Below are 144179 nucleotides of genomic sequence, written 5' to 3' on the forward strand. Positions count from 1 at the left end.
ACATAACATTGTCCTCTGGTATAAGGGGAGATAATACCTTGCTCTCCAGCCGGTCATGGTTGAGCTTGTTTTCTCTTGTCTGATCTTGAGGCTCTCCTTCACGTTGACCATCACGTCAGGTTGCAGCAGTGGGGCTGCTGTGGGTAACGTTGATTTCAAGCGGCGCCCCAGGAACATCTGGGCTGATGATAGCCCCACACCGTCCACAGGTGTGGTTCTATAAGCCAATAATACATTATATCGGTCTTTGGCTTTCTTTATCATGTTCTTCGCTGTTTGAAGAGTGCATTCCGCCTGCCCATTACTTTCTTGACATAACGGGCTACATGTAACATGACGGAAGCCGCAGTCCCTGGCAAATTTAGCAAATATACTGGACCCATACTGAGGACTATTGTCACGATGTCTGGGACGCCATATTTGGACGTTTGACTTGTCAGTTGTACAATAACACACTCACTTTTCAGGTCATCTACCTTGGCAACTTCAGGCCCTTAGAGTAATAGCCTACACATAAGCGGAAGTGTTGATTGCGATATTCGAAGATATCTGTAGCAACCTTTGACCATGGTCTGTTTGGCTGGTCCAGGCTGATCATGGGCTGCTTTATGTTTGAGTTTTGATTTTCGGCACTCACTGAACACACTGACACAGTTTCTTCCATATGTTTTGAGATACAGGGCCAATACACAACATCGCAAACAAACCCCTTGCTCCTTATCACACCAAGATGTGGTCTGTGAATCAGTCTGAGAATTTCTTTTCTCATGGAGATTGGCACAATTAGTCGATGCGGTTTTTTACTGGCTATTTCATCTCGGAAACTCCAGTTTTCCCTAATCGGAGTTTGAGTTTCTTGTTTTGATTTAGGCTATCCATTCTGTACTGCTTCTTGAAGTATCTGCATTACTTGATCATCTTTCGTTGTTTGCTGCAATTCGACCTGTTCCTCCGGGGAGATTGGTAAGTCACAGGGTGACACTGTTCACTTCCATGTTAAGCACTCACTGGACTCACTGGTAAGTATAGTTTAGTCTACTGAGACCATACGGCAGAGGCATCTCTTTTCCAGGCGTGTAACACACTAAAATGTCATAACTTTGCATGTTCTTCATGAGACGCTGCAGTTTTGAGGGGCTTGAACCAATGGGTTTTTTAATATGGCTTGTGGAGGTTTGTGTTCTGATTCAACCTCGACCGATCTGCCAGACATAGTGATGAAATTTGCTACAGCCAAATGCCATGGCCAAAGTCTCTTTTACTATCTGGGTATACTTCTGTTGTTTTAGTGTTCGCGACCTTGGTGATATAAGACAAGCATCTTGCACAATTACGGCACCTAAACCGTTTTAACTTGCGTCGACATTCAAGGTAAGTCGTTTCTTGTCACCAAAGTATGTCAATACCGGTGCTTCGGTAGCCTTTTTCTTCAAATTGTTACAGCTTTGCTCTTCCCCGGGTACGGTTTAACACCGTCCTTGAACCGAGCATGTCGCACTTATTCTGACTCAGGTTCAGAATGAATTCTTGGTTTTTTTGCTGAACTTTCTGCAAGGAAGTGTCATGGTCCTCTGTTTTCAATCTCATACAAGGATCACATCGTCCATCATCACATCACAGTTTTCAATATTCTCGACAATTTTCTGAAAAACCTCAGGCGCGGATTTGATACCAAATGGCATTCTGGTGAATCTGTATCTCCCAAAGGGAGTGTTGAAACTGCATCACTTTGCTCTTTCCTCGTCTAGCTTAATGTGCATCACTTTGCTCTTTCCTCGTCTAGCTTAATGTGTAAAACCCTGGTATCATCAAGTATCGAGAAGACATTTGCACCTGGTATTATCGATATGACCTCTTCAATGGTCTTCATCGCTTTGTTGAGATCTTTTAATTTTGGATCATTACAGATCCCTAGTTTATTTGGCTTCATTACAGTCATTATGCTATTCACCACCCAAGGTGTCGGTTTGTCTTGTCGCACAATAACACCTGTTTCCTTTTACTCTTTTAAAGCAACTGGAAATCTCCTCGGAGGACGGACATCAGGAACTGCATCCGGCTTTAACGTATTGTGATGTTCACCTGGTAGAGGAACAATACCTTTGAGCAAGCCTGGAAATTTTGTGAAAAAGTCTTCAGGTAACTCTGATTTCACAGAATGGATTTTGTTCACTACACCCATGTCATGTCTTGCCAGGACACTTTGTACTCTGTCTTCTACTATGTAAAGTTCAATGTTTTCTCTGTCTCTTGGTATACGCAATACAATACTGTCCGATGGTTTCCCGAGTGACAAGTCGCATCTCTGAATTTTTCAATGCCGTTTTAATTCCAAGGCAGATCTGCACGGTGCAATTAGCTCCAGTGTCGAACTCCAGTTTTACAGTTTGCCATGACCATAAAGTTCCTCAAGCCATTCTTCATTCTGAGCATGTTCATGAGACACAGATAGATGTCCACCAAACTATGTCTCGCTGTCAGATTCTGTGTTGTCTTCAATGAAGTGTACTTATTTCTGTCTTCTCTCTCTGTCATTTCTGCTAAACTGTCTATTTTGTGAATGTTCAAAATTATTTTGGTCTATACAGACCTGTGCCAGTTATATTCGGACACTTGACGTAATTTCCATAGATTTACATCATGTTCTATTTAGTGTAGCATAAATAATTTTCACGAATGCCAAATCTGCATACATGTGAGGAATCGTCTTACCTACAATCACATAATTTCTGCTTAATTTTCCACTGCTTATCTATGGAATGGCAACAAGTTGATCAACGTGCAGTGTCGAGAACGCCTTTAACATGGCGGACTATTCGATTGTGTACTGTGGAACAATGCGTAAGTTCAGAAATGTGATGTCGTTAGTTAAATAGTGATCAGAAAAATGAACTGAAGTTATATATGTGCAGAGCAGATATGATTCATATTTGCCTGTCAAATTTATAAAGATCCATCCTGAACTCACTTCGTAAATATCATTCGTGCTACACTGACATAACGTGTAAGTCTGTAGAAATTACGTCAAGTGTCCGAATATAACTGGCACGAGTCTGGGCCCAGATATACAAAGCCTTCGATTTCGTAGCACTACGACATTCGTAATCTGTTGATAACGTAAAGAGTTACGATAGGTCGTAATCTGTTGATAACGTAAAGAGTTACGATAGGTCGTAACGTTACGAACGTTTTGTGATCGGCACCCTGTATTTTAAATCTAGTGATTATTTTACGCGTAGCGAAAATGACTTTCAACAGTATTTATTTGACTTGTAACTAAAAGAGACAAAATGAAATTGAAAGTAATTCTTTCAATATTCCTGCTGATCTGTATTTGATATCCTAACTACATTTGATTTCCTGTCAAGACCGGTTTGTTGATTCTAAAACAGACGAGGAAATGATCGCCCTTAGCGAGAATACCGGGACCAAGTGCAGATTTAGTGCAGGTTTAGTCCAGGTTAAGTGCAGGTTTAGTGCAGGTTTAGTCCTGGTTAAGTGCAGGTTTAGTGCAGGTTTAGGTTTGGTGCCAAGCAAGGTGGACGTAATCAGTTTGGAGCAGGATCACAATAGGTTTGCTTGGAGCAAGCGCCTCTTAAACTTTGGAGAACTCAACGTTGTACTTACTTGTATTTCGTCTTCCTCAAGGAGCGGCAGGGTAGCCTAGTGGTTAAAACCTTCACTCGTCACACAGAAAACTCGGGTTCGATTCCCCAATGTGTGAAGCCCTTTTCCGGTGTTCCGCGCCGTGATATTGCTGGAATATTGCTAAAAGCTGCGAGAAACCATACCCATCCACTCATTTTGCCCTGAGCGGTAACAAGCACAGAAATCTCTTCATGAAACAGATGACAATTAAAAGCAATTCAACAGGCGAGTATCTGCAGTACATAGGAAAAAAAACAAGCAGATGCAACAAAGGAACTTTGAACACGTTCAGTGTAACTCCTAAAAGTGTATGTGCCTATTATAACAGAAATAATACGGACATATGTGTCGTTTCCCTGTTCAAATTATATGCATCTCTGCGTCCCAGTCATACTTCATCATCATTACCTACTGCAGTACGGGGTCTGCACACCTTGGCTAAATAGGCCGGGGAGAATCTGGAAACAAACTATATTGGTTAGATCTGGCTATAATAGTTCAAACGAGCTTTAGACCTATAGGTCGATCGAGCTAATATAGCAGATACATGGAGGAGGCCCTTTAAGAACAACTTTCCATCGCGGTCATGCCATTGCTCCACTCGACTAGAATCGACTACACGTGCATTTTTTTATTTCCGATTACCGTTAGACTAAAATGCGAAAAAAAACCTATGTAAGGGCAATGTGGGACACATTTATCCGTCACGTGATCACGTGAATTTTGCATTTGTTGCCTGTTAATAAAAAAATAAGGTTTATCCTTGTTTATTTATTGAATTTGTATCATGTGTTTTGTGACATTATTTCTGTATGTTTGTCTTATGTCCATGGCAACTCTTCCGACGTACTTACCACTGGTTGCATTCACACATTCCATGCAAGATACCCTGAATTGGTTGTCACATCTGTGTAATGCACTTACATACGGGTACATTCTTGCATTTCACAATGGAGTGAGTGAGTGAGTGAGTTAATACGTAACGTCACATCGGCAATATGTCAGCCATATCGTGACGAGAACATTCAACAATGAAAAAGAGCATATATAAATCATAAAAACCCGTCAATGAAGGACAGTAAAACAACTAGAATATCACAATTTTAATTAAAACTAGCATGGAAAGTTAAAACTAATAGCACTATTTAGACAATACAATATAAAAACAGACTATAGATCGCCAACAACAGAAGGTAGATCACCACACTAGGAACCATGGGGACTCAGTACCTTTGCTACCTGCATGGTCCCTAGTTGGATTTACACCATCCCTTCAGCTGCTGGCGATTGTATGAAAAGTTAGCCGAAATTAAAAGAACATGACTGCTACGATTAAAATCCTGGTAGACTTAAATTTACTGTGAATGTTTGTGGACTTACGTACCCTCTCAGGAGGACAATAATTTTACAATACTTCAACCCCCTTTGAGGGTACAGCCACCAACAATTCAAGTTACTAATTCAAACTACCAATCATTAAAATGCATCTATTTACACAACATAATTTTCAAAATTCCACCAAAAAATCAATTTCTTTTAAAAAACCAATGATTAAATGACAACTAACAGTGCTAAAAAGGTCCTTGATAGTTTTGACATTGAAAAATTTATCCCTTGTGATGGAGAATTCAACACAGTCAAGCAGAATATGCTTGACCGTGACTCTCTCATCACAAGGGATACAAAACGGAGGATCCTCACCTTTTAAAAGGTATGCATGAGTGTATCTTGTATGGCCAATACGACATCGTCGCAAAATGACTTCTTCAAATCTGGACTGACAACCCAAGTATGTATAACCAATGTAGGGTTTTACTTCATGTAGTTTATTTATACCTACTTGGGTGTCCCACTTCTTCTGCATCAGATCACGAGTGTAAGCTCTAATGCTAGCTTTGTAGTCAGAATAAGGAATACGAAGTGGTGTCACAGATTTGCTGAGTGCTGCCTTAGCAGCAAGATCGGCCATTGCGTTACCGGAAATGCCAACGTGGCTGGGTAACCAACAGAAGACGATGTCGTACTGGCCAGTAGCAAGATCATTATATAATTCAATAATTTCAATTAAAAGTGGATGTTTACAAGAAAGATTTTTAATCGCCTGAAGGCAAGAAAGAGAGTCGGAATAGATTATATATTGTTTATGTTTATGGCGTCTTTGAATATATTTAAGAGCTGTTAATATGACGTTAGCCTCAGCGGTAAAAATAGAACTGTTGTCTGGTAATCTAGAAGATATTGTTCTGGATCCAATGACAGTGGCAAAAGCTACTGCGCCACCGTCCTTGGACCCATCTGTAAATAAGGATTTATAACTGCTATATTTATGTTTCAATTCATTATATTCTTGTTTATACTGTATCATTAGTTTCTGATTTTTTAAATGTGGTCAGTGTTAGGTCCACTTGGGGCCTAACCAACTGCCAAGGAGGAGAAGAGAGAAGACGAGAAGGAGCTATATTTTCCAGCTCAATGCCGGCAGCAGCAAGAAATGGTTTAATTCTTAAACCAAGAGGCGGTACAAGCGAAGATTTCATATTGTATAAGTCCTCACACAGAGGACTGAAAACACAGTTATATACAGGGTTTGACTCTCTGGAATATAATTTTCTTACATACTGTAAAGCTAATTTGATACGTCGCTGCTCAAGAGATGGCTCATCGGCCTCAACGTACAGGCTGTCAACAGGTGAAGTTCGAAAGGAGCCAAGACAAAGTCTTAGACCTTGATGGTGAACAGAATCTAAACGTTTCAGGTTGCTTTTACAGGCTCCACCATATACAATGGAGCCATAATCAAGTTTTGACCGGATCAGTGATCGATAAAGTTGCAGGAGGGTAGCTTGGTCCCCTCCCCATTTAGAATTTGAAACGACTTTCAACAAGTCAAGTGCCTTCAGGCATTTAGTTTTGAGGGATTTGATATGTGGTAGAAACGTTAAATGTGAGTCAAAAATTAATCCCAAGAACTTGGCCTCCTTTACAACTTTGATGGGAGTGCCATCTAGAGATAGTTCTGGGTCCTTATGTGGCTTATATGTTCCGCAAAAATGTATACAATTAGTTTTGGACTCCGAAAATTTTAAGCCGTTTTCAAGACACCATTTATTTATTTTGTTTAAACACAACTGCAGTTGCCGTTCAATAGTATGCATATTTTTACCTCGGCAAGAAATATTAAAATCATCCACGAAAAGCGATCCATCAATTGAATCGTTTAAAACTTTTGATAAACTGTTGATCTTGATGCTAAAAAGAGTGACAGATAAAATACTGCCTTGTGGAACACCCTGATCCTGATTGTAATGATCAGACAGGGTAGAACCGACACGGACCTGGAATTGTCTGTCATTTAAAAAGTTGGCAATAAATTGAGGCAAACGACCTCGCAAACCAAAGTCATGTAAATCCCTCAAAATACCATGTTTCCAGGTTGTGTCATATGCTTTTTCAAGATCAAAAAAGATAGACACAGCATGTTGTTTATTAATTAGTGCGTTTTTAACAAATGATTCCAGTCGCACTAAGTGATCGACAGTACTTCTGTTTTTACGGAAACCACACTGTATATCTGTGATAAGATTATTTGTTTCCAAGTACCAAACAAGTCGATTATTTATCATGCGTTCCATGGTCTTGCAAACACAGCTAGTTAGTGAAATAGATCGATAATTGGACGGATCCGTATGATCACGTCCAGGTTTAGGTATTGGTACTACTATGGCGTCACGCCATGACGGAGGAAAGTTACCCGATGTCCAAATATCATCAAAAATATTGAGAAGAGTTTCTAGGCAGGATTCCGGTAAGTGCTTCAGGAGTTGATAATGTATGTTATCAGCTCCAGTAGCAGTGTCATGAGCTTGATCAAGAGCAGTATGGAGTTCATGAATAGAAAACGTTTCATTATAATCTTCACCATTATCAGAATTGAAATTAATAGTTTTCTTTTCTTCTTGTTTTTGATATTGCTGGAATTTTGGTACATAATTTGAAGAGGAAGAGTGTTTAGCAAGGGTTTCACCTAGTTTATTAGCAATATCTGATTTATCAGTAAGCAATTGATCTCCATGTTTAAGATGATGGACAGTAGATTTAGTACCTTTACCTTTGATTTTCTGGACCATGTTCCATACCTTGGACATAGGTGTCCGAGAATTTATTTTGGACACATAATTTTGCCAAGATTGGCGTTTGTTTTGTTTAAAAGTACGCCGTGTTTTAGCATTTAAAATTTTAAATTTATTTAAATTATGCGCCATAGGATGGCGACGGAAATAATGTTCAGCTTTCTTCCTTGCCTTCCTAGCTTGTTTGCACTCATCGTTGAACCATGGTTTTCTTATGTGTGGAACTAGAGGAATTTGGTATACACTCATCAGCTATGGAATTCAATTCATCAGAAAAAGATTTAATAGCATCAGGAACGTCAATAAAACGTTCAGGTTTAAGTTTTTCAGCACACAGTGTTTCATATAAAGCCCAGTTAGCCTTTTTAAAATTTCGTCTTGATGATGGAGGAACATCGGATGGAGTTACAGCTTTTAAGATAGTAGGAAAATGGTCACTTCCACAGAGGCCATCGTGGACTGACCATTCGAATTCATTAAGTAGTTCTGAATTTGTGAGTGACAAGTCAAGAGCACCAGGGTGTAAATATGTGTTGGAACCATCATTATAAATACATAAATCATTGTCAGAACAAAAATCCTCCAATAACTTACCTTTAGTGTTTGTAGCTACACTACCCCAGAGTGGGTTGTGCCCATTTAAATCTCCTATTATAATACAGGGTTTCTGGAGTTGGTCATAGAGAGCTTGCAGATCAGTTTTGGCAAACGTCGAAGACGGCGAAATATAGAGCGAGCATAGCGTAAACGCTACATGTAAAGTAAGTCTCACAGCAACAGCCTGCATATTAGTATTTAGTGAAACAGGACTTTGAATAACGTTTTGTCTGACTAGAACGGATGATCCACCAGTGGCTCTATCACCCGGAGGTGAAAAAGAATGATATGCATTAAAATGACGAAGGTCAAATGTATCTGTTTGTTTTAAATATGTCTCTTGGAGAGTGTAAAATCCTGGACTAATAGCTGTAATTCATGTAAATTAGTCCTCAGTCCTCTGCAGTTCCACTGTACAATATTATTGGAATAAACTATCTTTTGGGGAGATTTACTGGGGATCTACCCCGCACTCTTTTGGAGGGCGACAAGCTATGTGGCCTAGAATGGACGTTTTCAGAAACGTCCATGTCTTCAAGAGACCCATATCTATTAAACAACTGAATTTTTTTGTGTGACCCTTTAGGAGCTCTGCCACTTTGTTGTTTTGAAGCATCAGGCTTAGACTTCGGTTTACCTTTCACAGTTTGTTGATTATCAGCTGTCGATTGAGATTTCGAGTGTGACTGAGATGATGATGATTTGTGATCAGAAGACGACTTTGATGTACTAGGAAGTGATTCCTCAGTCTGAGATGACATAGCAGGGTATAAAAGCTGTGGAGAATCGCAATTTATCCAAGTCAAGGTAGTTTGGCATCCTGTGGATGATTTTGTTACTTTTGAGGTAGACTCCGATGATGTTTTTGCTACTGTAGCGTAACTTTCTGGAAGATCAGACCTTTTAACCAGTTTTTTTGCCTCAGAAAAGGAGATATTTTGAGTAAACTTTATTCTGTTTATCTCCATTTGTTCTTTCCAAATAGGACACTGTTTCGAAGAAGATGAATGGTTGCCTGAACAGTTGGTGCATTTTTTGAAATCATTGTCACAATCTTCTGTTGTGTGTGTTTTCTCACCACAGTGAGCACACACAACAGACAGTGTGCAAGTATTCACGTCATGTCCATATTTCTGGCATTTGAAACACCTGAGCGGGCTGGGGATGTAGATATCAACTTGTATGTTACAATAGCCTGCCTTCACTGATCTAGGAGCATTTGGACATGAAAAAGTAAACAGATAAGTATTAGTTTGAAATGTTTCATTGTTTTTTCGGGTTGAAAAGCGCTTTACATATAGCACACCTTGATCTTTCATTTCACATGCTATATCAAGTTCGGTCATGTCAGCAAACAATCGATCACGATCTCTGATGATACCTTTACTAGTGTTCAAGGTCTTGTGAGCTGAGACCGTGACCGGAATGCCCACAAAAGATTCAATACTCATCAGATTGGATGCTTGCTGTTTCTTGCTGCACTCAACTAGTAGCGCACCCGAACGTAAGCGCCGAATGTTCTTAACATCCCCAGCAATACCTTGAATGCCTTTAGATACTGCAAAAGGGTTCAGCTTTAATGGGGTCTTGTCCGGAGTCTCAATAACAAGGAAACGTGGCCAATACTCAATCGATAGAGACGGTCTGTGGTCAGTATCAACAGGATCAATTTCAAGTGGACGCTTTGTTTTTTTGTGGGGTACTTCATAAGCCATGGTTGGTGTCATATTGTTCATCATCCGAGCTCCCCACCCAGCACGGAGTATCACAAGGACAATGCTAAAGCAAGCGGGCCTCCAGCTTGCAGCACCAAGGATACCCGGCTGATATACTCCAGTAGAAGAATTATAAATAATTAAACTACAAGATTGGCCCATGAGCCATCGCCTTCTGGCATAAGACTCTAGACAAAGTTCATATTAGAATTCACAATCAAAACTTACAGATCACCAGTAGTGCCAAAGCCGAAATTCAAAACAATTTCAAATCAAATCTGTGCCAAAGACACATACACAGTTCATGCACAGGGCTTGGCATGACCAGCCGATTGGTTGAATCGGACCCATTCAACCACCCGTCTAGGTGAAGTAAGGGCCGAAGTGGTGTGTTGGGCAAATGAAACACAGTTAAAAGCCCATCTGCCCTCATCTGCCACCAGGATCCCGTCCTCCACCGACACGGGACGCAACCCACGGCAAACAGGTTGCCCAATTTAGTCGCCTCTTGCGACAAGCAATGGGGTGATGTGAACACATTCTGTCCCGGGTCCACACGGGAGAAGAGCACTTAGCGTTACCCAGCACCCACCACGAGGAGGTGGCTCTTCATGGGTGCCTTTCACAATGGAAGCCGAGGAAGTAGTGTTCAACGAATTGAGTTCAGATGGTACACGTTGAAGAAATACACACCCAATACATGTTCATAAATGTGTTGAACTATTATAACCAGATCTAAATATTATAGCTCCTTTTCAGGTTCTCTCCTACCTGCTAAAGAAGTCATAAGGCTGTGTCAAGAAGCAGGCTGTGAAGGTGAGGGATTTTGCTAAAGTCTAAGAAATATTGTCGACATATTCAAGACCAAAAGGTCAACATCCGGTTTTGATTTTTGATGTTTTCGTGGAGTTATCAATTTAAATCTTTCTCAATAAAAAGATTAATGTACTTATGCATTAGTATCTTTCAGGTTTCTACACAAACCATTCACTGAGGGTAACACGCAACGCGAGTATTCAACAATGTATGAATTCCCTTAGTAATGCATTCAGGGAGTACAGCGACAGGAGGAGGTGGTGAGCAACCATCCTCAGCAGCGACAGGAGGAGGTGGTGAGCAACCATCCTCAGCAGCGACAGGGGGAGATGGTGAGCAACCATCCTCAGCACCGACATAGGGAGATGGTGAGCAACCATCCTCAGCAGCAACAGGAGGAGATGGTAAGCAACCATCCTCAGGGCCAACGGGAGGAGGTGGTGAGCAACCATCCTCAGCAGCGACAGGAGGAGGTGGTGAGCAACCATCCTCAGCAGCGACAGGGGGAGATGGTGAGCAACCATCCTCAGCAGCAACAGGAGGAGATGGTAAGCAACCATCCTCAGGGCCAACGGGAGGAGGTGGTGAGCAACCATCCTCAGCAGTGACAGGAGGAGGTGGTGAGCAACCATCCTCAGCAGCGACAGAACACGGGGCCATGAAGGCTCTGTGAGGGCGACGCTAGGTCTCTGGAATATCCGGTCAGTGTCAAGGTTGCAAAAATGTAGTTCCCGAAATAAAGGGTGATTTGATTCTTTATTTTTTGCATGACCGTGTCCTTTGAAAAAGCAGACGAACAGAAGAAAATAGTCCCCATAGTAAAACCATATTACTACACGCGAGGACAAAACAATCGCTGAGTAAAGGTACGGTACAAACTGGTGAAGTGTGTGTAACAGGAGACTGTGTTTATAGTTGAACTTGGTTACAGAGTTGAGTCTGTGATTTTTGCGAAAGAATCTTCTGACTGTTTTTGTGTTGTGATGATAACATCTGCAAGGTGAGGCTAAGGTAAATAAATGTCCTGTAGACGTCCAACATCAACTTAGAAAGCAAATTAGTTCCACGGTTTCCTCAATGCTTTCTTCATTCAGGAAAGAATATAGGTGTATTACTGTGAAAACCCTTGATAATCATGTAAAGTAATACATTATGATTTTTATATTATTTCTTAATGAATTGATATGTTTGAAAAACAAAATCGTTGAATACATTATTGTAGCCTACAAAGTCACAATTCTGGTGGGATTTATAGCCCAGTATAAAGAAAGATGTGCTGTTTAATCAGCGAAAAGAAGACACATATCTGAAACGCTGAATAACTCTATAGTAACAGAAAATTTGTGCTTATTAAATTGATGTAACAGAAGATTCATTCTTGGTCATAGATAATTCACAATCCCCAATATGGATATGAGGGGACACAATTTCTATTGAAGCATATCTGATGTCTAAAGATATGAATGTTTGAAGCTATAATTCGAGGTGATTTAAACTGAATATAATATTTTCACATGAAGCCTATGAACACTGCATAAATTACTTATAACAGATTTGGTTGAAAATCTCCTGACATAAATACTGTAAGGCGGATCTGTTATATCTTCCTTTTTGGCACAGTTTTCTCCATGCTCAGATTTACTTCAAATTCCGAAATGTACAGTAAAAAATGTAATGAATCAACTTTTGGGATTATTTGATCCCTTTGCTGGCTCCGCATTCTCACAGTAGTGGATCAGCTATGCCGCCGTTACAACCGAGCTTGCCATTGACAACAGGGATAGCGGGCGCAGCTGCGAAGGTTTGTTCACAGTGCGACAGATTTGGAGGAAATTATACAGACAATTTGAAAGGAAAAAAGTGCAAGCACTGCTAACTCTTTCAGAGAACACCTCTGCTTGTTCTGTTTCCAAGTTTAATTGGTTAGATGATTTAAAAAGCGAAAGTGAGTTGTGATTGGTACGTTCAACTTCCCAGCGTAAACACCTGATTGGCTAAAAAGGCCAGCAAAGGGGGCAATATTTCTTTGGCCCAAGCCGTAGATGCATCCAGAGTATAGCTGAGACTTATCGGAAAGTATACCCTGGAGATATCGAGCATGTTTCGTGAGGTAATGATATTGTGACTTGGACTAAGAGTGTGGACTCACAGTTCCTAGAAACTGCCATCTGTTCCCAGTTGCGCAGACTGATGCTCATGCTGTTGATCACTGGATTGTCTGGTCCAGATTCGATTATTTACAGACCGCTGCCATACTGCTGGCCTGGCATATTGCAGAGTGCGGCATAAAACTAAACTAACTCACCTAGAAACAGTCCTAAACATAACATACCTACATTTGACAACTTTATAAATGTCATTGAATATTTATGTTGAAAATACAACCTTGAGTACAAAGACAGGTGATAGTGACGATGGACAAAGAGTGCGTGGTGTCAAGAGAATGTTGCCATTAAACCAACAGAACCATAATGGGGTATTTTTTCTTCTGTATTTTCAGGTGCGAGACACACGTGAGTGCTAGCAAAAAGTTGAAAGATAGCCTGCAAAGCCACAACAAACAGACTGTTCGTTTTAGGAATGTCCTTATCCTGAACACTAAATCCAAACAGCGCTGGGATTACAGGTGACGGGACGTCATATATCCAACAACGCTCAACATACACACCTGTGGGTATGCTGGTCACAAACCAGTCGTATTCAGCCGGCGAGCTCAACTGGAATATTGGCGGTAACGAGATGAAACTAATGCGCGTATTATTGTTAATGAGGGTTATCTGGGAGGATAGACTGGCTTTGGGCCTTGTTTACGCGACTCTAGGTCACGAGGTTTTGTCTCTGCGAATCAGTGTCATCTGGTGGATTTAGTGTTTAGTGTTTTAGTCGAATAAAATGAAATAAATGTTGAATTAATTTCCTTCGAACTATAAAACAAGAAGAAATAGAAACAGATTTCTTTCACGAGATTATTTCCAATGATAGTACAGAATACGACAATGATTTGGGTATATTTTATTAATTATATTTTGGAAAAAAACTGTTTCTACTCCAGCAGTCCATTCTGTGTACATCACATACACATCAAAGACTTTAACATGATCAGCAAGTAATCCGTGTAACAGCGCATGAGTGATTAGTATATAACATTGCTGCTTCATGTGATTCCTGACCGACCTACACACACACACGCACACACACACACACAAACACACACAAACACACACACACACACACACACGCACACACACGCACACACGCACGCACTCACACACACGCACACACACACACACACGCACACACACACACACGCACACAACGTATTACACATGACTGCACAGAAGGACAGTCTAGTGGTCGTCAGTCTCAGGTAGGTTTCACATTCACTGCGGTATCGTTATCGTCAGTATAACTATATATGTCACGACAGCTGGACTGGGTAGACTCGAACATATGCTGGGACTCCCGGCACCCACTCATACGGCGATGATAGAACCAGTGTGTCGTGCCTTCCAACACTTCAGTCCTTGTATGAAATGACTCCCATACTCTGTAGGTTGTTCGCTATTTGATGTGGTCCATGCTTTGGCATTTCTACCGACTTGCCACAGTGTGTGAATGCTCTGTTAGGCCGCATTCACCGTTATTATTCATATATCATTTTTGTGATAAATACGGTTTTCCTGCCAACCTGGTCTCCTCACAGTCGTTTCAGTGGCTGTAAATAGGATGCTTACTTACTAGGTATTTGTATGTTTATAAAAGCATGACTAAAATGGTGGCACTAAGGGTGTTTATGTACGTGTCAAAACCTAATGGAATTAAACATCAAGAACGATACAAAGACGTGACACTGACGCAAGAAGTACTGTCCCCAAAGGCACCATCTGTGCTCTTCTTCTCGCTGATAAGTTTAGTAATGTATTCAAGTAAGTAAAAATTCCTACTTAGATTAGCCGCATAAAATCAAGGAAACTTGATGTTATAGTTTCAATGATATCCACTAATAGCGGCCAAATGGCAAATCCTTGTAACACCTGTTATTTTTGGGACTACACTCACTCCCTGAAGTACCTATTCTAGTACTTATGATAGGTTTAGTTACATCGGGGAACCGACACCCTCCATCAGGCACCAAATGCCACCCACCCGTGAAGGTCCCGGGATAGAATAGGCCTTCAGCAACCCATGCTTGCCATAAAAGGTGACTATGCTTGTCGTAAGAGGCGACTAACGGGATCGGGAGGTCAGACTAGCTGACTTGGTTGACACATGTCATCGGTTCCCCATTGCGCAGATCGATGCTCATGTTGTTGATCACTGGATTGTCTGGTCCAGACTCGATTATTTACAGACCGTCGCCATATCGCTGGAATATTGCTAAGTGCGACGTAAAACTAAACTCACTCACTCACTCCCAAATGCCACCCCAAAAGTCACCCTCTCAGCCACTACTTTCTAAATGACATTGAGTATTCATAGCTATCGGACGTGGGAGCAGAGCAAATTTGCGCTTGTCAGAGAGTTGTTAGACCACTTTTGAAGAAGCCACGGTGGCTGAGTAGGTTACATGGCTGACGTCTCTGAAAGCCTGGGTGTCAACAACAACAATGCGACAAAATACTCTCGTCAGCGCCATGGGGATAACTTCTACTTTCTCTTCATACTGAGAAACCCATGATAGTTCCAATGAAGATTCCAAAGAGCATCCTACGACTGTTGTCCAAACGGCGGTTTCCATTCCATGGCGTCAGCGCCATGGGGATAACTTCTACTTTCTCTTCATACTGAGAAACCCATGATAGTTCCAATGAAGATTCCAAAGAGCATCCTACGACTGTTGTCCAAACGGCGGTTTCCATTCCATGGTGTCAGCGCCATGGGGATAACTTCTACTTTCTCTTCATACTGAGAAACCCATGATAGTTCCAATGAAGATTCCAAAGAGCATCCTACGACTGTTGTCCAAACGGCGGTTTCCATTCCATGGCGTCAGCGCCATGGGGATAACTTCTACTTTCTCTTCATACTGAGAAACCCATGATAGTTCCAATGAAGATTCCAAAGAGCATCCTACGACTGTTGTCCAAACGGCGGTTTCCATTCCATGGCGTCAGCGCCATGGGGATAACTTCTACTTTCTCTTCATACTGAGAAACCCATGATAGTTCCAATGAAGATTCCAAAGAGCATCCTACGACTGTTGTCCAAACGGCGGTTTCCATTCCATGGCGTCAGCGCCATGGGGATAACTTCTACTTTCTCTTCATACTGAGAAACCCATGATAGTTCCAATGAAGATTCCAAAGAGCATCCTACGACTGTTGTCCAAACGGCGGTTTCCATTCCATGGCGTCAGCGCCATGGGGATAACTTCTACTTTCTCTTCATCCTGAGAAACCCATGATAGTTCCAATGAAGATTCCAAAGAGCATCCTACGACTGTTGTCCAAACGGCGGTTTCCATTCCATGGCGTCAGCGCCATGGGGATAACTTCTACTTTCTCTTCATACTGAGAAACCCATGATAGTTCCAATGAAGATTCCAAAGAGCATCCTACGACTGTTGTCCAAACGGCGGTTTCCATTCCATGGCGTCAGCGCCATGGGGATAACTTCTACTTTCTCTTCATACTGAGAAACCCATGATAGTTCCAATGAAGATTCCAAAGAGCATCCTACGACTGTTGTCCAAACGGCGGTTTCCATTCCATGGCGTCAGCGCCATGGGGATAACTTCTACTTTCTCTTCATACTGAGAAACCCATGATAGTTCCAATGAAGATTCCAAAGAGCATCCTACGACTGTTGTCCAAACGGCGGTTTCCATTCCATGGCGTCAGCGCCATGGGGATAACTTCTACTTTCTCTTCATACTGAGAAAGCCATGATAGTTCCAATGAAGATTCCAAAGAGCATCCTACGACTGTTGTCCAAACGGCGGTTTCCATTCCATGGCGTCAGCGCCATGGGGATAACTTCTACTTTCTCTTCATACTGAGAAACCCATGATAGTTCCAATGAAGATTCCAAAGAGCATCCTACGACTGTTGTCCAAACGGCGGTTTCCATTCCATGGCGTCAGCGCCATGGAGATAACTTCTACTTTCTCTTCATACTGAGAAACCCATGATAGTTCCAATGAAGATTCCAAAGAGCATCCTACGACTGTTGTCCAAACGGCGGTTTCCATTCCATGGCGTCAGCGCCAAGGGGATAACTTCTACTTTCTCTTCATACTGAGAAAGCCATGATAGTTCCAATGAAGATTCCAAAGAGCATCCTACGACTGTTGTCCAAACGGCGGTTTCCATTCCATGGCGTCAGCGCCATGGGGATAACTTCTACTTTCTCTTCATACTGAGAAACCCATGATAGTTCCAATGAAGATTCCAAAGAGCATCCTACGACTGTTGTCCAAACGGCGGTTTCCATTCCATGGCGTCAGCGCCATGGGGATAACTTCTACTTTCTCTTCATACTGAGAAAGCCATGATAGTTCCAATGAAGATTCCAAAGAGCATCCTACGACTGTTGTCCAAACGGCGGTTTCCATTCCATGGCGTCAGCGCCATGGGGATAACTTCTACTTTCTCTTCATACTGAGAAACCCTACGACTGTTGTCCAAACGGCGGTTTCCATTCCATGGCGTCAGCGCCATGGGGATAACTTCTACTTTCTCTTCATACTGAGAAACCCATGATAGTTCCAATGAAGATTCCAAAGAGCATCCTACGACTGTTGTCCAAACGGCGGTTTCCATTCCATGGCGTCAGCGCCATGGGGATAACTTCTACTTTCTCTTCATACTGAGAAACCCATGATAGTTCCAATGAAGATTCCAAAGAGCATCCTACGACTGTTGTCCAAACGGCGGTTTCCATTCCATGGCGTCAGCGCCATGGGGATAACTTCTACTTTCTCTTCATACTGAGCAACCCACGATAGTTCCAATGAAGATTCCAAAGAGCATCGTACGACTGTTGTCCAAACGGCGGTTTCCATTCCATGGCGTCAGCGCCATGGGGATAACTTCTACTTTCTCTTCATACTGAGAAACCCACGATAGTTCCAATGAAGATTCCAAAGAGCATCCTACGACTGTTGTCCAAACGGCGGTTTCCATTCCATGGCGTCAGCGCCATGGGGATAACTTCTACTTTCTCTTCATACTGAGAAACCCATGATAGTTCCAATGAAGATTCCAAAGAGCATCCTACGACTGTTGTCCAAACGGCGGTTTCCATTCCATGGCGTCAGCGCCATGGGGATAACTTCTACTTTCTCTTCATACTGAGAAACCCATGATAGTTCCAATGAAGATTCCAAAGAGCATCCTACGACTGTTGTCCAAACGGCGGTTTCCATTCCATGGCGTCAGCGCCATGGGGATAACTTCTACTTTCTCTTCATACTGAGAAACCCATGATAGTTCCAATGAAGATTCCAAAGAGCATCCTACGACTGTTGTCCAAACGGCGGTTTCCATTCCATGGCGTCAGCGCCAAGCGGATAACTTCTACTTTCTCTTCATACTGAGAAACCCATGATAGTTCCAATGAAGATTCCAAAGAGCATCCTACGACTGTTGTCCAAACGGCGGTTTCCATTCCATGGCGTCAGCGCCATGGGGATAACTTCTACTTTCTCTTCATACTGAGAAACCCATGATAGTTCCAATGAAGATTCCAAAGAGCATCCTACGACTGTTGTCCAAACGGCGGTTTCCATTCCATGGCGTCAGCGCCATGGGGATAACTTCTACTTTCTCTTCATACTGAGAAACCCATGATAGTTCCAATGAAGATTCCAAAGAGCATCCTACGACTGTTGTCCAAACGGCGGTTTCCATTCCATGGCGTCAGCGCCATGGGGATAACTTCTACTTTCTCTTCATACTGAGAAACCCATGATAGTTCCAATGAAGATTCCAAAGAGCATCCTACGACTGTTGTCCAAACGGCGGTTTCCATTCCATGGCGTCAGCGCCATGGGGATAACTTCTACTTTCTCTTCATACTGAGAAACCCATGATAGTTCCAATGAAGATTCCAAAGAGCATCCTACGACTGTTGTCCAAACGGCGGTTTCCATTCCATGGCGTCAGCGCCATGGGGATAACTTCTACTTTCTCTTCATACTGAGAAACCCATGATAGTTCCAATGAAGATTCCAAAGAGCATCCTACGACTGTTGTCCAAACGGCGGTTTCCATTCCATGGCGTCAGCGCCATGGGGATAACTTCTACTTTCTCTTCATACTGAGAAACCCATGATAGTTCCAATGAAGATTCCAAAGAGCATCCTACGACTGTTGTCCAAACGGCGGTTTCCATTCCATGGCGTCAGCGCCATGGGGATAACTTCTACTTTCTCTTCATACTGAGAAACCCATGATAGTTCCAATGAAGATTCCAAAGAGCATCCTACGACTGTTGTCCAAACGGCGGTTTCCATTCCATGGCGTCAGCGCCATGGGGATAACTTCTACTTTCTCTTCATACTGAGAAACCCATGATAGTTCCAATGAAGATTCCAAAGAGCATCCTACGACTGTTGTCCAAACGGCGGTTTCCATTCCATGGCGTCAGCGCCAAGGGGATAACTTCTACTTTCTCTTCATACTGAGAAACCCATGATAGTTCCAATGAAGATTCCAAAGAGCATCCTACGACTGTTGTCCAAACGGCGGTTTCCATTCCATGGCGTCAGCGCCATGGGGATAACTTCTACTTTCTCTTCATACTGAGAAACCCATGATAGTTCCAATGAAGATTCCAAAGAGCATCCTACGACTGTTGTCCAAACGGCGGTTTCCATTCCATGGCGTCAGCGCCATGGGGATAACTTCTACTTTCTCTTCATACTGAGAAACCCATGATAGTTCCAATGAAGATTCCAAAGAGCATCCTACGACTGTTGTCCAAACGGCGGTTTCCATTCCATGGCGTCAGCGCCATGGGGATAACTTCTACTTTCTCTTCATACTGAGAAACCCATGATAGTTCCAATGAAGATTCCAAAGAGCATCCTACGACTGTTGTCCAAACGGCGGTTTCCATTCCATGGCGTCAGCGCCATGGGGATAACTTCTACTTTCTCTTCATACTGAGAAACCCATGATAGTTCCAATGAAGATTCCAAAGAGCATCCTACGACTGTTGTCCAAACGGCGGTTTCCATTCCATGGCGTCAGCGCCATGGGGATAACTTCTACTTTCTCTTCATACTGAGAAACCCATGATAGTTCCAATGAAGATTCCAAAGAGCATCCTACGACTGTTGTCCAAACGGCGGTTTCCATTCCATGGCGTCAGCGCCATGGGGATAACTTCTACTTTCTCTTCATACTGAGAAACCCATGATAGTTCCAATGAAGATTCCAAAGAGCATCCTACGACTGTTGTCCAAACGGCGGTTTCCATTCCATGGCGTCAGCGCCATGGGGATAACTTCTACTTTCTCTTCATACTGAGCAACCCACGATAGTTCCAATGAAGATTCCAAAGAGCATCGTACGACTGTTGTCCAAACGGCGGTTTCCATTCCATGGCGTCAGCGCCATGGGGATAACTTCTACTTTCTCTTCATACTGAGAAAGCCATGATAGTTCCAATGAAGATTCCAAAGAGCATCCTACGACTGTTGTCCAAACGGCGGTTTCCATTAGGGTTACAACGGCCAAAGAAAAGCTGTTACCTATTTGACAGCCACGTGGACGGTAGCTGGACATCATGGTGACCACATGCACAGCTGGTTCCATCGTCACAAATGTTTGCAAAGGCGAGTCGGTTATACTTATGCATCTACCCTGAGATAAAAACAGGAATTGGTTTTGCTCGCTGATGTGTCAAATTTGGAATTGTCCTTCATATATCAGTCAAATACCTTTATGGTCACGCTCTGTACCTTGATAGATAGCGTGTCCTAGTAGATTGTCGGCGAGAGTTGTTGCTCAGCATGATGGCGTGTGGTCCTATGCATCAATCCCAGGTAACAATCAGTATGGTGGCGTGTTATCCTATGCGTCAATCCCAGGTAACAATCAGCATGGTGATGTGTGGTCCTATACATCAATCCCAGGTGTCAATCGGCATGGTGGTGTGTGGTCCTATGCATCAATCTCAGGTAACAATCGGCTGGTGGCGTGTGGTCCTATGCATCAATCCCAGGTAACAATCGGCATGGTGGTGTGTGGTCCTATACATCAATCTCAGGTAACAATCAGCATGGTGGCGTGTGGTCCTATACATCAATCTCAGGTAACAATCAGCATGGTGGCGTGTGGTCCTATGCATTAATCCCAGGTAACAATCGGCATGGTGGTGTGTGGTCCTATGCATCAATCTCAGGTAACAATCGGCTGGTGGCGTGTGGTCCTATGCATCAATCCCAGGTACCAATCAGCTCCGAGTACGCGGAGAGTAAATGGATGGGTGACAGTTTGGTAATTTGACTCCTGTCAGTTTCTTGGACTTAGTCCTGCCCCACAGTGACGCACATGTGATATAAGTGAGTTTCTTCAAAGTTGCCTCTGTTCACCCAGCAGAAATTGGGTACCCGGTGGGAAGAGTCACGTAAATATAACCTTCTCGCTCCTTACAGGCAGCTTAGGTCATCCGGAGTAATAATTCAAGCATGCTGTCACTGTTGATTTACCGCAGTATAAATAGACCAGTTCATTATTTAAAACAATAATCAGAAGATAGTTAATACTACTACTAATAATTGATTTCTAACTTTCCTTCTAACTTTTGCTGCTCAGTGGCGCTTAAAAGTTTCTGATCAGAATGTCGACTATAAGAATTGGAGCTGTAGGCATCGTTGAGGAGAAATTTTCAAAAGGCTACGAAATGTTGTGATTCCACAAAGTGGGAGCCTTCAGAGAATGATTTATCACCCATTTTGCTCTTTATGTGTGGGATTGTGAGGAGGTCGTTTTCTGCCGAACGTTGGAAGCGCCTCGGACAATACTTGTGAAGCGTGTACGTCAAGGTGAGGATCTTGTAGTGTATACGCTGTTATAAAGGTGCGGCATAAAACAACAAACACAAATCTTGTAACAACCAGCCACTGACAATATGGATCGCTAATTCAGGCTGAGTGATGTATTATAAATGACTGGTTTATGTTGTATAATCAGATACATGCTGCTGTTATGTTGTTACCCAGTTGAAAGTTTTCGGTAACACCCCGAAATATGTCCCAACAAGAACTGCATGCAAAACCAGCAAACAACAAGGCAATGTGGTATAATTAATACAAATCACTACACGGGTATTATTGTGGCAGTATATTAAGCCAGATTGTAATACTTGCCTCCCCGCAACAATGACCAACGTTCACATAGACTGAGTAGGCCGTATAGTACACCTATAACACAATGAAAAACACTGGTGCATGACACTATTGCCATATGCACGGAATGTAGCTGGTTGCTAAAGCAACAAAATTATATTTTTAAGGTTTTGATCTATGGTATTCAGCATCCGCCATATCCAATTATATTTAAGTGACAGACCGCTATCTTGAATCAAGCTACAGTCTATTTAGCCGCCCGTCTCTCTCACCTGTCACTGCTGCGAACATAGAGCATAATGAACATATACATGACATCCACTGAACACATGATCACAATGGACACAGAACCGCAAACATCACCGACAACAGAGAAGCAATAACGTACTGCATATTATATCGTGTTTTCCGTGCGGTTTTGTTTAATCACAGTTGTTTAATATCGCGGTGAGTTTTATTAACATTACCATGTGTATACCGACAGCTGTTACCATGGCATCTAAGAGCTCAATGACAAGATGGCCAGAGCCAACATCACGGCACGCAATGAAATTGGTCACATTGAAAGCTTGCAATCAATTTGTGATTTGATATATATTTTTTTTCCATTGCACAGAAGGCCAGACATTATGCAGGGTGTTCTCCGGCATTCCTAGTCCGACTGGGAACTACTTATGTGGGACTTTTCCCTTTGATGTGAGCAAATGAAAGATATCATTGGACGTATGTTATATTGTGTACGTATTGTGGATCGAGGGGCCGATTGTCCCTGCCACACAGAGACGGTTACAGTTGTTGACATGGTGCTCTCGCTGCAGGGGACACGGTTGGACAGAGGTGGCTGTTGTTGACTGTACACAAGGGATTTACCGGCAGCATTTTCCGTAGTTTGTTCAGTTTGGATCAGAGATCTATTTTGTGATGTGTCCATCTAACTTCCAATATTGGCTTACCTGTGAACTCCAGCACTGACCTGTGTGTGATATGTCCGTCTGAACGCAGACATTGCCTTACGTGTGATGTGCCCGTCTGGATTCCAACACTGACATATACCCGTCTGAACTCCAACAATGACTTACCTGACATATACCTGTCTGAACTCCAATATCGGATTACCTATGACGTGCTTGTACCTATGATGCCGCGTCTGTTACGTGCCCGGGTTCAGACAGTGTTCTGTCGTAGCACGTGAAGGTTACGACGTGTGCTATCTGAAGTATAGAAGGATTCAGATGATATCCTGTGATCAATTAATGAACATCTCACAGACATGGCCCTCTACACCAAACGCCACTTTGTTTTGAGGATGGTCAAGACTGGACATTCCTTTACACCGGCGTTCTGTATTTAATCAAATGAAGTGTTGTTGCTGACGTATACTGACGATGTTCCGTGTGTGTGTACATGCTGTTGACGTCAAGGGCAAGGCAGCGGACGCCAGTCTTCACATTATACTCCATGACGACTATGGCGAGGCGTCAGAGAAGGTTTCTTTACACAACATTCTCAGTGCCAACATGACGCCGGGGAAAGACCACGTGTTTGAAACCAACATCCAAGTCAAGAAAGGTCTGTCCAAGGTGCTGAGGAGATTAGAATTATGGCGGGACAAGAGCGAACCGCTCGCTCAGTGGTTTGTGGAGAAGGTAACACTGAAAGGAGATGAGTCCCAGCCTCTGTTTATCTTCCCTATCTTGAGATGGTTGAAGGCAGATACTCACTACTTATTCCAGAACGCGGACATATGTTGTCCCCCTCAAGATGAACAGCTACCTGAACAGAGACAGATTGAGCTGGAGGAGACGAGACAAGTCTACATTGCTGACGCAACAGATCCGTCACTTCCGGTTAAGGTATGTATTTGGAACCAAACCAACTATCTCAGATAAGAGTGTTTCCGATGGCTTCTGGTATAGAGGCAACTCCACTGCTTTTTAAAACGAGGTCAATGAGATTCTTAGGTAGTTTTCGTGTTTGTTTGATCATCTTTGGAAAGCGTGTTGATAAAAGTGCTGACTATGAACTTCAGTAAATAAATTTTGTTATTTCCTCATTAAAGTCATTCTTGTGATATAGAAAGAATGTAAATGAAGACAGGTCACTACATGACGGCCTGTGGTTATGAACACATGTCACAAATTAGCTGAAGTTAAGCATGGTGAGGAGAAACCTTGGATGGGCGACCGTGTTTGGCAGCTTAATTCCGGAGACTTTCTAGTATGTCAATCCTGTCCCACAAGGACGCATATGTTTTATATGTGGTCTCACCTTAGGTAACTGAGTTTGTTGCCTCTGTTCACCCAGCAGAAAATGGGTACCCGATGCGATAAGTCATATGAGCATAACCTTCTAACGCCTAAGAGGCAGCTTGGGTTATCCGGGTTATTGATAATGACATTATGGCACCCGTCCGTGGTGCGAAATGCCCTTATTAATACCATTATCAAAGAAGGTAGATAATGGATGCGTGTTCCTGCCCCTATGACCACTATCTCTGCTGCCATTGTGTTACCTGGACGGGCCGAATGGGCAGGTGTTTCCATTGTGTTACCTGGACGGGCCGAATGGGCAGGTGTTTCCATTGTGTTACCTGGACGGGCCGAATGGGCAGGTGTTTCCAGTGTTTGTGACTTTGTGTATTAATTCGGGGATATTGCAGTTACAGTATACCTCATTCACAGGCTGCAGACCTGCCGGACGATGAAGTATTTTCCAATGAACTGAAGGTAATGGATTACACAATATGATTTACAACAACGCACATGAATTTTAGTAATGCTGAACTATCCAATCGTTGGATATTTGGAGAGTATTAGGGGAGCGTATTTTTTAAATTCTAAATATCATACATTATGAATAACAGTTATTTGTATTCATTCGTATTTATTCCCATCACATGCCGGCAAAGAGTTCTGATGATCCTTCATTTCAATGTTTATTATGATTTATTGTATCTATCTCGGGTGTTGTCTATAAAGGCTGTGATGCTAGCATATGGGTAGTATCGATAGTTGGTCGAGCCGAATATACGGATTTCATTTGGAACACAGATCGAGAGGATGAAACTGGGCACATAACCTGATACCGGTTTACTGACTCTGGTGCTGAAAGTTCTGATACCGTATATAAGTCTTATTCCTTTCGCACTAAAGACCACAGGTCCAAGGACAGAGAACATTCACAATGCATTAATTAACATTTTAAAGGGGAATTCAAGAACCTGAGGGGCATTACACGTACTTCTTTAGAATTCTTCGAACACGTATGCTAGTTATGTTTATAGATGCATGACGTGCAGGGTAGTATCATATATTTACACAGAACACTTTTGACCTGGAGAGGGCTTTTGAGAAGTTGAATAACAGACTGGCGTGCTGGAGCACGGACAGTTGGGACAGCATCAACGAGATCAGTTGTCTCCATCAGGCACTGGGCATGGATGAACCGCAGGTAAGATCAATCAGTGAACATAGAGGAACTACAGGTAAGATCAATCAGTGGACATAGAGGAACTGCAGGTAAGATCAATCAGTGAACATACATAGAGTAACTACAGGTAAAATCAATCAGTGGACATAGAGAAACTGCAGGTAAGATCAATCAGTGGACATAGAGGAAGTACAGGTAAGATCAATCAGTGGACATAGAGGAACTACAGGTAAGATCAATCAGTGGACATAGAGGAACTACAGGTAAGATCAATCAGTGGACATAGAGAAACTACAGGTAAGATCAATCAGTGGACATAGAGGAACTACAGGTACGATCAATCAGTGGACATAGAGGAACAACAGGTTAAGATCAATCAGTAGACATAGAGAAACTACAGGTACGATCAATCAATGGACATAGAGGAACTACAGGTAAGATCAATCAGTGGACATAGAGGAACTGCAGGTAAGATCAATCAATGGACATAGAGGAAGTACAGGTTAAGATCAATCAATGGACATAGAGGAAGTACAGGTAAGATCAATCAGTGGACATAGAGGAACTGCAGGTAAGATCAATCAGTGGACATAGAGGAACTGCAGGTAAGATCAATCAGTGGACATAGAGGAACTGCAGGTAAGATCAATCAGTGGACATAGAGGAACTGCAGGTAAGATCAATCAGTGGACATAGAGGAACTGCAGGTAAGATCAATCAGTGGACATAGAGGAACTACAGGTAAGATCAATCAGTGGACATAGAGGAACTACAGGTAAGATCAATCAATGGACATAGAGGAAGTACAGGTAAGATCAATCAGTGGACATAGAGGAACTGCAGGTAAGATCAATCAATGGACATAGAGGAACTACAGGTTAAGATCAATCAATGGACATAGAGGAAGTACAGGTAAGATCAATCAGTGGACATAGAGGAAGTACAGGTAAGATCAATCAGTGGACATAGAGGAAGTACAGGTAAGATCAATCAGTGGACATAGAGGAACTGCACGTAAGATCAATCAGTGGACATAGAGGAACTGCACGTAAGATCAATCAGTGGACATAGAGGAACTGCACGTATGATCAATCAGTGGACATAGAGGAACTGCAGGTAAGATCAATCAGTGGACACAGAGGAAGTACAGGTAAGATCAATCAGTGGACATAGAGAAACTACAGGTAAGATCAATCAGTGGACATAGAGGAACTACAGGTACGATCAATCAGTGGACATAGAGGAACTACAGGTTAAGATCAATCAGTAGACATAGAGAAACTACAGGTAAGATCAATCAGTGGACATATAGGAACTACAGGTACGATCAATCAGTGTACATAGAGGAACTACAGGTAAGATCAATCAGTGGACATAGAGGAACTGCAACCTGGAGAAAGCACTGTGGAAAGAAATGCTATTGTTGGCGCAATCAGTGGTTCCAGGAGAACTGTAGGAAGGCACAGTTAGCCAGCACAGAGAAACAGCAGGTGGGAACAAGTAGCGGGTAGATAACACGATAAGATATTGACCTGTTTAACTTTGCCCTCATCGCTCCATATGAGGATAATGCAAAAAGTAAAAGTAGTGCCATAAGCAGAAAGATACCCTTTGTAAATGTAATAACCTGTGTCATTCGCAGGGAGTCTCCCAATGGAAAGAAGACTGGTACTTTGGTCAGCAGCGTCTCTCTGGCTGTGACCCCACCCACATCCGTCTCTGCACCCAGATCCCGGACAAGTAAGTACTGACCCCACGCACATCCGTCTCTGCACCCAGATCCCGGACAAGTAAGTACTGACCCCACGCACATCCGTCTCTGCACCCAGATCCCGGACAAGTAAGTACCGACCCCACGCACATCCGTCTCTGCACCCAGATGCCGGACAAGTAAGTACCGACCCCACGCACATCCGTCTCTGCACCCAGATGCCGGACAAGTAAGTACTGACCCCACGCACATCCGTCTCTGCACCCAGATCCCGGACAAGTAAGTACTGACCCCACCCACATCCGTCTCTGCACCCAGATCCCGGACAAGTAAGTACCGACCCCACGCACATGCGTCTCTGCACCCAGATGCCGGACAAGTAAGTACCGACTCCACCCACATCCGTCTCTGCACCCAGATCCCGGACAAGTAAGTACCGACCCCACGCACATCCGTCTCTGCACCCAGATCCCGGACAAGTAAGTACCGACCCCACGCACATCCGTCTCTGCACCCAGATGCCGGACAAGTAAGTACCGACCCCACGCACATCCGTCTCTGCACCCAGATGCCGGACAAGTAAGTACCGACCCCACCCACATCCGTCTCTGCACCCAGATCCCGGACAAGTAAGTACTGACCCCACGCACATGCGTCTCTGCACCCAGATCCCGGACAAGTAAGTACCGACCCCACGCACATCCGTCTCTGCACCCAGATCCCGGACAAGTAAGTACTGACCCCACGCACATCCGTCTCTGCACCCAGATCCCGGACAAGTAAGTACTGACCCCACCCACATCCGTCTCTGCACCCAGATCCCGGACAAGTAAGTACAGACCCCCACCCACATCCGTCTCTGCACCCAGATCCCGGACAGGTAAGTGCTGACCCCACCCACAGTCTGCAATCTAACTGAAGCCAGCTGTATTTAGTTTCCGGAATAAAGCATTCGTTAAAAGACAATTGGTATGATGAATGTTGCAGCAGCAACAGCTGCTGCAGTAAAATTCTCAATTGACGAACGTGTATTCCAGAACACACTCATTGTTATCTCCCCTAGACTGGCTGTGACGGACATGTATTCCAGGACACGTACACGCACTGTTATTTCCCCTAGACTGACTGTGACGGGCATGTATGGTTTGTTGGTTGGTTTTACAGTTTTAGGGCGACTTGGGCCAGTAAAAAGTCTACTTGCGCCCAACACACTGACTTCATTTAAATAATAACCGTATGTAACTGTATTGTAATTTCAAAGGGAATCGTTTACGGACATGTCTTCCAGGACATATTGTTATCTCCCCTAGACTGGCTGTGACGGACATGTATTCCAGGACACGTACACTCATTGTTATCTCCTCTAGACTGGCTATGACGGACGTGTATTCCAGGACACGTACACTCATTGTTATCTCCCCTAGACTGGCTGTGACGGACATGTATTCCAGGACACGTACACTCATTGTTATCTCCCCTAGACTGGCTGTGACGGAACGGATGCTGCTGCCTATGCTAGAGAACCACGACCTTGACACCGTCATCAGCGAGAAGAGGCTCTTCATCATTGACCACTATCTCCTTCATCACCTTCAGCAGTGCAATGGACGGGTGGTCAGTCACAGTATAGATTATACTGTATAAAGTGAAAAAAGCGAACTATATTCAGATATTGTATGATATTGTTATTATATGTTGTCATGCCATCAATCAGCTGTTTGTGACACCAAAAATTGTTTATTCAGAGGCTTCTATTGTACAGCCAACCCCATCGTGAGGCGCCGCTACACACAAAATCAAACACAAGACACCTTGCAGTGTTTATGTACCATGCCGTGAATGTGAGATCATCTGTGTGGCAGGTGTAATATTACTTACTATATATTTATGTATACTGCACCCTCTGCTACTGATGTAAAATGTACCTATGGCCTCTTCAGTACTGTAAATAAAGATTGATGAGTCCCTGTACAGAGTTGCCTCCCTGCACAGAGTTGCCTCCCTGTACAGAGTTGCCTCAGTGATACCATGTCGTCGTGGGTCCTATTTTCTTTTCGCCCAGATTATGTAACCGGAATACTGTTCAGAGCAACGTTAAACAAACACTCGCAGGTAGATTTGTTTAAAACAATCATTATAACGCGTGTTCACAGGTGTGTGCACCGATAGCATTGTTCTTCCTCAACTCAGAGAGGCAGCTAGTTCCCATAGCCATACAACTGTTCCAAGACCCGGGACTCCGGAACCCTGTAAGTCGGAGTGAGTGAGTGAGTGAGTGAGTGAGGTTTGACGTCTATAATCCGGTGGAGAACATCGACGTGTACAATCTAACATAACGGTGACAAACAAATATACACACAGGGTAACAAGCGGGCGAGCTAACAGTTGACCCCACCCCCACCTGTAGTGTAATGAAGTACAGGTTTGACCTACACACGTATAAAATCAACATGTTTCATATATCTATAGGTGTTTTTCCCGAACGACCCCTGCGGTGTGTGGAGTCTGGCTAAGCAGTGGTTCAACAACGCAGAAGCACAGGTCCACCAGGCCTTGACCCACTTCAGTACGTGAGTTGTACTTGCCTGGAACATCATAGGTTGTTCACTGGCCAGAAGGTTGGCATGTACCCTCGATGTTTGCTTATGTTCCCTGAGCCCGAAGGATACATCAACCCATGGGCCCGAAGGGACCAGTGAACAGCGTATGTATCTTACCAAACACCTCAATGTTAATTTTGAAATGTTTGCGGCATGGGTATCGGATCCGGCCAACCTGAATCAAACAATCCGCATCCGGTTATTCCCTCAGTTATTGTCTTAGTAAAATCGTCGCGGTGTAATTCCCCTGCTTAATATTTACAGGGACTATATATGAACGTTTTGTCAAAATTTATTCATTGGAATGCGACGCAAATCTTTTCGTAGAAATCGCTAAATTTTGAAGACGACACAAGAAAAGAGTTATCTCCCTTCCATTTGCATTTGCAAAATATCGGTAATTCCCGCGCATCATGCGTGATTCAATGTTATTTGAAAAACAGGAGTATTATCAATAAGTACAGAATGAGTTGCCAATGGCAGAGTGGTTCATTGCAATGCACACTGAAAATAATAGAAGAGCGCTTATATAATTAGCCAATCAGAAAACGACTTTTATGTGTGAGGTAAGATATTTAATCATATCAGTGCTTAAATCTGGATGTCCAGTACACAACTATACACAGAGAAAAAAGTTAAGCACCCCCCTAATTAAATAGTTATGACCATGCATTGAATAGCCCAAATAAATATGACATTTGTCGACACCAATCAACATTAGGTTTGCAATATATGGTCAGTGTTTCAGTGAAACCAGAGCGCCAGAACACAACAAACAATGCACGTGCAACAAACTACCCATGCTTTTTCCGAAATGCAGTATGTTCGTGCAGGCGAAATTCACTACTTAATGGGCTTTTTCCAGACGGTTTGTCATTACCATAAACAATGGCACGTAGGAGATTGTCTGAAGACCAAAGATGGCAGATTATTGGTCTTCACGCTGCAGGAATGTCCTTTAAGGCGATTGGAAGACAAACAGGGTACCATTACACTGTGATCAGCAGACTCATTAGAAAGCATGCCCAGACTAATCAAGTCAAGGATCGTCAACGTTCGGGACGTCCCCCCTGTGACGTCACATCGTGAAAACAGAGCACTGATACGGCTGGCGAGACGTTTGCCCTTTGCGACCAGTACAGTCCTGAAACGTCTTTGGCTTCCAAATCGCCAATTGAGCTCTAAGACTGTTAAGAACCGTTTGAGGGCTGCTGGATTGGCTTCGAGGAGGGTAATTAGACGTCCTCTGTTGACCAATGACCACAAACGACGGCGACTGATGTGGTGTCGAGCGAGGGAGAACTGGAACTTGAGGTCTTGGAAAAGGATCCATTGGTCTGATGAAAGTCGTTTCATGCTGCATCCCCAAAACGGTCGAATGCGGGTCTGGAGGCGTGGTAATACAGCCTATGCTCCTAGGAAAATCCTACCAAATGTTCCTTTTGGGGGAGACACTGTGATGGTTTGGGGATGGTTTCACATGATTGCAAGTTGGACCTGCTGACTATACGGGGCAATTTGACAGGTGCGCTATACATCCAGGAAGTGCTGCAGCCACATGTCGTTCCTCATTTTGACAATCATACTCTTGCTTCCCGACCTGTATTTATGGACGACAACGCCAGACCCCATCGTTCCATCGCAGTGAACCTTTTTATCCAACAGAATGCTGTGGATAGGTGTGACTGGCCCGCCATGAGTCCTGATCTCAACCCTATAGAGCACATCTGGGATATCATTGGTCGTCGTGTGCAAGCAAGAGAACCTCCGCCACAGAACTTGAATGAATTGGGGGCAGCACTGCATGAGGAATGGCAGAGAATACCCATGATTCAATTTCAGCGTTTTGTTAGGGGTATGCGACGAAGGGTTGGCGTTGTGATCCAGGCAATTGGAGGAAGTACCCGTTACTGACTGTAAATTGTTTTGGACACATTTAGTGAGCTCATGGACGTATGCCATCAGCACATGTTCACCCATAGCTTTACCAGTTCAATAGTGTCACAGTATTTCATATGTATGCAAAATTACCCCCTTTAATGGTCAGCTTGTAACACAATAAATGGAACTGTAAATCAGACACTTGTGGTGTTCTTGTGTTCCCAAGAATGTGTTCTTTGACAACCTATCTTAATTACCCATGTTTATTTCACCACGGTCTGTAAATTTGTGTGTGTTCAACTCAATGACCAAAAACACCGAGGGGGTGCTTAACTTTTTTCTCTGTGTATATATGGGTTCCAAGTCCTTTTTGTTGTAAGGTGGAAGCAGTATTAACAACTTAGTGACCAATAAATAAATAAATGTTACTATAACTGTTCAATCTTCCACTGGTGTCCCTGGTAGACTGCTGCTGATCTGAAACACGTTGTGAATCAACCAAAACTACCTAAATGAGCCCTGCATCTACCAATGTATGCCTTGACTGGCATGGTACAGGATTGTACAGTTTGCCTTTGATCAATATGTCTATATAACCCAGTTGCATAGGAAATTATTGTCAACGACAACTTCAAACCATTACACAACATTACACCACCACCAAATGTATAGATTAACCTGGTATGAATATCTCGCAACAAAGATGTAATTTATCCCCTGCATATAAACAAGTGCATCTAACCAGTAGTTCACCAATTGAAAGATTATCAAATGATGATTGACCTCTTAGTGAACGTTTTAACGTTTGAAAATAGTGTCAAGCCAAATATACTGAACAGCAAAAGAAAACAATGAAACCTCTTGATAATAAGCGTTCATGTCTATGTTTCATATTAAAACAATGACAAAAAGGCAGAGTTGCGTCTTTCTTCTTGTTCAGTGTCGTGTAAAATTGTTTGTTGTTTTTTCAGCTGTGTGTCACTCACTGATGGAAGGTATTTGTATTATGTCGCACCGCCATCTGGCGGAGAACCACCCGATCTTTAAACTCCTCGCACCGCACTTCCACCAACTCATCACCAGCAACAAGTAAGTGGACGTAATCAACTCTAAGTGACACAATTTGCCATTGAATTGTGGTATTACATGGAATATATATGACGGGTTGTGTTGCCCCCGCGTTACTGTACGACTCTTGTATATGTAACTACTATGTAACAATGGGTGAGTTTGGTTTCCGTCTCACTAAGCAATACTCAAGCTACATGGCGGCGGCCCGTAAATAGAGAGTGACTGAGTTCAGTTTTACGCCGCACACATCAATAGTCCAGCTACAAGGAGACCGATGAAATGTGTCATCCAAGACAGCGAGCCTGACCACCCGATTCTGTAAGTCGCCTCTTCCGATAGGCATAGTCACTCTGTGGCGGGCATGAGTGACTGAAGGCCTATTGTAGCCCCCTGCACTATGCAAAAACAAAATGATAACAGACTTGAGAATTGGATTAACGAAGGCCAGGTGTGGAAGGCAAAGGCGGACGCAGGGAAGAGAGATTTATGACCTGCTCTCCGTTGGACCCTGAACAGACGAGACAGGTAGCGGAGATGTTAGCCATGCTAGTTTGACCACCCGAAGGTTGGAAGTAGCTGCTATTGGAAACAGACAGTCTAGCAGCAGCTGCGAGGAGAACATTGAGCAGGAGATCGGTCCCGCGTCCACCCCGAACCTTGCTACCGAGCACTGGAAGTGCTGCGCCATCCACACCGAAATAAGGAGAAAGTGTCATGTCACGACATGTTTTGATAGAAATGATAAATGTGAAATAATCGAGGGAAAAACAAAATAGGGAATATACCATATTTGGAAGTACGATGAATGAAATGAATGAAATTAAGATGACATTATTTTGTGGCGAATGTCATTACAGAAGACCTGCAATCCCAGGGGAGTGCACCCCATCACTAACGTAATGTTCTGAAGCTGGATAGATGACGTCATGGTGTATGACGTCACCGTTGATTGTCGTCATAACCTTGTCCACCCGCCTATTTAGGTTCTTGCGAGCAAGCTCCACCCGCTTTATATATCGCCAGTAACACCGCGGCAACATATTGGACCACAGGAGCCTGGTGTTGGGAAGTCGCAACCGGGTGTACAGAAGATGCTCGTGCGTTAGCTCAAAAACGTCCCTGCCGGTGATGAGTCTGATGTCGTTTGATCCCAGATGTACCAATGATGTAGGATCCGGGGTTGACTGGCCGGGGTTGAATTAGCGATCAGATCGTCTATTGCCGGTCTGTAATATGATATGTCCAGTCCCCTCTGACGCGCCACTCCTCCAGGCCCATGTTGCCGAGGGTGCCCGCCAGCGCAGGTCTCGCTCTGCCCAGGTAGCTGTCGCCAACTACCCACACACTTACAATAACAAAATTTGTCCAACAACAAAACAAAGAATAATAATTAAAAAAACCCTCGGAAAAGGGATAAACTGCTCACAAGTTGATAAAACGACGGTTATTTAAAATGGCACAGGAACGAAAGAAAGTGACGCGATACCAATCTTGTGATGACGTAACCAATTGTGTGATGACGTAATGTAAGTAGACGTGATGATCGCACAGCTTTGGTGTTTGTAAACATGTTATGGGAAACTTATTGTGTTTGCCGTAAAGTATCGACTTATAATTGTGAGAGGAATGAGATTAATTTGATTAAATGTAGGTTAGGAAATACATGGAGTGTACAATAGCAACATTTAGCCGAATAATGCTAAATGGAATTATAGCAGTATTGAGATAAACACTGCCTGCCATAGTTCTATGCAGCCTTTGGTTTACTATTTTATTTTGTCTTTGGTTTGAAGTTAACCCTTTACAAATATAGGTAATATGCTGGTAGTAAACAACATAAGGTCTGATGTTGATTAATGTTCATTAACCAAACACCCGACTGTTGTTTTGTACGAATTGTGTACATCACTTGCTCCCATATCTAAAAAGGAATGTTGTATCTCCTCAGCGCCTAACTTATACATACTGCTACTATATAATTCAGAATGACAAACACATAGTTTCATGACCGTGAGGATCTGCATGATATGTATGACCAGGCTTACGTGCCCTTCCTTTCACCCATTGGATTGCATGGAGATCTCTGTCGTGTTCTCTCAGGATACGAGATTGGACGTAATAGTTGATAGTAAGTTGACTATTTGACATGTAAAGCTGTTATGAAGTATGTAGTACGCCTGTCTATACTGGCAGGTTGTGTAGAGAGCATATACTCCAGCCCGGCGGACCGATGGACGCTGTATTGAGCTGTGGGGCTGGGGGAATGGACACCATCATCAGAAGAGGGTAAATACTCCCGAGTGTATCTAAAACATCTCTCTCTATGGCCATACATCCGGAACAGTGATTCTTGGCTGTGGGTTATGCCCATTTGTTGATATAGCGTCCTACTGAAGAGTGTTTCTCAAGTAACGTGTGCAGTATACAAAAATGCAATATGTGTTCTAAGCAGAAACAAGGCATGTTTAGATATGTGCAATTACTAAACGGAACACGATATTTGGTGTTTCTATATGAACACGTGTGGCGACCAAACACATGAGCTATCGTTATACAGCCTAAGGACAAATAGCCGCTGTGTGGTTTTCAATAGCATGTATACTGCCCCACAGTTTTAGGTTCCGCAGTTCACAGTGTGCCAGAAACCAGTGAGTTTGGGTTCGAATCCCACATTCGACTAGATTAGGTTTTCAACTTTGTAAGTACCATACCCGTGCTCATGGACTTTATCAAGGTGGTAAACATCTGAGACCTGCATTACTTCAGACGTCTCTCCCAGATTAAACAGACACCCCATGGATGGAACCGACTCATTGATAAATCTGAACTGGTCGAATTGCCTTCCAGTCTGCCCCTATGGAGAATGGATGTTGAGGGGAGTTTACCGGAGGACTTGAAAGCTCGAGGGGTAAGGCAGTAATATGTACGTTATAGTGGTAGGGTAATTTTCTCACACTATTCACCAGACGAAGGGGCAAGAAATACCACAGAAACGTTGTGACATACAATAAAGAACTTATCATCCATAATATTTGCTTTTTTCTTAACTTCGAAATGCCCCTCGATAACATAATTTCCCCAGATATTTGGTGGGAACTCAAAGTGATCTGTGGATACCTTTGACACACATCGCTGTTAAGATTGCATAGATACGTCAGATCTGCATTCATTACAAGGCAGACGATAGCCAAAATGACAAAGCAGTAGCTCTTCACATCGAAGACTGGGGTCCGAAATTATCGGCGTGATTCCTCACTTGGAAGCAAGAACACTAGTTTTACTTTGAATCACCTAATATGCCTGATTACGTCCCAGGTCTTTGGCAGCGATGTCCTCCCTGGTTACCACTACAGGGACGATGGTATTCTCGTCTACAACGCCATCGTCGCTTACACCACGAAGTATATCAACCTCTACTACGGTGGGTGTATCATAGAGTCTAGACAAAAGAAACCACCCATGGTTGCGTGTCTGAGACATGCCAGAAATCTATTCTCATTGCTTCAAATGCCACGTCTCATTCTGCTTTGGAAAACGTAAACTAAAATCTCTTATGAAGAAGTGGAGGGAATAGATAGTCATCATTTTTATCTTGAGCTATACAGATAGGAAATAAAGTGTTTTCTGATTAAATAATTGTCTTGTGAAGGATAGCTGTGTTCATGCGTATATCTTAACATCGTATATATGTATAGAGAGTAAATCGCTGTTTTGAATAAGCATGTTTTCTACAGGACAACTATATTTAATATGTATTAAATAATTCCGCAAAATATTCGCCAAATTGACATTTCGAGCAGCGACCACATTCGAATATGTAATCCTGATAGTTCGAAGTACTGGCTTGAACACAATGTGGTGCTTCCTATTCTATCTCCGTCAGATTTCTGTGTTGAAACCTAAGTGACAGATTTGCTCAATCTGTATCTTTCTCGACATTATATAAAGCTAATACAGACTATTATGGTCAGTATATGTTTGAATGCCCCCAAATGAGACAGTTCTTTTCCGAAATACTGATATGTGTCCTAATTTCCAGACTATGAAGAAAAGATTGAAGAAGACTTTGAACTTCAGGCTTGGGCATCAGAGCTGAGCAAATCACGAGAAGATGGTGGCTTGGGAATAAACGTTTGTACAGTCGAAACTTGCGCATGCGTGTACCCACACTTAATTTCTATGGTTATTTTTCTTGAGGTGTTGTTTATGTGGACAAATTTCACGTACTTTTTGCAGTGTTTAACGAGTACGTCTTTGCTGTATTAATAGACCAGCAAATGTCTCCGTGTTTGCCCATCTTCTAACTGCCTATCAAAGACTTGTCTAGCTGCGACTCACCTGACGCTTATCAGAGACACACATAAGTGTAGCCCTATACCCAACCATTTCCTGAGGCCGATTCTTAAACAAGGAAACATTTATAGTCACAGTATTCTATTCATTGTTTGTAGTTTGTCTGTGCAGGGCGTGCCGGGTCAAGGTCGACTATCAACCTACGAGCACCTTGTCCAGGTCACGGCAAGCGTCATCTTCACGTGCACAGCAGGCCACGCAGCGGTAGGGGGTCGGGCTATATGCGAGCAGTATGCCTTTCCCCCTGCATACCCCACATTTATGAGGGGGGCACCTCCCTCTGAAAAGGTAGGAATGACTCCCTGCTTGCGTCGGCCGTCGTATATATCCTCCCCTACAGAACTATTGTTGTCAGAACAAGGTGCTCACAGATACTGAGATAGAAACAGCTCGTCAGATAAAGTTTGTTGAAGACATGAGGAAACTGTCCCGGGGGGAAACATCGGGTTCGGACCTTTAGTGAAATCCATAATATTAATCGGGTTTATTTTCAAACGAGGGTCAGTAATATTGTTGAAGACGTTTCTTAACAATAATTTTCACTCAGAACCGCATGAACCCCGTGTAAGCATGTTGCACTCCTTTTGTAACTCTTATTTAGCGGTCTCAGGTAAATCTGTCTAAGGTAGTCTAAGAGGCTTGTATGCCGGACAACAGTATCATTGATCGCGTCCCTTGCATGAAACCCTCCAATCTGTTTAAAGGCACAGTGTCAGTCACACATTTTGGACAATATTTTGGCCTATAGCATATATATATATATATATATCAATAATATCAATACAGTATATATATGTATGTATGTATGTATGTATGTATGTATGTATGTATGTATGTATGTATGTATGTATGTATGTATGTATGTATGTATGTAAGTATGTATGTATGTATGTATGTATGTATGTATGTATGTATGTATGTATGTATGTATGTATGTATGTATGTATGTATGTATGTATGTATGTATGTATGTATGTATGTATATATATATATATATATATATATATATATATATGTGTGTGTGTGTGTGTGTGTGTGTGTGTGTGTGTGTGTGTGTGTAAAAGGTCACGCGGACTCACTTTTGCTTGCTATTGATATTATTGATAAATTGGATATTATTCCTTACTGCTTCCCTGAAATCACTGATTGAAACATTGAAGCGCACAGTTTGCAAACAGAGACGAATTGCCATATATGGAATGTAAACGATTTGATTTTGATCTGCACATCGAAAACTGTCTCACTCAATGTCGGTGTTTGCCGAGCTAGCTTCAATCAAAATTTGTGCGTAGGTTGTTTGTGGAGAGCTCTGCAGGAAACATAACTCCGTAGGGGTCGCTTGAAAAAATGTCCCACCGGTAGAGGGAGCGAGAGTCGATGTAATGACAGCAATAATTCACTCGAAGCTCTCAGTTTCATATTATAGTATACATACGTGATTGTATTTGGAATAAATGATATGATGGCTTCCTTGAAGGACGGCTATTATTTGGGCAAATGAGTTATTATATTTAGAGGAGTGTGGTTTGATGTAATGTCTATAAAATTCAATCAAAATCCAGACATTTACATATGTTGCAGAAAAAGACGAAACGCAGAGCTATTATATTGGCGTTATGTCTTCAGGGACCTCGAGCTGAGGAGGACATCCTTCAGACGCTACCAGACCAGCACCAGTCTGCACTAGCCTCCATTCTGAGTTCGAATCTGTGTGGCGTTCCAAAATGCCGACTAGGAGAGCCTCGTGTTCAGTATATCACGGATCCTTCAGCCATCAATATATGTTTCAAGTGAGCTGTAGTTTGTTCTGGTCGCGGATACTCATATTGGGAATCCACATATATTCCCAGTTAAACATGACCGCAAGGCTGCTGTAGTAAGACTAATTTTATCAATATTGATGAACATGGAAGGCTCCTGTAGTAAGACTAATTTTATCAATATTGATGAACATGGAAGGCTACTGTAGTAAGACTAATTTTATCAATATTGATGAACATGAAAGGCTACTGTAGTAAGACTAATTTTATCAATATTGATGAACATGGAAGGCTGCTGTAGTAAGACTAATTTTATCAATATTGATGAACATGGAAGGCTACTGTAGTAAGACTTATTTGGGTTTTGCTTTTACGTCAAGGTTTCAAGAAGAATTGGAAGAGGCACGTTATCTGATCAACTGGCGCAACAATAAGCGTGTTTGCCCCTACACGTGTCTGAACCCCAAGTCAATTCCCAACACACCTTTCTCGTAACATTTGTCTCAATCGGCTGCAACTCGCTCTCTACACGTGTCTGGATGTCAAGACATCACCAACACTCCTATCCTGTACCACTGGCTAGCTCCTGTCTCTACACGTGTCTGGATGTCAAGACATCACCAACACTTCTATCTCGTGCAATATCATCGTGCACGTCTGTGTCTGTGTCATCACTAGAACAAGTTACCCTGAAATATGGAAACTAACACAACACTCGACGCATGGTACCTGCTAGGAGACTGTCAGTAACGGAGGAACTCAAATCAATAATAATAAAACAAAGAGTCAATACTTTCTGTTCTGTATATGTTCCAGTGAGAGGTATCCGTTGTAAGGAGGTTCTGCTATACATTTGAAAGGAAACTGTCCATTGTCCAATGTTGAAACAACACCAATAAGTACAATAGTATTTATTTAAATAGAAATAATTGCTCTACGGCAGTCAACAATTATGCTAATAAAGCACTTCCAGGAACAATGGACATAACTTTTTCTAATGCTTTAATATGGATTATTGTTAAACTCTCTCCCCTGACCACGGTGCTGATCCCTACTCTGTGTATGATGATAGTAAACACATGAAACCATTGCTTGGCTTGTGTTTTAGTTACTACAGTATTTGAACAATATTGTCAAAGAAATGCCTAATCATAGCTGAAAGGGTAATGTCAGAACTCACTCAACACATGACGCTACTGCCGGTTCTTTGACACCCCACCCTACCCTTACCCTTATCCCGCTCCACTTTCATCACTGTAACCTACATGCATAAGGATGTTGAGTCATGCAGGGTACTTATCGGTTTTACAATTAATTCTTCGGTACAAAAGTAAAATGCACAGACATTCTTTACCAAACGGTTTTCTTTATTTAACGTATATGATCAACGAAAAAGGTTATGATTTGCGGCATAAAGTGTACTTGCCCTGTATTAGTTTAGGTTTAGTATTGCCTCACAATAATATATATTGGAAAGCTAGACTTTTCAAATGTTCACATAAACCTCCCTGAATCTTCTCCTCGTGATTCTACCCACACAGCTTCCGTTATAATCACTGAATTATCTGGTTCTGACTGATTGTTATAAAGACTGGGATATTGTTGAGGCTTTAAAGCACATACATAAACATTAAACACATGCACGTGCCTCTCAACACAAATCTCGTGCGGTTCACTTTACTTAGGAGTGTATCTGGCTGGAGAGGCGACAAGGTGAGTTTAGTTCTAGGCGGTTTATCCAGCTAGATGGCGGCTGAGAAAGAGGAGAGAGGGAACACACAATTGAGAAAGGGGTGGTGGCACACTTCATTTTCACCCGAGTTTCAATGGTCATTTAACAAAGTTTCATGACGAATCTGATGCGTTCTCTGTTACCAGGCAGTCCTAGTGTGACTGGAATATTCTGACTGCGGCGGTCTGCAACATTCACTCAGTCATTCTATAGGGCATAAAGAACTCGGAAGATAGAGTTGACCCCAGGTCTTATTTCAGCAGTAAAACTGTCTCACTGTGATAACCCATAATATGGATTTGTTTGACAGCCATTGTGTCTTACCGACAGTCGCTCTGTCACCCAGAGTTCAGACAAAAACTGACATGTCGGCCATTGTTGTGTATTCTAAAAACACTGACCTGACCACCTCATGTGTCACATTATTACAAAGTGTTTGTATCAAAACAGTCTTGGGGAGTTTAATGTACACCTTCACCTTGAAAGCACGTGTATATAAACTTTGTATCAGAGCTAACGGCCCAAAATGAATGCTAGGATGAATATCGCAGCTGTATTTGTCGTAAGTTGTGCTGTTGGTTTGTATTGGACAAAATAGATGACAGGCTTACTCAACAATGTCTCATGGGCTTTAGTTACAGGAGGGTTCAACAATGGTTTGGATCCATATTATGACAGCAGTACTGGTTCTGTGTGATTGTGTGTTAACACATGGCATTATATACGGTAGAGGTGGTAATGTGTGTTTGTGTGTTAACACAGAGCATTATATACAGTAGTGGTGGTATTGTGTGATTGTGTGTTAACACATGGCATTATATACGGTAGAGGTGGTAATGTGTGTTTATGTGTTAACACAGGGCATTATATACAGTAGTGGTGGTATTGTGTGTTTATGTGTTAACACAGAGCATTATATACAGTAGTGGTGGTATTGTGTGTTTATGTGTTAACACAGAGCATTATATACAGTAGTGGTGGTATTGTGTGTTTATGTGTTAACACAGGGCATTATATACGGTAGAGGTGGTAATGTGTGTTTATGTGTTAACACAGGGCATTATATACAGTAGTGGTGGTAATGTGTGTTTATGTGTTAACACAGGGCATTATATACAGTAGAGGTGGTAATGTGTGTTTATGTGTTAACACAGGGCATTATATACAGTAGTGGTGGTAATGTGTGTTTATGTGTTAACACAGGGCATTATATACAGTAGAGGTGGTAATGTGTGTTTATGTGTTAACACAGAGCATTATATACAGTAGAGGTGGTAATGTGTGTTTATGTGTTAACACAGGGCATTATATACAGTAGAGGTGGTAATGTGTGTTTATGTGTTAACACAGGGCATTATATACAGTAGTGGTGGTAATGTGTGTTTATGTGTTAACACATGGCATTATATACGGTAGAGGTGGTAATGTGTGTTTGTGTGTTAACACAGAGCATTATATACGGTAGAGGTGGTAATGTGTGTTTGTGTGTTAACACAGAGCATTATATACAGTAGTGGTGGTATTGTGTGATTGTGTGTTAACACAGGGCATTATATACAGTAGTGGTGGTATTGTGTGTTTATGTGTTAACACAGAGCATTATATACAGTAGTGGTGGTATTGTGTGTTTATGTGTTAACACAGAGCATTATATACAGTAGTGGTGGTATTGTGTGTTTATGTGTTAACACAGGGCATTATATACGGTAGAGGTGGTAATGTGTGTTTATGTGTTAACACAGGGCATTATATACAGTAGTGGTGGTAATGTGTGTTTATGTGTTAACACAGGGCATTATATACAGTAGAGGTGGTAATGTGTGTTTATGTGTTAACACAGGGCATTATATACAGTAGAGGTGGTAATGTGTGTTTATGTGTTAACACAGGGCATTATATACAGTAGAGGTGGTAATGTGTGTTTATGTGTTAACACAGGGCATTATATACAGTAGTGGTGGTATTGTGTGTTTATGTGTTAACACAGAGCATTATATACAGTAGTGGTGGTATTGTGTGTTTATGTGTTAACACAGAGCATTATATACAGTAGTGGTGGTATTGTGTGTTTATGTGTTAACACAGGGCATTATATACTTTAGAGGTGGTAATGTGTGTTTATGTGTTAACACAGAGCATTAAATACAGTAGTGGTGGTATTGTGTGTTTATGTGTTAACACAGGGCATTATATACAGTAGTGGTGGTATTGTGTGTTTATGTGTTAACACAGGGCATTATATACAGTCGTGGTGGTAATGTGTGTTTATGTGTTAACACAGGGCATTATATACAGTAGAGGTGGTAATGTGTGTTTATGTGTTAACACAGGGCATTATATACAGTAGTGGTGGTATTGTGTGTTTATGTGTTAACACAGAGCATTATATACAGTAGTGGTGGTATTGTGTGTTTATGTGTTAACACAGAGCATTATATACAGTAGTGGTGGTATTGTGTGTTTATGTGTTAACACAGGGCATTATATACTTTAGAGGTGGTAATGTGTGTTTATGTGTTAACACAGAGCATTAAATACAGTAGTGGTGGTAATGTGTGTTTATGTGTTAACACAGGGCATTATATACAGTAGTGGTGGTATTGTGTGTTTATGTGTTAACACAGGGCATTATATACAGTCGTGGTGGTAATGTGTGTTTATGTGTTAACACAGGGCATTATATACAGTAGAGGTGGTAATGTGTGTTTATGTGTTAACACAGGGCATTATATACAGTAGTGGTGGTATTGTGTGTTTATGTGTTAACACAGAGCATTATATACAGTAGTGGTGGTATTGTGTGTTTATGTGTTAACACAGAGCATTATATACAGTAGTGGTGGTATTGTGTGTTTATGTGTTAACACAGGGCATTATATACTTTAGAGGTGGTAATGTGTGTTTATGTGTTAACACAGAGCATTAAATACAGTAGTGGTGGTATTGTGTGTTTGTGTGTTAACACAGAGCATTATATACAGTAGTGGTGGTATTGTGTGTTTGTGTGTTAACACAGAGCATTAAATACAGTTACTGTAGTGAATGGTACTGTGTGATATTATGTTAACGCATCGGCATTATGCACATCAGTGGTGGTATAGTGTGATTTTGCGTACATTATGTACAGTGATATGTACACAAAATAGAACTCGGTGCGGTATCCATGAGGCGCGACGTCCTAGCCACGTGGCTACCATACTAAGCTCCACACTACACTAAGTACCGTTCTTGTAAACGGTGAAGTCAGACGCTTGGAGACTCAGCAATTGAATGCCTGTTGAAGGTTGCAACGCTGGAGGCAGTGGAGGGCAGGTACTACAGGAACGTCCCCGCTGACGTCCACTTCCCCATCCCCGGCACCTACAACTGCGACTTCTGTGTTGTAAGTTCCTCGCAGTCACTTTATTTGGTGTTTGGTAAAACGTTTTGAAACATATTGTGACATCACGTTAGTCTGGTAACCTCGAACCAGTTCTGTTAGACAAAACTACATGCACTAAGGACATAATTCAGTGTTCCGGTTCATTAATCCAGACAGCTGGTAATCAGTCATGCCTTTATATCAAGTGAGCGTCATTCATTTTCAAACTGCACTGATAGAATATGTTCTCCGTGTTCTTAAGAAAATTACAATACGAGTTTCATCCTTGTACTGACAGGAGGCCATGTTTCTGTACCGCTGTATCCCATGTATCCCTACTGTGGAATGTTTCCACCAACTATCCGTGTTCTTGTTGCCTTCTATACATTCAGACATTCGCAGTGGCGCATAAAAGCATTCATTCACTCACCGAAAGCCGTCGAATATGGGCAAAAGCATTCATTCATTCATTCATTTGTTCGTATGTTCGTTATTTCTTTACATTGTATGTGTAATATTCACTTATCACATTCATTAATGTATCCCTTGTATCATTCGTTCCTTTCTCCTGCAGCCGTCGTACATTCAATTAATTATGTACCTATTTATTGACTTTTCAGGCTGTCAACAGTTCCTGGTCTCATTGTTTTATTGTTTTATATATCATATTGTCGCCTAGATAAACAAGTGCCCTCCTGGATATTTTTGCCGAGCTATTGGTGCTGCAGGGGTGAAGGTTAGAAAGGGCTGTCGTTCCGGAGAAAGTCTAGGTAGGCTTATACACTGACTGGTCGATAAGTACATACGCGCGATGTTATTTACATGCAGCATCACATACATGTGACGTCACTTACATCCTGTATCACATACATGTGACGTCACTTACATGCCGTATCACATACATGTGACGTCACTTACATGCCGTATCACATACATGTGACGTCACTTACATGCTGTATCACATACATGTGATGTGATTTACATGCTGCATCACATACATGTGACGTCACTTACATGCTGTATCACATACATGTGATGTCGCTTACATGCTGTATCACATACATGTGACGTCGCTTACATGCTGTATCACATACATGTGACGTCGCTTACATGCTGTATCACATACATGTGACGTCGCTTACATGCTGTATCACATACATGTGACGTCGCTTACATGCTGTATCACATACATGTGACGTCACTTACATCCTGTATCACATACAGGTGACGTCACTTACATGCTGTATCACATACATGTGACGTCACTTACATGCTGTATCACATACAGGTGACGTCACTTACATGCTGTATCACATACATGTGACGTCACTTACATGCTGTATCACATACATGCGACGTCACTTACATGCCGTATCACAAACACGAGATGTCACTTACATGCTGTATCACAAACACGAGATGTCACTTACATGCTGTATCACATACATGTGACGTCACTTACATGCTGTATCACAAACACGAGATGTCACTTACATGCTGTGTTGGTGTCTTTGCAAATGGGATCCTTTGGGAGGTGAGCGTATTTTCTGCGAACTAATTAAATACAAGTTTTGAAAATAAGTTCAAGTCTGTGCTACCACATCGCTAATTATGACAATTACCCTGTTTTGTATATACACTAACCGTAAGATAGTTTGAATCACAAAGGATTTGCAAGTTACAGTCACACAAAGTCTGAGCATCTGTAAGAGTTGTACTGTGTGTACTACTTGAACAGAACTTTACAACCTCGTGTATCCGCACTGTGAAATCGTCTGCATTACTAAGGTCCTGTTTTACGATTTGTGTTCTGAATGCTTGCGATTCGTTGCATATTGTTTAGGATTGTTGAAATGTGAAATTCTAAACTTCATCACATACTGATGCCTTGACGTGTCAAAATGACAACCCAACAATGGGGCCCTGTACCGTATTTAAATGCACACAAGTTCCTTCACACTGTCAGTTTTCTTGTTTATAGGTCCAACGTTTTCTGCACCCAAGTGTGCCCGGGGTGGTGGGGAGACGGCCATCTTCTCCAACGGCACCATGATATCCTGCTCGGGAAACCAGGACTGTCCAATCAACTTCGTGTGTTCGTCAGGCGCATGTTGCCAGGACCTCTCTCTGTGCTGTAAGTTTGATGATGATGATGATGATGATGATGATGATGATGGCGATGATGACCATAAGAACATACCCGAAGTTACCAGAAGTTAAGCGATATTTTAGTACCGAAGCTAGCTGAAATTGTCCGACCACGAGCTGATTACGTCAGACTTCCCAAAGACACCTATTTACCTTTACTGCAATCACTAATTTTTATAAGGTTGCATAAAATAATCAAATGCTTCCCCTGCACATTTTTCTCAAACGTGACGTAGGGAGGTAGGACTTTTTAAAAAATTTGATAGAAAAAAGTGACGAGGGAGGCACACATTTCTCTTTTTTTCTCTCAGAAATACAGCTTGGAAAGTTTATTAGCACGTGTTAATGAGTTGTAGATTCAGTCACACTCGTTCTTACAGACACTCATTCATATAGTGGACAAACGGATGATCGGGACGCGGCAAAGTCAATATGTTTTTTGAATGACAATAAAAAATTATTACGCGTACAAATAAAAGTGACCCGCCAATGCCCGAGAAGCATTTCACTTTTTCTATTTAGCCTAAGGCACTTTTGTTCGCTGGATATCATGTCCGTTGTGACTGTCAAACTATTAGCGCCTCAAAACCAGCATGAGTTTTAGAATTTCCAGAACATACACGCAGAGAACATTGATCAATGGGGAGAATTCAAATGACCCCTGAGCCGTCTAAATAGATAATGTTGCAGCCTTATAAGTATTAAACACATATTATTTCGGGAACGTTATTTTGATGTGGTACTCGTATGTTCTGATTTATGTCACTGTCTGGGCCTAGATTATAAAAGCTCTCTTAGCATTAATAAAGTCTGACGTTAATGTTTATCTGTATCACTTACGAGTATCTTAGCGCTCAGAGATTCCAAAATCTAGGCCCGGGCGTTACCAATTCCCAGTGCGTGTATTTCGGTGACCCTTCACTAGTTCGAGTATCCAGTTCCATATTTCTTGTCATCCCGCCCTTGTTTTCTTTAACATTTTACTGACCAATCAAACGTAGGCAGGTGTGTAGGGGGATGAGGAAGGGAGGTAACTCGTATTACGTGGTCACTCAAGTTGGAAAATGGAAATCAAGGAAGCTGGGAGCATGAATATTGACTGGAATGGACCCCTGTAGGTTTATTGGTTTCAGAAACGGTTATTTTGGGAAACTATAGGGTGAACTGTAAGCTGAATCTAAACACTTCGTCAAACCTTTCTACTGTTTTCGTTAACTGTAGCAAAAGTGGGCAACTGCCCCGCCCGTGTGAGCTGGTGTGGCGTGAACAACGAGTGTACGTCAGACAGCACGTGCCCCGGCGACGCCAAGTGTTGCTCCTACCCTGAATGTAAAGGTCAACGATGTGTTCGACCTGTATTTACCGGAAGATAGGTAATCGCCATCTTTATATCTGTAAAAGTCGGCATCAGTCACTGTAAGTCAGGCTGATCAATAAAAGAATGCCACTGGCGTGTCTTCCCGTCTTTTAAATTCAGAGATTTTCGTTAACGTTCTCACGTCAACGAGAGCGCATACTTATGCACATGTATATACTCACGGTTGGCTTCAGAACGACCCATATGATGATGAACAATCCAGCTGATAGACTGTATCGGACACATTGGTTGTTCGCCACTGGTCAGCCAAACTTTATTTTGCAGTTATTTGTGGCGAGCTGTTGTCCTGAGGACACATCAAGAGATGCATAGCACCGACCCAGATACTGTTACTGAGGGGCATTATCCGAATATGATCTTGTATCCTTCCCTAATAAGGGATCATGGAATTGTAAACTCAGTGGTTTTGTTCAAATCTTTTCCACTTTCTATTTATGCCTTAGCCGAATAAACATGTTGTGCTTCCGATTACACCCCTTTAAAATTATTTTTAGAAGTAAAGTACGAACTGTAAACATTAGTTATCAATGTGTAGTCGTTTATTCTGTCACGCCATCATGTCGACCTTATGTTTTATCTATATAAGAGTGACCGATGTTCGTCGGTGCCGGGAAAAAACCCAATGGCATCTGCAAGCTTATTTTATTTATACCGCTTATAAAAATATAATCGACATCAGAATTGTGGGGTCGGTGGGTAATCGGAACCACAAAGTTGTTTAGGCACCGAACGGAACACAATTTGATTCCCCACGTGTGTGGAAACAGATGTGGTTCCTCCTGTCCTGATCGAGTCTTGCTGGAAACGGCACAAAACTACACTCTCTCCTTCCCAGGTTCTTGCAGCCCTAGTTCTGTCCTAAAGAAAAGTCAACAGACACGAAAACACAAACACATTTGTCGTTTCAATACATTTACTCAAAGCATAATGTAAGCATAATGTTAGTATAGGATAGTTAGCTATTCTACGAACATAGTGTTAAACTACCATGGAAAGATAGATACGATTTTGTTCTGAGTAAAATATAGAAGAAAGATGTTTAGGAGCCTCACAAAGGTATCCGTGTCCTCTAGACACAATTTTGTCTTGTGCTCAATACTCTTTTGTTTAGGAAGCCTACTGGTTGCATGTTTTGCCGTTTTATCACCAGTCAGGCTTTATGGGCGTCTGTAATTCTTGAACGTTGGCAAATAGGATGGAGACTCGCAGTCAAGGTACACAGTTGTCTCTGCAATATGTTCTGTATTAACATACATTCACATTGAAGAGGCGATTTCCTTCAGCACAGCCGCGTCAGGGAGTTACCTGGAAGGTCGTGTGGTGAATACCAAACTATTTCGGTTTATGCTGTTTCTCACATTGCAGGATGTGATTCCCCTGACATGCGCACACCTTTCGTCGGTATTGAGACAACGTGGTCCCCAGCTACACCTGGAATAACCTGTTGCTCCTGCAGGGACACATACACCTTCTAGTTATACACACCAATTCAATGTTCATTCGCTTGGTCACATTACATGACAAACGGATCTTAAACAGCTCTAAACAGGAAGTACTTGATAGTTGCTGAAATACACCGTGAACATGTATCCACACTTCACGTGCGTCTCGTGTAACAAGTTGAAAATGATGCCTCCACCAATTACAAAACTGTGATTACACCGACATATTGGCGACTTTGCACAGTAAGGAATCAGCTTGGATAATGTAGCAGCACTTTCACATATGTGAGCGAGAAATGCGTGGATGAGTGTCTGAGTTAAGATTTAAAGTTACACCTGCAATATGTCAGCCACATCGTAACTAGAAACAAGTAATAATTCTTGAATACATAAAGGTATTTTTAAGAACCCGCCAGTGATCGCGAAAGGCATTAAATCAAGACTGTAATAAAAATAGCCGAATGCAAGTTTCAAAAAGCACTGTAGCAGTTCAAACCAACAAGGAGATAGCGTGATCCACACACTTTGTCGTCATTGCAATATTCAGTTGCAAACAAACTATCTTTCATGGAGGCATAATACACAATTTAGCAGATGAAACGAATACATCCTTCATTTGTGTAAATAGAGAATTACGAGGACAATATCTCTGAAAATTATTAAATTTACCATTGTAAATGTCTTCTTCCAAACTTGATAAAACAACATTATATATAGTGATTTGTCCATTGTGTCAACTGTACTGATTCTCAGCAGAATTTGTTACCACTGGCCAAATAATCAAAAAGTATTATATCTGTACAATGTAAATTCAACACGTTAATCAGCATATCGCACACAAGGACCATAGAATTGTCAAAAATAAACGTTTGCTCAGCTTGTACCACTCAAAACGATGTTTGCAAAATATGTATTCTTTCAACCTTGCCCTGTCCTTTTACTGGATGGTACAGTCTAAGTAAACTTAGTCTCAGTGCATTTCGTTACACTCCACCACTGAGTCTAACAAAACCTTATGGGAGGTCGAGTCAGGTAACCTTTGAGATTGACCAATCAGACCACAGCTTACCAAATCGTGAAAGTGGACATTCGCACATACCTTTTGAACCTTTTATCTCGACAAAGGTTGGTACCCGAACGATTCCGAATGCTATATATCGTACGCTCGCTTCCGGGTGATGCAACGGTGAGTAAACAGTCGCTGAAAATGGTGTTTTTGGCAATATTCAAGGATGTCATCTTGCGGAAATATTAGCTAATGGTAACCATGTCAACAGAAAACCCAAAGCGTATATACTGCAGGTCAAATAATTGTGTTATATGCGGATTTTTTTTGTGCGGAGAGATCTGTGTCAGTGACCTGAATATTTTGAAAGTCCATCCGATCCTTAAATAACAGTCGTTGTCTGTACTGGTTAAATCTATTTAACGGTCTCGCGTTTGATTGGACGGTCACTGGTCGCTCAAAGGTTACCTGACGCGACCTCCTACTAGGTTTTGTTAGACTCGGTGGTGGAGTGTAACGAAATACACTGAGACTAAGTTTACTTAGACTGCTGGATGGTATGAATCTAGAGCAATATCACGTCCCCCCTCCGCCGTGTTTGGAACTACTAACAGGACACATCAAATCAGTCAGGAAGTAGAAGTCTTTAGGTTACATCACCATCCGATTCTCATACATTAGTACAGCAAAGTACAATATATGTAATTTTAAACTTTTTCACATAATTATGTTTCGATTTCGAACAATTGATGCTAAAGAGAACACTTCTGAGGGTTGATTACACTTATAAAACATCACGAACAAAAATATTTAATGTCAATAATGGAAGTAGCCCTGTCTATGAAGACGTCACTACTAGTATTCATACATATTGAATGCTAAACATTTATTCACGTGTCCTGTAAAATTATGCTTTACGCGAGTTGGCACAATATTATATAGTCAGAAAGAATAGAATATAAGACAGTTTGCTGAAATAAGCCAGTTTAGTTTGCTATATCATTAAGGGTTTAGTTCACCTGCAACAACAGAAGTCCAATCTAGGTGATCGACACCACCATGTGTATTCAGAAGCCAGGGAACAGCTCTCCTTTGTGCATTTCCATTTCGTCCAGGTACTCGATCTGACTGTCGTCGTTGTCGTTGGTGGATAACTTGTCTTCTTTGAATTTGAATCTCTTGCAGATGTCGAAATGCAAAACATAGCAAGGAAGAATGCAGTCCTCCTCAAATATGACAATTTCCTTGCCATACGGGTCTACATGACAGTCGTAACCAGGTTCCTTTGCTTCTCCAAGTTTCAACTTCTCACATTGGAAGCTCTGAAATGCGTGTTGTTGTTTGTTTTAATAGAAGTGTTCTAATTCAAATCTATAATTTCAGTACATGGGAACATAAATTGATTAATAATGTTTTAGAATGGTTCCATAGTCTACAAGATGAAGAGATCCTTCACAATTTTCATGAATGGTTGTTGGCAATTTCTAAGACAAGATGCGTGTATATGTCAATGCAACATAGTAAATAAGATTAGTTTTACTTTAGTGGAAGGAAATAAACTTTAGTCTAAAGAGACGTCGGACTGGTCAATTTCTTCTAGTGATTTTCTTTATGAGTTGGGATTATTTAACATTCGGGGAGTTGACACCAGGTGTTTTACAAGTGATTGAATGCCTTAAAGACTTTGCATTGTCAGCAGATGGTCGTGGTTTGATAAACATATGGAGATTAATCAAGCAACGACCTAATTCTAGACGTATAATTCTGTGGATTGAGGAAAGATAGTATTTTGTCTGAATGAGTTATTATAATTTTGGATCTTGCTGAGCGATTTTTGTACGAAGATATTCAGTACCGAAACTGTACCATCAGAGATTACAACGTCAGATTATTGGCATGAGAAATGGCAAATATGACATGCTGTTGGCGAAATTCTTAAACTATTTAACAACTCTTGAACTGACACAGGGATACCGATGATGTTAAAGACCTGGTAGCACCCGTTAGACAACAACGAGTGTGGACAGAGCAGTGTTGAACTTGTTAGGCGCCGTTCATGGGTCTCAAGCACATCGTTAAGGCAATAGTGGTTACCCGGAGTGCCATTTTCAACAGGACCGTCAGTTAGTGGCAACAGTCAGAAAGAGGAATAAAAGGCTAGAAGGCCATCCTCTAGCCACAATACCACGCCTCACAAAGCATGTGCTACCACCCAATTCTTGCCAAAGAATACTGTTGAGACCATTCCATGATGAGCCGTGAGTCCAGATCTTAATCCTACTGAGCGTCTGTAGGGCATTTCGGCCGCAGGGCTCGACAGAGAGACACGATTGTTCAGACTCTCGCACGACAGACGGAACATGATTCCTCAGAATATTTGGACTTACAAGGAGTATTCTGAATTCTATGAATGCAACGTGTTTGTTGTACTGACAGTTAAGTCTGTGTCAGAAGAGATAAATTCGTTACGTTGTTCTATGAACTGTGGTCATTTACCAAATCTGCATCATTTTCATATAAACCAGATTATGGCATGGCAATCTTGGCCATGCATGGTTCTCCTCGGAACTTTCTTTTTATTACAAAAAGCATAACTTATGGAAATGTTTGACACCGTTAATACACCAGTTCATTATATTTGTTGAGTCTGAGAAAATATGGTCGTTGCTAAGTAATGTCCATGTGTACATGGGACGTCTAGGCATGTTGAAGTCTCTATTCTTAAGTGGTAATTGTTTACATCTGGGTGTCTTGCTGATTATACGTTTGTGATAAATCATCCGATGGCCAGTCCATCCAGTCTAACGCATCAAGGTGTCTTTCGTTGTGTGATATTTACCTTGCCTTTCAGGACTTGACACATGAGTAACTTGCTGGTCCTTTGCATGTAATTCATCGCAAACCGGGGGTATTCACTGAAGTAAATACCGTTGCCGTACCAGCCCACATCAGTTGTCTCGTCAAAGTAGGGGTGGTCTGGTTCAAGAGTCCAGTATTAGTGTTTGTTAAATTCTGTTGGATGAAGCAACTGAATAACCCAGCACTACAGGACCTAGTTGCTGGTATAAGATATGGGCTCTTGTAGCGAGTGAATAGACCCTAGTGAATACAACCATGTCATCGTGCAGACCTGCTGTTTATATTTTCTGTTATTTAAGTATTCTACAAGTGGTCAACGGATGAGAATGCATAAAAAATCAAATGTGTCTCGGGCACATATTTTTCAAAAGTGACGCGGGTGGTAGAACTTTTTGTTTAACTTTTGACACAAAAAAGTGACACGGGAGGAACACATTTTCATTTTTTATATCTCAGAAATACAGCTTGGGAGGTTTAGCACGTGTTAACGAGTAGTAGATTCAGTTACACTCGTTCTTACAGACACTCAATTTCAAAGTCAGTTTTGTTTAAAATGGCGATCAAAAATTGTTACGCGTACAAATAAAAGTGACGCGCAAATGCATATGTAGGTATGCAAGACATAACAATCATATTGAATGCTGGATACGTACAGTACAAGTTAGAAAAGTATATGAAAATACACAACAAAACTGTTGGGACAATATATAATTCAAAGATACCCTGACATGTGGACACGTAGATACGGTGATGTATCAAGACACATAAACACCTTAATCTGGTAGCCAGCTTCAATGTAGGACTAAGAGACAATAATACATACCAGGCTGACGGAATCCTTCCTTACAAATACTCTGTATGTTTTCCTCAGACGTTCCGTGGAAACCCAGGACAGGAAGGCCGTATGATGCGTCTTTACTTGACATTCTATCCTTGGCCGCCCTGCAGATGTGGCATATTGTATGTACACAGTGTAGGTCGAGCAGACTCTTTCTACAAATGTTTATACATGTTCGACTCTTGCTCACAAACATATTTGTCATATGAAGGTTACAACATTCATGGTAGATGGATGAAGACATTTTGTAAATTTGACTTGGTGGAAGTGATGTTTGATGTAGATCTTTAATTCTATTTCAATTGTGTCATGTGCTCCCATGCTTTCCCGTGCGGTGAGGCAAGAAACGCCCACGTTTTCGCTAACAACTAGTTTCGTAAGCATTTGAAGGTGATCGATGGAAACATTTTTTAAGAAAAGATCGGAAGTATACCATCGACTCATTGTTTGACAAAAATGGCATGTAAGTAGAAACAGGGTTTTGTCACATATAGGCCACGTCATACGTGTGTAAGTACGACTGTATTATCACCAATAATATTGTTGGATAATAATACTATTGAAGGTATTTATAGAAGTAACCCGTGGTTGTACAGAGGCGACTAATGGAATGGGGTGGTCAGGCTCGTAGACTTTGTCGCATACTATCTCAGTTGCGACCATAATCACTGGGTTTTCTAGTCCAGACTCGAGTATGTACTAACCTAATTGAACATTGCTAAGCATATCTTAGCGAAAAACAACAATGCTGAACAATCGGCTTACCTGAACCTTTTCACCTGCACGGGGTTTACGACGTATTCCACTTTGGTAAGTTGAAAAATATGCCTGCAATTAAAATAATCGAAAATTATAAAGTGGAATCTGTCCAATCCGGCCCCTGTATTTTCCGGGTTTTTTTTCCATAACTAGGGCTACTCTCTGAGTCCGGACAAAATTCACATAATGATAGTAGTTGAATTTGGATGGTGAACATTCAGGTCATAAAGCGTGAACATTCAGGTCATAAAGCGTGAAAAACCGTGAAACATAACAATCACGCGCTGAGTGTCACATGATCTACTCAAATGCATCAACACGGCAAGTTTAACGAACAAGCGAGTATACCGCAGTCACAATCTGCAACACCACAGTGTCATGTGTAGACTTACTGCAGCGGTTATCTCCTAAACCTTTGACAGCAACATCTTAGAAACCCATACGTTAGACACTAATGAGAGAGATTGAATACACTCATGTCTGAAATGTAACAGTCCATGTTAGTGGGAATTAACTTTGAAGATACATGATAGAGTTCAGATTTTATGTCTGTGGAAGATAGAATGCCCCAAGGTTCCGTTTTAGGACCTCCTCTGTTTATTATCTATATTAATGATATTGTTAATGGTATATATAGTAACATCTGCCTTTTTGTGGACGATGCATCAGTACATGTTATAAGAGATGATCATGTTACAAATCAATTATAAATAATGACTACACAGGTACCTAAGTCTGTGCACGTGCACGTGTGTCCACCATCCGGTCGCCTACCATTGGACGAGTGGGTTCTATTACGTGCATATGGTTGTGTACTGCAGACTTGAGGTTCTGACAACACAGAACAAGTCTGCAAGTAATGTAAGCGCAAGGGTTTTCTACACCCGTTTGCAAGCGGTGATCGATCCAGGCACCTTAGTAGTATAGGGAATAGGGGTTTTGGCTCACTTTCAAGAAATGTCTCTACAAAGCCTTATTTAATAAATAAGGCTTTGGTTGGGACCTTAGATCTTGCTACTATTACCCCTACTACAAAAAGGTTGGGTGTCTATGAAACAGTTTACCGTGTATTGGTTGGAGGTAACACTGTGCCGTACGGTACGATTAATAATTCTTCTCTTACAAACCCCCTACCCGGCCCACCCCTCAAGTAGTACAAGTTAGGTTCGTCGGTTTTCATATCCACTTTATCTATGTTGTAAGTTTTGACTGACCATATAGGATCGGTGGCCCGCTTACGGCTATCGCCCTCGTGTTCCCCCGGCTGGTATAGATACCTCACTAGGGCCCTATCTGGTATCTGTTTCTCCTTCCCACGCAATGGAGCGGCCGACTCTGCAACTATTGATTTTAGTTTGATAGCGTCTGCCGGTTTCTTACCGGTGAGACGGGTGACTTCATGGTTGATTGCCGACACCACCTTGGGTAACCTCGTGACCCATTCAGTCGATCGTTTTCCAGGGGTGGCCATCTCCCTAGCATACTGATGGCCAAACAAGCGCTCAGCCAAAGTCCTATTAAATCTCTCAACTATGGCTTGGCTGCGATGGGCTCTGGCCGTGCCACGCCTGACCTTTGTATCGTGTTTGGCTAGCAGTTGTGACACGGCACCCATGAACTCCCGTCCGGGGTCAACTTGCAGCTCTGTTGGCCACGTCAGCGGGCTGCGTTTGTATATGCGTTCGAATCCTCTGGCTACCTGGGCCGAATCTTTCGTGGTCAAGGGTTCGGCTTCCTTGTAACGACTGGCTACGTCCACTACGGTTAAGGCATACTTGTACCTCTTGTCGTGGGGTAGGAACAGTAGGTCTGCCTGGTGAACGTTATTAGGTATGTTAATACCGAACCTCCTTCTAGGCACGTAGCGTGGTGCCGGCAAATAGATCTGCCACAGGGCTTGTTTTTCAAGCCACGCTTTGGCTTCCTCCGGGGGTACTCGCGCTATTTTAGCTAGCTTATCTACTGCGCTAGCTCCTTTCCAGTACCCACGCGGGCTGTAGTAAATAGCCTCAAATTTTTTCATGTCCATACGCGTATGTGTTTATCCCATCAATAGCTATCCAACGTTTCGTGTCCATAGGCGACAGGGACGTCTTGTTTATAGTCAGTCCGTATATCTTATGTCCATCACTTCTAAGTGTGTTCATTTTATGCCTAAAGGTACGGGTCTTGAACAGGGCTTCCTTGAATCTGGCGTGTTTGATGTGTTGTTTCACCACATACTTCTTAACCCCCTTAGCCTTCTGGATCTCACTATTGTCGGCTTTCAGTATGGAGTACATCTTAGGTCTCAAACCTATGTACTCGGCTATGGGCGTGCCAGCACACTCGTCCTTCATTTTACCTTGGACCTTTTTATTTACCGAACTGTGTAGGGCATGGGTCTTAGGGTAGTCGCTGGTGTTGTATAAATCAAGGTGTTTTTTCATGTCCTCGTACACGTCCTCGGTTCGAATCTCCATCAGCAGGGAATCCGTGTCAGTGTACAGCACTTCACACCTGTCGCCGTACTGTTTCTTGAGCTCGTTGTAGTATAAGTCGTACATCAGGTGTTTGGATAAATCGAGGATGCTCATCCCCACGTAAACAGGCCGGTTGAATTTTATGTGGCTTTTCTTCATGTGTAGGGCAACCAGGTTGTCTGTGAATATCTTACTACGGTTGAATGCCGGACTGGCTATCAATCTCCTGAGCTTGTCTTCCTCACTCGACCGAACCAGCTTCACGGTCACGCGTTTCCTCAGGTTCTCCATAGTCTTACCAAACACCGAGTTGTTCATGAGCTTGTAGAGATTTTTCTCAAAATCACTGGTGGCTTTTTTTCGTAGGTCTGTGTTCATTCTGATGTAGGGCTCCATCCATGGGCTCTGGTCGAACATGAGCACCCTGTGTATTTTGGTCAGCCTCATACCCAACGACAGGTACAGCTGTAGGTTGCGATAGTGAACGATGTACTTGGTCTTATTCATTAAGTTAGGCACGAGTTTTTCAACGTCTGTCACACGCCCACCTAACAAGTTATGTTGGTACTCAGACATCCAGTCTGGGTTAACCCTCATACGTTCGGGGGCCAGGGGGTAGCTGTTGTGCGATGTGTGTAATTCCTTGGGATACTCTAAGTTAACCTCGAGGATATAACCTTTGTTCGAATCTGGTGCAACTCCCATAACATCAACGTGGTGTACCCATTCGAATCCCCCTGTAGGTAGATACTGACTCATGGCCCAGCCGTACAGGTTGTTTGCGTCGAGGTAGAGAATGTGATTGGTTGGTTTGTTAGGATCGTAACCTTTCACGTATTGATTATTTGCTTTCGCGTATCGTTTGGATGCCATGGAAATCCCACCTCGCAAGCCTTTCTCAATGAATAGGTGCATGTCGTAATCTGTGAGCAATTCCAAATTAACTCCGGTCTTTTTAAGCAAGGCGTCCCACGACAGACCTGGGCTGGTGTAATACCATGCGGGGTCGAGTTTATACTGCTTTAAACACGTCCGCCTAAACCTTTCAAACAGGTCGGCTAACAGCAGTACATCTGTCCTCAAGTACAGGTCGTGATAATCACCCAGGTTCTTACAACCCAGTTTATTCCATACGTTAGTCGCGTGCGAGTAATCATCTCGTGAGACGGACGCCTCATTCAGCTTGCTATAAAAGCAGCCAATAGGGGGTAGTCTGGTCTCGGTGAACTTGGCCCAACTATCCATGTACTCATAGGGGTACACACCCTTCCTCATAAGCAGGGGTCTAGTCTCGGCGTCTGTGTATCGATCGGTGATAGGGAAGGTATTGTTGGCCTTGACCAGACTGTCGAGTGACGACAGGAGGAACTGAAACGAGTCAATGAACCTAAGTCCGTTTAAGCTGAAGGAGATGTATCTCTCCATGTTGTTGGGGATGCACGTTATATTACCATCGATTTTCGCGATGGCCTGCATGATCAAGTGTGAGTCGTACCCTCTCAAGTTGTGAAAGACAACGGGGATGTTTATTGTCTTAGGGTTGATTTTAAGCTTGAGGTTGCACGCGCTGTGAGCGGCGCCTCTATACTTACCAGTTATGTGACAGTGATCTCTCACCGAATCACCGTTAAGTGGTGATTCACACACGTGACAGTTAGTGCTACTAGCGTGAGCTAGCTTGTCGACTCGGGTCAGACGCATGGGAGCGATTCTATACAATGCATTCCTAATAATTTTTTCTTCCTCCTGCAAACACTTTAGAAACCTTTCAGCTGCGTCACGGCCCCTATACACTACCGGAGCTTTCGTTTCCCCGTCACAACGGACGACAATGTATCCAAACGAACAGGCTTTATGCTCTTGTGTCTTGTGGGTGAAGCTACCACTGGGAGCCTCGCCGGCGGCAGCCACTAAGGCTTCGAAGTCGGCGTATATGATATAAGGCACAGACATTTGGTTCTTGTGGTTACAGAATTTTAGGATATTATCACCTTCCTTAGGCATGTCGACTCGTATGGCCGTCTGCCCCACACCTTGACAATCATCCCGGTGGGATTCTATTAAATCAGCTCGGGTGAAGCCATGTAGACATCGTTCACAGAAGTGGGTCTTTCCTTTGTATGCTGATTGGTCATACAACAGCCTGCTAAAGTGTTTTATCCATGTGTAGTGATACTTGTCACCTCGCTGGATCATGAATATATTGATAACTTGGCGATCCTTCACCGGGCTGACCCTGTGTACTATTGTTGTGTTACCTTCGTGCCCAAAGACATTTATAGCCAGATTATTCTGTTTTTCTACTTTAGTGATCTGGGATATGGGGGTGGGTTCATCTATACCATCCCACTTGAGCCCATCATCTTGGGGATAGCTAGAAAGCCTATCTGAATTAGCGCCAGCTGGAAATAAGGCTGACCTGATAGCTAACCTCAGGCAATCGTTTCCTCTATTCTTAACGTTTACTATGGCATGTTTGTTCCTATAGTAGGGGGGCAAGGCTAGGTATGACCCGCCTCTGAACGGCACGTAGTTAGCTATGTCTAGATAGACATTACCGATTTTATCTACAACCCACCCGGACCCCAAGTGTGTGTAGCGTTCTAGGTATTCTCGTATCTGCTGAAAACTGGTATCGATTGATGCGTCAATGGTCTCTGTATGTGTGGCGACCTCTTGTTGACCTCGGAAGTAAGGCTGAACATATTCAGTGGTACTCCCAACCTGCTTATCGAGAGACATTTTCACTGTGATCTGAAACTTGATACTTCCTAGGTTATTTAGTTCCTGGTTGACCTTATCAGCTATCAGAGGCTTGATATCTGTAATGTCTATGTTTCTATCAACGTGCATGCGCCAACCTCTCAAATAGTTGCCTACAGCGCGCTCAGTGCACACGAACTGTAGGTCAATAGCTCTATTCTGTCGTAATAATTCTACAAGCTGTGGTTTTCTCATACGGGAATACCCGCCTAAACCTAAATCGTGTGCCTCGGCTTTCAGTTGTTTTACAGTGGGAGGTTTTGCTACGGGGGCATGTGATAATAATGCGGTTAACCCGGCTCTCCCCAGGTTTGAATAACCCGTGTATCCAAGCTGTTTTGCTTGAACTTTTAATTGTGTTACCGTAGGAGGGGCTTCTAAACCTAGTAATCTCAACAATGCTGACTTCCGCATTCGAGAATACCCGATCACACCTCTCTGTTTTGCGACCCTCTTCAGCTCGCGTACAGTAGACATAGTGTTTACACCTAAGAGAACCAATGTCTAATTGCTTCACAGTAAAGGGAGATAACCCTTTCACGCACTGGAGTCTATCTTGAGCAGTCGCCTACGTTCTTTTATGTAGCCTTTTTTATTCTCGTAGATGAGTTGATGTCTGACTACGTTCGCTCCGTGAGCTTTACATAGACAGTAGTGTCCTTTAACCCCGATACCACACACAGAACACCTGTAGTTAGGACTTCCCATATGGAAACAACAGAACCCCTGATTCCTGCATTTCCTACCACAGGCCTCGGTCTTCCCCATAAGTATGTATTCGCATCGGTATGGAGCGGGTCTCATGTTTACTTATATAGGTATTTTAATTTAATTGCTTCGCAACCAACGCAGTAGCTGCTATACCCAACACTATGAAGCCCAGTTCACGATTCATTTGTCCTTGGATGGTGTGTAGTACTGAGCGAGTGTGGGTTTATTGAGCGGTTCCAATTGTTTACCAGTTAGTAGGTAGTATTCTTTCATTGCTTCATCGACATCGTTGAATGTTTGAACGGCATGGTTTTCACGCTGGAGTTGTTCATTAATAAAATCGATCCTCTGGAGGCGTTTTTTAGCGTACTCAGCCTGTGCTCTTTGTAATTTCTCAGTAGCGAGATCGTGCCGCTTCCTTTCTTCCTGTATTTCAGCCGCGTGATCATCTCGTAGTTTCGAGAAGAGGAAATTACTCCCGGAAAATGCCAGGGCATTCACTAACGCCCCACCGACCATCATAGCTATCGTGGCCATCCCTATATTTATTTCATTATATTATCAGGTATAATCCCTTGTTTTACTAGGATGTCTTTTGTGGCCATCGCCATACCAAGGTTCATTATAAGCATACCCATATCCTGCAGGTTGAAATCTAGCTTGATAGTTGGTTGTTTAAGCACCATTTTAGTCAACCGAGCGTACCCTACGGCTAGACTGGCGACCACTGTGGCGTGGTATGCGTCGTTGACGAACGTTTTCCCCTCAGACATTATGTATATGATATAAAAATATTAAAATTATAACATGATATGCGGGTCGACGGTGGGGGTACCCCCCACACCCCCAACAGTGGGGGTTACCACCTCAGGTACCACCTCACGTCCCTCACGTGTATATAACCACGAGATAGCCAAGGCAGCAGTTACGCCTACAGCCAACAACAGTCGGGGGTTGGTCACTTTATGTTGGTTACACCACCGTTTTTTACCGGCAGCTACTCTCTTAGGATTCTTCTGTCTGGTTACTGTTTGTGAAGGGGCCACTTCCCCCACTGGTTCCCTGGTCTCCTGTGAAGGAGTCACTTCCATCACTGTTGGGGGTACCTCCACTGGGGTTTCCTGTGCAGCATCCATCTATACTATTATTATTATTCTTTCTCTCAAATTGACAATGTTTTGCTGTGATAATCGTCGCCGTCACTGGAGCCAACAACATACCATATTTATGGTACAGCCCGCAGCTGATAGAGCTCACGGCGTGTTCGATAAAAGGGTCTTTCTCGAGGTCCTCCCACAGGTAAAGTCGGCGCTCTGGTGGAATGGGAAGGAAGTGTGATACAATACCGGTGTATATCTGGGTCATAGCCGATCCTATTGTCTTTGTCATTTCTGCTCCGAGCCGGGACTCGTATCTAGCGTATAGCTTATCGATTTCTTCGGCTGACATTTTGTGAATTTTATCCGGAGTGTAGTCTCCAAAATAATGTTTGGCTTTGCCGCCAACAGCCAACAGCCAACGCCACCAGTTTCTCTCGCTTGTCATCAGTGGGGCCTGCCGGCGGCGTGGGGGAATCCCCAGACAATTGTCCGAGCAATTCCTCACACTCCATCTTATAATATAACAAGTAAGATTTAGTTTTAACTATATAATACCCGATGCAGACAAAACACAGAGAAATGAAGGTTAAGTTGCACACGACAAATACTTCAAATATCATAGCTATATACTTAGCTTTGCTTAGCTTTGCTTAGCTTTGCTTAGCTTTGCTTAGCTTTGCTTAGCTTTGCTTAGCTTTGCTTAGCTTTGCTTAGCATACTATATATGCTACTGGTTGGTCGGTCTTGAGCACGAGCTTAGCGTGTTTAGTTTCAGCGAGCTGTTTCTTCACCCGTTCCCGTTCTAATTTGCTCATCACATCGTTCTCTCTCAAACACTCCTCGAACGAATCCCTGTCCTTGCAGTGAAATAAGGCCACCCATCGCGTCTGCTCCCTGAGGTCTTTCAACACCGAGTTGAACTTCTGCGTTAGCACCCAGACGCTGTGATTTGCATGCCGGCCGGAGAAGGCCAGGTACGATAGCATGTCTCTCTTTTTTGTTATCTCGCGATTAGCGCTGCAGTCGTCCAGTATGAACAGCGTCGGTTCCCCTTTAAATTTCTCGTGAAGAGCTTTCAACCAGTCCTGCAGGCGTGTTCCAGGGTCGATTTTGTGTACGTCCGGGTCCGTCATCACCCAAGGTCGCGCGTACGTTTTATTCATGCTCAGAGTAGGGCACATGATAACGATGTTATCGAACACATCCTTGTAGTAACCCTCCAACATATCCAACACGAAAACGGTCTTCCCACAGCCAGTCTGCCCGCACACTATGGCGCAGTGTGGGTCAGTGGGTAGTTGTGGGTACCCCTGGGGGGTGTGAGGCAGTGGGGACTGTTTATTGTTGGGGGGGTACCCCCCATCAGTAGATGGCTTGCATGAATCTCCCATTGTCTATATTAAGTTGCGCGTCCATAATAACGTACAGATATAATTTCAACTTACCAGCGGGTTGAGCCTTCTTAGTAATCTGGATGGTTATCCCTTCGCTGCCGTTATCTATACGGCGCCCGCTACCGTGCAGTTTATCATCATCCGTGGATCGCATGTCCAACCATAGGGCGTACTTGGTGGTCAGGTATTCACCGATCTGCACGGAGCCGAGGTCCAGGTCCTTTGTTATATAATCCCCCACTGGTAGCTTTTTTATCTCATCCCACTGCTGGTGTGGTCTCATACCATGACTGAACAGCTGGTTTGGCACGCCCTCGATGGTCACTTCCACCTTTTCAATCTCGGGGTTGAAAAACTTCTCGCTGTCCCTCCGGAATGGATCGTAATACTCCACGGGGACGACCAGGATACCTTTCATCGATCGCGCCGGCACGTTCAGGTTGATATTCCACACAGTGTCGCTCTTATCTCGCACGACTGATCTATGCCTCAGTACGCGATCGTACAGGATAGCCATCTTCCCAGAGTACTGGCTTCGAACCTGCCTGGCCAGCTCCGGGCTAGTGACCATGTCGAACTCCAGAGAGATGTTGTCTATGGCATAACTGGCCTCATCACCGTTCGGCGTACGCACTACTTTGCTATAGTCGTTAAACGTGAGCTCGTATTCGAGTCTATCACCCAGCGCGGCCTGGTAAAACGGCGCGTGTCCCGTGAGCAACTCGAAGTCGAGCAGCACGCAGAATCGATTTCCGTATGCTCGAGCGATGGCCTTTTCACCGTCCGATAGCTTGTCTTGCTGGTCTTGCATGAAGACATACCCTATGCGCGCCCGGGTTGATTTGCTGATACCCTGGTACACATCATTGACTCGTTCTCCCTCGCTTTTCCAGAGATCCCTGTAGCAGTGAAACACGTCGCTGTCGTCGATGCTCAGCACCTCGTTACCGCTGATCTTGACGGTCGTTTTCTTGATGATAGCTCGACCAATGAGGTACAATGAGGTCATTCTCACCAAGGTTTGGAAATCTAACCAGCAGAGTTTGATTCTGGTCTATCTTGCTGGGATTGTTGGTGATGGTCACCGACTGTCGCACGGCTCTGGCGCCTAATGGCTCTCTCAATCTTCTGAAAGGATCTAATTTTCTGCCGTACATTGTTATATATAAATAAAATATATTTAAATACTAATGGATGAAGACATAGATATGACGGAGATGCCGGGCGCTAGTGCCCAGGCATCTGATGAGCAGGAGACCTCATTTACTAGTTCACCATTGAACCAAGAACTTTTAGCAACAACGGTAGATGATTATTACGAAAGTTTAAGAAGTGATAAATACTACGTTGATCCACAGGGCCGATACATTGATAATTTTTTTATTGATACAAAGGGTGTTCTACGCCTTAAATCTAAACCAGAGGTTGACCTCTTTAACAAGCGCAATAAAATACCACTGGCCTTGTCAACTCTAGCCAGCCGCCATGGTGTCGAATTTATCCGTGAACATCTAAACATGAATGATTACGTTGGTGCAATACCTAAGGCCGTTGTTGAAGATCTGCAAGCTACCAGATCCCACCTCACCACTAGAGATGAAATGACACCACAGCGTGCTACAGAAGCCTCGGACAGCATAGAAAAACTGTTGAGCACCTACTGGGACAAACCGTTACCGGGGTTTGACTTTCCGGTAAGGGAACTGCACGGCTTAGACGAAGCCGTGAAACGCGTGCGTGGAGAACTCGTGAACAACATGGGGAAACTGAACGAAATCGACGAGCACATCGCTAAGGAAAAAACCAAACTCAACGAAACTGAAAACGATGATATGAAGCGTCGTATCAATGAACGACTACGTGATTTAGAAGACGAGAGACGTACACGATTGGAAGCCGCTTCCTCGAATCGTGAACAGCTTCGATCCCAGATCAGTCGCATTCGGGAAACAATCGATAGAATACTGAACGAGGATACAACTTTAGCCAACAGGATTCGGATATTGTTCCGGGAGCAAGGGATCACCATCGTCAGCATTCTAACTGCATTGGGTTTCATCATATCAACCCTGGTGGTGTCACTGGTGGGAGGAACCCCTGTGGGGCCTGCCGGCGGCGGGGGAACTCCAAGTGGTGGTGGGGGTGTTAAAGACTGGATAAAAAAACTCGGGGAAGGCCTAGCTAAACTGGCTGGTAAAGCCGCCGAAGCCCTTCCTGGCATCCTGGGTAGCATCGTCTCGTGGTTGTTGAGCGCTCTGTCTAAAACTGCCATGTGGCTCAGTCAAAACCTGTGGGCAGCCATCGTCGCCGTGGCGGGTCTGGTGTACGTAGCGGCTAAGAAATCTTTAACCAAATAAGTCCCAAAGTTACCCCACCAACCACCAGGGCCGTTTTATTATCAATATGCTGCTGATAGGGGGGTACCCCCACATACATATGAACTTTAGACTCCGGGGGTGGCCCCACTATACCCTTTTCATGTGGTGGGATGTGTGGGATATAGGGGGTGTTAATATCGGGGTTGATACCCAACTTTTGGTCCGCCGTGGCTATGACTATTTTGTTGTTATAACCCACCACTTTTTTTATTCTCAGTTGCATATCACTCGGAGCCATGTACAACCCCACGCCGAACACGTAATTGACTTTCGATCTGGCGTATTCTAACACGTTTTGGTAACGGTCGATGGCCCTCGGGAGATCAACTGGAGAATTTATAGCATCCTCAACGTTGGAAACGAACTGTTTCTGAGCGTCGTAAGCAGTTCCCTTACCGAGGATGTTGGAACGCGTCATCGACTGCGCACCCAACAGCGCCCACACGTACGTTCGAATCGAGTCGTTCAACCTGACTTCCCCGGCACGAGTGAATCCTTTCGACGTGTCCAGCATGAACATTTTCCACCCGTCTGCGGTTGACTGCTCCACTTTCTGGATTGTGAAACCAACACCACCTTTTTTAAAGTCCATACGATCATCCCTCCATTCATTACTCGACAAAGCAAAGTCCTGCCTAAGTATACCTAGTGTCAGTAAATCATCACTGGCATCTTTCACTGGTTTTGGTCCAGATTTGTTAGGTTTAGGAACAAGATCAGCTAGTGCATGGGAAAAACGTTCCGTACTAAACATTTTTCGTTGCATAAATTTTATTAGTATATGTTTGTCAAATGCTTTTGGCGAGAGCCCATGAGCGTAAGGAATACCCAACCCGTGGTTCAGCCCCGGCAAACGCCAATCCGTCTTCGGGTTTATTTCGAATTCGTTGCAAATACGTTCGTAGGCCCGTCTATCGTACGGGTTGTTTGTTGCGTCCCACGCTTTGTCCTGTGGGAGGGGGGCGCTGATCTCTTTAAGGATACGTCTGACCTGGTAGTACACGTGGAACTTGAACACAGACTGACTCAGCGGCCCATGCCGAGTGTCGGTCAATGTCACACCACACCCCGTTGTAGCGCACCACACGGCAAAGTTGAATTGGTTCTGCCAGAACTGCATAGGGTTGTTGAACCAAGCGTGGACTGCCTTGACGTTAGTCACCGAAAGCTTATACTTATCAGGCATATCTATAAACTTGGCATTGAAATACAACCCAGGAGCAACCACGATCTTCATGGTGGAGAAATCTACGTCCAGTTTAGGGTAAAACACACCAGGGGAATACATTTTAAAACTATTATATAATAAGTATATATGTAATATGTACATAACACTTCCAGGAATAACGAGCGGTGAGGCCGTTCAGCTGACGCACGCGATCGATAACACGTCAGGTCAACTCGAAGTCGCACTCTGCGATATCACCTACCTACCGCAATGGACTAACATCAACGCCAGCAACAATAAGCTGTTCGTCAGTGGAACTCGCAGTCAGATAACTGACGGCTACTACAGCGTGTGCTCTCTAAACGACGAGGTCTTCAAACCCCTGGGAGCCGAACTCAAGATGAACGACTCAAACGGTACAGTGGTGTTAATCAACAACGGAAGAAACCCCTTGAGGCTCGGCCGACCATTAGCGAGGATACTCGGTATGTCTCCTGACGAGATAAAACCAACAACAACCGTCACAGGCACGAAGTTACCCGACCTAGTACCGTACCGAGAGCTGTACATTCATCTCGGTCAGGTGAGCACAACGTACAACATTCAAGGAGGTCACCCTTCCACTATACTGAGAGCAGTGCCGGTGAAAACTGAGAAATACAACGACGGTAGAACCGAGTCGTTTTCACCACGGCAGTATAAGAGATTAATCCAGGGCAACATACCTGAGCTGACAATATCGGTGTTAGATATAAATCATAATCCTGTAAATATAGGATACCTCAGCTTAACGCTTCATGTAAAATGACCAGCGCACAAGGGCCCGGAGTGAAAAAATGCGTCAATATCGGGATCTCCGACCTCGGAGACACGCGCGGTTTCGACGCTCCCGGAGTAGATGGTAAATCGTACGCCTTGCAACTGAAAAACAACATTTACAAACGCGTTGAAATCCCCTCCGGTGGAACCCTAAGTGATATGATAGATACCACAAGAGCAACAGTCAACACTAAGTACACCCTTGTCAACACCGGTGATAATAATTGGATAATATACCCATCGTTCGGGGGTAAACTGTTCGACTTAGACGATGTTGAGAGCACTACCGTCGTCCAAAACAAACCATATATGCTCATCTTCACCGAAGATGACAAGTGGGTGTTGTTACCCGATAACGACGACTGGTTTCTCAATATTAGGCTCGTCTCTCCCTACGTGTTTACTGATAACAAAGACAACCACCTAAACAAAGTCGTGAACAATGGAACCCTGCTCGTGGCTTATGTCCCAACTCAGAGACGTAGCGTAGTCGTCAGCCCAGTCAACACTATGGCAGCCCACATGCTATCGAGTAAACCAGCCATACAAAACGTGACATTGCAGTTGGTGTCTGAATTCGAAGGCGTGGTCAAGATACTAGAGAGTCTACCGGCAAACTCAACACTGATCATCAAAGTCTACCTAGGGGAACCATCGGTGAATGATGTCGAGATCGTGAAGGGGATCAAACTCGGGTGGGTGAAACGACACCAGTATCAAGTTTGCAACGTTTACGTGCGGGTGGGTGTTGGAGCCGACACCAGTATGGAGGGGGTCAACGTGATCGTGGAAAACAAGATATCACTAACCAAGATCTTCCTGCCTGACAACATACACTTCATGGGTATGAAGTTAACCCCTGAATTATTATCAAAAAACCAGTTGGAAATTATATCGTAATAGTATAATAATGACCAGTCATCGTCCCAACACTACGCTTAACGACCTAGGAGACACGGAGGGATTCGATCAGCCTGGTGAGGAAGATGAATTATACATCCTGCACTTCAAAGACAACGTGTACAGACGGGTGTCGTTATCAGATTTAAAAGAGCCTAAATGGCTGCTCAACTTAACAATCGCCTCACCTTATATCACATTAAAAGAAGAAAAGTGGGGGCACATCTCTAAGATTAGGAATAACGGTATCTGGCCCGGGGATTTCATTACGGAGAATAAAGCAACAGTCTCGATAGATTCTCGTATTGGAGAAAAAAGTGGGTTAAATTCTGACACAGAAAGTAAATTAACATTTAGCAGTAAGTTTTTTTTACCCAAGGAGCATCTTGATCAAATAAACTACCTCTACACAATCATCATAGAAGTCGTCTTTACGTATTTTAACCAGGAAAACTCCTCGAAAGGACGCCAAATTTTACCCGGGTTGACAATACACTGGTATAACGGACACGTAGGTCAATATTGCCGTATTGTTATACAACGGAATAACCCGGGGGGTCCTATAAACCGCTTAATAAGCCTCCCTGGGGTTTTTATTACAACAGAAAAGTCTATTGGCTTCACACCTATTATCATTAATCATGATCTATCCCTTGTAGGCTTCAAATTCATTCGTGAAATATTAACTGAAACCCAATTAAAATATTTTTCAAAATATATATTATAGATGGGTCTGTACCCAGTCGTAGAGGAAGTAGCGAAGACGCTGGAAACCGTAGATGGGTTCCGCTTGAGGCAGTTATGTGATGTGAAACGTCAACTAGAACAAGACCGTGACACGCGGAAAGCACTATGTAAAAAATATAATAGAGCTTTCAATATCGTGGACGGGGCTGACACTACCATTATGGCAACCACCATGGGACTAGGGGCGGCAGGTGTTGGGTTGTTAGCTACCATCGTGGCTGCACCTATAGTGCTAGGTATTGAAATAACAGCTGGGGTGGCAGGGTTGGCAGGATTGGCGCTTAAGTTAGTATCACGCAGACTTAATCGTAAGGCATTGAAACACGACGAGATCAGGGTTCTGGCCGAAGCAAAGCTGAACACAGTGAGTGAGCGTATTTCCACGGCACTCTCTGATAGTAAGATCTCAGAAGAGGAGTTTCGTTCAATCCTCTCTGAACTCAAAAAATATAATGGAATGAAACAAGATATTCGATCCAAGTCTCGTAAGTCTGCTATCAGCGAGGACGAGAAAAAAAAGTACATAGAACAGGGGATACAAAAAGCCCAGCAAGCCTTTATTATGAACACCAAAGAGATCGTAGGCGGTTCACGTTAAACTGTTTCATCGATATAAACATGACATAGGCACAGACGTTAAGTAGTAGGGGGAACACGAGGGCGATAGCCGTAAGCGGGCCACCGATCCTATATGGTCAGTCAAAACTTACAACATAGATAAAGTGGATATGAAAACCGACGAACCTAACTTGTACTACTTGAGGGGTGGGCCGGGTAGGGGGTTTGTAAGAGAAGAATTATTAATCGTACCGTACGGCACAGTGTTACCTCCAACCAATACACGGTAAACTGTTTCATAGACACCCAACCTTTTTGTAGTAGGGGTAATAGTAGCAAGATCTAAGGTCCCAACCAAAGCCTTATTTATTAAATAAGGCTTTGTAGAGACATTTCTTGAAAGTGAGCCAAAACCCCTATTCCCTATACTACTACCTTCCAAGCAAAAAGGAATTTGTCGCAATACTGAAATAATCCACAACTCATCACACGAGGTTGATCCGGTAATTTACTCAGCGGTGGAGGAAACCTCAGCTGTGACAGCGGAATAGTTCATCTTCTTCTGTATGGGTCTTTCTTTACATAGCTTTCTCGGTACCTCTTTATAAATATCAGCATGATTATGCCATGTATTTTCTGATCTATATCGATTAATGTCAGCATTTTCGTCTTCCTTAATCATTCGTTTGCAGCATGCCATAGTTTGGTCATATCACAAAATGGGAATGTAGACTGTGATTCCTTGCAGCGTGTTAGTCTTTTTCTAATTGATAAATATGAGATTGTTCCATTGAGAATTTACATACCGATTGACTGAGTCCTTCATGAGGTACCTATAGAACTGAGACTCCACCAGTCTAAAGTGGTAGTTGTCTGGGGTCATGCTGAAGGGAGGTTCCGGTCTCAGCTCAAAATGTTTCACTTCATTCCCACCAAGTGCTTTCTTTTCTCCAGGGACGTAACATGCCTCACTGACGAGGTCCTAGATATGGAGACACTTGAACGAGCTACATTTCAAACATGTTAAGGTGTTGGCTATCTTGAATACTCAGAAGGGTTAAATCGGCCTTACAACACCTAGTTCACCATTCGGTTCAGTGAGATTATCTTTACAATGACTAAACCAGCACCTTTGGTGAAGTAGATGCGTGATTTGAAAATGTCTGGTTGTATTATTGTAAAACGTGCCGAATTAATCAAAACCAACTTTATCTAAACACGAGCCATGATCCGCGTATTTGCACTCAGCCTCGTTATAACTAGAGTAAAACATTGCCGCCCAGTCTGATAATACATAAAAGACTCATGAGATGTTACCTTCTGACTGACCAGATGACCAGCCACAAGATGGGTATCTCCAGTCACTGAAGCCCGGGATCCATCTGCAGGATATGAAATTATGTCAGCTGCATACTATTTGCTTGTTTCTTGTTTAACGCCACGCTCAGCAAATATTCCAGCTATATGGCAGCAAATAATCGGGTCTGACCAGACAATCCAGTGATGAACGTTATGAGGATCGTCTACACTGCTTTGATACGATGACATGTGTGAACGAAGTCAAAGAGGCTGAGCACCCGATTCCGATAGGCATGGGTTTGAGGAGACCAATGCTGCGCCGGGTCTTCGCGGGTTCAACGGACTACAGTCACGTATATACAACTGTGTAATGAATAGCCAGATCCCCTTCTTTCACATACATCTACGCAATAATTTACAAAATGTCAAGAGGGGCACATGTTAGGATCATGCTGGTCATTAATACAAGGAACAAGAATGTATTGAGTAGAGTTTTATTCAACTCTGTTAATTATAAAGTTTCAGGGTTTAGGTGTAATGTTTCCCTATCAGTTCAAACAGTTCAGCTAGGTTCACCTCACACTTTACCTGCTTTAACAATATGCTTGGCCATGTTCATCCGATGTTTACTCTCTTCAACTTGTGATTCCAAAATCTAAAATATGATCAATAAAAAGGAGAAAGCAAGTTACATAATCAGGCGCATTTGATGGTCCAAGTCGTATGACGATGCGTTAATCACTTTCACTGGTCGCAAACACGATCTAGTCTGAACAAACCTGGCAACATATACAGTTATGAGGCCAGTAATATTCGACTTACATGTTATTTTAGTGTAGTGTAAATATTTTTCATGAATGTTATTTTCGTAAGATCCAAATCCAGTTTTGCACATGAAGGAATCATCTTAAATACAACCACATAGTTTCTGTTTAATTTTCCATTTGCTTATTTATCGGCAACAAACTGATCAACGTATGCACAGTGCCGAGAACTCCTTTAACACGGCGGCCTATGTGAGTGTGCACTGTGCAACATGAGTTGATAGATGTCATTAATTCAGTAATGGTCGGAACTAAAATTATGTGTGCAGAAGAGAGATCATTTCACATTTGTCTGTCAGATTTGACAAAGATCCATGCTAAACTCACTTCATGAAAATTATTTATGCTACGCTGAAATGACATGTATAAGTATGGAAATTACGTCAAGTGTCCGAATATAAGAGACTCTGTAGTTCCCCTCAAAATACAGAACTGTGTTGGAAATCATTTTGTTCAGTTTTGCGTCTTATTGTGAAAATGGATGTTACACAATCTTTGAATAAGATCCTTCTTGGATAAGAAAGTTAAACACAGAGCCCATAAGCACACTAAGCACTACGTGTCATCTGAAAACAAAGAACACACTCAAGCTGAAGCAGAAACCAAACTTACTCTTTGGTTTATCTTGAGAAAACGTAAAACGTTTAACTAAGTATGTATTTGTGTTGTGTAACTATTTACACGAATACGCGAAAGTTGCGTAGATTATATGCTTCTTTGACAGAGAATCAGTTATTAAAAATATATATACAGTAGCACTTGGTAGAAGAAACCATTCGTTGTATTTGTTGTGTTATTATATATGAAACACATGCGGACATGGAGTCTACTCCATCACAGCACCCGGAACTTCGTTACAGGTTATAGTCTGGCACAGTCTGGCTATCCGTTTCCAATTTGGTATGAGGCCCTATAAGTCTTCTCCCATTGAGGATGTTAATTGTCATAATTTATCACTTGAGAATAAGACAATTGTCTATAAGAACTGTCATTATTTCAAGTCACAACAACTGTCCTACAACGGTACTGACACCGTTAACTAATGCAAAATGCACGTGCCTTAAGTCACGTGACATGACCTGTCGAGCATAATGAAAGAATTTGACACGTGACCTGACAATTTGCATGACCGGGCCGCTGTTCCGGTAAGTAGGTCAACAACCTTGACATGTGATCACATGAGGTTGTGACTTGAACTAATGACAGCTCTTATAGACAACTTTCTTATTCTAGAGTGATAAATTATGACAATTAACATCCTCAATGGGAGAAGAATTATAAAGCCTCATACCAAATTGGAAACGGATAGCACTTATAGTTTTAAAATAAAGTTACCAAATACCGTCCTGAAACATTTTGTGCCAGACTAAACATGAAAAAGTAAAGACAGTAAGTAAAATAAAAAACCTTTCTGATGGCCTCATGCTTGTAGTGCACCACAACAGAGACAACTTCCAGCGATGTTTTGGCAGGAGTGTTCACAAAGTCCACGACTGCCTTCATCATAAGCCTTACTGACGTCTCCGGTGGGTAGCCAGCATAGCCTGTTCCCAGAACAGGGAATGCAATGGACTTGAAGTTTTGTCTCGAGGCTTCTTGTAGGCAGGTCGTAACGACTGACAGAAAGGACTGAAACATGAAATGTTGAATACATGACTGTAAAGATGTATACCAATAATGTGGAATAATTAATTTATGCAATAATATACGAATAATGCAGGGATTGGCTTTCACGAAGTCACATGAAGTCAACCAACGTTGATTCATTTTGTGAAACAGTTCATCTCCCATACCAAAAATATTTGAATATTTGAAATGAAAGGAAATGGTGGGGGAATCCAATCATAATTTCGGCTGCTCTTTCTCGAAACAAAAGCTAATGTTTTATGTCAGTGAAGAAATATTTTGTTTCTAACAAGATGACAAGCATCCTCGATATCCCCACGTTCCGATAAGTCTCGACTATACCCTAGAAACATCCATGGGTCGGTCGGACAATTTTATTACCTCCTTTGGCCAGCTCCCCATTCTCACAGTGGTCAATCAGCTAAGCCGCCGTTACAGCCGAGCTTCCTCGAGTTAACAAAGAAAGCGGTCGCAGCTGCGAAGGGTTTGCTCGCAGTGCGACTCAGATTTGGGGAAAATCACGCAGACAAATTGATAGGTGCGAAACTTAAAAAATATGCGCAAGAACTCCCTCTTCCCCTTTCAGAGAACCTCTGCATGGTTTGTGTTGCCAAGTTCAATCAGTTAGATAATTTAAAAAGTGAACATGAGTTGTGATTGGTTCGCTCAACTTCCCAGCGTACACACCTCATTGGATAAAAAGCCGGCCAGGGGAGGTAATAACGCATCCTGGGTATAGTGGAAACCATGGAGATATCGAGGATGGAAGACGAGATGCCCTGGAGGTTCAATGTAGTGAAGATTCGGATTACAGTTGGTCTCGCGGTGAGGCTCACTTGTGACACGACATCGTATCTCATTTGCGCAATTCGATATGCCGACCATTAGATTGTCTGGTCCATATACGAATATTTAGAGACTGCCGTCATATGGCGGAACATTTTTGAGTGTGGCTTTATTGTTTATAATAATCTAGGTATTAACAGATCGTGGTTCACTACTTTCGACTCTGTTCCTACCCACTGATGTGCATACTTGAATTTAGAATGCTATTAATCATATTGGCATGGAAAGGGTCTCATCGATTTCAATCACGATTTTAAATAACTTAATAAAATCACATATTCTCCAACATGATTTCGAGAACAGCGTGCTCTATACTATGTATGCAAACCCTCTCTGTTTTGTTGTTTTCCTTTGCCCACTCCACCAGCACGGTGTGGAAGACTTTCTTGCACCCGAGTTTCCCAGCCTGAGTCTGGACAACAGCCCCGGGTTCGACTCCCCGCGGGTGCTGCTGTGTACACTCTGTCTGCAGTACCGGACCTCCAGCACTCACAAGAGAACTAGACACGGCACCAACGGACAGGTCGAGGTCAGTTTGGGTGGTGTTCACCACGACATCGTCCTAGACAGGCGACATAGGAAACAGTGTGTGTGTTTGTCAGTGCAAGCCATGTGAGAAATGAACCTTTTCTATCAATTGTATTGATTAGGAGCTTTGTCAGATGATAGCGATCAAACGGCTATTTTCAACAAATGTTTTGATCTAGGGAGTTGAAGAATTTGCACACATGCATCTTTTAAAAAGCTGACAAAAATGAAAAACGTCGATCGATCGTCTCTAATGCAATGAAATATATCATCAGTGTATTAATCAATGATCCTGCCTCAAAATAATATTAAAATGTATCGTTTACAATACAAACTTACATGTATTGTAAATAGGAAGGAAGTTAAAAACCGTGTTTATTGTTTTCACGGGATCTGGATACCATTGTATCATGGTTATCCCGAGCAGACTCTCCTAACCGTCCAATCAAATGCCACTAGAACAAGCATGGTCTTGTTTGCAATTTGGGGCCTATGTCGTGCTAGTTTACATGCTTGTTATAAATTCATTATGATGACGGCCATTCTTTCTAAATATTTACTTGCGTCGTGTGTTACATAGACGTAATATCGCCACACGTATGGCAAGTACTGGACTATTCACCCAGGAACTCTTTCCTGCCTCCTGTTCCTGAAATTCGGAGCAATCAGTCTATCAAAGACAAACGACACTCCGACGAAGCAGTGACACCTATATCGTTATGGCACACCCTTATCACATAACGATTTTGCATGATACTTTTTCAGTTCCCTGCATCCATCGCCTTATTTATAAGAAAAAAGATATTTACAAAACCAGTTTCGTTCACGTACCGTAACTTTTGATAAATCACCAACTATTGTCCTCACAGTCAGCACTGGAAAAAGAAAATGAACTGGGTCACTGATTAGGGAAACAATAACACCAACCGACCGACCAACCGACCGACCAACCGACCGACCGACTGACTTATCATGTTATCAGTTATAACTGTACGTTCACATAATCGAACTTTAGAATGATTGTTCGAACTAAGAAATACTATGTAAGGTGAAGCATATTGTTTAACATCGTGGTTTTGCATATCAGCTAGCCACATCACCTTTACTGGTTCCAAGCTGTTTCCTCAACACCACTTCCTTGTTGATTGTGTTCTCATGCACAACTGGACGTTTACCCATCCTCCCCTCAAAGTCCTATATGTAGAAAGTATTTGTGGTATACTTGAAATACATTAAAAGGGAATAGATAATATACAGTGTAATTACATAGCTTCCATGAACGCACACCACTTGTGCAAATCAGTCAATACTGATGTAAAGTGAATAAATCTGATTTATGCATTCAGTAATTGGATGGGAAGTTACCTTTCTCAGCAGAGCGTCAGATGATGGTTCTAAGACAATTTTGACTGTTGTTATTGATGAGCCTTTATGCATCTGCAGATAACTTTCCACAGCCGTGAGCATAATGTCGGCACATCGCGTCCCTGGGAATCTGTGCACCCCTGATCCAAGTGCAGGAAAAGCGATGGTTTTGAATTGTCTCTTTGACGCCATCTCTAGACAAGTGGTGACAACTGTTTTAAGAATCTGTTGACAAGCGAACCACTGTCGTTAACATCCGATCAGATTCAAACATAAATATAAGTAACTGCTTGAGTCTTAGTTCACACACAATGCTTCACACATTATATCCACATGGGGAATCGAACCAGGGTCTTTTGAGTGACCATCGAACTCTAGGAAAGAGGGTACAGGAAAGGAAAGAGGGTAGAGACATATGTTGGAAGGGGAACAGACAACGGCTAAAGAAACGTATTCCAAACCTTCTCAGCAGCATCATTCGGATTCATCCACTGCTTCAATACAACATGGAACAATCTCTGACACTGAAATGGCCATCCTTTAGTTGGAGCTACACCACCGACTTGAAGTCCAGCCGGAAAGGCCTTGGTGAGTACCTCCTGCAAATCCTGGCCCCCTGTCTTCGGGAACGTAACACTTCCAGGCAGAAACTTTACATCGGTGCTGATTATGCTCACAATCACATCAACCTGGAAGAAGATATTTCCTGATATCTACTTATGCAATTACTAATCGTCAGTCACCTGATATCAACACAGAGAAAAGGTTGTAGACAAACACAGAAAAGGTTGTAGACAAACACAGAAAAGGTTGTAGACAAACACAGAAAAGGTTGTGGACCAACACAGAAAAGGTTGTAGACAAACACAGAAAAGGCTGTAGACAAACACAGAAAAGGTTGTAGACAAACACAGAAAAGGTTGTGGACCAACACAGAGAAAAGGTTGAGAACAAACACAAAGGAACAACTGTGGAGTTTCATGTTATGAGAAGTATGTTGGGAACCTCAGAGAGTCAAGATTGACACATGCTGACCTTTTCCTGTGATATGTTACCCACTGTCAGTTCCACTGCGCCACTTTTCCTCAAAAGGCCCATCTTTGGAACTGCATGAATATACAATAACAGGAAGACAGTTACAGAAAAACAGAATATAAACAGAAGGAAACATTTATCCTCAGACAGTGGTTCAATAGGGCATTTCGTTCTAGCACTTCTGTTATCTCACCAACCGGAAAGGGCATGAAGAAATAACTATTCTTTTTCTATTAGGCGTTCTTTCGGATATATTCTTTTGATATTCGGGATACTGTCCCACACGCGTGCACTCAAATTAAACCCCCCAAATTGTAGTCGTCACCATATTCTTTATGTTCACCGGTTCGTTTAAATAATGTTTCACTTCGCGTAAGAAATATCAAAGTACCAGGTTGTCTGACACCCACTGATGTTGGTGCCTTGTGACTGGTACCTCCCAATCTGTCCACTGTCATTAGTCAGTTCACCTGCTCTACTCCTCCCAGGAAGGCGGCTGGTCTGACTCTCAGCCAACGCCCTTGAGTGTCACTCATTTAACTTGTCGCACTGCTGACTATATGTTTTCAGTGCATTAACTTAGAAAGGGGGAACTGTTTTCTTCAGGAACCACTAAATTCATACGAATGGAACTTTGCATGCATATCTGAGAAATGCACATCAAAAGTGACATTCACTATATTTTTACCAGTATTACTTCCCTTGCAACACTTATTAAATTATGAGCATACTGGTTATTTTTCGCCTCACCGGCGTGTAACAGTGTCTATATTCTGCTCTCTGGGGAGGATCTATCCCAAGCCGACTAACTAATGGACAGGTGAATTACTTACCGGATACAGTTGACATTCCACAGGCTTGTGCTGCCGAAACTTGTAGTGCAGTTTGTTCTGGAAAGATATGAAGTATGCAGTGACTGAGGCCGCTGAGATAACCAAGACCTACCTTGTACATCTGTCTCTGGATATCTTAATACACCAAATACACGTGTATTGTCATGATTTACAACATAGTATAATATATACTATTCTTTGAAATATGATGTGAAAACAAACATCATGAATTGATTTCACATTGAAACGTGCCCTGAAATGCACTTACTAGTTCCGGAAAACGGTTTTCCCACAGCAGGACAGACCAGAGAATCTGAAACATCAAATTCAAAGATAACAATTCAATTTACAATTCAGAAGTCAATTCGCTGTATGGTATGGCAGTCAGTTGGTTCTGTAATGTGTGGCCACTGGCTATTCAAATTGAGTTTACATGCAAACCATGCATTTTCATACACACACCCCGTATATCATGCACATACCCTGTATACCATACACGCACCCTGTATATCAAAACACACCCTGTATATCCCACAAACTGTAAATCACACACGCTGTATACCATACACAAACTCTGTATAACAAGAGCACACCCTGTATATCACACAAACCGTAAAACACACACTGCTTATCATGCATACACACTGTATATCACACACTGTATATCATACACACTGTAAACCATACACAAACTGCATATCATACACACACTATCACACACACACACTGTATACTATACTCACACCTTGTATATCACAAGCACACTATATATCAAACACACACATTGTAAATCAAACACAGATTGTATGACATACAAACACACCCTGACACCCTGTATGTCTTACACACACCCTGTATATCATACACACCTCCTCTATATCATACTCTCCTTACGTTGTCAAACTGCAATACCAGAAGTAACATCCTCTATTACAAGGAACGAGAGTTTACATACCTGACGATTCCAGCACATTCTTCGGATCTAAAGAAAGAAAAATATTGACATGGGAAAAGAAATAATACAACGTAGTTTCAACTGACCACTGTATTGAAACAAATTAACACCTTGAGTCCAGAAAGGGAGACTATTCACACCACCGTACATCTCTTATCAGGTAAAATATCAGGCGTGGGGGTCTTAAACTTCATATATTGTACATATGTGAATATGGCATTTTGAGCGGATTTGAGATTATCAACAATGGCCTTGCACATCGCAAAAAGGCCTCATATACTTATGGTATTCTGTATACTATTTCCCCACTGCTGGACTGTGGTGCTCATGAAAGGCGGGATTATTCGACGCTGCCTTTGAGAGAGAGTTATTGTAAATATATAAAAACCTTGTATGTACCTTCTTTCAGTCGGAATCGTTTGCAGATGTTGAAGTGCACAATGTAACATGGAAGTATGACGTCTTCTTTGTGCAGGACAAGTGCTTTGTTAGAGGAATATACCAGGGAGTAGGGCTCATGCTTATCTGTCCCAGAGGCTGTGTTCTGTCCCTTGAACATACAACATAGAAACAAAGTGAAGAATATGTATTTGTGTTTTGTGATAGAGAATATGTATGTCTTGCACTCAAAGCAATTAAACACTTCATCATCGTCTGTTGCATAAATGGCGTCCATAAAGGTCAAATCCACATGTCTACTAACAAGGACTTATTACTTGCTGCCTATTATGTAGCATTCTGTATAATTACTCCTTACCAAAGCCTCACATAATCCAGCACAACTACCACTACAATACAATGAATGTTTATGCCAATACTACGCTGAAATGTGTATGCTGCCTTACCTTTCCACTTAACATTTTGCATATGAGCAACATATTGGACCTCTCCATGGAATCCATTGCAAATCGAGGATATTCACTGGCTGTGACGGTTTTTCTGATGAACTGTTGCTGCAATCCTTCTTGACAGATAATTTTTATAGTTTCTTTTCCAGCTCCACAAAAGAAGAGGACAGCTTGTTGTTTCGGCATCCACGCCTGAGCCGCGCTAGAAATGACCATTTATTAAGTCAGAAACTATGGAATTACAATTCCAGACGTTTCCATTGGCAAGGCTGCAAATGCATTAACCATTGCTATGAAGCCATGCTATGAAAGCATCACTACATGTCTCCCCGAAGATCTTCGTAGACAAGAAATACTGGTAAATCTTACACTAAGCAACAGATCTGCGAGGGCCCACTGATATATCAGTGCCGACAACTTAAGTCTAAGTACAGTTATGCATGTTAGAAAAAACTAAGAACATAGTGTGTAACTTTTTATTTTCTTGCTCGGTGGTTAGATGATGACGTCTACAAAAGGCCTTGGTATAATCATGTTTGACGAATCAGTGACAGGGGCGAGGTCTAATGAAAGTCGCTATATCGACTTGTGTCTGTGTTACTGACGAGATATGAAACAGAACTGCCATTTAAAGGTGGGATGAATAAGAATCAGCTACATACAATTTATGCTCATACGTACCTGAACACTTTCATTAGGTTAGGATTCACCACATATTCCAGTTTTGTTATTTGAAAAATGTGTCTGCAAGAAACGAAACATACTTCAAAATGTTATGTTTTTCTCATTATTATGTCCAATTCCTGTGCTGTGTTCCTTACGTCATGAACTGTATGACTCTCATCGAAACTGAACTCTGATCCTCTAGGTGGTATCTGACGCTGTCTCTTCGGAGATACCAGTATTCCTGCACTTACCACTCTGCTCACAAACCACTGCCAAATTTTGTAATTCATTTCTATAGGATAGACACTATACATGATAAATCCACTTGCCCAATCAGGTTTAAATTGAAACAGTACTTAAAGTATCGTGATGCTACTGACCTATTCACCTTGTCCCTTGACAGACATCTGTAGAACTGAGACTCTATGAGTCTGTAGTGGTAGTCATCTAGTGTCGGGGTGTGCCTGTTTCCTGACTTCAGTTCTATGTATGTGACGTCATTTCCGGACATAACCTCCTTCTTGCAAATGACGTCAGCAGCACAACGGAGGAGATCCTGGGTGGTAAAGTAGTAAGTGGGTTTGGTGTAACGCCTTTTTGGACAGTATTGCTGGGCATATTGCGATTATATTGACAACGATAGTGACGTCGTTTCAATACTGTAGTACTTTAAGTTAACTTAACCCTTCAGGCGCGGTGAGTTAGTCTTGTAATCAAAGCATTTGGCCGTCACGCTGAAGACCTGGTCACATTTCACTACATAAGCACAATGTGTGAAGCTCATTTCTGGTGTCCGGCACCGTACTGTTGCTGCAATATTGCTTAAACAGGCCGCCTTAGCAGACAACGGTTCGATTTAAGTAGGTTAAACAATTTGCAACCGGTGTAACCTCAGGTAATGACCTTGTAGCAAATGAGTTCAACATAAAACTATACATATTGCTTCAGTTTGGGTGTTGATGATCATAACACGATTATTGTGTTTCTGATAAGATACGTGCATTTTCCGTCATAAAAGTTTCACGATATGAACAGAACCAGTCATTCACCTATTGTTCTTGTAGAAACCAGACACTGCTCTAAGCCGGTCATTCTAAAATCATTCAGAATATCAACAGGCACTGGGTGTTCATGGTGTGACTATTCATCGATATGCATCGATCCATGGACCGTCGATACAGTAAATCGTTACGAAGGTTTACGTTGTCGTATGTCTCGATACAGTACGTCAAATGGGCCACGATACATCGATGTTTAACATTGGATGTTGCCGAATCAAGATATGTCAAGATATACCGTGTTGAAGATCAGCACAAACTTCATTCCATTATGTGACTGTTGTGACAGCATCCAGGCACGTGGAGACGTTAAAGATGTTTTGGATCTATGATTCCTGTTTATAACAATATTTTGTTTCATGTATCTTGTTCTTGTTTTAAAACAAAGTACCTAATGTAACATTTTTCAAATTACCGTTTCTTTCATCTAAGACCTTTTTGTTTCGATCTGATGGTGTTTCGTAGGTAGTGTTAGAGTTATCGTTTTAGTATCATTATACGTATCGTGTCGCCGCCCTTATATCGTGTTTAGTATCGTATCGCCGCCCTTAAATCGGCATTAGCATCCTATCGCCGCCCTTATAAGGGGATTCGCATCGTATCACTACCCTTATATCGGGATTCGTATCAAATCGCAGCCTTTATATCGGGATTTGCATTGTATTACTACCCTTATCAACGCCCTTAGATTAGGATTTGTATCGTATCGCCGCTCTTATATCGGTATTTGTATCGTATCTCCACCCTTAGATCGGGATTCGTATCGTATCTCCACATTTAGATCGGTATTCGTATCGTATCTCCACCCTTAGATCGGGATTCGTATCGTATCTCCACATTTAGATCGGTATTCGTATCGTATCTCCACCCTTATATCGGTATTCGTATCGTATCTCCACATTTAGATCGGTATTCGTATCGTATCTCCACCCTTAGATCGGGATTCGTATCGTATCTCCACCATTATATCGGGATTTGTATGGTATCTCCACCCTAAGAAAGTTTCATTCCATGAGCTACCATCTCTAAGTAATACAATATATCAATAATGCCAACCGTAAGTCTATGTTCCAGGATGGACAGTTCTCCCTGGGGTCTTCATATTTCTTTTTCTTGGGGGCGGTGTCTGACCGGTCCCATATTGCAGCATTTTGAGTTTATTAATCAGTATCATAATCTGATTGGGTTAAACTCAAATTCAAATAACATTCCACAACACACTTCAGAATTTCACAGCCCCCAGCGACTTAAACCCAGAGACTATACTGTGAATTCTACATTCCGGGAATACCCACTGTTATCATTTAGGGGAACACTATCGTTTGCCTAATGTAATTGCGTATTCTAGGATTTCTTTTCATGAAGTAAATTTAATTTAGGGATATTTCTTTCTTCTAGAGTATGTGCCAGGCCTGAATATATATATTTGGCATAGAGAATTTTATGTTGTTTTCAGTACAAGACAATTTTCATCACTCATCAAAGTGGACAAGTGCGTGAGTTTCAAGCCGCGCTAGCTTTTCAAGTAGATGCACCTTTTCTTCACTCGAGGATTATTTTGTGTAAGTAATCATTATATTTTGTTACTGAGACATTCTTCCGAGAGGTAAGGATTTTCAGAAGCTTTGTATGAGGGGATATATTACGAGCACTTCACTCATTTGGTGTTTTAATCAGTAAACAAAATGCAAGAGTTACTTCCCTTAAAGAGATGGCCACTATTTGAAGGCAAGACTAGTCGGCGGTTGTACATTTATCTATGACAGGTTTATGTCAGCCCTGTATACATTTATGATATTTCTGTATTTTTACAGAACTCCGTCAGTAAAGGTAACTTATTTCAGTGGTACGTTTAGAAGTTGGTGAGTCAGATAAGGACAAACTTTATGGATGAGCAACGTTTTTAATCAGGGGAAGTACGTCGTTCATCCAGACAGTTTGTCCTTGTCAGTAAAGGTGTCAGAAGGACTCCAACTCCCAACCTAGCTGTTCTTGTCCAGTTCACTCCAACCCTTATATCGGGATTCGTATCCTATCACAGATTAATAGTATCATACCTTGGTAATGTATTGTCGTGACTAAAATTTTATCCTGATGTATCGTATTGCGGGTTGTACGACTATGACAAAACCAGCTCTACTGGATGCACGGTGGTATAAAGATGAGGTTACAGTTTCAGGATTCGAGCGGTAAATACAGATGCTCCCGTATAATAAACCCTACCTATAAGCTGTTCTTGGACCGTCATTAATAGACGCTAATTAATTAATTAACTAATTAACTAATTGTATTAATATACAGTATTAATAATGTTACCTGGTTTGGAGGGTAAAGTCATTACCTTTTGGGCGACTAACTGACCAGAAACCAGATGGATGTCCTCTCCCACAGGTACCTGGGCGCCGTCTACAAACATATAACTGCGTGTCCACACATAAGCTTGAACCTTTACTGTGTCCTTTTACACATAAGAACATGAACAAGGTCACAAGATTCCTTATTTCAAACAGGATTTGCATAGGTGTTAATGTTTTGCAATATTTATTCCAACGTAAAATATGTTATATGTAGGATTGCAGTTTCATTTTGGGTTTGAATCCATCTCTTGGTCCTCAGAGTGAGGACCCAGATCTCTAGCACACAAGGTCAGCGACCTAACCCGCTCAGCCAATGAGACTTCCAACAGCCGATAGTCAAGATTGTTGGGTACTTTGTGTACTCCTCTGAAAGGTATTGTGCAGCATTCATTGTCTGTCACAGTCTAATACCAGAGTTCTGATGCAACTGTACCTGCTGTAATGATGAACTTTGCCATACCCGCTAGCCGCACAGCCTCTCCAAGTTGGGTCTCAACGATCTGGAGGAGGTATGGGTTACCGGATAAACTTTGACCATAAGCACAGAAAATGGAAACAAGTTCCCATAGTTTTTGCTTTTACAAGTATATGATCACAAACAGATAATATGACTAAGTAATAGACACGTACTCCTGACTCCGACCGTACGACTGTACTCCGTAAGTCTAATGAATCAACAAACACCAGGTGGGACATTACCTTTATGATGGCTGTATCTTTTGGATGAATGACAATATCGAGAACTTGAAGCGATGTATATGCAGTGTTCTGAAATACGTCCACGAATGCTCTAATCATGAGCTTTGTTGACATCTCTGCGGAAAATCCAGCATATCCCGTACCCAGGAGGGGAAAACCAATAGAAGTGAATTTCTGTCGGGATGCCTTTTGCAAGCATGTAGTGACTACGGAGAGAAATGCCTGACCAGGAGAAGCAAATACATGTATATTATTTAAGGAACTGAACATTTTATATTCAAACAATTTTTGTTGAAAGGCACCAGTCTAATATTTCATTAATTTTCGATTTACAAAAAGAAATATCTATGAAATATATATACAAGAGTAATTCAAATATAACATAACGATGATTGCATTCGGGAATTCATAAAATAAGCATTGACAGTTGATGGACTGCGCAATACATACAGAATCTATTCTGGCCGTCTGAGGCACGGTTGAGTATCAAGTGAATAGAGTTTCATACCTTCTCTGCCTTTTCATGTCCCTTGCGCCAGTCCTCTAGGATAACATGGTAAATCTTCTTGCATTTCAGCTTTCCTCCCTGAGTTTGTGTCACTGTGCCTGGTCTAGCCCCCAGGGGATGTTGTTGTCTACACTCATCCTGAATGATTTGGCCTCCAGCATCAAGGAGGGAGCCAGACACAGCTCCAACAGAGAGATTTAGATCGATCTGTGTTGTGTTGACCAACACGTCGGCCTGGAGTACAGTGTCAGTATGATACAACTGATGATCTTCTTAGTGATATGTGATTAAGTTAATAGTTTCACATTTTTTCTGATTTTAATTTCGTATCGTTTATTAATAAGTATCTTTCCACTTACTTATCCCCAGTTCGTAACAAATATAGACTATTTCCGACATGGCACTTGGATCATATTTCAAAAATCGGTGTACAAGAAAGAAACCTTTGAGTTTATGATTGTTATACAAAAAAATTTTAATTGCTGGAGAAACTGAGAGAAACTTAGTTTGCTAATTGTGAGAAAAATCTCTTCAGCAACAAAATATGTGCTGAATATGGTAAAACATAATACAAACACAATGTGTGGAGTATGTCAGTACGTAATGACAATACAATGTGTAGTGTATGTCAATACATAATGACAACACAGTATGTGACGTATGTCAATACGTAATGACAACACAGTATGTGACGTATGTCAATACATAATGCCAACACAGTATGTGACGTATGTCAATACATAATGACAACACTGTATGTGACGTATGTCAATACATAATGCCAACACAGTATGTGACGTATGTCAATACATAATGACAACACAGTATGTGACGTATGTCCATACATAATGACAACACAGTATGTGACGTATGTCCATACATAATGCCAACACAGTATGTGACGTATGTCAATACATAATGACAACACAGTATGTGATGTATGTCAGTACATAATGCCAACACAGTATGTGACGTATGTCAGTACATAATGCCAACAGAATGTGTGGTGTATGTCAATACATAAAAACAACACAATATGTGTTGAATGTTAATACATAATTACAACACAATATGTATCGTATGTCAATATATAATGACAGTACAACATGTGGTGTATGACAATACCATATGTATCGTATGTCAATGTATAATGACAACAAAATATGTGGTGTATGAAAATACAATATGTGGTGTATGTCAATACATAATGACAACACATTATGTATCGTATGTCATTACATTATGACAACACAATATGTGGCATATGTCAATACATAGTGACATCACAATATGTGGTGTATGTCAATACATAATAACAACACAATATGTATCGTATGTCATTACATTATGACAACACAATATGTGGCATATGTCAATACATAGTGACATCACAATATGTGGTGTATGTCAATACATAATAACAACACAATATGTATCGTATGTCATTACATTATGACAACACAATATGTGGCGTATGTCAATGCGTAATGACAGCACAATATGTGGTGTGTGTCAACACTGCATGATGAGACTGCCAGGCTATTACCTCCAACTGCGTGAGATCTCCACAGATAGCCCTGATGGTCAGCTCTGAAAAATATAAAAAGAACAAGAAATGTTTCGTTTCATATGGCTGAATATATTTGAAACATCGTTTTTCCCCAGATCTTTAGATATATCGATTAATTACAAAAGTATTTAATGTGTGTCTGTTACATATTTCACTTTACCTTTAGTTCCCGCAGCCTTCTTCAAGACAACCTCCTTGCTAACACGGTGTTTATGTACTACCAATACACCATCCCTTCTCGCTTCAAAGTCCTAGGCATATTCAAAACATGGTTAAAGAGCACACAGTTCGGTTACATCTGATCACATCTGGACATACCCGTAGAGACTGGGTGAAATTGATCACCAGCAACCCGTTCTCCTGTCTGAGACTAAATATTTCGATAATCTTGGGGAGGAAACAGCACAAGACTGAATATCAGTCTACATTGACAACAATGTGGAGACACCATGCTACTTAGAACATGAGAAAATGTCGTTTATGTTCTCTGTGGGATTACTCTTTCTCAGTAAAGCACAGATTCTAACCGCGCAATCGCTGTCAGGGACGTAAAGGACAGCAAACAGAGTCAGCGATGTGACTCACTCATCTACCGGGGTACTCAAATGTTATCCCACACATACCGTATATTAGACAGAATATGTGTTAGGCCTCATTTCACTCCTTACCAGTGAAGATCCGGGGTACAACTGATCTTCAGTAACCCATGCTTATTTCAAGGGATGACTAACAGGATCGCTTGGTCAGGCTCGCTGACTGGGTTGACACATGTCACTGTATCCCAGTTGCGGAGATCGATGCTCATGCTGTCTATCACTGGATTGTCTAGTCCAGACTCGATTATTTACAAAATTGCCATAATAGAGCAGGAATATTGCTGAGTGCGGCGTAAATTCACTCAGTCACTCACTCAATTCTCTACTTTGATCCTACTTGTGCACTGTCAAGTAGGTGAAGATGTGTACCTTTCTCAGGACATCGTTGCCAGGATACAGGACGAATGTGACCGTTCTCAGATTCGTGTTCTTGTTCTGCAGGAATGTCTCCGTGGCAGTAAACATGATGTCTGCAGACCGCATGCTGGGGAACCTGTGAAACCCTGATCCAAGTGCAGGAAAGGTGATGGACCTTAAGTTTTGTTTTGAAGCCATTTCAAGACACTCGGTGACCACATTCCGAAGTATCTGGGGTGGGAAATGTAGTTTTATAATCTGTGCAACCGTGTTATCTAGGTAGAGAGAAACATGACAAGATGTGGGAAAATAAAGATGGTTGATGCATATGACTAAAGTACAGCCGTCCGCACATTAAACGCTTCCAGTGAGAGTACATGAAGTTAAAAGAACGGGAAAACATGGTCCCCACCTGTTCTGCCTCATCATGTTTATTCACCCACGGCTTCAGCACCACATGGAACACCTTCAGGCACTGGAGTTTGCGTCCCGCGGTCTGAGCAATGCCACCGACCTTGAGCCCAGAAGGACACGCCTTGGTTAGGTCCTCCTGCAGTTCCCTTCCTCCTGCCTCCAGGAACGTGTAGGAGACGGTTCCTGCCAAGAGGTTGACATCAGTCCCGGTCGTGTTCACCAACACATCAGCCTGTCAAGGAACCCTATATAGATAACCTTCGTAAACACCAGCAATGCTAACGTGCATAAAGCATAGGAAGTATGAGAGGCGTGGTTTTAATCTAAAGATCGTCATATGCGTTGTATTAGTTGATGTTTATTAATGTTGTTTATTACCTGCTGTTTGGCAATTTCTCCAACGACCAAATGTATTTGAGAATTCTTGTACATAGCTGAAACAACAGATGTTAAACACAAAAGTCATCTATGTGATTACTCCACCAGTAACAATCCTGCTAACAATCAATGATTTGTATTTGCTTCGTAAAGAAGTTCAGTATATACACACACATCAACGACATATTCCACAACGTCAAGTCTCAATTTTGCCAAATGAAAAATACAAAACGAAACTATATATAAAGTTCACGACTTTGATACAGGCATCAAAACGAGGGCAAACGCTTTGGTCGTTAGATTAACTTTAGGTCAAAAGGTTATCCCAAAAGGTAAAGACTACATAGACATATGTATAATAGTATGGACTATAATGTTTTTTTTCTTTTTTTTAATTTCAGTTCATTCCCTGTACGCACATATTCAATACCAAACATTTACATTATCAATGCTCGAATCGCCCATAGCTAAAACCCGATAAGCCAGGTAAAGACTACATAGTGTTACGGTTAAGAATGTGTCGTGACATAAGGTGTACGAAATCCTCTGTGAAACAGCAAAACAGAACAAAGACAAGTCTAAAGCATTCAAGTATTGTATTATTAAGTAAGAGAGAAAGTTATGCAAAGTCACAAGTCAATTTCACAATACCAATTTGAAGTACAATACAAATGGGATTAAATCTAGGGCAATGGGTCACAAAATATATAGCGAACTCACAAAGTCTTAGAGAGAAACAGATATGCAGAGTGTAACACAGTGAGCGGCCTGTAGATCAGGCGTTGACGGATGCAGAAAGATATATACTCCAGTGAATGTGTGTCCGTCAGCACACAAGACGGCAACTAGCCTTTATACACACACACACACACACACACACACACACACACACACACACACACACACACACACACACACACACACACACACACACACACACACACACACACACACACACACACACACACACACACACACACACACATACATACATACATACATATATATAGATATATAGATATATATATTCAGTCATAGTTTCAAGAACTTTCGAGCACTTACGACCATCGCCAACACCGTAGAATGCTCTAGCAGTCTCCCGGAAGTAACAAATAATCACAACAAACTCAAAAGGAGATAACTCTAAAGTACTTCCGGAAAGCCTGCTGCCCAAATCCTAAAAATGTTGACCATCTATTATACGAAATGTGACCCATCATAATTATTATTCAAAACACTAAACGTTGTGACCCAATAATAATTATTACTTAATTAATAATAAAACATACAGAAAATACACACAATAGGCATACACACAACAGTAGGGACAATAATCTTTTTCTTTTCTTTTTTTTTATATTTCAGTTCATTCCCTGTATTCAATACCCAACATTTCCATAATCAGTGCTCGAATCGCTCATAGCCAAAACCCGATACACCCATATTCAATAACCAACCGCACCGTGTTCAGTAACCCATACCGCCATGTTCAATACCGACATGCCCATATTTAATACCCCCACTGCCCATATTCAATACCCCCACTGCCCATGTTCAATAACAACGTGTTCAGGTTTCCTCAAATGAAAGGGACAATAGTCATTAGTCGATTGTTTTACTCCGATTGTATCACGAACATAGATTTAAAACACGAGACTTTAAACCTTACCCGATGACTCACACACACTGTGCTGATCACAACTGATCCCCTGGGTATTGGTATACTTGCCTCTCCAGAAGAACTCCCCCAACCACTTCAACACTGTGTCTGTCTACGTTGTGTCTGTCCACGAGCTGGATATGATACATAAACATGTATTAGGATGCGAGGACATGACGTACAATGCACTTTGTATGTGCATAATACTTCTACAACTGTAAATACGTGATGTATCCACAGTTTCAAATAAATGGTTGAAATAGGCGTATAATCGTGGAACATGCATGGACACGTTATCACCTGGTACATTACCTGGCACTAAACTGTGAGTATATCTGGTACAGACATGTATATACCCACACCTGGCACTAACATGTGGGTATATCTGGTACAGACATGTATATACCCACACCTGGCACTAACATGTGGGTATATCTGGCACTGGCATGTCATCACCTGGCACTAAATTGTGGGTATATCTGGCACTGGCATGTCATCACCTGGCACTAAATTGTGGGTATATCTGGTATCGGCATGTCATCACCTGGCACTAAACTGTGGGTATATCTGGTACAGACATGTATATACCCACACCTGGCACTAACCTGTGGGTATATCTGGCACTGGCATGCCATCACCTGGCACTAAATTGTGGGTATATCTGGTACAGACATGTCATCACCTGGCACTAAACTCTGGGTATATCTGGTAGAGACATGTCATCACCTGGCACTACATTGTGGGTATATCTGGTAGAGACATGTCATCACCTGGCACTACATTGTGGGTATATCTGGTAGAGACATGTCATCACCTGGCACTACATTGTGGGTATATCTGGTAGAGACATGTCATCACCTGGCACTAAATTGTGGGTATATCTGGTAGAGACATGTCATCACCTGGCACTAAATTGTGGGTATATCTGGTAGAGACATGTCATCACCTGGCACTAAACTGTGGGTATATCTGGTAGAGACATGTCATCACCTGGCACTAAACTGTGGGTATATCTGGTAGAGACATGTCATCACCTGGCACTAAATTGTGGGTATATCTGGTAGAGACATGTCATCACCTGGCACTAAACTGTAGGTATATCTGGAATTTACACATCATTACGTGGTGAAGGTGTGGGTAGTTGGATGCTAATCTCATACGTCAGACGAGTGTCGCATCGCGCTGACCAGTGTCGTAACGAGGTTCTAACGATTTCATTGGATAACCGATGACCTCTCAGTGTCGTCACATTCTGTCGAAGTAACCTCAGTCACAGTAGTACTACTATAATGGGTGTATGTGTAAGACGCAGGTAATAAACAAAGTACTACACTCGGTCACGTTACGTGCGAATTATACAAAACTTGTGACCTTCCTTCTCAAAATAAACTTAAGTCTGAGTTTTGTCGTAAGTTAGAGAAGTAGATGCCAGTTAAAACGGCTAATGTGGACAGTTATAATACTTCCCTTGGTTTAAAAATGTCGCGGCCATGTTGTATATCCGCATGTGGAGGGTTTGTGAAGGGTGTATATGTAAGTATGAAGGAACGAACATTTTTTAGAACGAAGCAAAGTGTTTTTCACCCATTCTCAATTAACCGGGACCATTGTTGTCGCCAAAACAACAAATCAAGGTGTTTCTGTGCAGATATTCTAAATAATGCCGTTTATAATCAGTGTCAACCTCAAGAAAAATTGCACTATGTGGTATTGCAGCGTCAGAAACTAAGACCGGATATTTTGGCTATGTCGGTAGTGCGTGTTCTTTGCAATTTTTTTTAACATTATTTAGATGTGGAAAGTAGCAAAGTATTCACATTACGAAATTATATGTGCCAGAAATTTTAGTATTAAAAAAACCCCACCATGCTGTCAGTGCTGTCAACCGAACGACCAAGAATAAAAACTTCGAACGATGACTGATTGTGTTTCACTGATGTAAGAGAAGGGTTCAAAGCGGTCAAGCTGATTGTGTTTCACTGATGTAAGAGAAGGGTTCAAAGCGGTCAAGCTGATTGTGTTTCACTGATGTAAGAGAAGGGTTCAAAGCGGTCAAGCGTTACAGTAACCGTCCTAAACACATAAACAATGAAGTCAGTTGTTCAATACAACTGAGATATACGTAAACTCGTGTAGAGGAAGGAACCAGCTGAGACTAATGGTGTCAGGTCGAGCGGTTTTAAGCACAGTTGAATCTGTAGCAAGGCAGTCTTACATGGTGATGGGTGTTGTACACCTATATTAAAGAAGGAGCTGTGTTATCGCCTTCGTATTAACAGGCCACAGTAAAAGGCGGTTAAAGCTAGCGACCCAGTTTTAGTATGAGTGCATGTGTGTGTAGTTCTGTACGCCAATGCATGTACTTTGTACTTGACCCGTTATTTTTAGCCGTGTTTGTGGTGAGTCACCAGTTGATGTAACTGCACGTAGCTTCAATACCTAAACTATTTTTTAGAGTGCCATAGTAAAGCATGGCATCCAGGTTTATGCGGCATAAAGAAATTCGATAGTTGTTTAAAAGCATTGATATAATAGTTCTTAAACGTTTGAAATGTCATTTAAAATTCTCAATGAAAATATCTGACATTCCAAATATTATTGCGGCACAATTCCTTACTTGATGAAATCATTGCATACAGCATAAGTTTCAGTTGACTTTATTGTGTTTATCCTTGGTCCTTAAATGAAGGAGAATACATTATTATAACACAGTTCACGAAAGGGTTATTGAAAGATGAAGATAAAGTGGTTTGGGGTGGTCTTTTGACTGAAGTTACTTTTCACATTTGAAATCTCAACTAACATATTTACCAGATAATCAGACTGCACATGTTGACGCTGTTTCAAAAAGTGATGCCCCAGTGTGGTGTTTCAAAACGTAACTGACCAATCACGTGTTTCCAAGCGTGATGCCGTACTTATCTGACCCGTGAGGTGTTCAGGAAGTAATGCCCCAGTGAGGTGTTTCAAGAAGTAATGCCCCAGTGAGGTGTTCAGGAAGTAATGCCCCAGTGAGGTGTTCAGGAAGTAATGCCCCAGTGAGGTGTTCAGGAAGTAATGCCCCAGTGAGGTGTTCAGGAAGTAATGCCCCAGTGAGGTGTTTCAAGAAGTAATGCCCCTGTGAGGTGTTTCAAGAAGTAATGCCCCAGTGAGGTGTTTCAAGAAGTAATGCCCCTGTGAGGTGTTTCAAGAAGTAATGCCCCAGTGAGGTGTTCAGGAAGTAATGCCCCAGTGAGGTGTTCAGGAAGTAATGCCCCAGTGAGGTGTTCAGGAAGTAATGCCCCAGTGAGGTGTTTCAAGAAGTAATGCCCCTGTGAGGTGTTTCAAGAAGTAATGCCCCAGTGAGGTGTTCAGGAAGTAATGCCCCTGTGAGGTGTTCAGGAAGTAATGCCCCAGTGAGGTGTTCAGGAAGTAATGCCCCTGTGAGGTGTTTCGTAAGTCTGTCCAGTATATGTACACATCTGTCTATCAGCAAGCTCAAAATGTTGCTATCAACAGATCCCGCCTCGAGACAATGGTGATCCTGAGTATAAAACACACATATAAATCTTCACCCAGAGTACATACATATATATGCCTTTAACACCAATTAAAATCATTAACCCCTCACCCTTCAAATATGGGCTGTTCGTACGCCTAGACAAAGAGGATCCCTGACAAACATCTATAAGACGTAAAGATACTGACCCACACAGCATCCAAGCGAAGAGAAATCAACGGCTGCAGTATGTATGACTTACTGAAGACCAACACTGACGAACTAAACTGTCCCGTGACGTCATCCTAGTTTCACTTTCGGTTCTCTGTCAGTGGTGTGTTATATTGCTGATGTAATCCGTGTTTTGTTGTCATGGTATCAGTGTTGTAGTTTTGTCTGTAAACTATGACACACACAGGGTTATCACTGGTTATCCGCAGGTATCAGTTGTGTGACAATTTTGTCACACCTGTATTTCTAGATAATTGGAGGTTTTAATGTGCTTTGTTCACCTGGACTATTTCCTGTTTCATCAAGTAGTTTAGAAGTCGCCCTGTCTATACATGGGAAACTATAACATATCTCATAAAATTCCATAACATTTTTATTTAATACCAGCCGACCTTTATCTATCCAAAATAATCTACCATATAGTCGCTTCACCGATACGCCACGTATGTAGTTACCTCCCTTGGATCAGTCCACTGTCGATCTGTAACAATGAAGCTGGCGCGGCTGGGAGATGTGTATAACGATCCGAATATAACGATCAGAGCATAACCTTTGTCAGGCCAATGTGCAGCACTCAGCGAAAAGAAAGCATCAATGAAAACAATGAAAAACCTCCGCCATATTACCTGTGTGAACACACAATACACAATAAACTCAACACCAGAAGGCCGTTTGAAAGCACTAACTGTGGGCAGTAGACAAATGTAGAATTCACAACATCTGTAAATCAGAGCGACATATAAATACAAATTCTAAGTCAATATTTGACCTTGCTTTCGTGAGGAAGGCACATAGAACACTGGTAGGGTGAGGCATGCAGAACACTGGTAGGGTGAGGCATGTAGAACACTGGTAGGGTGAGGCATGTAGAACACTGGTAGGGTAAGGCAGGTAGAACACTGGTTGGGTGAGGCATCCAGAACACCCGGGGCCTGTTTCACAAAAAAGCCACCTTACCGGTCCGACCTCGTAAAGCAGGTCGTTGACCACCCCTTACTTTTTCACCCCGTTTCACAAAGACCTCGTACATTTACACTGTGTCGTAAACAGCCCAAAATGTAGAACCCCGACTGACCTGTAAATGGTTTAGGAGGTCGTAACCACTACTAGTACCCAGATGGCGTCAACGATTATGGTACAAGTGACTAAAACACACTAACTAATAAGGCATGAGAACGTGCTCGACCCTCGGGATGATCTTGACATGATGTCCAGCTATAGATTTCCCAGGCATGTTGTTTTCTAACTGTGCAGAACGTTAGAGACCCAACACAATACGGATTCATGATTCACAGTATGACGTCAAATGTGAAATCGGACAATTACTGTGGGCTACGACCTGCTAAGTTTAGGAGGCTTTTGTGAAACGCAGCCCCGGTGTCATCGCTGAGTCTCTATGCTCATATTATTCATCACACCGGACTTAACCTTTTACAGTGTGGAATTTCTTCCTGATGAAGACTGTCAAGACTGGGTATTTTCTTGCACCGAGAGAAGAAAGAACATGTGTCCATTATTTAGCTTTAAATCTTACTGTTAGAAGACGAACACCACTTTATCTTTTTTTGTCCAAGATGTATTTAAGAATGTATACATATATAAGATACTACATTAACAGATTTTAGTGACAAACCCCTAGTGTTTATATACTTGCACGTCACACGTGATAATTTCATACATTGGAATCAGATGATAAGTTCTCGCTTAACATACGTACGTTAGGGAGTTGTTCTGGTACATACTTCGTGAAGACAGTAGTGTTCACTTCTGTGTGATCGTCTGTACTATCAGTTAGCCTTGACCTGAACACAAGATCACATCCAGGTAGAAAAACAAAATGCAAGCCCACAAGGACAATCAGAAGTCTTACCACTTTCCCGGGTGGTACCCTCTGTTCTGGCAAGTCACTGGTATGATGGTGTGTGATGTAGTGTGCGGTGCAACCTTTCATCGAAGTATACCGCTTCATAACTTACTCTTTTTCTGCAAGTGCACGTAAATAGTTCGGTTTCATTTGCTCACGGTCAGATCTTTCACAAAGTGACAGTTTTGTACTGGATACACGCTTGTATACGAACCCAAACTTCGTTAAAAGTTTTCATTACATATTGTGTATCTATTGTATGTTCGTCCTTAATAATCTTGTTAAGTGTTCCTGAAGACACGTGTTTATTTTTCTGATGGAGTCGTCCCTCGATGGTAAGTTTAGCTACCACGTTTGAGTTTTGAAACGTACCCCAGGTCCTTCGGATCTCTTGGTGACCTCTCAGGGGAGATAATCCAAAGCAGTACGTTGTATGTTCAAGCCCCTGTTTGTAAATTGTTTTATTGATAACAAGGGAATACCCCTTTCAGCTTCCTTGCTGAAACACTTATACACGTTATTGATCATGAACTTTGCGTCGTGGGACAACATAGTTCATGTGTCTGTCCTGGGTAAGAGGTTGTGATTTTCACACAAGTGTAAATCTAACCCGGAGTCATGTCGGTGAAGCAATGCTTACGTCCCTGTCAGACATTACATCTATTGAACCCACACCCGGAATGAATGAAATTTGTACTTTGTTATGAGAGTTATTGGAGCTTGTTGAAATGATCAGATCGGATCAGATCGGGGGAGTCATTATCAAACACAATTCAATGTCAGCAACGGGATTGAGTTAATCAATCGCAGAATAACTTTGTTTCCAATGGTCTGCCACTCCACTGTCAATGCATTTCTGGACGATTTGCAGGTGGTGGGTTACGTGAACGAATTTGTCTGTCTACGTGATCCCACAAGAGTTCAATCGACGAAAAGTCAGGGATCGAACTGGCCATAGCAAAACATTCACGTTATTATGCTGGTGAAAGTCTTGTGCAATCCTAGCAGTATGTGGCCTGGCATTATCTTGCTGGAACATGACACGCCGATGTTGCTGTAAGTATGGCCACACAACAGGAAGCAAAACTTGATCAATGTAACGCTGTGCTGTTAAGTTTGCATCGAAAACTACCAGCTGCGTCGTCAAATCTCTGTATATCTCTCTGGCGTCCTAGACCATAACACTCCCTCAGCCAAAAGGAATCATCTCTTGAATACAGCAGGGTGCGTTCTCTCACCTGTACGACGGTAGACTCGAACTCGACCGTCTGTATGGAATAACTGAAAACTGCTTTCATCAGTAAAACAGAATTCGTTGCCAATTCCGATTCTGCCAATGCCGCACAGTGCGGGCCCACCTCAGTCTGTGACGACTATGACGAAGGGTCAAGGTCATCCCACGGCATGGTCGATAAGCTCGATTACCATAATGTCTCAGTCGTCTGGTAACTGTTCTTCGACTGACCACATGATGCAACGATGATGAAGCGATTACAAAGACGCAATAAACGCAGGTACCGGTTTTCATTGTCGATGGTAACTCGTGGTCTGCCGCTCCTTGGCCTGTCAGTAGTGCTACCTGTTTGCCCCAGTCTTGTCCGCAGCCTTCTTGTTGCTGTTCGAGTGAAACCAAAGATTTTTGCCACATGAGCATGCCTGGACCCCAGTTGGAGCATTCCAATCGCCCTCTAGCGCTGTTCGGCAGTTAATCTAGGCATGTCAGCTGAAGAAATCGTCTTGTTTATGGTCTTGGAATACTGACTGCAGGTCATGTAACGCACGTATATTACATTTTTCATCATTAAAATTGGTTTTCGCAGAACCAGTGCATTTTCACATACTCGTACTAAAATGGTTGTGTGTTGTGGTCTTGTAATATGTTTATGTATAATGGAATCTGAGAATGGTACAGTTTCTTTTGCCCGTCAGTTTATTTGCAAAAACTGCAGTCCCAAAAGTTAGGTTGACAGGCTAGATGATAAGTACGAACGTACATGTTGTCTATGCTTTGAAAAACAGCCTAAAATAGTAAAATTTATCATATTCTACTGTGATCAAAGCAAAAGCAAAACTGAAATGTAATGAAGTGAGTACCTTCAATCCAAGACGAATTGACACAATTGTGAACAGAAACAATGCTGGAAACCTGGACACCTGACTCTTAGAGGTGATACATGCGCTCCTAATTAAAACTGACTGTTAATGTCAAACAAAGCTTCATGTCTCTATGCAGGTTGGTCCAGTGCATGTGCCATGTGATAGTTACATTGGTACATTTAATGACTTGTTTCTATGTAGGTTTGTCCAATGAGTGTGTATCATGTGATAGTGAAGCTGGTACATTTAATGGCATGTTTCGATGTAGTTTAGTGCAATGTGTGTACCATGTGATAGTGACGTTGGTATATTTGCCGATTCTTATGTGAATGTTACAATGACCAGAAAGATTGTGGATTCAGATAGGTAGATTCAGGTAGATACTGCTACCTTTGTCGCATCAGATCATAGTTCTATCTGATCATAGTTCTATCTGATCATAGATCTATCAGATCATAGTTCTATCAGATCATAGTTCCATCAGATCATAAGCAAACTGTAACGTAAATGGGTTGCGCAACATAGAGAAAACGACCAGTCTTCTTACATGCGAGCGAAGCGAGCAAAGGCTGGCAACGTTCTTTCTTCGCTTCGGTTCGAAAAATATTTCTCATGTCAAAGTAAAATATCACCACCATCAAAGGTATACTCCCATTTCTTCACTGGGTTGTGCTCTCACATTTCCATCTCCAAGCTGAACAATTACTCACGTGAAATATTTTAGTCAACATTTTAAAAGCAAGCCGTGGTATATCAGACCGTTCTTCACCTCCATTCACCGTTTCGAGCTTCCGGTTCCGCGGAGTGATGGAACAGGACGGCATTATTCCATCTGGAATATTTACAGTTACCTCCCCTGCTTCATTCTCCTATTACGCCAGAAGTGTTTTTATGTAAAATACATGTTGCGAAAATTCCAACAATAGCGACGACAGATAATACAAATAAACTCAAACAGGTTCATGATGAAATTAGGCAATATGGTATTTCATTTTAATTTCTGTTTATTCTTGCTTCGTCACTTCGTTCACCCGGAAGCTGGCAGGGGTAATGGAGGCGCAGTCTAAGTAAACTTATCCTCAGTACTTTTCGTTACACTCCACTACTGAGTCTAATGATACCATATGGGAGGTAGCGTTAGGCAACCTTTGAGATCGACCAGTCAGAACACAGCTTACCAAATCGTGAAAGTAGACATTCGCACATACCTTTTGAACTTTTTATCTCGAAAACGTTCGTACCCGAACAATTCCGAAAGCTATTTAGCGTACGCTCACTTCCGGGTGATGGACACGTACGTACAACCATGACAACGGTTAGTAAACAGTCGCTGAAAATAGTGTTTTGGCAATATTTAAGGATGTTATCTCGCGAAAAATTACCAAATGGTAACCATGTCAACAGAAACCCCAAAGCGTATATACTGCAGGTCAAATAACTGTGTTATATATGGATTTTTGTTTGTGGAGAGATCGGTGTCAGTGACCTGAATATTTTGAAAGTCCCTCCGATCCCTAAATAGTAGCCGTTGTCTGATTGGTTAAATCTATTTAACTGTTTCGCGCTTGATTGGACGGTTATTGGTCGCTCAAAGGTTACCTGACGTGACCTTCTACTAGGTTTTGTTAGACCAGAGGTGGAGTGTAACGAAATACACTGAGACTAAGTTTACTTAGACTGAATGGAGGCGAAGAACGATATGAATACCATGAGCGGCGCTTAAAATGTTGAATAAAACATGTTTCACGTGAGTAATTATTAAACATGGGGTAGGAAATCTGAGATCACAGTCCTTTGATGGTGGCGACATATTATTTTGACGTGAAAAATAATTTTCGATCCGAAGCGAGGGAAGAGACTTGTCATTTTCTCTATGCTGCGCAACCCCAGTTGCTCTACAGTTTGCCTGTGACCTGACCATAGTCTTATCAGGACCCACACACAAGAGAACAACTCTGTTCAGTGTTCACGTCATTGAGACGCTTATTTAAGCACTGTGAAATGTGATCATCATTTTCACTCAAGACTTTTAATATATATGTAATATATGCTAGAAAATAGAAGACAAGATCAATGTCATCATTATATGGAGTGCTTTTCACAATAGAGATAACTCCACTAATATATCTTGAGATAAAGACCTGACCCCGAGGTTATAAAACTTTCCTGAGTACGATCTCGTGCTCAAATCCGGTTTTGTGTTCAACTCAGAACTCAGACTCAGTAAATGGAGGTTATAAATAAATCTGAGTACGTGTTCGTGCTCAACTTGAGCATGAAACCCTTATGATCTCAAGTATGCTAAGGACCGTGCTCAACGCTGAGTTCGATGTCAACAATGGCAGCTCACCTGCGTCAGATTCGGCAGGCTCGGAGGAGATCGCGCGTACCGAGAGTATTTCGAGATCGTTCGAATCCGCTCGAAGGTATGGGAGAGGACGAGGTCTTCGACAGATATCGTTTTAGGCCGAGAACGATCATTTATTTGGTCGGTCTACTGAATTTACCCAGGCACACAGCACGGAACTGTTCACTGCCACCACTTTTGCAGCTACTCATCTGTCTCCGCTTTTTGGCGACTGGAGCTATGCATCTGTTGGTTGGGGATAGCCTCAACATTTCCAGATCAACTGCCGGCAGATGCATACGGACAGTATCATTAAAAATAGCACAGCTTTCCAGAAATTTCATCAAGTTTCCAGTTGGAAGGGACGCCGTTCGTGCAAAGGAGGCATTCCGCAACATTGCAGGTACGTACATTGGGTTTTCCCCAATATAAAAATACCTAGATGATTTCATTGGTGCAGTACGCGTCAGTGCCATTTCTATTGGCCAGTGTATTGGTTCAAGGGTCGAGGACGTGTCACAGATCGAAACATTAACGTACGTGAAATGTATGTTAGCGATAAGTTTTACCTTTGCAGAGGGCTTTGGTTGTCAATGAAAACTATTTTATCACGTGTCGGGGGTCGGAGGTTGGGAGTTCATTCAAATGGTAAATACTTATTTATAACTTTCAGCATAACCACTCACCTCCAACCCACAGCCATTAATTATGAACGACGCGCAGAAATTATTCCTTGTTTGCAAAATATGTCTTGAATTTTCCCGAACAGATTATTTGTTATTTGCTTCAAGAGACTGGTTGTTGTGAAAACATGGTAGCTAGTGAATCAGTGATGTGGTGATATTTCTGGGAGGAATAGTTAATGTGCAGAGCCTGAATATGGAAAGATGATGAACAACTTACGCGTTTAAGGTGTTCGTGACTTCTTGCCACCCATCGCTACGCTGTCGATGGATGGACTTTGCTCCACACCCTTTGATGTCTCCAAAGAGAGTTCTCTCTCTCTCTGGAGTACCTCTTGTATGAGGCAAACCTCCTCAGCCTCCGACCATCCTTTCCCACGTTTTTTCAACTCGGGCACACCCTCGGTTGCCATTGTAAATAGAGCAGACGACAACATCCGGGTCGTTCTTCTTACCTTTCCTGACGGAAGAGTTCCAAATTGCCGCTTGTATCATAAACAAAGAGTACATCGAGCATACTCAAGCCGAGCTTGAGTTGTACTCAGCTGAGTACGTGCTCAAAATGTTTCATAACCTTTGCTTGAGTACGAAACTCGACTGAGCGCGATTTTGAGCATGAGCACGAATTTGAGCATAAACTTGAGTTGAGCACGAAATTTTGTTTATAACCTCGGACCCTGGACATCAGCACAAGCTTACATGAGCCTGTTACCGGGATAAAACAGGACTGAGAGGAGTGTAACGTGCTCCCGGTGTTTCAACAGCACGTGGTCCAGTCAAATGTTTATACAGTAACACAGATAAGAAGTTTATTCACGACTGTATAACCAGTATATCAAACATCCGCTTCAAATGCCATGAAGCCATATCGTTGTTTGACAGGAGAACTGATCCCTCTCTATTGCAAGATTTTAGTGTGAGTGTAAGTTCGGTTTCACACCGCTTGTCCTCGATATACCTGGCGAATACAACAGAAATGTTGAAACTTTGTTGTTTGTTTTCATGTTTGTTTTCGAAATAATTTGAACCGAGACATCATGGTACGTGACGCCTGAGTTGCCAGCGTTTCACATGAAGATTTAACGTTGCTGGAAAAAAGAATGCCTAAATCTGTACAATGCATGTGTATGAAAATATAATTGATATAGTTTTGAGAATTATGGTGGTTTCAGCCTGGTTTTCACGTTTAGCAACAATGCCGTCATTTCTGAATATAATAATATTTATTGTGTTTAAACTGACTTTAAATTAGGAGATAAACATCATGTGTTGGCCAATTTCCGGTGTTATTGAGTATTTGAAGCACGGGAATGCATTTGGAACCGACGGCGTCAGCCGGAGGTTTCAAATGAAATATTCCCGTGCTTCAAATACTCAGTAACACCTGGAAATTGGCCAACACATGATGTTTATCGACATTGTAAACACAAAAGTAAACCAAAGGGGTTTTAGTGTCTGCACTCGTTTACATCGAATACGGACACAGCAGTGAAGTGTCATCAGATGGCCGTTTCAGCTGGTTCCCATGGTAGCATCTGGAGTTGCTCATTTGTGACGTCATTCTGACTTTACGTCACAATATGATTTGAATGACGTCACCACTGTTGATGACACAACAAAACAATTGTTTACGTGTCAATACGCGGTGAATAGTCTTTCAGTTTCCGGGAATCTAATACCATTTAATCATGTTTTTCAACCAGTCAGATTACACAACAAAGTAACTTTTGGTTTACAATCCCCATTATTCACATGACGACTGGAGCACATTCAGTTGTTTTTGTAACCCCGAAACTTTATAAGAGCACATTGTAACGTCACCGACAAACAACAGCAGTGTTATCTCAAAAACAGCTTGTGTAACAAATATACAGTGGTCACATTTACCATACATGTAAGTCACAAGCTCATTTATGAAAAAGGTGATAAGTATAGGACTTGAATGAATCCTTGTCGAACACCTGCTGATGTGATAAAGGTTCTTGTTTAGTTTGATCTCACATGTGATTTAGCTCATGCATACATATTATTAACTACATCATACATTTGCCCACATCAACCCTTTAATGCTAAATCAATAAATAATGTGTTTCCGTCTATATTGTCAAAGGCCTTTTTGAAGTCGGTGAATACACAATAGCACCTAACAAGCATTTTTTCCCAAATATTGATCAATGCTTGTAGAGTGAATATATTGTCGGTGACAGACCCGCTAAACCCGCTGCCTGCATGTGATTTCAATATGAGTGAGTGGGTTAAGTTTTACGCCGCACTTAGCAATATTCCAGCTACATGGCGGCGGTCTGTAAATAATCGAGTCTGGACCAGACAATCCAGTGATCAACAACATGAGCATCGATCTGCGCAATTGGGAATCGATGGCGTGGTTCAACCAAGTCAGCGAGTCTGACCACCCGATGCCGTTAGTCGCCTCTTACGACAAGCAGTCACCTTTTATGACAAGCGTGGGTTGCTGAAGGCCTATTCTAGCCCGGACCTTCACGGTTCGATTTCAATATGAAGTCGTTCAGTTCTATCCAAGTCCTCAAACCTTTCTGAAGACAGCTATAGAAAATGTTCAAAATAGCTATCCCCAGTCATAGTTAGAGCCTGCCTTATCGCCTGACTTATGGAGTGTGAGAATCATGCATATATTTCGAACTGTAGGAAAGTTTCCAGATTCAAACATTCTATTAAATAAAACATACAGTTAATGTATGTGCACGTCAATGGAACATGTCAAGAACTTCTCCATCTTCTCCTTAAGCTTTTCGGCTCTTTAGGTAACGTATAGCCTGATAGATTCCTGCAAGAGTAATTTCCCCTGAAAGAAGCCCTTCGGTTACAGGAAAAGGTGAACAGGTATCACATAACAGGTGAACAAAGTCTTGCACTGTCTTATCAAAGTGTGGCTCGGTAGTTGTATATGGGTTAAGAAGTGAATTAAGAGAACCACGTTTGTGGTGTGACAGGAGAATCACCAACAGGAAGACTGTGCAGAGAGTCCGTGTTCAAGAGTTTGCCAGGAGGTATTACATTCACCAAGTACTTTTTTGGATTGAATACCTTCTGCTATTTTCGGGTCAAATAATTTCTTACAACAATGTTTGAATTCATCCTTCAAAAGTAATGTAACCAACAACAATCCTTATCAAATCAAGGTGGTTGCTTGGATCATGGTTGGTGATGTACCTGTTTGGGTTTAAAGCCACAAACTTCAGAACCACAGAATATGAAACGTCTGATAATTTGTATACAGCTAGAGTGGGACCATATTCAATTAATGACACAAAAACACAGAACATAGGTGAAACTGTGACATTATTTAATGGCTCTGCAGCTTCTTGTATATTACTTAAATTTCTCCCCTTCTATCTCTCACACACACATTCTCCCTGCGTGTGGGGAGAGAGGAAAGAGGGCGGACACTGGGCTGTTATTCCATTCACTTGTAGTCAGTCTACCAGGCTGGTTCCTGAAGTTGATACATAACCATTCAATTGATATCGTTTTCCTATCGACTATTGACAATATGAACACTCATCTGTTTATATACTTCTGAAATTTGTCTTCCATAGTTAAATAGGACAGGATCAGATGATTTGCGTGCGAGTGAAAACGTGACAACAAGATACTTGTCACATATTTGTGCTTCGAGAGTGTATTTTCTGTAAATTGTAATATTGATTAAGTAATAATGATTATTTGGGTCACAATGTTTGGAGTTTTGAGTGATTGTTATTATGGATCACATTTCGTATAATAAATGTTCAGTAGTTTTCATACTTTGGCAGCAGGCTTTAAAGTAGGGTTAGAGTTACCTCCTCTTGACTAAGTGATTATATTAGTTGTGTGTACTTCCGGGAGACTATTAGAAGCTTGTACGTAAATGGCGATAGTCGTATTGTGCTCGAACATTCCCGAATCGGTGACTATGTTTATAAAGGCTGGTTGGCGTGTTCACGGGACGGACACACAGAGATTAACTGGAGTAATTAACCCTGCTTGCCTCAGTCAACGCTCGAACTACATAACCGCTGCCTGACCGCTCGTCGTGTTACATTCAGTAAAACTGTTTCTCACTCTCACACCAAGACTTCGGCGAGTTGACATTATATTTGTGACCCATTACTTTAGATTTGTCTCAGTTGTATTACACATGAAACCTCTCTTGTGAATCTTTTGTATCTTGCCGTTGTTTTTGCTGAATACAAATTCTTGAAAATTTCAGACTTCTTAGTGTTGTATTTTGCTAGTTCTGAGGGGATTTCTTACACCTTATGTCACGGCAAATTATTCGCCGTAACATTTGTAGATAGTCTGTATCAGCATCAATGATATAATCCCTTTCAGCCGCGGTGTGAGCATTAAAGTCACCGTGCAATACACATTTGCAGTTATTACCAAACCACTCTGCTATGTAACAATACCCTTGCCCTTATCGTGAAAACATATCCTGTGACTGTAGTCCTGTCTTTAATCTCACCTCATGTTTGTACATACCTATCTTCAAGAAGGCCTTTTTTTATCTCTTTATATCTTGCTTGCATATACCAATTTACATATCTGGCTTCCTTATATCACTATAAATATACTGAACTGTTCATTATCCACCTGACGAAGGGCCAAGAACTAACCCAGAAACGTTCGGGAAAAATTGAAACAAGAAGTTCTTATCCATAAGATTTATCTTGTATTTTCAAACATGTCGAGAAACGTGCCAGTGTGAAATATGGGGTATGAGAGTTACTCAAAACGCCTAGGCAAGATGAATCTGACAAGTGTTGAATGACGTGTATATGCTTAAATTATTCAATTGCATCATCCCCATGTGCTAATTGTATAATAGTGTGCGGTTCACCGAACAGAAAATACTACCTGGGATCCATCCTCGGTGTGTAGGGTACACTTTTGTTCTTTGGAGTCTTCATAGCATGGGAGACAAGGGTTTTTTTTATTGATAAGAACTTCTTTATTAAATGATGTAACGTTTCTGCATGAGTTCTTGTACGGTGTGAAGCATGAGTGAAGTACAACAGCACAGCACAGCACAGCACAGCACCGCACGGACACGTGTATACATGAACAGGCATAAAGCAATACCAACAAGTAGATTTTAATCAAAGGGATTAACAACAATGGATGTGGTAATGATGTGGTCACAGCAACAGGAAGCCAATGGTAATTGATGCAGAAGCAAAATATACATGGCTGAGAGGATCAGTTAGCAAAAATAGCTGGAGTGATATGTTGATTTTATGAGTTTATTGTATGCACAATGGGATGAGATATCCCTGGTCTCTGTTGACTTAGGGCATGTGTCTCCGAATTTGAATGTTTTCAAGGTTTGGTTTTTTTTGGGTGGAGTCCTGTTGGTTTTTCGAAAGTATCTCTACATTGTCCTAATGTTGTGATTGGGACATTTGATGTTGTCTTGTTGATTTTCGGTCTGATTTAATGGTGGATAATGAGTGTTCTTTGATTCTGATATTTATGGACCGGGACGTTTCGCCTTCAAAGGCATCGGCAAGTCACAGCTGATTTTGTAGACAACAACTCTGGGTTGATGTTGTTTTAGGTGTGACTGCCATTAGCTTTCAGTAGCGTTTTCAGGGGTGTGGAGTTGGTAAAATAGGTTTAGGAGACGGCTGATGTGGTGGGAGGTCTTTCCCATGAAGTGAGAGAGGTACGAATAGGTGCTGGTTCCGGTTTGTTGGTGGTCGATTTTCTTGTCGAGTGGAGTGTGTAGTTTTTATCCACTATCTCTGGTGCGTATTAGTTGAATTTGGTGACAACACAGCGGAGATGCTAAATTTGTGCAGTAGGACTGATACAGAGGTTGAGGGCTCGTTTGTTGAGGGTGGAGATAATGCCAGTTTTGGTTCTCATGGGGTGGTTGGAGTCGAAATGAATGTATTGGTCGGAGGGGATGCCTCTCTATAGACACTAGTTTGGACTTTATTAATTGGGGTGGTGCAGCTGGTTTAGGTGTTGTAGAGGGGCTGCTGGGTCATGGTCTTGACGTAGAATGACAAATGTATGCGATATCTCATCCCATCTGCATACAATGATCTCATAAAAACAATTGATCACAGCACTCCAGCTATTATTGCTAAATGATCCTATCGGTCATGTATATTTTGTTAAAAACTTACCTCCACTCGACAAATACGTAGTGCTGTCAGAAAATATGTGGAAACCTATTCTATATTTCATAACATCTAATCATAAATTGTCATTAGAAAGTGGAAGATGGACCAGACCAGACCAGACCAGACCAGACCAGACCAGACGTTATTGGTATGAATGCCCCTGAGGCCAACAGTGCAATGTATATTTATTCGATGTACTCAGTAACAGCACTACCATGCAATACGACGTAAATAACATACCCCAGACAGGCAATGTTAAGTGTGAGACCCAGTCTGTATCTCCCGCACCATCTAATTTCTTTAGAAATTCATAACTATTTCTTGACATTCTGTTAAGAGGTTGTCTGATCAGTCTTATCCAGAAGCATATTACCCGGCAACGATGATCGGAGAGAAGCTTCCACTTTCTGCTAGTATAATTTTATTGGCAGCTTTATATCCACTTTTCGGAATGAATTTACAGAATTTAGTATCAACTTTTTCTCTGTTCTTGTTACATTTGTTACGAGTGTGTATTTTCTGTATATTTTGTTATTAATTAAGTAATAATTATTATTGGGTCACAATGTTTACTGTTTTGAATATTAAATATGATGGGTCACATTTCGTTTTAATAGCTGGTCAACACTTTTAGGATTCTGGTTTTCCGGAATTTATCTGCTCCTTGTTTTCGATGTGTTTACTTCCGGGAGACTTATTTTACAGTGTTGATGATTGCCGTTTGTGCCCGAACTTTCGGGAAATGACTTAGTAAATATATATAAAGGCTGGTTGCCGTGCGGAGGGTGACACAAACACACTCATTCATATTTGCTGGAGTTACATCACTGCCACGCTTAATCGTCAAAACCTGTCAACGCCTGACCTACATCATCTGCTGTCACACCGATCACTGTGTTGACATTCTGCATAATTGATTACCTCTCATACTGAGACTTTGGTGAGTTTGCTATATTGTATTTTGTGACCCATTGACTTAGATTTTGTCTCATCTGTATTGAATATGTAATCAGCATTGTTATATTGACTTGTGACTTTGTATACCTTGCTCTCCTTGCATAACAATACATAATTTGAACGTTTACGACTTGTCTTTGTTCTGTTTTGCTGGTTCACAGGGGATTTCTTACATCGTTTGTCACGGTAAATTCTTAACCGTTACACATTTGATGCACCAAGCGTCCGCTCCACATGAAAGGATTGGCTGGATTTTTCCATTAAACAATTTGAATGAAGACTCATTGGGGAAGTTCTTATAGTTACAAATAAAACGCTTTACGGCGTGTAGTGCTCTTTCTGCTTGCACTGCAAGTGTCTCACACGCTTTCGAAAAAACACGAGTCTTAGATACTTATGGTATGCTACAACCTCTACTTTGCTATCGCCAATGTACCAATTTCCACAGCTAACATTTTCAACCTGGTTTTTGAGTAATGTTAGTGTCGTTTTGTTTATTGAGAAATCCCAAACAGTATTCCTTTAAAGCGTCAGTATTTCGCTGAAAGTTGATGAGTCCGCAAACATAGCTACGTCACAGAAATATTGATATATCATGGATTGTTTCATTAATCAATATGCTCCCTGTGTCAATGGTCGTAAGTGCTCGGTCTTGAACGAGTGACTTTCTATATAAGGGCTGGTTGGCGTGTTGACGACACGACAGACACACACAGATTAACATCAAACTGCCTCCGTCAACGCTTGACCTATATAACCGCTGCCTGGCCGCTCGCTGTGTTGCATTCTAAACTTTGAAATTATGAATAATGGTGTGTTTATGCATTGACATACTGACAAAATATCAATCGTAAAAATACCAATATGGGTAATCATTGTGTCCATTTCCCTGTCACCTCCTTGCATACTTTTTATAGTCTACATCCCATTGCATATACTCATGTACCACCGGATGTGGTTCCATATTGAATGATAAACTCTGAGAGTGTGTTTCTGCCTCATTTACCATTTACCATTGGCGTCCTCTTTTTGTCATCACATTGTTACCACCATCCATTGTCGTTGATGTCAGTCCCTTGGATTCAAACCTACTTGTTGTTATTATGCCTGTTCATGTATATAGGTCCGTGTTGTGGTGTAGCGGTTTACTCATGTTTGACAACCGTATAAGAATCCATACCCAAACATCGCATCAATAACTAAGAACTGTTGTTATCAATAAAGCATTGCACTTTAGTATTGCCCACAAACCTCTAAAATGTCTATCACACTGATCATCCGTTTTCAAAAGTACTGCAGGAATCGACTGAAACTCCATCCATTTTGGAAAGAAACATGAGTGCCAATTTAATGCTCGCAAAGTAGAGATCATATCTGGTATGAAAAGGGGAATTCAAACCCACGGACCCACATGCACGACTATCACACTCAAATATGGTAAGAAAAGTTAAATTTGTTGACCATGAAATATATGTGGGGTTGCACACGTATCGTGTAAAAATGTGTTCCAAATATGTACTGTTCGTGTTTAGAACATTAACTTCTTGTCCTTCTCTAAATATTATTTTCGCCATTGCGACAGTGACTGCAGTTAAACATGCATAGTCAAGGCAATTTCAATTATGTCTTCTCGTATCCTGTAACAGCGATTCTGTTTCACCCTTGCGCTCGTTGATGCATGTTGGCATCTGTTATTAACAGTTGCTGTCTGTTTGTGTCGTGGGGTGCCTGACTGCTTGTTGTTCAGGCGTTATCTGTTTCAGAACCGTGACATTTCGTTGGCACTGACGTGAACTTGACGTGAACGTTTTTAAAAACGCTCACTGACTGTGACCAACCACAATAAAATGTATGACTATCTCTGTCAGTGTGAGTGTACTTTAGAATGAAAGCGTTGCTTGACAACAAGAAATGGAATGTTTTATTCTGCACGTGAGGACAACTAACAACATCGTTTGTATCATAGTACTTTAATCAGCCACTAAGAGGTAATGAGTGTATTGTATTGAATGTCAAATGTGTACAGATCAAGAGTGTACTTGTGTATAACGTTACAGCCATATTTACTCGGGAGCTACATCGTTGTTTGGCACATCATCCCATTGTTTACGGAGATATAGGAAAGGTTCGGCTGTTAAACATGGGTAATGAGTTGATGAACGCTGGTCCAGACCCACTGTCAGCTGTGAGTGCGGTCATAGCTGGTGACAGGGTGTTACGAGATGATCCCAGAACGACTGCCCTACACCGAGTTTAACGATCAAAACTCAGTAACTGGCCATACAAGATTGATGAGTAATCGATATATATATTGAAGCTCACAGTTTAAGGTCACGTACGTCATTGCGATGGGACACATGCAGCTGTACATGACAGCACGACTTGTCAGTGAGCCTCACGAATCACGTCATCGTTGCCATACCCCTCTTCTGGAACCGAGGGATGTGTTGGACGGGGACTGGATAGCGTTGTTTCACGTGCAACACGTCATCAGCACTTGGCAGGTGGTTTTGGCGACGTGTAAAGACATAGAATCACATAACGCAACAGTCTAACAGCTGAATGGATATACCTCTCATTACACGTCCGCTTGAAATTTGGACGCTCAAGTGTTTGTCACATGATGACATGAACTACAACTACCCTTACAACAACATCTACTACCACACAACAGCTACATGCCCACCCTGTGTGTTTTGTTAAAGATTTCGTTTCATGTAATACACTGTTATCCCCTTGTCGAACGGCCACGGTATTCCGATGGATAATCAGCGCTAAATACAGACGACAGACGGGCGGTTTTAATCACAGACCTGATAGGTTTGATGGTTCCAGTGTTTTGGTAGGAAGTGACGGTTGTAGCAACGGTTCTGTTGACTATTTTTTGATGGATAGTGGTTAGGTTCTATGCAGTTGACATTCTTCACTTAACCACTACCCACCCGAAATAGTCAACGGATCATTACTGCTACCCTGTCACGTCATACCCAAAGACCTAAACCATCAAGCCTATAAGGTCTGTTTACATAAACATGTGAATGAAACCGTCCGTCTGTCAAGATAGCCATTCCCTACGCTGTTCAAACACCACGTCACACCAGCCGACTCCAAAAACAACCCCTTTTTACAACCTTTTCGCGTCCTCCAGCGTCAACAGCAACAATAACAACAACCAAAAATTTACCATCTATAAAATAACCTGTGATTATGGACAGAGCAACATAGGGAAACGTCACGACCCATCTAGTCGTCAAAGTGACGTGTTGACCAGCGGTCATCATGGTCCTTGGAATAATGTCCTTCTCTGGACATAGGAGTGAACAACTCCCACACTTGTACACCTGCTGCTGAATGCGGGACATTGAACAACATGCTGTAGCCAAAGACGGCTGCTGTTGCTGTTCCTGTGCCTTGCTGACCTAACGGCGACGTTGTGCCACACCTCAGTTTCGTGGGTTCACGTCAGGTGCGGCATCGGCTAGTCTAATCTGCTCACTTAATACTTCATCTCCAGTATGTGTGTACTAAATCAGGATTCAAAAATAGATAATCAAATAGACACATAAGCTCATCGCTCAAAAGGTAATTTTCAACATCTTGCCACCGTTATTTAGCAAATATTATCCGGTCATATTTATGACGTCACATTCACGGAAATGTTAAATGGGTTACAGTTCTATCGACATGTGTTACGTGTAGCACACTGCATGTATAAACACTGCGCGCTGAATAAAGAGCACACCTAGTCTATGACAGTGACATGTCAGGTCCTGTACGACCCTGGAACACAGTTACTGCATGCATGGTGTTCAGAAACAGAAAAACAGCAAGATGAGATGGTTACCAATCATCTAGCGTCCGCCAGATGCTCGGATGCAGAGTTCTCCACAGGAGGTTTTAAGATACGCAATTTACATACCTGAATGCGGCGTGAAGCCAGACGACATAAATGTTTATGACGGGTACCTAAAAGGGATCCTCTTTCAAGCTCTGGGAAATGAGTATTGATCCCAAACCTCAGTTCTTTATATAGTATGTAATTGCTTGATTATCCGGAAGGCGGCACCAATTCATATATCGACAGTTCGCCGTCTGTAGTTGAATTCTGATACTTGTCTCTATTAATTCATGGCACTTGTTCACGGAAATTATCCCTGCGATTTGGATATTCTGTTCGATAAAAAAAAACCTGACTGTACTTGTCAGAATTATTATATTCACACTTTTTCAAGCAACCTGTTAATGAAGATTCACGATCATTACATTAATATAGTTACCTTAGTTTCCGTCAGAGTTTAATTTATGACCTGTATCACGCGATGTTGGTTTTGCGCCTTGAGACGCTGTTCTGTTTGATCCCTGTCACTTTGATTACTGGCGTCACATATCGTTAATCTTTCACCGACAGACAATTCTGGAAAATAGTGCGGGGCATTCGGGGTTTTTCAGGGCAATTAATAGTAACAACAATACAGTTTATTTGTAGAGCGCTTGACTCCATGCACTAGTACATGGTCAAAGCGCTACAGATTTATTTCAAAGGAAATTCCTAAACAGAAATGTTTTTGAGGTTTGACCTTAAAGAGTCTAAGGAGGTTGCAGTCCTGAGTGGAACAGGAAGATCATTGTTCAGTCGAGGGCCAACTGTGCTGAAGGCCTTGTAGCCATAGGTGTTCAGTTGATTGAACTACCAGCTGCTGAGAGTCCCGAGACCGTAGAACCATGTTTGGTTTGTATCAGGTGAGATGGATAGGTTGGTGCCTGTCCACAGAAACACTGGTAGGTTAGACAGGAGACTTTGAAATTTATCCCCTACTTCACCCGCAGCCAATGTAACTCCATCAGAACTGATGTAATGTGTGATGTCCGCGATGTTCTTGATAGAATACGTGCTCCCGTCTTTTGTATCCCCTACAGCCTTTGAAGAGCGCTAGCAGCAATGCTGACCCCGCCACATGATACTGTTTGCATTGTCCAACCAGGACAGCACTAAGCATTGGATAAGAGTATTTCCTGCACTTGTTGTAGTGAGATATCTTATCTGACCAATACATCTGAGATGGTAGTAGCACGTCCTACAGGTGGACAGCTGACCTGTGATTCCATGGACAGTTGTGGATCTCTAAACACTCCAAGATCTTTCACTGTTGGGGAGAACTTGATTGTTGATTGACCAACAATTACAGTGTCATGATTCGTCAGTTCACACCAACCAGCAGTGCGTCTGTCTTGTCTTCTTTGAACTGTAATTTCCTCTCTGTCGCCCATGACTTTATTTGGGTAGTGTAGTGTGGCTGGTTTCAGCAATGCTTCATATATGTATGTTGGTTCAAATGCACCAACAAGATGTGTATCATTTGCATATTGTTGATGGCCCGTATCGTTCTGCCTTGTGACTTCTCCAAGACCGTTTGCATACAACACAAACAACACAACACCCAGAACAGAGCCTTGGGGGGCCCATCTTAGGGTGGCGAGGCCATGACCTTTGACATCAGTCTGTTGTCTCTGGTCGATATATGACCGGAACAACTGCAGAGCCACTCCTCCTATCCTAGCAACTCCAAGATCACAGGTAAGTTCGAGTTTGAGACAGGCCTGTAGTTTTTTAGTGTGTCTACATTCTGACCGGCCTTTTTCAGAAGAGTCCAAATGACAGCTTGTTTGAGGCAGTCTCGGAACACACCAGTAGAAAGGGTGAGGTTATTACCGGTAGGAAGCGCTCCAAGGTGAAGACAATATGGAATGTGGTCTGCCAAATCCTGCATCGATGAAGTAATGACCTGTGTGTTTGTTATATGCAGACAAATACAATGCGACAGACACCATTATCAGAAGACATTTCTAGAGGAAACAGGTCATTGTGTGGTTCTAACCTGTGACGCTTTCAGTTTCAATCAGCAGGAGTGAGTGAATATACCGGATGTTCATTAGTCACATTCTGCATAACCCGATACTCAGCGTGACTATATTGCCTGACGGCTTGTCGTGAAGGCTGGGGCGTTTAAACGACGCCATGGGTCCACCTTGAGGAAGGAGATCTCCATCTATTGCCGGATGGAGGAGCACGCAAGATTTCAAGTCGAGGACAGGGCCGGCGCTGACCATGAGCGTCGATACCATTGCCTGGTTCAAATGTGTAAAGCAATTATACAAGGTGGAATCGTCGAAGGGATATTGTCACGTTGTTGCATTGTCACGTCATCGCATTGTTATATTGCCCCCTCACACAAGAAAGCAAAATGTGGCAAAAATTACCAAATGGAACTACGCGACATTTTGGCAATTTGTCGCATTGAATATTCAAGAGAAATGGATACGAGAGATGGTGCAATGCGGCTGTCTGACAGTATGGCAGATCAAGTTATGAAGACATTAAGTGGTTCGATATGTGAAGTTGAGAAAGCAAGATAGAAAGAGTCACTTCAGTGGTACATGCTACTGTTTAGGTACCTAAAAACAACACAGACGATCTCAGTAAAAATCATAACCCCACTTGTTCATTTGTAGGAACTGTAGTAGAATTTACTCTTGAAAAAAACTGTGGCGACTATTTACACCAACATTGACCAGTGTATGCTGGTTTCAGATCGTGAATCTACTATCGACAAAAATTAAGAGAACTGAGAACTTGAATGCAGGAAGGTGAAAGGATGCGTTACCACAGCGTTGCACCCGAGCGCAACATCCAATGACAATGCAATCCCACCTGATGCATTACCAACACCTGATGCAACCAACACCTAATGTATTACCAACACCTGATGCATTACCAACACATGGTGCACGTGCACACAGAAATTAACATCTGTAAATGTATTGGAGAGCTCACAATCACTAATGCAGTAGAGTTAACACATGCTGAAAAATGCCTCCGAGGCAGTATCTCAATTTAACAAACAAAATGGAGAATTGAAGGGATAATACACATCATTGTGTCAAGTTGCCCGAATGTTTTGGTAATCAAAAGGAGTAATTTCACGCCTGTGGGACAAGTACCGTCAAACAGGTGGGGTTGCAATGAGACCTGGGCGTGGTAGACTAAGATTGACGACGTCACGACAGGATCGTCTCTTTACATTAATGGCACTACGCAATAGGTTCAAATCAGCACCTGTCATCAATAGGGAATTCCGTACACTCGTGGGCAACGAATTTCAAACTCAACCGTTAGAAACCGGCCCTATCAAGTCCGTCTGAAAGCAAGGCGGCCTTTCAAGGGCGTTACCTTACAGTTCACCAAAGGCGTCAAAGATTGGCATGGGCTAGGCAGCATCAGGGACGGGATTTGGCGTTACACGAGTCATGGTTTTGCCTCAGATTCACAGATGGCAGAAAACTTTGTTGGCTGTGAGCGGTATGCCAAAGCGGTAATTACTGACCATGATCGACATGGGCTGGTAGTGTCATGGTGTGGGGTGGCGTTACACAAGACAGGCGATCAGATCTGGTCATCGTTAATGGATCCTTGACTGGTCAGTGATACGCTGACGACATTTTGGTTCCTGTTGTGACCCCACTGGCTAGAATCATCAAAAGGAATTTTGAATTCCAAGATGATAATGCCAGACCACATCGGGCCCAAATCGTTATCGACGAAAAGAGGGCATATAGACATTGGACTGGCCCTCTAAATCCCAAGACGTGTCCCTAATTAGATATCTATTGGGCATTCTCGGTCGAAGAGTGTACGCCAGGGATCCCGCAACCGTCAACCTGCCACAGCTTGGTGCAGTTCTTCAGGAGGAATGGCGGGCAATACCACGAGCAATCATCCGGAAATTAAACAACAGTATGCCATCAGGGTGTCGTGAATTGTCGTGGACACACCATTATATTGAACTTCACGCCCAGATTTAATTTCGTGGGCATTCAGAGTAATTTCACATTCACTGTCATTTCAGCAGTTCCCTTTTTTCTGTCGGTAGTATGTATACCTAACCTCGAAAAGAGAGAACGATGTCGATATCATGCCATAAACCGTACCTCTGGGCGCAACAGGCACATCAGCTGTGACAGTAGTATTACGAGACTGTATTTTCTGTAAATTGTATTATTGATAAAGTGATGAGCGCTACTTGTGTCACAATGTTTAAAGTTTTGAGTGATAATATGGGTCACATTTCTTATCATAATGTTCAGTGCTTTTAGTATTTGGCTGCAGGCCTTTAACGAAATGCTACAGAGTTGCCGCACACCAGGAACCGGCTTCAAGCGTTGTGTCCACTTGGAGGATAGAACCCAGGTCATGACGAGCGAACGTTTTATCAACAACACTTAGTGCTGACACCAGGTGTGTCCTAAAAGAGTATGAACGCACGAACGCACGAACGAAAGAACGAAAGAACGAATGACTCTAATTCCTCCAAAAGATATTCCAAGATTAAATGATTATAACATCGGTCAGTTACATATCTGTACATATGATATTTGCACAGCACGGATATTTACATCAAAGGTAGCTCAGAAAGTATACATCAAAGAATCCTGTAAAGAATATGTATAGTTCCTAGAATGTAGTGTGATGGTTTGGTCAAGGAGAGTCTCCATTTAGTTTCTTCATAAGAGAAGACAGAATTTAAAGTTTAACTATTCTGCCTTTGACGGAAAAACACCTTTTGCACATACGTTAATAAATAGTGAGTGAGTGGGTGGGTTCGTGAGCTAGTGAGTGAGTTAGTTATGATTTATACAGCTGTTTGTTCTACTTCACTGCGTTGGTGGGCCGGAAATATGAGAACCGCTTCACGCGCTATACCCCTTGTGGGAATCGAGCCCACATATACAGTAACACGAGCCCCACTTCATACACCTGAGCCGAAACTTAATCAGTGGTATTGCTACAGATAGCAGGTATATCACCATGACGACGTGTTTCTCGCCATGGTGTGTTCGGATAATAATTATCTTTATGACATCATTGTACGGTGAGTATGAATGAGAATTATTCATGCTGCAGGTAGCTGGATATGCACGTGTGCCTAGAGTACAGGCCACCTTCAGGGGTGCTCGTTCTCTTCATCATTAACACGGTCAGTTTTGTAAGCAACACAATTATGGGACCGCTCATAATTTATAGGTAGGGGTGGGGTGGAGATGGAGTGATCACCACCACCATCACCATCATCATCATCATCATCATCATCATCATCATCATCATTAGCATAATCACACACACACAGACACACACAGACACAGAGGCACACTAGCCATAGACGATGAACGGTCCCACAGACAGGCGGTAACAAACGAAGACAGACAATATTAAACAAAACATGTCGAATCCTGATGGTTTGTAAAATTTGTGCACGTACAAACGCTGTCCTCCAAAAACGTCCACTTGCCGAAACAAAGTTCCTCCTTTACTGTCATGGATTTCTTCTTCGAATGAAAGAAAAACAATGCAGCGGTCAGTAGCTTCACCGAAACGTCGCATCCATTGCTCTAAAGACGTCCTTTATCAACAGAACTTGGTTTTCCTTCTCCTGGATTATTAATTAGACTTTTGGGACTGTTGCGTTATAAGTAGGCGAAATCCCTTAGATTCTTTAAGTAAGTGTAGGGGTACTGAGCTGTTGGTGTTTTTGGAGACTCTTTGCAAACAGATCAGACATGTATTTCCCACTGTCATTTAAGCCATATTTGGAAACTACGAAATAACAAGTTTGCCTGTTTATTCTCTACATTTGATTTAACCATCATCAGTTGGGTGTATATCCCCTTAAATTACCTTTAGGAAGAGTTATTTATTGTTGCAAAGTGGGCAAATGTAAGGGCGTATATATTTGTAAAGATATGAAGTACCCAAAACAGTGCAAACTGATTACACGCACAAACTGGGCTCGTGCTTCCCTTCACTATCATAAATCGAACTAGTCGTTCTAATTATCGATCCAGGAGTTTTGATCGTTACCTGGTTTAGATGCGGAAGAGGCTGACCTCAGGTACACTGCCCAGTGGAACTTGAGCGAACTCGACCTCTTCACGACCGAGAAGCCATTCAGGTAGGGTACTGTATTCATTGCAATCGGTTTTGAAATTGTATTTTTTTTGTCTTGTGGGTACATGTGTTTTCAATACCGTAACATGATAAGTCGAACCAGTGAAGGTATACTGTATAGTGTTTCATGTGTTATTTCTGTGTTAGGGCACTGCGATGGTGACAATGTTGGTGGAAGAAGGGGTATTTCTGTGGCAAATTGGAAACATGTCATTTAAACACTTGAAGCCACAGAATGTAATGGATGACACATCAGGATTCTGTAGTGTTGTCATGGTTCTAGCATATCCATAATTAAGCCACAAATATATAGTGGTCATATTTCAGCTACGAGTTTTGTGTTTGCATCAATATTCTGTTTGGCAAATAATGAGACATACCCATACATGTACTTTGTAAGGTGAAGTAACTCTGAACTATGCAGCTCAATCTGGCTGATTAACTCGGTTATACCCTCGGGTTATATTGTGCCTGGCCGTATACATATCGACTCACAGAAACTTCGCACCGCCACGTGTCTAAGGGATTCTGCCGCCTCCTCGCTCTTTCAAGGTAAAATTGAAATTTCATACACACACAGAGAGAGAGAGAGGGGGGGGGGGGGGGGGGGGAAGGGGATGAGAGTGAAGAGAATACCGAGCGTACAGTTGCAGGTATATAACAAGTGGTTTCCGAAATAATGGCAGGACACGGATCTTCACCTGCATGTGTCAATCGTGTATCGTCAGGGAGAAGTCTCTCTTCTAGTTGTGTTGCGGTTATATATACTCTATAAATATATACCCTTAATATATACCCTTAGGAGATTTATCGGAGTCAATCAATGTTGACAGCATATTATTGAATGTTTTGAGAGTGCATCACCATTTGCACTTCCTCACAACCATAGTTATTTGGAATGTAGTCGCTTTTGAAAGATGATTGGTGTATGGCATGTAATTTGCTTGCATCCGATTTTCATTTTAAAACAAATGACTAGAAACAAATACTAACAAATGTATGATGCAAGATGAGTGTCAAAATTAATGCTCTAAGTGATTTCTCGAACTTTTTGAACAAATCAAGAATGGGACCTCATGCACATGTAATGGGCTACTGCGTTGTGCACGTGCAAATCATGCGTTGTGTTTAGGGGTAGTAACAGAGGGAAATGGTTGTGCGCTCATAAGATGTCTGTCCTTGAAATGTTAGTTAACGTTTACACTTCCTACTTCCTATCCAAATTGAAAGTTCACCATCCCCTAGTTTTTTTTAGAGACTCAGTATATATATGTGTGTGCTGGAAAGCCAAATGTTGGATAAAGTATTAACTTGCATACCGTGGGTAGAAGGAGACTGTGTAAAATACCCGCGGCTAATGTCACGTGAATACCGCCAATATTGGTTTTGCTAAGCCTAGGATTTGGTTTAGCGTTTACGATGTAGCGATTATACCGAGTGTAAGTACAAGTGTATGTACATATAGCTGTACCTTCGGTCTTAGTATTAACAGTTGTTGTGTGAAATGGGTTCAGTTGAATAACACACGATACATCCCTGTCTATTACAATACACAAATCACTTTAGTTTGTTCTTAAATTAACGCAGTTATCCTAATACTAACTACAGTTCGACCATGTCACTAACAGCACCATAGCTACCCAAATAACAACAGTAATGATACGCTTCTAATGCTACATTTAATCGTTAAATTCATTCATTTGTACCGTGCACCACCTCTCTCTGTGTGTAGGTTTACTACTGGTAGAATGTTACAACTCTTTGGACACAAATAGTAACTATTTCAATTAAGTAAGGTTTCAAAGAATCTTAATAAAATTATTTGCACAATAATTATTTTATAGAATACAGTAGCAGTGCATTCACTGTACCTTTTGTATGTTAACAAAAGTTATGTCTTGTTGGCATAGCAACAGGTAGTTGTGTATATTTTCCTGATATATAACACAACATTAGTGAAGGGTTTTTGTCACTATCAAAAGCGTGGCTTCTTCGATTTAACAAGATGAAATTAACGTTTTGCTCCCTAGAAAATGCAGAATAAGAAGTAATTTACATTTGATCACATCTCCTACCCATGCTTACCCTTCTTGACAATCCTTATACCCTTAAGAAACAAAATAAACTCCAATTCTTAGCGGAGACATATATTTACAAGATAACAACAACTAAGGATTGACCACCATCTAGAGTACATGTACGTCAGAGATCACTAGTTTAACGTCATCACCATTGTTGTACTGCTACGAGTCAATCAGAGATATTCATCTTTTGTTTGTTCATCGGAAATTACTGATCCGGCCGTCTAAACTGGACAAACCAGTTATTGATACTAGGAAGACGGAGCCACGTTTCAAGGGTACGTTCAATGGTAATCAGTCGAGCTTGAATGCCAGATCCATTTCGTTGCCTCCTTGGCCTATTCTGCCAGTGAGTCCAGACAGGATCTAAATAATGAATCATTTAAATACTAAAACACGTGTGTCAGAAACATTTCCCCAAAACTAATTCTGACAAACGATTCATGAGATGGTATCATTCAAACGTGTCTACCTCGTGTGAACTCTGAGACTGGTAACAACGAATACATCCAAGAGCATCATAATAATACCCTGTGACGCCATAGTGTCTTAGACGAACATAAACTTTGCGCTTTTCGACATAAAAACACGACAGATATAACAAGCAACAAAATTTCTAAAATAAACACACCATGGCTTGTGTCCTTTGTTATATGACTTCTTTGGTGACTCATCAGTGATTAGCCCCATTTCAAGTAGTGCAGGTAAATGTGTGTTTCTCCTGCCTTGAAACGCGGCCTGCTGTTTTCCCCCCATGTCGCCTGGCCGTTACATGGTTAAGATCCAACGTGCAGCTCCGTGCTATAATTGAATGGTGTCGTGATTTCAAAATCGTACACAGTGTACAGTGTTGTTTGTGTATTATTTCTGCATACTGTGTTACCAAATTGTAAAATCTTAAACTTGAATCAATTGGGTTTTTTCTAATATAGTGAAAAGCAAAAGAAAGGCAACCCTGTTTTTGTCAAGTTTTCAAGTAGAAGACATAAACATAAATGAGGTTTCATATTTTAACTTGCTTTTCTTTTGCTGTTCAGTATAGTGTATTCTTTGTGAAATTCCTATGTCTGCTTAATCATAAAAATTGTTCAAACTATGTTCCTCCTCTTCAGTCCTCACTTTGATATCGAAATACTTTGCAGTTTTAATTATGCGGGACGTTCCCCATTCTGTGATGCCATCCACATATTGTAAGGAGGGCACAATTAGTTAACACTGTATACAGCGCATATCTTGGCATTTTTGACATATCTGTGTATGTTTAAACCTGAATTATGAAGGTTAACTCGGAGAGCTGAGCATTGGCGATCAAGGGTAACTCTTGTTACATCAAACCAACAATGATTATTGTGAAACATTGTAGGTGACCCTATAATAGCAAAGGATGTTTATGAAAGTACAAAAACACAAACTCCGAGGCGAACTTTCCGCTGCATTGCAGTGTTTGTAAGCTCACGTTGCACGTATGTCGGTTATGTTACTTCTGTTATACCCCGTATGACTGAATATTACATTACATTACACCCTTGAATTACACATGTATTTAACCATAAAATGACAAATGGTCATTGTCACCAATTCCAAACGTCTCCAAATATATCATGTGTGAAATTGAGCGCAGTGCTGAACGTGTCGTTGTCTTGTGCTCACAGAGTATGCAGAGCTGGAGCATCAAATCAAGACAGCTGGGGGAGTGTTTTTTAAATGATGTATTTAAATTATCACACTCAACACAGTGGATTGCAGTTTCCGTCTAGCGTGACGCCATGACTGACACGAAGTCACGCACAAGGTTAAGCCAACATTTCATACTATTACAAAGAGTGAGTGTAAGTGAGTGAGTGTAAGTGTGTATGCGATTAAGGTTTTACGTAGTTTTAGCAATATGCAAGCAATATCATGGAGAGAGACACAAGAAATGGGCTCCACATTATATACCCATGTGGGGAATCGAACGCTTTAACAACTAGGCTACTTCATCGACCCCAGTTACAAAGTAGACAATAAGAATATAACAAGTAGATTATCAGACTGTTTCTCACTACTTCTACCATATACGAATCAACGAAAGGCTCGTAATATTCCGCATACATATTTAGTAGTTCCATTCAGGTGAGGTTTACAAATGTTCAATATAATAACATTCTCATGTCTAAAGTTCCATCTATGATACAGTTTACATGACTTGTATTTCTTTACCTGATTAATTTCTTCATTGGTATCTTTTGTTTGGGGTCTAAACTGGCACACGTCAAAACACAGAATTGTATCGGGCACTTTTCCTCACTGATGCGTACAATTTGGAAAGGTACTCCAAAGATTTGAATTATAAAATGTTTCCAACGCTTTCGGGAGGCCTAGAAAAGTGTAAACTTTATCAGACGATGTTCGAGGAATGGTGCTACGGTGCTGTTTGAAATCACGATAAAAAAGCAGAGTTGGTTGTACCTGAAGCGTTGTATAACACATGCACCAAAAATGTTTGAGCTGTTGAAATATTTACATGTCTTTGGCGATATCAGCTTGGACACTTAGGCGTCAGATTTAGAAATGTCTTGCAGGTGTTTGCCAGTGAACATCTCTAGCGTTTCATCTAAAGGTGAAATTGTCCTTTTTATTTATGGGCAAATGGTATTATTTTAAAGGTGAAATCCCCCCCCCCCCCCCCCCCACACACACACACACCCCTCCCCGTCCCCTCGTTGGTAAATGGTATTTTGCCTTTTATATCTGAGATTGATTTCTCGCTGGTATTGCCTTCTTACATAGAAACAACTCTGTTTGTACAAACACAATGGCTACGTCACCGTTATCTGGACACGAGTGGGCATGCCCTGCACAATACTGCCAACATACTACTAATCAGCTAGGTGAACAGTCTGAGATCTAATGTATTCTGAGATATAATGTATTCTCAATACTCTAGGTGTGATACATTCCCAGCCATAACTTCCGCAGGGATACCATTAAACTAGGCTTGATCGAGACATCTGAGTGAATATGATCAAGTTGATTAGCATCATTGAATATACGCTGACACCCTCTTTTGTTTTCATTACATCCGCCATCCCTGATTACAAACGACAAACGCGGACACGCCGATTGGTATCGATTTTAGCAGATCAACTGGGAGCATACAAGTGGGTGATCTGATGGTGATTGTGAAAGCATGGACTGGTTAACTCGGGCTCACAGCCTGGTGGACAACGGCAAATAAGGGCAAAGTCAGTATTCATACGAAGCTTGTACGAGCAGATATACAAAATGCATATTAAACGTCAGTGCAAAAGAATACCCAGTCTTGATTATCCTTCGAAACAGATCCTATTTAGTGTAGAGCGCAAACGAGCTGTGAACCTTTTATGCATGAATCCTTGATAATCAATGCTGATACAGGGTGTTCCCGCAGTATGCGCCGTGCACCCGGTTTGCCTAAACAGTAAGTATTCACATACCCGACTTAATTTGTCTCTCTCCAACCGACATAGATACTTCAAAATGCAGAAATATGAAAAATAGTGCTCCTTTTGTAGGCAATGAATGAACAATATGTTATAGGGCATGTTCTTCAATGTGGAATATGGTGTGAAGCGTTTAGATGACCAGCAACAGCAACAGCAACAGCAACAGTATATATATATACACACATAGCGAAAACTCGCTCACAACCATTCTTATGAATTATGAGAGACAATTTGTTATAAATTAACATCACAGTTAAGTACCATAAACAATTATATATTATTCTCCATGTGAAAGATGCTTCCTACAATGTAATATAAACAAGCAGCTTTTGACAAACAAAACTTCTCTATATCAGATGTATTTTTTTTAAAAAAAACATCTACACTTATTAACACACCCATCAAGAAGACGTTCCCTGATGTCGTCTTGTAATACGCAGTGAAATATAACCCTGAACCTCATTTTGTACACAGTCTGTACAATAAAAATCATTTCTAATTTATACAGAGATACCTTCATATCCACCCGCTTCAGTTTTTATTGGGGCCACGCCACACCTGACCTTGGCAAGAACCGACCTGCACCTTGCGACAGGTTCTTTAATGCACAGTCTTCTGTTTTATAATCTAGTTCTATAATCTATAATCTAGTTCTATGATCTATAATCTAGTTCTATAATCTATAATCTAGTTCTATAATCTAGTTCTATAACCTATAACCTAGTTCTATAATCTATAATCTTGTTCTGTAATCTATAACTATTACTTTGCCCATCTACCTTATATAACTTACATTTCCAATTTATAACATGTACTCTATTTTGTGCATGTTAACACACAAAGGATTTGAAACATTTAACAGAAAAATCTGTTAAAATGTTTCCATCCACCTCTTACTTCTAACTACAGTAAACCTTTCAGCTCAAATACAATTACTCATTTACGGATTTTGGCATAGTTTGAAGTCGACACCAATGTCTTGATACACATTTCCATTGTCTGACAATGGACGGTTTTCAACCCATATCTCCATTGGCTGTTACTTTAGAGGCGTGTTTACAAAGTCCTTAAAACCTCTAACGGCCCTCTGATAAACAGCATTGAAGCATCGTAGCCTCCTCGAGCTGCCGTATAATTTGGTATTACATAGAAACACCTTTTTTTATAGAATTACCATCATAGAATCACCTTATTTTCAATCACAGTTCTTTTATTATGTGCCTAGTTGCGCGAAAGGGGGCTCACAAAATATGAATGGTTATTGATTTTGGTTTTCTTTCAGAGGAAGCAGATTGAGTGACACAGGCAGGTATTGTTGGACGTCGATGGTTCCGCCGCCTCTAGCAGTTTCATCAGTCCAGAATGATGGCATGTGTAATTAAGAGGAAAACACATACCTAGGTGGGTGTCTGAACATGTTTCATGCATGTTGGTGATAAACATTGTTGTGATGGTAACAATTCACAAAAAGCAAGTGCCGAGGACATATGTACCACAGAAAGCCCCGCAGGGATTTGGGTAAATATTCATGAGTTGTGTCAGCGCTGTGGTAATCATAAGGTTCATAAATGTGTTATGAGCTGTGGACATTTAAAGGGAACAATGCTTCTGAAACTAATAGAACATTACAAGGTATCGATGTTACAAGTTTACATTGTAGTTAATTACTTGTTTGAATTGCAGTCTAGAAGTTGGTTCTGCAGAGATGACAAAATTTTATGGATGATCAACCTCTATATTTTGGCATTGGCGACATCTCAGTATATATTCTCGTACTGTTTTCAAACATATGGGGTAATGATGTACGTACGTGATACATAATAAAGAAAGTTAATCCAGCGACCATTTGTCTGAGACGTTTGAAATACCGTTTACCTGGGAAAACTCTGAATACATTTATACATACTTCCTGTATCTGTTTGCTGATTGCTGTCATATATGGGATACGTGCACGAAACAAACGTGCGTTTGTACTGAAGAATTTACATTTAGACGCCCTAAGATCTTATGCGGCGTGGTTCGTAGCGCAGGTCATGATAAACTGTACAGGGAAAACAATTATAGCACACTAAAAGAAAGATCGTATCGCTCATAACATTTTATAAAATGTATCTTCGTCTGACTCCAGAACACCTGATCTTGTATCAGGAAGAGCATTTGAACAAACCAACCATAATTTTAGGAATAGTACTTCCATTCAAACTATTAACTGTAGAATGCAAAGATATTCTTTATGTCGAGGAATTCATTGCTTGACGGAGTTGTTACCGCTATTCCCCTGAATCAAGTTGAACTTGACAAAGAAACTAACAATTACTTTGATTGAAATTTTGGGACTAGATTTTGTCAAATCACCCACTGTCGCCTCAAGCTCGGCTGAAGTGATCACTGTCTTTTCGCTATCTGTCAGAACTATTAAAACGCTAAGAACAGTTGTGTATTTTTATGCTCAAACATATGATGTTAAAACTACAAACATATGATGTTAAAACTATAAACATATGACGTTAAAACTACAAACATATGATGTTAAAACTACTTTATACGGTAACGGCCAACGGCGCACTGAAGAACTCTACAAATCGTGACAACTCAAAATTCTCAACTCATTACACCAGTTCATTTGTAAAAGTAACCGTTTCCAGTAATTATCACCTATATACAGATATATTCACTGTAAGACCAGCTCTGTATAACTTGATTGTCTGCAGCAACTCATTTCGTTGCTAGTCATAACCCAGACCAAAGTGAACATACACATTACTCAATCATATATGCTATTTCGTCTCCCCATCATTCATTTATATATCCAGCCATTGAAATAACGTTCTGTAGCGTCGTCTATGTAAGCCACCAGACTTGTTCGCCAATCCAGGTTTCTGCATTCTGTGGTGAAATAAAAACATGTTTAAAACGTATACATCATACATGCACATATGACAATGAGATAGCAACAGCACCAAAGAGAGTTACATGAGTGAGTGAGGGAGTTGGGTTTTAGGCCGTTTTAGCAATCTTCAATATACCCGCAATATCACGGCGGGTTAAACCAGACTTTGGCTTCACATATTGCGGGATCGAATCCGGATCTACAGTTTGAACATGAGACATCAACAAAAAATTCAGACATCAAATCAACCATTTCGGAACACACCACCAAATATCCACAGCACATCATCAACGGGGCTACTTGCATTATACACAACCGGAATTGAGCGATTAATTAGAAATACGTTGTTTTACTACCTCTGTTATTGGGGATCAGATCTGTTACGTACTATCAGCTTACAGCCACCTAATCCACAAACAATTATCCATTTAACCTACTCTGGCTTTTCGTTATCCTGCATACCGACATTCCTCACCACTTGTTTCCCTCTAAATTCCCCCAACCGACTTGGCTTCTACCTGATAAACTTACATTCACTTATTGACATGGCAATCCCACTCATCTCATTTATGTTAGTGTAGCTCATCAGCATGTTAGTGTAGCTCATCAGCATGTTACTGTAGCTCATCAGCATGTCAGTGTAGCTCATTAGCATGTTACTGTAGCTCATCAGCATGTTACTGTAGCTCATCAGCATGTCAGTGTAGCTCATCAGCATGTTACTGTAGCTCATCAGCATGTTACTGTAGCTCATCAGCATGTTACTGTAGCTCATCAGCATGTTAGTGTACCTCATCAGCACGTTACTGTAGATCATCAGCACGTTAGTGTAGCTCATCAGCACGTTAGTGTAGCTCATCAGCATGTTAGTGTAGCTCATCAGCATGTTAGTGTAGCTCATCAGCATTATCATATGCATGTAAACTGGTGTATCCCATCATTACCCCACGTGCTTGAAAACGGTTAAGAACCCATACCCAAACATCGCCAAACTAAAGAAGTTGATCATCCACAAAGTTTTGTCATCTCTGTTATAGGCAATATTTCAGGTTTACATAATCTTTTTTTTCTAGTTTTTGAAATTCCCGAAATTCAAATCTTACAACATACTTGAAGTGATAGCTTTTCAGGCTCATATGACATTTGAATTAGTGACACGTTTCCTTTCTTTCTAGAATCTTAATAATTTCAACATGTGTGAGTCAGTGAACTGTAGTGAGCTCAAAGTGAGTCACCTGCTGTCCCCAACTTCCATCTACCTCTCGGTGGCCATCTTGATCTGTGTGTGCCTTGTGGCAGCCACGGGCAACGTCATGTTCTTGGTGACGGTGTGGCACACGAAGCGAATGAGGAGGACATTGTACATCATTCTTACCAACTTCTTCATCGCTGATTTAGTGTTTGTCTGCATAAGTCTCCCGCTCAACATCGCCACTTTTCTCGCAGACGGGCCTCCTTTCGGATATGTCGTCTGCTATCTAAAAACCTACATCACCTATGGGACAATAAGTACGTCTGCTTGTGTCCTCACTTCAGTTGCAGTGTACCGACTTCTGCAGGTCTGTTACAACCACATCTACATCCGGGTCATTTCCAGGAAGTGGTTACTCAGCGTGTCCATTTGTCTGTGGGTGACTCCTGTCGCCTTCTGCGCAGGATTTGGAGGATCCGTTACCTACGAGCCTCGGCGATATTCATGTGCATACACAAGCATCTCCCTGACCTACATCCTGGTGTGCTGTCTGTATCTCCCCCTCATCTTCACCGTTGTATTCTGCTACGTCAAAATCTACCTCTTCACGAAGAAGTCACGTCAGCGAGTGGAAGTGCATTCAATTCAACACCAAACCATCATGGGTGCCCCGTCCACATCATCCAAAAAGAAAGATGACGTCATCTTCAAGATGATGCTCGTTGTATTCATGGAAATTCTCTTCTTCTATGTGTTCCCCGGTGTGTTAAACTCTCTGCTCAATATACTGCCCTCGGCATCCAAGGCGCGAGTAACGTTGGCAGCGTTTCACCTATTTCGCATTCGACCGTGTATGAACGTCATCACCTGTATACTGACAAACAAGGAGTTGCGGAGGAGCTTGAGGGACTGTCTCGGGTGTGCAAGAGGGCATCGTGTACACAGCGACAGCTAGATATTGTATCATCTGCTGCTGCTCCAGTCAGAGGTGCTTTACGGACTGCCTTAGGTGTGCATGAGGGCATCATGTACATAGCGACAGTTAGATACTGTAAATCATTAAGTTTTTGCGAGCATGATATTTTTGCGAAAATTGCGAATGCCTTGAGCTTGCAAAAATATCCTGACGCAATTGCTGGTAGAATGCAATGAATAATCAGCAAACAACCTGTCCTGTCTTCGTTTTATTATTCACCAGTTCATATAATTAACAGTAGTTCTAGACAATACTTATATTAAGCAACGCGAAGAATGACTAATTACTAGCATTACTCGGACTGACATGTCACATATCAAACAATGGATACCTGAACAAAAAGTCACCTGAATCAGTACGTCCGATAGTCCAGACAGGCGCCAACCTGTCCTGTATCGTCTGCTGCTACTTCAGTCAGAGAAGTTGAGTTCCTTGACAAAACAAACGTTTGGTGTTAAAGACATCATTATATCCGCCTGTGTATAGATTTCCAAGATGTCTAAAACATAAGATTGTATACTGTTTATTGCACACTTTCTCGTGAATACCTAGTTCCATCACTGCGTGATAGTGAATGGTAAGCACATGCTCTGTCATCGTATCTAATGGCGCCCCCAGTTACGTAGATGGATGCTCATGCTGATCATCCTGTTCATCAAAACTGTAAAAGAACCATTCCTATGATTTCAGTTTTTAAAAAGATTTTCAGCTGATTTCCATTAGTGAACAACATCAAAAGTTATCTTTGTTAACATTTCGGCTTGCAAACTTACGTTTGCACAATTTTTCTATTTGACCAATGAAGTCTTCAGTAACCCATGCTTGTTGTTAGAGGTTCCAAACGGGATCACAGTGTGATATGATGTACAAGTACGAGGTTTCAAACGGGATCACAGTGTGATATGATGTACAAGTACGAGGTTTCAAACGGGATCACAGTGTGATATGATGTACAAGTACGAGGTTACACACGGGATCACAGTGTGATATGATGTACAAGTACGAGGTTACAAACGGGATCACAGTGTGATATGATGTACAAGTACGAGGTTACACACGGGATCACAGTGTGATATGATGTACAAGTACGAGGTTGCAAACGGGATCACAGTGTGATATGATGTACAAGTACGAGGTTACAAACGGGATCACAGTGTGATATGATGTACAAGTACGAGGTTTCAAACGGGATCACAGTGTGATATGTTGTACAAGTACGAGGTTACACACGGGATCACAGTGTGATATGATGTACAAGTACGAGGTTACAAACGGGATCACAATGTGATATGATGTACAAGTACGAGGTTACAAACGGGATCACAGTGTGATATGATGTACAAGTACGAGGTTACAAAAGGGATCACAATGTGATATGATGTACAAGTACGAGAAATATGCCACGATTCACAGCTGAGGAGAGAGAGAGGGGGGAGATGGAGAGAGAGAGAGATGTACTTCTGGTGTGGTGTGTGCAAGACGGTAAGACGTAAGATGTGTCTCTGAATGTTCTCCTGTCTGTGAGTGAAACCGTACATCGCTGCACTACCCGGCCAACTTATATACAGCTAAACCTAAAATGGCATATGGACACTAAAAGGTGAATATGTCTGGAGAATACCATTATTTTAGACAAAACGTTCATCAAAATAACGTTTGTGCATCGGCTCTAACGACGTGCGCTATGGATATCACACTCGGTTGTTGGCGAGCCAGGGAGCACACCGACAGAAGCAGTGTTAACGACATTTAACATTGCTTAAGTCTGCTGAAACGACAGATGTTGTACTTGTATCTGATTGGTCACTTCTTACTAGCGATCGCAGGTGCAGACTCAGGTGATAGCGGACATGTCGCACATGTGATAATTAGTCACCTCGCAAGTGTAAATATGCTGCCCAACAGTGAGTGCATCGCCAACCCGTTTATTGCAAGCCTGTTAATGTTGTGTTGTGACGTTGAACACAACGCTGGTCCATCTAGAAGGAATGCTAAGGAACTCCTCTTCGATGAGTATGAGGACGACACGACAGATGACTTTCTCGAAATGTTTCGACACATTGAAAACGAATGAAAGCAATGAACATTAAATTTGATCATTTCACTGCTGAACATACTAGATTATGTGTTGAAATTACTGAACAGTCAACTAAGGTTAAATTTCTAGAGGAAAGGTTTGATAAACGTGAAGCTCATAGCAGGCGGAACAGTCTAGTAATATATGGAGTTAATGGCGACTCCCGTGAATCATGGGAGGAATCGGAAGTGGCTGTTCTGAACTTTATGAAACATCAGCTGGGGTACATAGACGTAGAAACAATACCATCGTCTGCGTCCAAGTCACGTCACGTTGAAAGTCTTTCTAGTAAAGTTTTCGTCGTTCAAGGATAAAATGAAGATGCGGGAGTTGAAGGGCAGCAGAGACTTTAAGGTCTTCACTGACTTCACTGGGAGGACCAGACGCACACGGACAGCTCTCATCGCCATGATGTTAGACCTTGGAAGGAGGTTCATACAGCTCACCTCTCCTAAGAGAAACTCGTTGTTGATGATCGGGTGTATGTTTTGGATCCATTAGGCAGCAAGTCAATAAGGGAAGCAGCAACCCGTCACCTGCCCTGGTTCCAGAGAAAACTCACGACTCAAGGCTCGCCAGATCTCTACCCCGATGTTTTCTCATGTTGTTGGTCACTGGATTGTCTGGTCCAGACTCGATTATTCACAGACCGCCGCCATATGGCTGGAATATTGCTGAGTGCGGCGTAAAACTAATGTCAATCACTCACTCACTCACTCTGTATTAGCAGAGCTTAATTTCAAACCAGAAATATTGCTTCTGGGAGATATTAATGCCAGAACTGTATCAAATGATGATTTTCTTAAGATGATAAGGATATTGATCCTTTGAATGTCTGTACGAAATCGATAACTTACGTCAACAAAAAGCAACGTCCAATAGCAAGCTAAATAAATACGTTTTCTCACTATTAACCCGCTGTAAACTATGGGGTGTTCATGTTGTGTATGGCAGGAAACCTGGAGACAGTGCTGGATCAATGACCTTTCTAAAAAACAAGGCATCGGTGTAATTGATTTTTTATTGCCTCTACTACATTGTTTTCCCAAATTCTTGACATGAAATGTTCATACCCAGACCGAGACATACCATCTACCTATTTCATGTTTTATAGAATATGATCTCAATAACGATCTTAGAATTATAGAAGATGATAAAAATGTTACAATGTTTAACATACCACGTTTTATCATTCCAAATAATATTGATATTAATGTTTTTATGGAAAGGTGTAAAGACAGTGCATTTGATAATTTGGAATCTCGCTTTATGTCTTTCATTGAATTAGTCAGAGCCACTGAAACTATCTTGCGAGATATTTTATTTTGTATGCCTCCATTTCATTAAACGTTTTAAGTCTTAGACCAAAGACTGATTCACAATCGTCTTGGTTTGAATCAAGCAAATTACATATTGTAACACCCCCAAGCCTGGGGAGTCAGTAAATGAGAGACCAAGTGAGGATTTAACAACAAATGTAAATTTTAATAAATATTCAGAAGTGGTCCTTTCTTACAGTATGTTTGCACTTGATATCAGAGGTATGACGTGTCAGGATTCCTAATAAAGCTCAGTGATCGGCATAACAACTTACTTCAATGCACCAATATTGCAAATAATATAATAATATCCTAAATTGGCAGTTGAATTTCCCAAGGAGAATGTATTCACCTATATTAATATTCCTGTTAAATCCTTTTAATATTCTATGAATTTGTGTTTGGGCCTAAAGGTGTCGACAAGATCAGCTCTTACACAAGTAGTGCCTCTGAGGGGTCTGATCAAGTCCCTGTCCGAAATTTGCGCCGAGCTTATATAGATTCCTGACATGTCATGTGACTAGATGTTAGCCAATCAGGATCCACGTAGATGACTGGCTTGTTTACACTGGAAATAAACAAATCAAATTTACAACAATACAAATGTACATGAGGTTGACATTTCAGTGTCCGTTTTGTCCGCATTGTACAACGACAATTATGGTGTGATTTGTTACATGATAGACAGTAACATTACAAAACGGACGAGCAAAAACTTTACTGGGCCGATGCCGTGACATGACGGTAACGATGACCCCACATAATGGCTGTTTTCTTTGATGTTACATTTCTGTAGCCATTATTTTGTAGAAAACTTAATCACAGAGTTTCCATGAAGTGGATTTAGTGCCCCACAATGCTTTTAAGAACTGAATTCATCATAACTAGGATCTATTTGTAAATACAAAAGAAACGGACAAGACACTAATGTCAAAGCGATCTACACCATTACGCTAGTGACATGTCATGGTAACATGTCAAAACGTCACTCGACGCAATCGAGTGATCAGATCGTACAATAAGATGTATTAAAAACATCAGGAAACACTCTTACTGTGTCCTTTTGCAATAAAATGTTTGCAAGAATAATTTATACCAATTTAAGACCAAATATTAAGTTTGGTTTGATTTTTGCAAACTTACCGTAATTACAATAGAATTGCAATGGACAAGGAGCATGAAACTAGTTCCATTGTGGTAGCATAGCCATTAAGCTAAATAACAATTATTCATGCGCATGAATAACACAGTTATGCTTGTCATATGCGGCAACGTATCACGATGGAGCGACAACACCGCGAACTGAAATGGACAGATTGGGACAGTTCCCGAAGAACACTGGACTTAAAAGGTAAAACACATCCATAATAATGATTCTTTTAACTTCAGCAACATCATACAACCTCAGGGAAAACATGTCCGTTTGTAAGCTAATGTGCCGAAGGAAAAATAGAAATTACATGTCACAAAAATAGGTGACGATATTACCACATTACGACCGAGCACACAATTTTTGAGGAATCATCCCGATAAAAGTTATGAAAAGTTACGGCAATGGTACAGTGATACTTTTAAGTGATTATGGATACTTGTCTAGCGTTCAAGAGTGAAATAATTACATGTCACGAAAATAGGTGACGATATTACCACATTACGACCGAGCACACAATTTGTTGGGAATCATCCCGATAATAGTAAATATGAAAAGTTACGGCAATGGTACAGTGATACTTTTAAGTGATTATGGATACTTGTCTAGCGTTCAAGAGTGAAATAATAACATCTAACTTCTATAATGTCCATGATGTAGCGTTCAGCATGGCAGATTCTTGGTAAAATCAGTAATGAATATTACAATATGACATGTAAGCTGAACTACGTTTTAACAAATCCCAGGAAAATATTTATAATTATCTTGAAGCCAAGAAATTATTTCGAAAGGCCTGTCAAGCCGAGAAAGCTTTATCCCATTATAAGACTTGCGAGCTTCTCAATCCAGCTGTGGCAGATATAAAGACTGCAAAACGTTTTGGAAAACAATAAGATCTCTCACTTCGTCTCAAAATGTGGGAAACACAGTTGACCCAGGCAGCTAGTATGAGCATTTCAGAAATCATCTTAATCCAGATACGCCAATGAACGCTATGTACAATGACGACGGTCGGACTGCAGCATGGCCCAGTAGGCTGTAGTGAGTGTGTTGAGCTTGAAGAGCTATCTGATCAGATCAGTCTGGATGAAGTAAATAAAGCTATTCCAGTGTTAAAAGCATCTAATGCCGCTGGAATTGTTCGGATTCCACCAGAATTTATTAAATACATGTACTCTTCATTTATAGCTACTTATCTTCACACTCTGTTTGTCACTATCATGGACACAGGAGTTTCCGGAAGCATGGACTACTGGTCTTTTGGTGCCATTGTATGAGCGGTGACTCTTCCAGTCCAAACATATGTTATAGAGGAATTTCTCTTTTGTTTGTATTAGGTAAAGTCTTCACGTCTATTGTAGAATGCAGACTGCGACAATTCGTTGAAATCAATAAACTGTTAGATGAGGGTCAAGCAAGATTCCATAATTACTATTCTACTTTGATAATACACTGATTGCTGTTAACAAAATACTTGAGGAAACCTAAACACCGCTTCTACGCGGCTTTTATAGACTTCAAAAGAAGCTTTAGATTTTGTAAACAAGAGGAAAATGTTACATCTTCTGTGGAAAAACGGCGCCCATGGTAAGCTGCTGGAAAGTATGTATTCTTAGGTGTTGTTCTGTATTCGATCATGACAATGCAGAACACAGTCGTTCAGCACTTCCGTCGGAGTTAGACAGAGCTGCATGCTCAGTCCGCTTCTGATTATCATTTTTGTAAATCAGCCTGTTAAAGAACTTGATGAAAGTAACAGCAATGGTGTATTTGTAAATAATTGCATTGAGGTAGAATACTATTGTTATTATTTGCAGATGATGTAGTCCTGGTTAAAGACTCGCTAATTGACACACAAAGAAAGTTAGATACATTGGCGCAATTTTGTATGACGTGGGGTTTTGAAGTTAATCTTAAGAAATCAAATGTTATAGGTTTTTTTACAAATGGGGGGGGGGGAGGGGGGGTGTACTTGGGAAAGTTCAGAAAAAATGGTATTTTGCGGGAAAGAAAATAGTCGCTACAGCATACTATAAGTACTTGGGAATCATTTTCTCATCTCGGTTAATCTGGTCTAAAAAGTGTGAAAACATTACAGCGTGCATGTTTTCCGATTTACCCTTTGCGTCGTAACTATCCAACTGTCATGCATATTTGTATACTAAATTAACTCCTCTAGCCTCACAAGGCAGTGACATTTTGGGGTATTGTTTCAGAGATTCAATAGAAAAGGTTCAAATTAACGTCATGAAGAAATATTGATCAATCCGCACGAGCTTACATAGCTGTTCTAGGTGATACTGACAGATACAACCTGAGTGAAAGATAGTATTGCAGTTGTAGCAAATACTGGTGTCCGATAATCTGTTTACACTTGTACTAATGTTTACAGATAGTATTGTTCTTTTCTCTAGCTGCGTCAAGAATCTCCCAAGACAACTGAATATTTCGGAATCGTTCTCCCTCAAATGGGGTCTAGAACTGAACGTCAGCAAATCAAATATTGTTGAGTTCCGTAACGGCGGCATCATTAAAACGAGTGAAAGATGGGTTTTCCACAATCAACCGATAAAGATAGTGACATTATAAATACTTCGGTATAATATTTTCGTCGAGACTGGTTTGGAAGAAGACGTATAAATCCCCCCCCACCCCCACCCCTCCCCCTGTCTGCCCTGTCTGTCTGCCCTGTCTGCCCTGTCTGTCTGTCTGTCTGCCCTGTCTGTCTGCCTGTCTGCCCTGTCTGTCTGCCTGTCTGTCTGCCTGTCTGTCTGCCCTATCTGTCTGTCTGCCTGTCTGCCCTGTCTGTCTGCCCTGTCTGTCTGCCTGTCTGTCTGCCTGTCTGCCTGTCTGTCTGCCCTATCTGTCTGTCTGTCTGTACATTTCATGATCGGCAGTGTCTAGCATTGTACAGAGTGGCCTACTGTCGGGTTCGAATCCAAGTCGTTCTGATTACTATCCTCGGTTTGTCACCCTTGTGCTTATGGGATTCCCCAGTTTGTACAAAAAACGCGCTCTTCAATTTATACATTGTCCTCTCTAAGACGCTAATAGCCTACATACAGCAAAATACTGCCGAAAGACAAACTCACCCAATCAGGTCATACGATGCCGTACCTAGTGCAGATTATGCCTCGTTGTGGGATCAGGAATTAATCAGACCTATTTTTCTGTTTTCAAAAGTCAAGAATGATACAGTCAAGTCCATTAGCTTACTGCCCTTTACCATCAATATGTGGTGATTCTAAAAGCAAAGCGAATGGCACATAAATAATGTGCGCTATACTGACAGCCGGTGGTCGTGGTTGCCTGGCATCCAGGTGCAAATAAACTTCAAGTCAGTATGCTCACACTAGGAATGTTTCCTGCTACACATTGATCCACACAACTTTTTCAAAGATGCACGTACACAAAATTTAATTGACTTCATTTACGTTATCAAAGCTATGCATGAACATAACAGGGTTGATTTAGATGTCATTTACGAGTAAAATAATATAATCTGCTTTTTCAGATATAAACATCCATAAATTCTGATCGATTTACCTTACATTTTGATAGACATGCCGGACGCGATCTGAGAAGTCCAATTTTCTGGGTCTCCCTGCTCCTTTCTGGTGCCCAAAATCCTTTCCCTCTTTAAAATTCTTCCTAATCCTATACACAGTAGAAAGAGGAGTTCCTGTTCTCTCTGCCAATGTATTTACATCATCAATTCCTTGATTACACAACTCAAAAATCAACCTTCTTATTTCTTCAGCAGACATTGTTGACAGTGCTGAGGAAAATGACGTCTGCTACAAATTCAGGGGAGGTAACTCTAATTGTACTATACTCAGTAGGCCAAGATGAGTTACCTCCCTTATACCATTACTTAGTTTTAAGTATCAGTGAATCAGTTGAGGTGTTAGGATAGCTCTAAGTAAGAAGAAAACTTCTCAATAATTATGAACCAGACTATATGTATGATTGTAACCTGATTTGGTGCAGTTGACAGGACGAATAACCATTTCGCCACCACATGGTCAACTCACGTTTGAAATGTTGTAAATGAAATGTTGAAAAAGAAAATTTGATGATGATTAAATTACCCCTGATCAGTTGTATGTAATTAATTATAATTACCTGTTGCATCTCTGAATAAATAAAAGACACGTTTTCATGGATGTGAAGGTTCGTCCCTGTGTTTTGTTTTTACGGTTTTCATTTTGTGAATGTAGTGAATAGAGATAAAGTTTGAGTATTTCTTATGATGGACCCTTTGTCTTTTACTGTGGAACACGGTAGTGTAGTGGTTAGCATGCTGGTCTGGTTCGAATCTCGGTAGAGACACCAAAAATGTGTGACCTTTCTTGTTTTCACATACTGCTTGGTCGTGTACCTCGACCGAGCACTCGGGGTTTCCCCTCAAATGGAAGTAGGACATCTGACTGCGTACTTTGTGTACTCTGACAAGTATTGATTGTACTACTTGTCTTAGGTTCAGTCCCGTAAGGGATTCGAAACCGCTCATCTAATCACTGGCACAAATAAAACAGCGATCAAACCCACTCAGCCACAGCGGCTGCCATGAAAATGGGGGTCGGACAACTCGTAGCCTAGATCGCTACTTTGTGTAACCATAGGCAAACTGTAGCGCAAATGGGATTGCGCAGCATAAAGAATATGAGAAGTCTTATATGCGAGCGAAGCGAGCAAAGGTTGGCAACGTAGTTTCCTCGCTACGGTTCGAAAAATATTTTTCATGCCAAAATAAAATATCGCCACCATCAAAGGTACACTCCCATTTCCTCACTTTGTTGTGCTCTCACATTTCTTAGCCCATGTTTAGTAATTACTCACGTGAAATATGCTTTATTCAACATTTTAAGCGCCACTCATGGTATTCAGATCGTTCTTCGCATTTATTCTTCATAAAAACACTTCTGGCGTAATGGGTAAATGATGCAGGGGAAGTAACTGTAAGTATTCCATACAGAATAAGACCCTCCTGTTCCTTCACTTCGTTGAACCGGAAGCTGGACGGGGGAATGGAGGCTAAGAAAGGTCTGATCTACCACGAGTTGCGCTTATAGTGTTGAATAGCAAATATTTCACGTGAGTAATTGTTCAACATGGGGTTGGAAATATGAGAGCAGAACCCAGTGAAGTAATGGGTGTATACCTTTGATGGTAGCGATATTTTATTTTGGCATGAAAAATACTTGTCGAACTGAAGCGACGAAAGTACGTTGCCAATTTTTGCTCGCTTCGCTCGCATGTAGAGAAGACTAGTCATTTTCTAAATGCTGCGCAGCCCATTTGCGCTACAGTTTGCCTGTGGTGTAACCCTCAATATCAAGAGTAAATTGGTGCGGCTCCCACGGACAAATACGGCTGAATATAGACTAAGGCTTCGTCTCTGAATATACATAATTTTGACAGTAACAACCAAAACCACTGTAATTGAAAAAGAGACACAGGGAGACCAGACATTCATAACCTGAAGAAATCTAGATTTGTTTCATATAAAGCTTTAGCACTGCAGAGAAGGCAGCAACATGAAGTTAGAAATGGATTCGGGATCCCGAATCGAAACTTTTTTATTCAAATTCGGGATTCGAAAAATGTTCAGATTCGGAATTATGATCGACGGTGTGAATGTACATTATCTCACCCCTTCTAAGGTACTAGGGGCCCTAGTAAAACTTGCTATCTTAGAAACATGAACACCCAAACCTACATTTTTACATATTTCAACCCCAAGTTTGACTTTTCTTTATATTCGGGTTTCGGCATTTGAATCCCGAATCTGAAAAAATATTCAGATTCGGGATTAGAATCCCCAGTCCCGAATCCGTTTCTACCTTCATGTTCCCAGAGAAGGCTTGGCATTAGGCAAAGCAATGTGGTTAAGGGACTGTGAGACAGACTAAGCTGAGTACATCGTTTCGCCACTCACGTTATTATTATCCCCACACATAGCCAGTTTTACCAATAGCATAATTATGATTGTTTTCATTGTTTTACCCTTCAGCACCAAACAGAATTAGACATGCACCTACTGAAATCAAAGGTTTCGACATCTTGAGAAATCAGCTGATATCGCTGAAGATGTATAAATATGGAGCCTGTTCTCTGACCACTGTACAAAAATGGCATGTTATTGATATAGCCATGCCCTTCCTTCAAACAAGTTCATATCAAGTGTTACAAACAGAGCGGCTTCACATCCACAACTCTGAGTCTCTTACAATCTGCCAGGTGTACAGCCTTATGTCCTACGATCGGTCGGGTGTACAGCCTGATGTCCTACCACACGTCCCAGATTAAAAATCGTGCTTGAGAGCTGATTTGTTTTTGTTCATGGCTGATGGCCTAGCTCGCGTTTGGTAGGGGCTCTTTCAAAGGGTGCCCCTCTCACAACTATAAACACGTTCCTGTGACGATCAGACAAAGAGACCGGTGAAGGTCCCGGGGTAGAATAGGCTGTCAGCAACCCATGCTTGCCATAAAAAGCGACTAAGCTTGTCGTAAGAGGCGACTAACGGGATCGGGTGGTTAGGCTCGCTGACTTGGTTGACACATGCCATCGGTTCCCAATTGCACAGATCGATGCTCATGTTGTTGATCACTGGATTATCTGATCTAGACTCGATTATTTACAGACCACCGCCATATAGCTGGAATATTGCTGAGTACGGCGTAAAACTAAACTCACTCTCTCACTCACTCTTGTACAGATAATGTAGGTGATGACAGCCACATGGAAACAAAATGGAAGGACAAATATGCCGTAGAGTTTGACAGCCCTGTATAAATGAACATTATTACATCCACAAACATTTGTAATTGAAGCACTGAACAATTTCTCTCACATTTGACCTCTGTTTGGAGCGAAAACGTTACGCTTATTGTATTTCTGTCATCAAAATCAAGATGGCTGATTGTTTCCTCATATACGATCATATTGTACTTCACAGTCTGTATTCACTTAGCATCCCCCAGCGTTACCTTGGTCAGCTGATACAGCCTAGGGAAAGAACTGGTCCTGCAGCATCTGTTTTTCTCTGCTGCCTCAGAGTTGTTCATCCTGGAAAACATCTGTGGAGTATTACCGAACTAATACAGGATAATCTTATCATATGAGTATTTGAGATAATGTATCATTATCAGGTTTAAATTACCGTTGTGGTAAACATTTTACTAAACAATTGCTGACATCTGTTCTGTTGTTGTCACAATTTAAATATGCTGACAACTGTTTTCAGAAAGTCATTAGATAGAAAGACAGAGTCAGAGAATTGTCTTCAAGAAGTAGAGCACACAGTGTTAAGACAAATTCCTGCTTAAAGTGAACAACCACTGATTCACATTCTTGAATGACCTTGACCTCACCTGGGTTATGTTGGGAGATGCAGTATGATGCATTGAAGGGGTAAAATCAGTTGTGGATTTATCCTCTTGGTACACTTCAATTCAAACAAGTAATGAAAGGAACGAAGGTAATCTAGTCAAACATAGCCATATTTACAAACATGTATATAATGATAGTAACTTGCTTTATAAAAGCAAGGAGTAATTGAAAGTTAACCTGCAGCTTCACAAGTCTACTGAAAAGCCAGTCACCTTAAAAACATTGATAAATAAGAAACTGAAGTTTATTCCAATGTTCTCGCCTGCTTTGACGTACCTGTAATGTGGAGATATATATAATATACGTGTATTGATTGACGTTCATAGCTACTCCTACGATCTCCAGAGTCCGGATAGAAGAAAGAGTGTTATGTGTACATTGTCAGTTTTTTACTCAGCCTGAGTGGACAGCGACCATTTAGAACCTAGGCGTGCATATGTAGGTGACGGATAACTAGAAAAACATGTATGTTTACCCGCTGGATGATCATACGTTATCGAAGGGGAAATCTGATATCATCGGCAACGGAACCTAAAAGACGCAACTCTACACATATAATTGATCCACCTGTGGTACTCACGCGGCCGGGTGACGCAATTGTCCGAGATGTGACGGAGCTGTATAGTGATGAATCTAACTAGCTTAATATTAGGACTGCTGTTCAGGTGATATCATTATCACAACTGACTGTCTTGAAATCAATATGGTGTCAGCGGACGTGTAAGAAACAGGATTAATCCAGTGATAATCTTTCGACCATTACGTCCTGACCCTTTTGACAACACTGTCGCTGATGTTCAGAGCACCACTTCATGACTATATACTGTTGTATTATGGAGTGTGTGTCGGTGGACGTTCGTGATTACAAATTCTGAGGCGGCGACGCGAAGTGTTAAAGCGGGCAGGCACAGAGGCTGAGTGCAAGGAGACTGTGTGACTCATACAGGTGAGTCCAGATACGAAAACAGTGTTCACGAATAGTGTCTGACCCTCTCACAAATCCGGCAGATCTTCCAACGGTCAGACAGTAGTTCCCAACCTGCTGACCCCAGTGTCTGACTGAATATACCACAATAACTTTGTCTGAAGTAGTTATTTGTGGCATGCCACATTTGTTCACTGTTTATAATTTTATGTTTATAATGTTTGTCTATATGTAATGTTAATAATTTCAATGCCAATTATGAGAAATGTTAAATCTGAAAAATGTGCGTTTAATTTTATTCAGTGGGTCCTGTGAATTTTCAGTGGGTCAGACAGACATCTGAAGCTTACACCATTCGTTAACACTGGGAAAAGCAATGTTTCTTTGATTTTTGTATTTCTTTGTTGTTTAAAACCTCGCCCATTTATGTACAACACTGTATGACGGCATGGTTTTAGCTGCTGCTAATGTTTACTTGTTTATTGAGTTAATCTTAGAGATAAAAAGTGCGGATCAAAACAGATCTGAAATATTCGTTAGAAAGATTATGAGAACAAGTGCGATGGTCTCGCTATCCTATATTGAAAACAAACTTGGTCGGAGCCAATGGTCACAACATTCAGACTGTCGACAAATCTACTGGAGGCCAACATAGTTGCGTTGTACAACCCCAATATATAAAATCAACACAATATGAAAAACTAACGTAATATGTAAAACTTCACCCAAAACGTAAAAATAATGCAATATGTAACATTTTTATGCGAAATGTAAAAATGCCTTTATGCAATGCGTAAACACCTTATGCTAAATGTGAAAACATTTTTGCGCAATATGTAAAATCCTGCGTTTTGTTGTTTAAAAGTCTTGGCGATTGAAATTCTTTTCCTTTTTTTAGAAATTTTGCTCTATTGCTTTTAAATTTTTAACTAAGATCTTGCAATATTTCTGTCAAAACTAACACCCTCCCTGATTTAATTGATACCTGATCTACAGGGTCCTTAAACATCATAACGATAACTGATAACTGTATAATATACATGTATATTGATATCATTATATATATTCAACAGTATTCAAAGAAATCAGCCTATTCTTTATAGTACTTTTACTCAAATTGTCATATGGATTGTATTCATAAAGTCCTATTCTTGGACTTTTTACCCTTTGACCCTTTACACCCCACAACGTCATAAAGAGCACACAGCTGGTGACATAAATGAGTGAGTGAGTTTAGTTTTACACCACACTCAGCAATATTACAGCTATATGGCGGCGGTCTGTAAATAATCGAGTGTAGACCAGACAATCCAGTGATCAACAACATGAGCATCGATATGCGCAATTGGGAACCTATGACACGTGTCAACCAAGTCAGCGAGCCTGACCACCCGATCCCGTTAGTCGCCTCTAACGACAAGCATAGTCGCCTTTTATGGCAAGCATGGGTTGCTGAAGGCCTATTCTACCCCGGGACCTTCACGGGTAAAAATTAAACTATATACCCTCAGAGCGCCAGTGTGTCCGTCCTAACAACTGGTTTGCGTGATATCTAAAGAAGTGCTTTATCAATTTTTAAGGAGATTTGGTACGGTAAGAATGTATAAATTCATGAAATTTTCAAGATATCTGGGGATGGTTTATATTTTGTTTCTCTTTCCTTTCATTGTTTTTGTTGAGAGACAAGTTGGTTCAGACTTGTCCTACTTTGTGGTGAATCAACAGCATTTTTTCCCGTTTGGAGTTAATGTATTACTTTTCTTGGTAGACAGACAAATATATATTTTTATCCAAAAATCTCACCTCAAAATACACAAATTAAATGCAAGAAATCCTGATATTTTTTAGCTATCCCATAGGTATTGCGGAGATTTATTTACCAGTTTCAGAAACAGTTTGAAGGTGTTTTGGAGAAAATATATTTATCAGGATGAATATGCATATAATATATTACCTCGAAATGTGAAAATTACTGTATAAGTATACATGTGTTGCCGGACACAATTATCTTTGATATAGAAGTGGTAAATGCATCTTGCAATTTTAGGTGTAATTGACATGCAAGATATATCACAGGGATTCGGAAATTCTAATCATATCTGATTTCTTCAAGTCATAGCTTACATTGGTGCTAATGAAATTGGGTAATATCAAGGGCATTTGAGATTAGTTCCTGATCTTGATCGCTCAAATTTAATAAAATACAGTTATTGTATTTGCATTTGACTCGATGTTCAACTCTTCACAAAGTATATCCATGAAACATGCCAATGTCATTATCACTGATACCTTCACAGAAGGTATCACTCAACACTCCGTTATATTCATGTGAAGACGAGTATCAAACATTTTTACAAATGGAACCGGTTATTCTACTGTATGCCTAAATGGAGACATGTCAGTGTAATTAACGTCTTGAATAGCTAAAAAAATGTTCAAAGAGTGTTTAACCTTATTAATTCACTCACTCAGTCACATGATATCCGTCATACGGGCCTGACATACTGTGGCTTTGTGTAGGTATTATGACAATATCACATGATATCCGACATACGGGCCTGACATACATTGACATTGTGTAGGTATTATGACAATATCACATACTTCTGGTGGTTTGAAATAATCCAAATTTGCGAATATGTTGATTATTCGTTACCAAAAGTCATTCCTTATAGAAACGTACATAGCAATGAAGCGTTGAACCTAAAACTGAATTTTACATTTGGCGTTAGATGTTGTGTTCCTTGCGCTACAGTCAGCTTTACGTTTTGCGTTACACTTCTACATGTTGTGCCAGTTATTGTCTTGGCGTCATATATTTGGGTTGTGTACAGTCCTACAAGCTTTAGAGGAAAACCCGATGTCGAACTTACAGCGTCGTTATATATAAACTGAATGAATTTAACATACCAAACAATGTGAAAATATGGAACTCGTTGGTCCTCGCC

General features: G+C 41.6%; 5 protein-coding genes across 10 annotated transcripts; 4 read left to right on the plus strand and 1 right to left on the minus strand.

The window, feature by feature from the left end:
* Positions 1 to 10717: 10717 nt before the first annotated feature.
* On the plus strand, positions 10718 to 11514 carry LOC137288025 (sex-determining region Y protein-like). The gene is made up of 2 exons (XM_067820385.1): positions 10718 to 10732; positions 11143 to 11514. The coding sequence occupies exons 1-2, from the start codon at positions 10718 to 10720 to the stop codon at positions 11512 to 11514; spliced, it is 387 nt and encodes a 128-aa protein (XP_067676486.1).
* An 11197-nt stretch (positions 11515 to 22711) lies between these two features.
* On the plus strand, positions 22712 to 40096 carry LOC137286962 (polyunsaturated fatty acid lipoxygenase ALOX8-like). Of its 4 annotated transcripts, none has more exons than XM_067819017.1 (15): positions 22712 to 24055; positions 24884 to 24928; positions 25524 to 25652; positions 27274 to 27371; positions 28824 to 28956; positions 29496 to 29591; positions 29812 to 29908; positions 32795 to 32912; positions 35088 to 35180; positions 35742 to 35802; positions 36210 to 36315; positions 36934 to 37025; positions 37359 to 37535; positions 38874 to 39037; positions 39388 to 40096. In XM_067819017.1, exons 1-15 carry the CDS (start codon positions 23588 to 23590, stop codon positions 39500 to 39502), a joined length of 1992 nt encoding a protein of 663 aa, XP_067675118.1. In that variant the 5' UTR covers positions 22712 to 23587; the 3' UTR covers positions 39503 to 40096. The 4 variants fall into 4 exon arrangements, with proteins under 4 accessions (XP_067675118.1, XP_067675121.1, XP_067675117.1 ...); XM_067819016.1 differs by having other exon boundaries at positions 22800 to 24055; positions 38829 to 39037; XM_067819020.1 differs by lacking the exon at positions 35088 to 35180 and having other exon boundaries at positions 22795 to 24055.
* Positions 40097 to 41265: 1169 nt separating this feature from the next.
* LOC137288139 (whey acidic protein-like) lies at positions 41266 to 47621 on the plus strand. The gene is made up of 5 exons (XM_067820549.1): positions 41266 to 41301; positions 44023 to 44121; positions 44780 to 44870; positions 46082 to 46234; positions 47470 to 47621. Exons 1-5 carry the CDS (start codon positions 41266 to 41268, stop codon positions 47619 to 47621), a joined length of 531 nt encoding a protein of 176 aa, XP_067676650.1.
* A 900-nt stretch (positions 47622 to 48521) lies between these two features.
* Positions 48522 to 93718, minus strand: LOC137287046 (uncharacterized). 3 transcript variants are annotated; one of them, XM_067819156.1, is made up of 33 exons: positions 93640 to 93718; positions 90022 to 90086; positions 88293 to 88348; positions 87913 to 88146; positions 87513 to 87731; positions 86708 to 86798; positions 86524 to 86567; positions 84978 to 85211; positions 84470 to 84691; positions 84204 to 84270; positions 83755 to 83819; positions 80736 to 80911; positions 80371 to 80433; positions 79687 to 79891; positions 79241 to 79391; positions 78842 to 78868; positions 78155 to 78199; positions 77887 to 77943; positions 77054 to 77124; positions 76480 to 76707; positions 76019 to 76243; positions 75754 to 75847; positions 75485 to 75528; positions 74454 to 74687; positions 73061 to 73282; positions 71418 to 71484; positions 70848 to 70912; positions 70337 to 70512; positions 54537 to 54599; positions 53757 to 53875; positions 52914 to 53050; positions 51094 to 51396; positions 48522 to 49076 (listed from the first exon to the last, which is right to left on the minus strand). In XM_067819156.1, exons 3-32 carry the CDS (start codon positions 88344 to 88346, stop codon positions 51142 to 51144), a joined length of 3954 nt encoding a protein of 1317 aa, XP_067675257.1. In that variant the 5' UTR covers positions 88347 to 88348; positions 90022 to 90086; positions 93640 to 93718; the 3' UTR covers positions 48522 to 49076; positions 51094 to 51141. The 3 variants fall into 3 exon arrangements, with proteins under 3 accessions (XP_067675257.1, XP_067675256.1, XP_067675258.1); XM_067819155.1 differs by having other exon boundaries at positions 48522 to 51396; XM_067819157.1 differs by lacking the exon at positions 76019 to 76243 and having other exon boundaries at positions 48522 to 51396.
* A 23947-nt stretch (positions 93719 to 117665) lies between these two features.
* Positions 117666 to 131350, plus strand: LOC137287653 (melatonin receptor type 1A-like). The gene is made up of 3 exons (XM_067820034.1): positions 117666 to 117765; positions 124589 to 124707; positions 127372 to 131350. Exon 3 carries the CDS (start codon positions 127390 to 127392, stop codon positions 128341 to 128343), a length of 954 nt encoding a protein of 317 aa, XP_067676135.1. The 5' UTR covers positions 117666 to 117765; positions 124589 to 124707; positions 127372 to 127389; the 3' UTR covers positions 128344 to 131350.
* The last annotated feature ends 12829 nt before the right edge of the window (positions 131351 to 144179 follow it).

This window comes from Haliotis asinina, chromosome 6 (assembly GCF_037392515.1).
Source record: "Haliotis asinina isolate JCU_RB_2024 chromosome 6, JCU_Hal_asi_v2, whole genome shotgun sequence".
NCBI classification, from domain to species: Eukaryota; Metazoa; Mollusca; class Gastropoda; order Lepetellida; family Haliotidae; genus Haliotis; species Haliotis asinina.

What these genes read in the sequence shown, in the direction of transcription:
- LOC137288139 (XM_067820549.1), top strand. Translation starts at nt 41,266, where the DNA reads ATGAATGCTAGGATGAATATCGCAGCTGTATTTGTC. An exon ending in ATATCGCAGCTGTATTTGTC is followed by an intron (nt 41,302 to 44,022) that starts GTAAGTTGTGCT and finishes TGCCTGTTGAAG; the next exon opens with GTTGCAACGCTGGAGGCAGT. An exon ending in ACAACTGCGACTTCTGTGTT is followed by an intron (nt 44,122 to 44,779) that starts GTAAGTTCCTCG and finishes ATTGTCGCCTAG; the next exon opens with ATAAACAAGTGCCCTCCTGG.
- LOC137287653 (XM_067820034.1), top strand. Translation starts at nt 127,390, where the DNA reads ATGTGTGAGTCAGTGAACTGTAGTGAGCTCAAAGTGAGTCACCTGCTG.
- LOC137286962 (XM_067819016.1), top strand. Translation starts at nt 23,588, where the DNA reads ATGTTCCGTGTGTGTGTACATGCTGTTGACGTCAAGGGCAAGGCAGCG. An exon ending in AGCAGTGCAATGGACGGGTG is followed by an intron (nt 28,957 to 29,495) that starts GTCAGTCACAGT and finishes GCGTGTTCACAG; the next exon opens with GTGTGTGCACCGATAGCATT. An exon ending in ACCCGGGACTCCGGAACCCT is followed by an intron (nt 29,592 to 29,811) that starts GTAAGTCGGAGT and finishes ATATATCTATAG; the next exon opens with GTGTTTTTCCCGAACGACCC.
- LOC137287046 (XM_067819156.1), bottom strand. Translation starts at nt 88,346, where the DNA reads ATGTACAAGAATTCTCAAATACATTTGGTCGTTGGAGAAATTGCCAAA. An exon ending in GAAGGCTGCGGGAACTAAAG is followed by an intron (nt 86,568 to 86,707) that starts GTAAAGTGAAAT and finishes TATATTTTTCAG; the next exon opens with AGCTGACCATCAGGGCTATC. An exon ending in GTAACATATCACAGGAAAAG is followed by an intron (nt 76,708 to 77,053) that starts GTCAGCATGTGT and finishes ATCTTCTTCCAG; the next exon opens with GTTGATGTGATTGTGAGCAT.